At 45.1% G+C, this 144,179-nt stretch overlaps 3 protein-coding genes across 5 annotated transcripts; all 3 read right to left on the bottom strand.

The window, feature by feature from the left end:
- Nucleotides 1-20,582: 20,582 nt before the first annotated feature.
- On the bottom strand, nt 20,583-33,357 carry LOC123366241 (sulfotransferase 6B1-like). Of its 2 annotated transcripts, XM_045009509.1 has the most exons (7): nt 33,075-33,356; nt 32,171-32,316; nt 29,159-29,248; nt 28,477-28,603; nt 26,001-26,095; nt 22,778-22,934; nt 20,583-21,349 (listed from the first exon to the last, which is right to left on the bottom strand). In XM_045009509.1, exons 1-7 carry the CDS (start codon nt 33,274-33,276, stop codon nt 21,219-21,221), a joined length of 948 nt encoding a protein of 315 aa, XP_044865444.1. In that variant the 5' UTR covers nt 33,277-33,356; the 3' UTR covers nt 20,583-21,218. The 2 variants fall into 2 exon arrangements, with proteins under 2 accessions (XP_044865444.1, XP_044865445.1); XM_045009510.1 differs by lacking the exon at nt 29,159-29,248 and having other exon boundaries at nt 33,075-33,357.
- Nucleotides 33,358-46,531: 13,174 nt separating this feature from the next.
- On the bottom strand, nt 46,532-68,212 carry LOC123366667 (sulfotransferase 6B1-like). The gene is made up of 8 exons (XM_045010312.1): nt 68,204-68,212; nt 66,956-67,139; nt 65,725-65,870; nt 62,410-62,499; nt 61,724-61,850; nt 59,255-59,349; nt 49,140-49,296; nt 46,532-47,711 (listed from the first exon to the last, which is right to left on the bottom strand). The coding sequence occupies exons 1-8, from the start codon at nt 68,210-68,212 to the stop codon at nt 47,581-47,583; spliced, it is 939 nt and encodes a 312-aa protein (XP_044866247.1). The 3' UTR covers nt 46,532-47,580.
- A 6,433-nt stretch (nt 68,213-74,645) lies between these two features.
- On the bottom strand, nt 74,646-125,145 carry LOC123366239 (sulfotransferase 6B1-like). Of its 2 annotated transcripts, XM_045009506.1 has the most exons (15): nt 125,106-125,145; nt 123,796-124,081; nt 110,426-110,568; nt 108,813-108,902; nt 108,454-108,580; nt 106,555-106,649; nt 103,652-103,808; nt 98,758-98,863; nt 88,031-88,254; nt 85,755-85,894; nt 81,229-81,318; nt 80,418-80,544; nt 79,375-79,469; nt 78,686-78,842; nt 74,646-75,610 (listed from the first exon to the last, which is right to left on the bottom strand). In XM_045009506.1, exons 2-15 carry the CDS (start codon nt 123,995-123,997, stop codon nt 75,480-75,482), a joined length of 1,884 nt encoding a protein of 627 aa, XP_044865441.1. In that variant the 5' UTR covers nt 123,998-124,081; nt 125,106-125,145; the 3' UTR covers nt 74,646-75,479. The 2 variants fall into 2 exon arrangements, with proteins under 2 accessions (XP_044865441.1, XP_044865442.1); XM_045009507.1 differs by lacking the exons at nt 110,426-110,568; nt 123,796-124,081; nt 125,106-125,145 and having other exon boundaries at nt 108,454-108,524; nt 108,813-109,304.
- Between the last annotated feature and the right edge of the window lie 19,034 nt (nt 125,146-144,179).

Here is a 144,179-nt window from a genome sequence, read left to right as displayed (position 1 = left end):
GGCAGATGGGGACAAGGAGAAGGGAGGCTTAGATAGGGGCAGGGGTCCCAGGAGAGGGATATCAGGGGACAAGGACCCAGCGGTGCTTAGATAGAGGGTGGGGATCCTGGGGGGCTGTTGGAGAAGGGGTCCGGGGATGGGGCAATCAGCAACCACGGGCCGGGATTCAAAGGGCTCTGGGCTGCCCGCAGCTGCGGGGAGCCCAGAGCCCTTTAAATCCCAGCCGCGGCCCTGCCGCCAGAGCCACGGCCGGGATTCAAAGGGCTCTGGGCGGCCTGAAGCCGTGGGCAGCCCTGAGCCCTTTAAATCCCAGCCGCGGCTGGGAATCTCTGCGGGCAGCCCAGAGCCCTCTGACTCCCGGCTGCGGCTGGAATTTAAAGGGCTCAGGGCTCCCCGCGGCTGCCAGCAGCCCAGAGCCCTTTGACTCCCAGCCGCGGCTGGGATTTAAAGGGCGCTGGGCTCCCCGCCGCTGCAGGCAGCGCAGCGCCCTTTGATTGCCCACCGCGGCTGGGATTTAAAGGGCTCTGGGCTGCCCGCAGAGCGCCCTGTGCAGGGGATTTAGAATCCCCCCACGGGCCGTATGTTGTGCAGGCCTGCTTTAAACAATCTAACACAGCAAGCAGCAAATATTTGGCCACACGCTTCTGAAACCCCAAACCATATTCAGGTTTTGGCAGACTAATTTCAGCTTTTCAATTAAAAAAAACACAACAAATTTTGAAGGAAAGCAGACATCGTCCATGATTTTTTTCTGCTTTTTAAAAACCCCTAGTTTTCGACCCAAAAAAAGTTTTGACGGAAAATATTTGTCCAACCCTTTTAATGAGCTTTAGTGCCTTTTAGCACTAGCTGATGCTGAAAACCAGTGATACCTTGTAAAGAAGGTTTCTCAAAACTGGGTTTGTGCTGAGATGCGGAAGGTTTATTTTTCCCAGGGCCGCCAGTGGGGGTGGGGAGCAAGTGGGGCAATTTGCCCCAGGCCCCACAGGGGCCCCCACGAGACTATAGTATTGTATAGTATTGCAATTTTTTTTATGGAAGGGGCCCCTGAAATTGCTTTGCCCCAGGCCCCCTGAATCCTCTGGGCAGCCCTGTTTGAGGTTAAAAGGGGCTGTGGCCGGGCCAGAATCAGAAGGGGCCCCAGACGACCCGATCTCCTGGCCGGCTCAGCTTGCTCCGCCCACGCTCCACCTCTGCACTCCCCAGAGGACTACAGCAGGGATCGGGCGCCCTGCACTCACCAGCAGCGGGAAGTGGAGCGAGTCGGTCACAGCCCGCTCCGCACCGCGGGCGAGTGCTGGGGGGCAGTTCCCCCAGGTCCCAAGGCTGGGCGCCAGGGGAGCAGAGCGGAGCGGCGTGGGGCCGAGTCGCTCCACTTCCCGCCACCCTGTGAGTGCAGGGTCAGGTCTGCCCTGCAATCACCTGGCAGCAGGAAGTGGAGCGACCCGGCCCCAGCCCGCTCCGCCGGCTCGTTCTGGGGGGCGGTTCCCCCTAAGCATGGGGAGGAGATGGAGTGGTGGGGAAGGGACATGGGATGGGGAAGAGAAGGGGATGGGGGAAGCAGGGGCAGAAGCAGTGGGGAAGGAAGGGGGTGGGATGGGGAGGAGATGGTGTGGTGGGGAAGGGACATGGGATGGGGAAGAGGAGGTGATAGGGGAAGCAGGGGCCCGGCATGCGGATCCCCTGGCAGCAGTTGGGGCTCCCCTCTTAAGCAGGCCCATCAAATCCTCACCCTGACAAGCCCCACCTCCCCTGCATCTGTCCCATGCGGATGAGACACCCCACTGAGCCCCAACTACCTACACCTGGACCCCCACCCAAATGAACCCCACCTCCCCTGCACCCAGGCACCCCTCCAGCCCCGCTGAGCTCCAACCACTTTCACTTGGTCCCCCCTGCAAACTCCCATTGCTCCTGCACCTGGAACCTCCCTGTGCATCCAGATCCCCCACTGTGCTGCCTGCCCCCAGACTTCCCCACACAGAACCCTCTTACCCCCATCTGGATCCCCCCGACACCCCATACTAATTCCCTCTGCACTTGGATCCTGCTGCCAGGCTGAGCCTCCCTTCCTACATCTGGTGTGCCTGGCGCAAAAGGGGCAGGGCCCCAGGGTGTTTCTGTGGCAGGCATGGTCCTTGTGCTGTGTAAGGGTCAGGTACAGCCTCACTGCCAAGTCCTTGTCCCAGTGGGGTGGGGGAAGCTGCAAGGTATTTTCCCACCTCAGTGGCCTGTGCTCCCCACTGCCATGGTGGAGCTTCCACATTTATTTATTGTAAAAAAAAAAAATTGCAGAATTTTAAAATATGCACAGAATTTGATGCAGAATTCCCTCAGGAATATGGGGTGCTGTACAGCTGCGATGGTGAGGCTGTGAAGGGGGTACTGGACAGTAGAGGATCTGTGGGTTGGGGAGCTAGGCAGGGGGTATGGTGTGCAGGGTGCTGTTCAGTTGTGGGAGGTCAGCGGGAGGAGTCTTTGGCAGGGAGTGCTGGGCATAGAGGGTCTGGAGGCATTGCAAATAGGGATCTGTGGGCAAGGTCTCTGGGCGAGGGGGTGCTGGGCTAAAGGGCAGGGCACTGGGCAGGGGGGCAGTGTGGAAGGGGCATGCTGGCAGCGCAGGGCTCGGTGGGCCAGTGTGCGTCTAGCAGTTGTGGGTTTGCAAACAGTGCCCTTGTGCTGGGCTGAGTGGGGCCACTCCCGCTGTGCTGCACTTCATTGCCCCCAGCCGGCCCCTTGCGCTACAGACCACCTCCCATCACATGCCTTATTTCTCCAATGGGGGCCCACAAATATGTTTGGCGCCGGGCCCACAAGAAGTTAATCTGACCCTGACTGTGGCCTTCTGTACTGAGCTTTCTAGATATCTGGAACTATAAGCATCCCAGGGAAACACGCACTGCACTTTGCATTCAGCAGTTCCCACCTGAGCCAAGGGAAGTTTTCAGATACTCAACAGTTTTGAAAATCAGGCCATTTATTTAAGTAGCTATAATATGGATTCAGAAGCCTAATTGTAGGTATCCATCTGAAAACACAAAACCTTGCTCAGTATGTTGTAGTTACGCTACAGTTTTGTTATGCTGCGTATATTCTTTTACCCTGTGCAGTCTAAAATGGCATTGGCTTTTTGCATGAGCCATTTTGCAGTACAAAGTGAGGTGCAATTTGCGGTCCACTCTCATGTATGTCTACACTGCAAGTGAAGGTGTGATTGTAGCACAGATAGGTATACTCATGGTAGCTTTAATCTAGCTAGTGCTGGAAACACAGTGTAGATGTGGTGTCACAGGCTTCAGCACAGGTTAGCAACCAGCCTACAACCCACTGGGAATCCTGGATATGTGCTCTGATTGTTAGCCCATGCCAAAGCCTGTGCAGTCACATTTACACTGCTACTGTTACCTGGGCTAGCTAAATTAAAGCTAGCATGCAGGTGCCTACCTGTGCTACAACCACACCTTCACTTGCAGTGTACTCCAAAATCTCACGCTGGAACTATATCTTGGTTTGAAACAGCAGGGCACAGCAATTGTTAGTACAAGTATAGTCTGACACCTAGTGGTTTTACAAAAACAACTAATGGATAATATTAATGATCTAACTAAGTGATAATTGCTGGAGATTCAGTTCTTACTTACCTTAGCTCATGCCCTGAAGTCAGTGGTACTACTCATCTGAATAAGGCAAGTAGGATTTGTCCCCTCAGAGGTGCTGGGTTGCTGGGGTTGTGTGAAAAAACCGTGAGAATCTGTGAAATAGAGTAAAGACTGTTTCTTAACTAAAGTTTGATTGTATTATAGCTGTAGCAGTTGCAATATCAATAGTTAAAGAAACTGCAGTGCAGGGCCGGCTCCAGGGTTTTTGTTGCCCCAAGCAGCAAAAAGAAAAAAAAGCCGTGGTCGCGATCTGCAGCTCTGCCGCCGCTTCAAAATTCGGCGGCTGGTTCTTCGCTCCAAGAGGGAGTGAGGGAACCACGGCTGAATTGCCACCAAAGACCCGGACATGCCGCCCCTTCCCTTTGGCCGCTCCAAGCAGCTGCTTGCTGGGCTGGTGCCTGGAGCCCGCCCGGCTGTAGTGTTGTTATACTGCAGTTTGGGTGAGTTCTGTTCCACCTTGCAACCCTAACTTCAAGATGATAAAGTTTGGTTTTGTCTGTGAATAATAAAAGAAAGCCTGTCTTTGAATAAATGTAGTATATTAGAGGATTGGGCCAAAAGAAATCTGATGAGGTTCAACAAGGACAAGTGCAGAGTCCTGCACTTAGGACAGAAGAATCCCATGCACTGCTACAGACTAGGGACAGAATGGCTAGGAAGCAGTTCTGCAGAAAAGGACCTAGGGGTTACAGTGAACGAAAAGCTGGATATGAGTCAACATTGTGCCCTTGTTGCCAAGAAGGCTAATGGCATTTTGGGCTGTATAAGTAGGGGCATTGCCAGCAGATTGAGCAATGTGATCATTCCCCTCTATTCGACATTGGTGAGGCCTCATCTGGAGGACTGTGTCCAGTTTTGGGCCCCACACTACAAGAAGGATGTGGAAAAATTGGAAAGAGTCCAGCAGAGGGCAACAAAAATGATTAGGGGGCTGGAGCACATAACTTATGAGGAGAGGCTGAGGAAACTGGGATTGTTTAGTCTGCAGAAGAGAAGAATGAGGGGGGATTTGAAAGCTGCTTTCAACTACCTGAAAGCGGGTTCCAAAGAGGCTAGATCTAGACTGTTCTCAGTGGTACCTGATGTCAGAACAAGGAGTGGGGGAGGTTTAGGTTGGATATTAGGAAAAACTTTTTCACTAGGAAGGTGGTGAAGCACTGGAATGGGTTACCTAGGGAAGTGGTAGAATGATTTAGTTGGGAATTGGTCCTGCTTTGAGCAGGGGGTTGGACTAGATGACCTCCTGAGGTCCCTTCCAACCCTGATATTCTATGATTCTATGATTGTTTAAAAATAAAGGAAGAACTACATTTTCTAAATAGTATTAATATTTATTATTTATATTATACTAGTGCCTGTAGGCCCCAACCAAAATCAAGTCCCTGTATTACTAGGTGCTGTATAAACAAAGGAAGAGACAGTTCAGCCCCTGCCCTGAAGAGCTTACAGTGTAAATAGACAAGACAAACAAACAATGGATGATAAAACAGAGGCTTGGAGAAAAGAAGTAACTTGCCACAATTCACAGAGTAGGCCAGTGGCTGAGCTGGCAGTAGAGACAGGTCAATTGACTCCCAGGTTAACACCTTAGCCAATAGACCTGAAGCAGTAGCTAGCTTTTCGTTAACAATGAGTTTCTGGCTGCAGGAATAATTGTGTTCATAGTCCAGTATTTTAAAAATTACTGCCCAGAGATAAAGGGCACATGTTAGCTTTGCTGAACTGAACAAAATACATCTGGCTTGATTATTCACTGCCTCACCCTTTGTCTAGCATATCTATAAACTATTGTAGTTATTTTATAAACATCATTAACATTTTGGTCCCAGGGCAGAGTATCGTATATTTTATTGCTTATGATGTTGATTTGCACCTTTGGCTTCTGTTCTGAAAGTCAGAGACACTTGATAGGTTGGAATTGAACCATCCAAGCAACACAGGTCAGCAACTACATTAGGTGTTTCTTCAGAAATCTCCCATTCATATTCTTACCAGGCCTGAATCTGTTTAGCTTCTAAGAAACTGGTGAGGTTACAACCTATAGTGAAATAGCTGCATTTATTCCCTGCTCATAAAATTGTTTATGGAAAAAATCCTACTAGCTCATCCAGTCCATCTCATTACCAGTTCAGGATGCTTCCCTGCAATACATCTGGTGCTTTGTGCTATCTAGATTTAAGTGTCCCCAGATGATGAGGTTTCACTGTATGTTACACTTCTCTGTCAAGATTTTTTCCCATTCAGATTAAACTCTCCCTTTTTCAGAGAGACACCTATAGCCTCGTACACCCAGGTGTTAAAAGAAAGAATTCTTCTGCCTCTTTGATATATTCCTCTGCTTTCTGTCAAATAGGTGTCAGCAGCTATCTTGTCCCAATTTAGCTTTCATTTAGCAAATCTATACATACTGGGTGAAATTCTCCACTGGGTTACACCATTGAAAATCCAGAGAAATTCCATAGATTTTGGCAAAGTTAGTCCTGTCTTAAACTGGTGTAACTGAGAGCAAAATCTGGCTCACTCGATGAATCTTCTTTATAAATCAATCCCTCCACCCTGCTGATAATCTTTGTTGATCTTATCTGAACTGCACCTAGTTTGTCAATATCTTTCTAGCAATGAAGTTCTCAGAACTGAACACAATATTTCAGGCATAGTCAAGTAGAGCCACACAGAGGGGAAACTCACCTCTTTGTTTCAGTAGGCCCTTTGCACCCTATACTCTGGCCATTTTAAGAATTTATCTCTGACCCTCTGTATCATCTCTTTGCACTTGTTGGTGTTGTTGGCTCCAGTATTTGAACGACTGCCTTACCTTGACATTGGGTCAGCATTTTATTCTGGAATATTATTCTTGTTATCAAATTTTCTGTTGAATGTTAGTGCTTAGGAAAGATGCCGAATTTACAGCCATGGAGATTAAAGTCTTCTCTTTATTCGTATAATAAGTATCACATGGGCCATGGGAGCTCCAGTGTCCTTACCCTTCCCTGCCAATCAGCTTTTCCCTGCATGGAAAGCTGAGGGTGCAGGGTATTTCAGTTTCCCTGTTCACTCAATTATTGCAATTGTTACCATATCCAGTTCGTGCCTTTTATATTCAGAACACTTCACACCTTTTCCTGAAAGCCGCTATCCCACCAGCGACCCTAAGCATCAGGATGGGCTACCTCAAAACCTCAAGCCAAATTCTGTCTCGGAGACCAACAGAATCTGTGAAATAGCATATAAGCCATTGCTAGACTATAGTTTTAATTGTATTATAGCTACAGCAATAACAAAAGCAAGAGTTAAGAATGACACACAAGAAAATTTGTACATTGCCTGACTCTGCTCTCCCTGACACCAATTTTATACTGGTGTAACTTCACTGATTTCAATGGAGCTGCTGCTGATTGGCATCCATGTAACCAAGAAGAGAATCAAGCTAATGCATTCTGGGATACTAACAGCGAAATTCTTTGTGGGTATAAATGGGCACAATGCCTCTGACTCCAACAGAGTTTCCCCCATTTACACGAGCAGAGAATTTGCCCATAAATCTGCAGGCAAATTTCCCAAATCCGTTCAGACCCAGACTAAGGCCTGGTCTACACTAGGAGTTTATGTCGAATTTAGCAGCGTTAATTCGATTTAACCGTGCAACCGTCCACACCAGAAAGCTAATTAGTTCGACCTAGAGGGCTCTTTAGTTCGAATTCGGTACTCCACCCCAACGAGGGGAGTAGCACTAAATTCGACATGGCTATGTCGAGTTAGCCTATGTGTAGACGGAAATCGACCTTAGTAGCTCCGGGAGCTATCCCACAGTGCACCACTGTGTTGACGCTCTGGACAGCAGTCCGAGCTCAGATGTTCTGATCAGCCATACAGGAAAAGCCCAGGGAAAATTTGAATTCCTTTTCCTGTCTGGCCAGTTTGAATCTCAATTCCTGGTTGGACATCGGGGCGAGCTCAGCAGCACCGGCAACGATGCAGAGCTCTCCAGCAGAGGGGTCCATGCAATCTCAGAGTAGAAAGAGGGCCCCAGCATGGACTGACCGGGAAGTCTTGGATCTGATCGCTGTGTGGGGCGATGAGTCTGTGCTTTCGGAGCTGCGCTCCAAAAAACAGAATGCAAAGACCTACGAGAAGGTCTCCAAAGCCATGGCACTCAGAGGATACAGCCGGGATGCAACGCAGTGCCGCGTGAAAATCAAGGACCTGAGACAAGGCTACCAAAAAATCAAAGCCGCAAACGGACGCTCCGGAGCCCAGCCCCAGACATGCCGCTTCTACGAGGCACTGCATGCCATTCTCGGTGGGTCTGCCACCACTGCCCCACCAGTGACCGTGGACTCTGAGGATGGGATAGTGTCGAGGGGCAGTTTCTCGGCGATGTTCGCGGATGGGGAAGATGAGGAAGGGTTTGTGGAGGACGAGGCAGGCAACAGCGCTTACAATACTGCTTTCCCCGACAGCCAGGATCTCTTCATCAGCCTCACAGAGATCCCCTACCAACCCTCCCCGGCCGTTAACCCGGACTCTGAATCAGGGGAAGGATCAGTGGGTAAGTGCTATAAACATGTAAACATTTATTTTTTAAAAAACAGGAATAAAAACTACATGAAAAGAAGGTCAATACATATAGGGATAGAACAGAAATCCTCTTGGGAGAGTTCCATGAAGCTCTCGTAGAGGTACTCGAAAAGCCTCCGCAGGAGGTTCCTGGGGAGAGGTGCCTTATTGGGTGCCCCGTGGAAGCACACTCTTCCGCGCCAGGCTATCCTCAGGTACAGTGGGAGCATTGCCTCGACGAGCATGGCAGCATAGGGCCCTGGTCTGTGCAGGGTTTCACGCAGCATGCGCTCTCTGTCTGTCTTAGTGACCCGCCTCAGGGTGATCTCGCTAGGCGACTGCTGCATCTAATTAGGGGAATTAGTGTAATGTTACTATTGGGAATGCTTGACTTTTCCTTTGCATAACAATGACCGTCGTTTAACAGCCACGTGGTGGAGGCTGCAGAGGGGAAGCATACAGGGATCTTTCCCGGGGACAGCCACGAGGGGGTGGAACAGGGTCAGACTTTATGCTTTCCAGATTGCCTGCAGCAGGAGGGCACTGCTATCCATTAACTGTTAAGCAGCCTAAAGTTTACGGCTTACCAGGCCTGGCTGCTACACGGATTCTGCTGTCCTGTCCCGCTTGTCTGATCTCCAGTGCAAGACCCCAGGCAATGAAAGCGAATGCCGAAAATTCGAACTTGTCCTGAGAGCGCATGAGATAGGTGCCGTGTATGGTCTTGTTCACAGAAACAGACTAGACTGTGTTCAGTGTTCGCAAACATGTATCTTTGCAAGGAAATCACTTCCTTTTTCCCATCACACAGCTGCGGCTGTTTCCCGAACTGCCCCGGCATCCCCCTCACAGAGGCTGGCGCAGATTGGGCGGCGAAAGAAAAAGACTCAGGACGAGATTTTCGCTGAACTGATGGCCTGCTCCAGAGCCGAGGCGGCCCAGCAGAGCCAGTGGAGGGAGACCCTCTGTGACGGAGCGATTCTGGCGGGACCCAACTGAGAGTGCCAAATCAGGACCAATTGCTTAAACTGGGCAGTCACAGTCCTAGGCTGGGGTTTTTCCACCTCTAAGGCCAACCAAACCAGCCAGACAAAAAGGACTTTGGTCTCACCCCACTGGCTAACCACAAGTCACACAAGCAATTTCCTTAGACACTCCAGTCTCCCAGCATCACCACCAGTGCACTCGTCCTGGGGATGAATGGTTATGAAAACCAACACCCCAATAAAAGAAAAAGGTTCTCTCGATCCCAAAGGACCAAGCCCCAGACCCAGGTCAATATACACATCAGATCTTACCCACAAATCACGCTGTTGCCAATCCTTTAGAATCTAAAATCTAAAGGTTTATTTACAAAGGGAAAAAGGTAGAGATGAGAGGTAGAATTGGTTAAATGGAATCAATTACATACAGTAATGGCAAAGTTCTTAGTTTAGGCTTGCAGCAGAGATGGAGTAAACTGCAGGTTCAAATTGAGTCTCTGGAACATCCCCCGCTGGGATGGGTCATTCAGTCCCTGGTGTAGAGCTTCAGTTTGTAGCAAAAATCCCTCCAGAGGTCAGAAGCAGGATTGAAGACCAGATGGAGATGAAGCATCAGCCTTATATAGACTTTTCCAGGTGTAAGAATCTCTTTGTCTTCACTGTGGAAATTTACAGCAAAATGGAGCCTGGAGTCACATGGGCCAGTCCCTGCATACTTTGCTGAGTCACAAGGCGTGTCTGCCTTCTCTCCATGGGTCCATTGTGTAGCTGACGGTCCTTAATGGGCCATCAAACAGGCTAGGCAGAGCTAACACCAGCTTGTCTGGGAGGCTTCCCCCAGAAGCACAGCACAAACTTGAAATACAGACAGCATAGAGCCAACATTCATAACTTCAACTAAAAATGATACAGACATATAGACAGCATAATTATAATCAGCAACCCAGAACCTGGTCTTAGACACCTTATATGACCCCCTTTACTTAGGATTTGGTGCCACTACAGGACCTTGGTTGCAACCCATGTTCTATATGGTCCCCATTTATATCAATAACGTCACACCCCCAACGCAAAATTGATGCAGGAAGGGATGACAAAACATCGCTGACTGCATCCCAAGAGCCCCCTTTCCTTGGGTCTGTCTCACTACAGCTAGTGTTGGGCTAGAGGCCGTACCAGTGTATAACCGAAATGGTTTATCAAAGTCCTGTTCAATAACATGAATGGATCTCTTTACAAACTCTAGGTATAACTTGGTTAGCTTTTGCAGCATGGTTCCTGTATGTTTCAGGTGATCTTGCCAAGAGCTAAAGAAAACAGCTACTTTATCCATACCAGCTTTGGCCAATGTTTTGAACCCAATTAACATTAAACCAATGTAGATATTGATGTTGTTCATAGTACAGGACTTTTGGCATTTAGCCATGAACGCAATATGGTAGTGTGCCTCAGTTTCCCCTTTCATACAGCACATCAGGTCTGGAATGTATTTTCCCCTGTGAAAAGTTCCAACACTGTTTACAGGCATTAACTGTGAAACATCAGTATAGCAAGGCCCTTTAACATAAAGTGTGTTTTCATGTATTCCTTTCAACATGTTCAAGGGATTTTCCAAAAGATTAGGCACATTATACATTGTTACAGTTAGCATTAGCAATAACAACAAATTGATTGCAAGTGTCCATCTACAAACATGTTTGTCATGCCACACCCTTGGCTCAATACCATTGGAGTTTGGGCATTTTAGGGTTAACCTGTGGCTTCCCTTTGCAAAATTCAGTCTTCTCTTTCCTTCTGGATTAAACCCTGATTTCTCTTGCTTAACAGAATTCACTGGCTGATGGGGCGGGCCCTCTGTGCTAACAGCTATTAGCAATTCTGTCTTCTCCCTGCCAGCCAAGTAATTCGCATCAACACAGACACTAGCTTTTAACTCTTCAGCTGCTATGGATTCCAAGGCTGGACTTTGTCTCACAGAGGTACCACACAAATCCAAAGAGTCTGAGGGTGAGAGCTGGCTTGCTCTCCCCTGCCTCCTCAAGCATTTCGCCATACAACTGTTCTGCTCTGAAACACCAGTAACCGAATCTGTCCTCAGATCCTGAAGCACAGACTGCTTACTTACAGATTCAGCATGGAGACATTCCTGTCCCAACAGCATTGTCTCCCCACCAACAAGCTGGCCACACACAGCCAGGTGGTTATAGGGCTGCTCAACTTCCTTAACAGCTTCTACTCCACCTGAGACCTTTTCAAAGCTGCCCACACTGGATCTCTCAAAAGGAAAGTCAGTGGACCCATTCACAACAGAAAATTTCTGGCTGTTAGGAACTGAAACTTTCTTGATTAAATCACTTTTACACCCTTCAGTTGCAGTAAACTGCTTGCACAGGCTACCATGAGGATTCCTTTCCCTAGGAGCTTCTCTAAGCAGCAATTCACCCCTCACAGAAATTCTGCCCTTCCCCTCTTCACCTAGGGCTTGCTCTACAGGAACACTTCCCTGAGCAACCACAGATGCTACAGACTTTCTAGATAACAGGTTAGAAACAATCTCCTTCCCTTGGCCATGAACAAGTTCAGGAATCTTTTCCTTCTTGCTACAAGTTGTCAAACTGTCAGTCGGTAACACAATTAAATCACCTTTATGCTCTCCTTGTGCCCTGGCTGGGGTATCACCCTGATCAGACAGAGTTGCTGCACCCTTTTCCAACCACACATTAGCAACTGGCAAACCACAAGCACCAGAATTGTCTGTTCTCTGGGATTTTGCTAAGACACTAACTGGATGCAACCTAGTCACAGTGCCATTCTCCCCAGCAGACCCAAACTCAGGACCATTCCCTTCCTGGGCTTTAGCTGTATTTACAACCAACTTCGAGACAACTGAATCACCCTCAACCATCACAGGCTGAAAGGCACCTTCTGTCTGCTCCACAGACACAGAAGAGCCGGAGACACATTCTCCTTTACCAGACACACAGCTTGGGATTTCACTTCCCTTGTCCCAGCACACAGGGCTGTTCACAGACAACTGCTTGGAGACTGGGGTAGCTTCCTTCATAGGCAAGTCAATACTCCTGACAGACACAGGCACATTCCCTCCACTGTCACATTTCTCCTCACAGGAAACAGGTAAGGGATATGGACACTCATTTTCCACTATCCCTGTCTTCCCAAACTGCTGATTAGACAAAGCCATCAGCTCACAAGGCTGCCTAGGCTCCTCCAAACTTTCCCTACCAGGCACATTGCCACTCCCAACAGATAAGCTGCTGCTTTTTTCACTACACTGAGCTACTTTTAGCAAATCACAGTTACCCATTTCAGGTTTACTTCTACAAGCTGCACTAGCCACCAATCCATTACCCATTACAAATTTACCCTTTCCTTCTTCAGTTAGGGATTTAACCTGACCATCTACTTTAATCTGCTCCTGAGAAACATTTTCCTCCCCAATGAGATCTTTCTGCTCTTGATCTAACTCCAGATTAACTTCTGAGACATCAGACAGACATTCAGAAACTTCATTCCCAGACAAACTGCTTTCTTGTACAGACAAACAGATATTTCTCCCCAGGTTAGAACTTCCATCTCCCCAGCCATAGCAAAACTGGTTAAACACAGAAAACTGCCCAGAGTAACCCCATATATCAACACAGTTATAAACTGGATTTCCAAGAGGATACAGTTTCTGCCGTTCTTCCCTTGCTTTTTTGACTTGGAGCTGGAGTCTAGCAGTTTCTTGTTGTATTTTGTGAGTCTCCTGCTGCACCTTGCGAGTCTCCTCCTCAGCAGCCAGCACCTCCAGACGTCCCTTACGAGCTTTTTCTTCTCTCTTAGCAGCCTCTCTCTTTCTCTCAGCCGCCTCTCTCTTTCTCTCATCCGCCTCTCTCTTTCTCTCAGCCGCCTCTCTCTTTCTCTCAGCCGCCTCTCTCTCCAGCTGGGCCAAGACTTGCTTCTCTTCCATTCGAATTTTTGCCAGTTCTTGCTCATAATCAAACTGCAGGCTGTCTCTCAAGGCTTGCAGTTTCCTTGCTTTTTGTCTCATGGTCACTGATCTTTAACCAACCAAACTCTCAATCCCACATTTAAATTTTGGATAGCGTGGGGTTCTGACCCAAAGCTTAATTGACCTGGTTCTGTGGATCCTGCCGACTACGCCACTGTGACGGAGCGATTCTGGCGGGACCCAACTGAGAGTGCCAAATCAGGACCAATTGCTTAAACTGGGCAGTCACAGTCCTAGGCTGGGGTTTTTCCACCTCTAAGGCCAACCAAACCAGCCAGACAAAAAGGACTTTGGTCTCACCCCACTGGCTAACCACAAGTCACACAAGCAATTTCCTTAGACACTCCAGTCTCCCAGCATCACCACCAGTGCACTCGTCCTGGGGATGAATGGTTATGAAAACCAACACCCCAATAAAAGAAAAAGGTTCTCTCGATCCCAAAGGACCAAGCCCCAGACCCAGGTCAATATACACATCAGATCTTACCCACAAATCACGCTGTTGCCAATCCTTTAGAATCTAAAATCTAAAGGTTTATTTACAAAGGGAAAAAGGTAGAGATGAGAGGTAGAATTGGTTAAATGGAATCAATTACATACAGTAATGGCAAAGTTCTTAGTTTAGGCTTGCAGCAGAGATGGAGTAAACTGCAGGTTCAAATTGAGTCTCTGGAACATCCCCCGCTGGGATGGGTCATTCAGTCCCTGGTGTAGAGCTTCAGTTTGTAGCAAAAATCCCTCCAGAGGTCAGAAGCAGGATTGAAGACCAGATGGAGATGAAGCATCAGCCTTATATAGACTTTTCCAGGTGTAAGAATCTCTTTGTCTTCACTGTGGAAATTTACAGCAAAATGGAGCCTGGAGTCACATGGGCCAGTCCCTGCATACTTTGCTGAGTCACAAGGCGTGTCTGCCTTCTCTCCATGGGTCCATTGTGTAGCTGACGGTCCTTAATGGGCCATCAAACAGGCTAGGCAGAGCTAACACCAGCTTGTCTGGGAGGCTTCCCCCAGAAGCACAGCACAAACTTGAAATACAGACAGCATAGAGCCAACATTCATAACTTCAACTAAAAATGATACAGACATATAGACAGCATAATTATAATCAGCAACCCAGAACCTGGTCTTAGACACCTTATATGACCCCCTTTACTTAGGATTTGGTGCCACTACAGGACCTTGGTTGCAACCCATGTTCTATATGGTCCCCATTTATATCAATAACGTCACACCCTCTCTCAGCAGCAGCGCTCACACAGCGAACGGGAGGACAGGTGGTGGCAGGAAGACCAGCAGGCGACTCAAACGCTGCTTGGACTAATGAGGGAGCAAACGGACACGCTCCGGCGCCTTGTGGATGTTCTGCAGGACCGCAGGCAGGAGCAGAGAGCCCCCCTGAACTGTATCTGCAACCGCCCTCCCCCGCCACAAAGTCCTGTCCCCCTCTCACCCAAAATCACAAGAAGGAGGGGCGCTAGGGGCCGTGAAAACTGTCACTCCACCCCAGCAGAGCGCTCATGTAACAAACAGCTCTCATTCCCTAAAGTATGAGAATTGCTTCCCTTCCTGGCTCACCCAATCCAAAATCCCAGTTTCATCCCCCAACTGTGTAGTTGAGTATTAAAAATAGCTTGCTGTTCATTACTGTTTCCGTCATGTTTCTTTGCAGAAGACTTTGTGTGAAGGGGAGATAGGGGTTTGTTAATTGCATAGGACATCCACCATTACCAGGGTACAGACATGGGGGCAGGATCAACAGCAGGTCACACACAGAGTGCAGTCACTAGGCACCCGGGTCACTCTGGAAGGTGTCTGCTGCCCCAGGTCAGTCTGGGAGGTGTATGCTGCCCCAGGGTCCGAGCGCCTGGCATCCACAAATGGCAAGGCAGGCTGCCCTTACCATGCCCTTCCACCCTAGCCATGAGCCTCTCCGATGCCCTGAGCCCCAGCCAGAGCCATCATCCCCCTACACCTACTCACCCTTCCCACACACCCCTCACCCCTTCCTGCAAACCCACCCCTTCCTGCACACCCTCCTGTAACCGTCCTCCCCCCAGAGACCGCTGTAGGAGCAGGAGCCTGTCATTCCTCGAGTGTAGAAGAGGTCTGTACATCACTGCATACCGTACCCACCACAGTCTGCGTCCCTGTTTGAACCCTTTAACGCGATTTCGTTAGTAAAGAAAACTTTGTTAATTAAAAATGTTCCAATAACTTTATTTTTAAACGTCTGTTGGAAGGGGGGAAACCTGGTGAACGGGGTATGTAACCGCTGAAAAAAGTCAATAGTAACTGAAACGGGGGCAGGTTCAGCTTCTCTGTAAAGAGACTGGACAGTCATAGGTTACCCTGCTCTCTGAGGAACCTAGCTTTCAAAGCCTCCCGGATGCACAGCGCTTCCCGCTGGGCTCTTCTAATCGCACGGGTGTCTGGCTGAGCGTAATCAGCAGCCAGGCGATTTGCCTCAACCTCCCATCCCGCCATAAAGGTCTCCCCCTTGCTCTCACAGAGATTGTGGAGCACACAGCAAGCTGCAATAACAATGGGGATATTGGTTTCGCTGAGATCTGAGCGAGTCAGTAAGCTCCTCCATCTCCCCTTGAGACGTCCGAAAGCACACTCCACCACCATTCTGCACTTGCTCAGCCGGTAGTTGAAGAGTTCCTTCTCACTGTCCAGGGCGCCTGTATAGGGCTTCATGAGCCAGGGCACTAGCGGGTAGGCTGGGTCCCCGAGGATCACCGTAGGCATCTCCACATCCCCAACAGTTATTTTGTGGTCCGGGAAGAAACTACCTTCCTGCAGGCGTCTAAACAGACAAGAGTTCCTGAAAACACGCGCGTCATGAACCTTGCCCGGCCACCCGACGTAGATGTTGGTAAAGCGTCCCCTATGGTCCACCAGTGCTTGCAGCACCATTGAAAAGTAGCCCTTTCGGTTAATATACTGACTGGCCTGGTGGGCCGGTCCCAGGATAGGGAAGTGAGTCCCATCTATAGCCCCACCGCAGTTTGGGAATCCCATCGCGGCGAAGCCATCTATGACGACCTGGACGTTTCCCAGGGTCACTACCTTTGAGAGCAGTAGGTCAACGATTGCGTGGGCTACTTGCATCACAGCAACCCCCACGGTAGATTTGCTCATGCCAAAGTGGTTCGCTACTGACCGGTAGCTGTCTGGCGTTGCAAGTTTCCAGAGGGCTATGGCCACTCGCTTCTGCACACTCAGGGCTGCTCGCATCCGGGTGTCCTGGCGCTTCAGGGCACGGGACAGCAAGTCACACAGTTCAAGGAAAGTGCCCTTACGCATCCTGAAGTTTCGCAGCCACTGTGATTCATCCCAGACCTGCAGCACTATGCGGTCCCACCAGTCCGTGCTTGTTTCCCGGGACCAGAATCGCCGTCTCATAGCATGAACGTGACCCATTGCCACCATGATCTCCGCGGCGCGGGGTCCCGTGCTTTGTGAGAGGTCTGTGCCACTCTGACACTTCATGTCCTCACCACGCTGCCAGAGCCTCCTCGCCCGATTTCTCAGCAGCTGACTCTGGAAGAGGTGGACGATAAGGTGCGAGGAGTTGACAACGGCCATAAGTGCAGCGATGATCACAGCAGGCTCCATGCTCGCAGTGCTGTGGCGTCCGCGCTGTCACTGACCAGAAAAGTGCGCAAACAGATTTCCCACCAGCGCTTTCAGGGAGGGAGGGCGGGAGTGATGGTTGAATGACGACAGTTACCCAAAACCACCCTCGACACATTTTTCCCCCAGCAGGCATTGGGGGCTCTACCCAGCATTCCAATGGGAAGCGGGGACTGCGAGAACTGTGGGATAGCTGCCCAGAATGCACCGCTTCCAATGTCGACGATTGCCCCGTTAGTGTGGACTCACAAAGTCGAATTAGTGTCCTTAGTGTGGATACACAAATTCGACTTCATAAGGTCGAATCCACAAATTCGACCTAAGTTAAATCGAACTACTCTTGTAGTGTAGACATACCCTAAGACTATTTTCAGAAAGATGAAAAGCCTTAAGAAAATATTGTGCTCCCTTTATTTTAATAACTATTCTCTCTCTCCTTCCATTTCAGCAATGCTTATTATGGATCATATGGAAACATTTGTATTGACTTGAGCTGGGGTTGAATCCGTCCCTGTGTTTGATAGAAATCCCTTTGTGAAGAAGATTCCTCAGTTAAAACATTTTTTGAAAATGTCTCCACATACCACATGCTATTAAATATTTTAGCAAGATTGGTGGAGTTGGGTGAGATGAGGCAACAGTAGGAGGGAAAGAAGGTAGTGGGAAGAGAGGTTCTTCCAGGTGATATGTACTGGAGCAGTGGTGTAGTATTGGTCTGGGTATGACTGATTACAATAGCATTGAATAAAGGTAGGCAGTCTAAGCATGCTGAGAATCCGCTTTCACTGTAAAGAGAGCTGGAGTGTTGTGATCATTTACAAACATTCAGAGAAGTTTGAATCACTCGATCTATTTTTCTAGTGCATGTAATGCAACTGATCTGATAGAATTGTGGGGAACTGTTGCTTTAACAATGTTTTCTTAGTCCTCAGGCTTTGCAATACACCTCATGCTTTATCTTTGCTCCCAGCTTAGTTTTTGCTAGGTGTTCTTCAAACATTCTCTCCATTTCTTCGTTCTGATCTTCATTAAAAAGATTCTTCCAGTTGCTAACACCACTTACAAAGAAGCAACCTTTATGTATGTATAACACATGTACAAAAGCTTTGAAAATGAAGAATGTAGCATTTCTATTTTTTTCTAAAGATCAGCCATTTTGATCACTTTCACTAACTGGAGTTTGTTGCTATGTTTTTTAAACACAAGGCTTGATTCAGTGTTACTTCAGTGTAATTCTACTGATGTCAGTAGAATTACTCCAGTGTAAAACTGCTATAATAGAGTCCATCTCATTAAGCTTTATTGACTAATACAGTATAGCACATTAAAAAGGAATATGCATCTCATTTAAGGAAATAAAGTAATTACTAGGACTTTATGCAATACCGTTTTGTGAGGCAGCACTGAGTAAATAAAGGGGAATTCTGAATTCCCCTCAACAGATGACTGTGAGACTGGTATTCACAGAATCAGCATCAGTGTAGTATGCCCTCCCAAGAGAAGGGACAGGGATCATAGAATCCTAGAACTGGAAGGAATGTTGAGAGGTCTTCTAGTCCAGTCCCCTGCACTCATGGCAGGACTAAGTATTATCTAGACCAACCCTGACAGGTGTTTGTCTAAGGGCTGGTCTACACCGAGGGGGGGAGGGAGGAATTGATCTAAGATACGCAACTCCAGTTATGCTATTCACATAGCTGAAGTCGAAGTCTCTTAGTTCGACTTACCTGGCTGCCCTCACAGCGGCAAGTTGACTACTGCGGCTCCTCCATTGACTCCACTTACTCCTCCTGCCGAGGTGGTGTACAGGTGTCAGTTTGGGAATCAATTTATTGCGTCTAGACAAGACGCGATAAATCGATCCCTGATAGATCGATTACTACCCGCCGATCCGGTGGGTAGTGTAGACGTGGCCTAAGCTGCTCTTAAAACCCTCTGGTGACAGAGGTTCCATAACCTCCTAGGCAATTTATTCCAATGATTAACTACCTGAGAGGAGTTTTTCGTAATGTCCAACCTAAACCTCCATTGCTGCAATTTAAGCCCATTGCTTCTTGTCCTATCCTCGGAGCCTAGCAAGAATAATTTTTCTTCCTCTTTGTAACAAGCTTTTATGTACTTAAAAACTGCTATCATGTCCTCCCTCAGTCTTCTCTTCTCCAGACTAAGCAAACCTAATTTTTTCAATCTTTCCTCGAAGGCCATGTTTTCCAGAACTTTATTCATTTTTGTTCTCCTCTGGACTATCTCCAATTTGTCCACATCTTTCCTGAAATGTGGCACCCAGAATTGGACACACATCCTCAGCTGCAGTTTTATCAGCTCAGAGTAGAGCAGAAGAATTAATTCTCGTGTCTGGTTTACAACACTCCTGCTAATACATCCCGGAATGATCTTTGCTTTTTTTGCAACAGTGTTACATTGTTGACTCTTATTTAGTTTATAATCCACTATGACCCCCAGATTCCTTTCCACAGTACTCCTTCCTAGGCAGTCATTTCCCATGTGTGCAACTGATTGTTCCTTCGTAAGTAGACTACTTTGTATTTGTCCATATTGAATTTCATTCTGTTTACTTCAGACCATTTCTCCAGTTTGTCCAGACCATTCTGAATTTTAATTCTATCTTCCCTTCGCCACACAAGTTTCTGCCCAGCCCCATCCACAAATTAGGCACAGGTCTGCCTTGTTAGCTCCAATCTTCCATGCCTGATTGGAGCTGCTGAGAACTGAGTGTTTATTCAGGGTTTCCTACCTAGCACTCTGTCATACAAGGCAATAAAAGCGTATCCCTCGACATTCTTTAGAGAAATCTACCTCAAAATCCTTACCTACCAGTGAAGAGAGAGGGGCGTTCCAGTTCACTCTGTTCATAGAACGTTATCCTTGGATCCAAAAGCCTGGGTCAGCAATTTGGGCTTCCTTATAAATTCTAGATTGCTCCTGTGAGACTGTTTCCTCCTCATCCTCAATGATTTTTATAAAAATGATACATGTTCCCACAATGAGCCACTTATGAAAGAAGATTGTCTGAATTTTTAAAGATCCTTCTATTAACCTCTGTCATTGTTCTGATAAAATAAATGAAAAGAGCATAATGATTCTGGGTTACAAATTCTATATTTTCAGATTTAGTCTACACATTGAATAATTGGCATAGGTAGAAAAGGGAACAGTACTTTTTCCAGTCATGAAAGCTGTGAAGAATTTATCCCAGGTTTCATAAGAGGGAAGTGGAGATATGCCATTGGTAAAATAGTAAAAATACATAGCTCTGTCTTTTGGATTTCGAACAAACACCCGTATCTAGAAAGTTAATATATATTTCTGGAGCAAGATATAGCAAAACTGCAGTATCAGAAAAATAAAAATATTTAATTATAATATTGATAATTTCTTGGACCTCATATATTAGGCACAGAGATAACAATTTAATCCTAGATGCAGAGGGTTGGATTAAATGACCTCCTGAGGTCCCTTCAAACTCTGATATTCTCAGATCTTTGATCACAAAGGATGCAATTATTTCGTTATTCCTCATTAGATTTCAAAGATTATTGGCTAAATTCACTGAAATGTGCTTGCCCTGAACTCCTTGGACTCTCCAGGAAGTAAAGATTAATCTTTAATTAAAGATTATGTCATGTGATTAAAACCTCATATGTCCCAACAAAACTGGCAATCCTAGCCAGGGTTCCAACATGCCCCCTCCGATTGAGACAAGATGAACTAATTAATAACATTTTTAATGCACTTATCAAATCAAAGATTTAAAAGGACACAGACAAATAATGAATGCAAGCAGAAAAACAGAAAAGCTGCTTGGATAACAGTTATCCTGGGAGGGAATCCGCCTGTTCCACCAGAAGATAGCCACATTCAAGTCACTGTTAATGTTAATGGCAAAAACTAATTTATTTGGTGGAATTTCTATTGCTTTTGGACATCTGGATCATCTGGACACTCTAAGCCTAATTCTGCACTGACTTACATCAAATGCAACCCCCATGAATTTCAAGGGATTTCTCAGTGCAGAATTGGCACACTGTTTACATTGTTTTTGACAGAATAGTTAAATAACTGATGGTGCTTCTGCCTGATACCGCCTCAGAATAGCATAGACGATAATGAAGTCTAGGGCTCCTTTCTAAGGCAATGCCATACAATGGGCATATGCATACATAAAAGATCTATTAAGCAGGGTGAGGTATCAAATTTAAAGCACACATCTGACAAATTGCTGGTATTATGGACTAGAACATAATTATTTACAATTGGATACACACAAATTTAGATGATTTTTCCAGTGTACAAAAACAAGTGAACAAATCATACTAAGGGAAACAGTCACATTAGGTTTTGCTCTTTAGGCGTTGCAATACACCCCATATTTCATCTTTTCTCCCAGTTTAGTTCCTGCTAAACACACTTCAAATTTTCTGTCCATTTCTTTACTCTGAGCTTCAGAGAAATGGTCCTTCCAGTCACCAACAATTCCTGCAAACATTAAATATTATATAATCATTTGTTAGAAAGGATCATCACTCCTTGGTTGAAGTTGTAAGTAGTTTTCCATTGCAAGTCTGATTTTTGCACATTACAACCTTCACTCCCCCATCTATATCCCTAAGAACTGATCCTTTCTTCTTGTGCCTCTACATTTGAGGTTTGTGACGACAGGAGAATTTTTCAGCAATGTATGAGTTGAAGTATAGAAACCATTACTAAAATGTAGGATTTTTTAAAAATATAGGTAAAGTTCTTGGTATATCTTCTGTTTTAGTCATACCATATCTCAGAAATAATTGGCCCCAGAAACATCCATTTTGTAATATTCAAGAGTCATTACACTCATTTACACCTGGTCTGATTTGGCCCCAAGGCTATAGTTTTTTTTCCTCTATAAGATGGTCTTCAAACTGCAAACTGAGCATGTATATTGTTAGGTGTGGTGCTTCTTCTTAAATAAATGTAGAGGAAGAGATCAGATTCTCCATGCACACTCCACCATTAACAGCTCTGTTCTTGTGTGCCACTCTCAGTCTCTGGCAGCCAGAGATCCTAACTCAGGGCCTGATAATGTCCCCATGATTCATAACCCACAGAGGGGAACTTCCACACATGAATCTGATGTATTCTCTATAAGGTGGGGTAAATTGTCTTCAGAACATCTTCCACTTTCTTTGGAGACCATGTGACCCACACATCAGGAGAGGTGGGCCAGTAGTGAGGCTGTGGGAGAGACAGACGTAGTCTTCCCCACAACGGAGAGGATTCAGTGAAATCCCAATGAACGATAAGAGAGCTCCAGGCTAATGTGAGCTACAAGTAACCCCACTGTATCTCAGAGTACATTCCTGAGCTAACCAGTGGTAGTGCCACAGTCACTGCAGCAACTGTATTAGGTGATTTCAACTTCTGCACTGATTGTGGTGCTTCTACGTTAGCCCAAGATTCCACAGCCACCAATAACAGCCATAGCACTTGCCCAGGGACAGTCTGGCTCAACACCTATAGTTGGATGCACTCTAGATTTTGTCTTTGGCCTGGGATTGGAGGTGGATGTCACATGCTCGTTACAGTGGGGGTTATCAGTGCTCCTCTAGTGGCATCAGAGAGGCCTTTCCCTGGCCATCCACCCAGCAATAAAAGGTTCCTGGTTACTATCCCAGCAAGACAGAGGTCCTGAGCCACTAACCCTTGCAGAGGCCTGTGCCTTCACATCACACCAGCAAGCTAGAGTTGCCAAGCCTGTGATGTCACAAAGGCCAAGACTTTTACAACCTCCCTAAAACATAGGGATGCTGGAGCCAAGACCTCATCTGAACTTGCGCCTTCAGTTCACCCAGCCAGCTCGAGGTGCTGTGCTAGTGAGTTCACTGCAAGGGACTGGTGATCATTTATAGGGAGTTTTCAGAAATGTACCTTTACGGAAGAGAATTTTCCCAAATGTTCCATGGGTTTTGAAGGATTTCTCTTTCATAGCTTCGAAGCTGCTTTTCTCTGCAACAGTCTGAATCTCTTCCTCACTTAGGGAGAACCCAAAGAAGTCAGCTATTTTTTTCAGTCCTAATGTCTGATTCTGAAAACAAGGAAGATAAGAGTGAATATTATTGAAACAACATTCCATTTGGATCACACCTGTTGAGTGATTGTTACAGTATCTCTGAAGGGTTCGTACTTTCACGTAGCAGAATTACTTCATTTTGCATCACTGAGGAACTCTAAGAGGTGTAACTTCCGGGCAGGTTCTGTACCGAGGGCTTTCTCCTGAACTCCTTACTCATGCAATTAGGATACTTTGTCTAAATGAAGAGCGGGCTCTATACTTTTTATATGTGGCTGTGCATACAAGTGAGTAATAATAATACCACGTAGAGCCTTTCAGCACATAATTGAGTCCAGAAAGTTTATACCTGTTAGTATTCATATACTTCAGGTGTGCTGAAGCAAAAGACATTGCTAAGAAATGTGCAAATAAGGACATGCCTGAATAAGGAATTCTGTACTCTTCACACACCAAGTGACGGTGCATTTTGACAGATACACCACTGAGCAGAAAGAGCTGTTCTAACGGGATTTGACAATAGTGGACCTAAAAATAATAAGAGGAAAACTAGGAGAATACATTAAAATAATAAAATAATTGAGCCCCTCAGAGCAAGCCAGGAAATAGAATTTCCATCCCACCAAAAATATTGAATTTGCAGGACTTTTCATCAAAAATCAGGATGAAAGGCCAAAAATTGAAATTCTGCAATACTTTCTTTTGGACATGCTGAAATGTTCCTATTGTGGAAAGGTTGTGATGTTTCCAAAATGAAATATGATTTCTGGTAGCCCAGGGAGCTAGGGAGTCAGCTGCTCAGGGAGCCTAGGAGCCCACCGGTCCATTCGTGAAGCAGACATCCCTGGAAGCCAGCCACCCAGACTCCTGGCCAGAGGCAAATTATGGTTTTGTGGGGCCCTGGGCCACAGCAAGTGGGGTCCCCTCCCCACCCCTTCTGCCTGCAGACCCCCCACTCCCCTACCAGCAATCCTGCTGGGGAAATGGGGTTGGGGCATGGGGGCTTGCCCTGCCCTGCCTAGCACTCCTGCACTGGTACCCCAGCTGGGTTTGCCCACCCAGTGCTCCTGCCAGGGAGTGGGGCATGCCCCTGCATCCGCATCCCACTCAGGGCCGGCTCCAGGCATCAGCGCTCCAAGCGGGGGGCGCTCTTCCAGTTGCTGTGAGGGCAGCAGGCGGCTCCGGTGGACCTCCCGCAGGCGTGCCTGCGGAGGGTCCGCTGGTCCCGCGGCTCCGGTGGAGCATCCGCAGGTATGCCTGCGGCAGGTCCACCGGAGCCGCGGGACCAGCGGACCCTCCACAGGGACGCCTGCGGGAGGTCCACCAGAGCCACGGGACCGGCAAGCGGCAGAGCGCCCCCTGCGGCGTGCTGCCGTGCTTGGGGCGCTGAAATTGCTAGAGCCGGCACTGATTCCACTCCCCAGCAGGAGCACCAAGCAGGCAGAGCACGTTGGGGCACCCATTTTTCCCAGGGCCCCCAATTAACTGTGGCCCCTGGGCACAGGCCCCATTGGCCCAGTGATTAATCCACCACTGCTGGTAGTTAGGGAACTGGGGAGCCTGGAAGCCATCAAAAGTGTTGAAGCAATTTACATGTTCCCACGGATAGAGTTCATTGAATCAGCATTTTCTGGTGGAAAGCTGACAACCTCTTAGAGAGAGAGAGAGAGACTATTTTTTCTAAGGTACCACACTGCAGGCACTGAAGAAATTAGATCACCCTCTTTTTATTTTATTTTTTAAATAATTGCCCAAACACCTTGTCCAATTTTCAGCAATCTTTCCAGGAAAAAAAAAATCTACCCTGCCGTTTATCACAGCTGTGAAATTTCAGGTGAATTCATTTCACTTTAGCAAGGTTGGGTGTCGGGATCATAGTCAGACTGCAAACTGAACATGGTTTTTCCACTTAACCTATTATACAAGTGGTTAGCATTTCTCCATGGTCACTCTCCATATGCTTTGTGGTAGCTGGGCATAATAGGAAGGTATGCGAAAGACAGCCTTGGTTTGCAAATGGAAATTGTTATTAGATGGCTTTGTGGATTTTGTCAGTGCTTCACACACTTCATGTTACTGTAATTTAGGTTAATTCAATATGTAGACTACAATCCCATCCAGCTCACTCATATGTGAGATTTGGAGAAGTCCACATTTTAGTCCACATTGGTTGCAGATGGACATATCTTATTGTCTTCCATTTTGGCAAAAATTCCCACTAAAGACAATTAAAGGTTTGACTGAGTGAGGACTGAAAAACTTGGCCAGTTTTATTGTGACAATGTTTTATCTGAGTTTCAGGGCTAAATGAAGTAAGTGAGTGGGTGGAAATCCATTGAAAGGTAACAGCGTTACATCTGCTTACAGCAAGGCTGATGTTGGCTCTTGTTAATCATTTCCCCATGAAGTGAATAATATTAGATGTAGGCCTTATTCGTTCCAAAGTCTCTTTGTTCTTAGATCAGGGGCGGCTCCAGGCCCCAGCACGGGCCATGCCGCGAGGGGCACTCTGCCGGTCACCGGGAGGGCGACGGGAGGCTCCGGTGGACCTCCCGCAGGCATGCCGGCGGAGGGTCCGCTGGTCCCGCGGCTTCAGTGGAGCTTTCAGTGGAGCCGCGGGACCAGCGGACCATCCACAGGCACGCCTGTGGGAGGTCCACCAGAGCCGCGGGACCGGCGACCGGCAGAGCGCCCCCTGCGGCGTACCGCCGTGCTTGGGGCAGCGAAATGGCTAGAGCCACCCCTGTCCTAGATTCAAGTTTCTTGGCACATTGGTGGTCACAGAGGGTGAAATTCCACCCTACTCAGAGGTCTTGAACTAGGACTATATGACATTTGCATCTGACTTATTTCTTCATAGGGTTGAAGTAGAGCGGATTTAAAAATTTCCACTGAAACATTAGTTTTTTTATAGAATGTGGCTTGTTGATCAAATTTTCATGAAAATTTCTTTTGTCGGTTTCTATCAAAAACAAAATGAATTGCTTTGGCCTTGCATTGGCTTAGTAGCTCTGTTGTTATTATTAGCTATGCATTAATTCAGTAAGAAGCAAATATTCCTTTAAACAGCATTAACCTCACCTCTTTCAGCTCTTCATAGGTTATCACCATAACATTTTCATCATCCATATGCTTGTTCCATTCAACTAAATAACCAAAATAGGATCCCCAACACACTGAAGGAAAAAACCCCAGAAAGTCAGAATGATTCAGTAATAATGAGGTAAAGATGAACTGAGACAAGGAACGTGGACTCCTTTTATAGGCTTAGGCTGACTTCATGGTGTCAGACAGAGTTTTGAGGTGAGGACTACAGTAACACGTTTTGCTACTGCTCTTCTGAACAGAAGCAATAAGTATTCCCTCCATCTAAGGGCTAGTACTGGCCACTAATGGAAGGGCACACATCTACTAGGTCAGTAGTTCTTAACCTGGGGTGCACGCACCGCCTGGGGGTGCGAGGTGCCCTTTCTGGGGATGTGAGACAAGCCAGATTTTTTTAGAAGGTAAATCATTGAAAACATAAATTAAGCACTGGCACGTAAATACAGCTACTTTGTTTCATCAAACCTATGTATTTATTAATATTATACGTTTTAAGAGGTGCAAGGACATATTTTGAGAACCAAAGGGGTACAGGCTGCAGTAAAGGTTAAGAACGACTATACTAGGTGGAAAGAACTAAACACCCTCTTAACCACCTTAGGGACATAGCATACAAGCTGGAAAGCTAGCCAGCTGAACATTCCAGCGCACTCCTGTTTGCCAGGGAGATATCCTGTCTGACTGCTGGCTGGGTCAGAAAGAAGGTTCTCCTTTGCACTGTTCCATATCACAGCTGAGTGAGTGATGGATTTTTTGGGTTGGACAGTGAACCAAAAAATCCAAAAAAGAATCTGGTTTGATTAGAACCAAAAACAATGGTTTTTTTTAATTGTTTTTTTTTTTGCTGAATCAAAAAAGTAGAAAAATCTTAGTTTAAAATCAACCAAAATGTTTCACTTGACTCCAAACAAATTTTATTTTGAGTTATTCATTTTGATCCAGCCGTTTTGGATTCTTTTCACCCTTTTTGTAGTCTTTTCTTTAACTGACCAAATTTGAATGCGAAATGCAATTTTGAATAGAAAAGTTTAACAAAACATTTCAAACTGAAACAGTCAAAATGAAATGATTCAGAACAATTGAAACAAAATGTTTCCTCTGTTTAGAAATTTTATTTCCAAACAAAACCATTTACGAAATTCAACCTGAAGTCAGCAAATATTTTTGACCCCCAAAAAACAATTAGTTGAAAACATTTTGCTCACCTGTATTCCCTTCTTTATGCACCAGTGGGAAAAATTTTAGCCTTCTACCCACTAAATTAATTCATTTGATGCATAGATTAGCAGGGAAAAAAGTATAGGGGGAGGTTGTTTTGACTAGGAATATTGGGTTTGGATTTCTAGGCCAGCATGCTTATACCTATTGTGACAAAGCTCTGTCTTTATCTCCATGGGTCCCGCGTTTCTTGGCAGATTTTGCTAGCCTCAGAGGCTCACTGTGACCCTTGACGTAGCCCTTCTCTCTCTAGAGGCAAGGGTCACAGCCTACTGAGCCATTTTCATCATAAGCCAGTGAGAGAGGTGAGGAAAAGCTATCCTCCCTTGCACAGTCTCTGTTGTCTCCCAGACTCAGTGATTAATTAGGGGGGTAAAGGTGGGAGCCCAGGCCCACCCTCTAATCCGGGCTCCAGCCCAGGGACTCTAATAGTATCAGCTATGGTAACTGACTTTTTAGAAACAGGACATGTACAATTCCCTGGGCAACTTCTCCACAGCAGCCCCCCACTTCCTCAAGATCCATTTCACCTTTACCTCAAGGCTTCCTTCCTTGTGCCTGATATGGTGTGTACCCCTCAGCCTCTCCAATGGCCCAACTTCCTCCTGCAGCTCCTGACATGCACACCCACTTGACTAACTGGGAGGCTTTAAACTAGTTTTCAGCCAGCCCCTGATTGGCTTCAGGTATCCCAATCAACCTAGTGTCCCCCCTGCCTTCTGGAAAGATCTTAATTGGCCTCAGGTGTCTTGATTAACCTGGAGCAACTGCCATTTGGTTACAATGGTAACAGGGATTTGTTTGTCCTGGGGCTAACATACCTGTTTCTCATTACTTTCCTATAGCCATCTGGCCTTACTATGTCACACTATTTTCATAAGTACCGTATTAGCATAGTCACTAATATAACTCATATTTAATTTCCTAAATCTGTGTTTCAGACTGTATAAAGTTCAGGGTAATGGTAGTCAGGCTGTAAGAGCTTACATGACTTACTCAAGATCACAGAGGGAGTCAGTGTCAGCGAATGAATTATCTCTTGATTTCAGGGGTCACAGGCTGATTTGAATTACATCATTTATAAATCTAGAATAACTCTAACTAAGACCATGAAGTTCTTCCTGAATTATAACATTACAACTAAGATCAGAATCTGCCCCACGTCTTCCTGAATCCCAGTGCCCAGTTTTGCCAATGCATTAATTAATCAGAATAGCTGAAAAACAGAGTGTACATTTTCCATGCATAAAAGCTGTAAAATACTCATCCCATGAGCTGAAGGAGGGAAGTGTAGGTATATTATTGTGAAAATGGAAGTAAGATACAGCGGTGTCTTTTGGATTTCGAACCAGCAGCAGTATCTAAAAAATATAAGTAAATGAATTATTTGTTTAAAGCTTGAAAGTCAATACAAAAAAGTTTGTACTTTTCCTAGCACAATAAGATCCTGGTCTATGACTAGGGCTCTTGGCACTATGGTAATATAAATAATTAATAATTAAGAAAAAGGTTATATTTGTTTAACAATCACAGCATCAGTAGAATCAGTTTAATTAATTTTACCTTATTTGAAAAATAAGGAATGGAAAAGCTCATTAGCAGGATATTTTCTCCTGAAATGATAGCAGAGAAATAGTCAACATTTAAATTGTCAGCATTAGGTTTCAGTGTTCATGCACCATGTAGACGAATGGGGCCAGTTTACTCCCAACCTAAAGCTATTCTTTCAGTTGTCCGCTGTCCTAGTACACAACACTGTATCAGTTCACATGCAGAAATCTTATCTTCACAACCATAAAACCTAGATGGAATCATAGAAAACACAAGGCCCTGTATATAACATAGAGGAAATCCAAACGGGTCTGAAAGTGCCTTTACAGTGGGTATTTTCTACGATACTGTAAATAAGGACTAACCTTGGCCTTGCTTTTGAAAATAGATTTGGGCAGGACTTCAGGAGAGAGATGTGTTACTATGATTCTTCTGAAAGGTAATTCCTTCATCCTCTTTAAATAAAATTGGAAAGAAAGACAGAATTAAATAGCCTCTTTAATAGAATGTTATCTTTTTAAGAATTATTTATTTTAAAAAATTAGACTTAGCAGGAAATAATATCTTTTCCTGCCAATCCAGAGGGTGACTATTTCACTACCATTAACATACGGCAGAATCTAAGACAAATTAGCATTAATTTGTCCAAGTTCTTCCTGAATCTCTCATTTCTTTCAAACTTTAACTACCATGCTCCCAATTATTAATGTTCCTCTAATGCCCTCTAGTGAATGAGGTCCCATGTATACTGTGCAAGACCCTGTTCTAACAGTATTTCCTGCCTGACTAGAAATAGGGGGGCCTGTTCTTTTGAGATGTCCAGCTGAGCTTAGGCAGAACCAGTGATACACTCATTATCTAATGGCTGACAATAAGCACTTCTTGTGTTCTCCAAAACCTAACTCTTACACATTCAGATAAACAGAACTAGCAAACCCTTCTGCAATAGCACCCTCTAGTCAGGGCCGGCTTTATGACCCACTGGGCCTGATTCCAATACCCGGCAGCGAGCCGGGGCTTCGGTGGCACTTCGGCGATGGGGGGGTCTGCTCCGGGTCTTCTGTGGCACCGAAGGATCCCCTGCCGCCGAAATGCCACTGAAGACCCCTGGAGCTTAACCCCCACTGCCAAAATACAGCCTAAGACCCCCGGAGCAGGGCCCTCTTAGGCGCAGGCGCTGGGCCCTCTTAAGCACAGGGCCCAATTCCGGGGAATTGGGGGAATCAGCTTAAAGCTGGCCCTGCCTCTAGTGACTCCCAGTAAGGGTGCATTTACTGACATCTCAGGGGTGGCTTTGTGGCTAAGCAGATGGAAAGGTTTCCTGAGTACCAGTCTAGTGCTCTGAGTGTTTGCGCACAAGTCATTTCTCCATTCTGTGCCTCAGTCTCACCTTCTGTAAAATGGGGATAATGATACTTACCTCCTCTGTAAAGTGCTTTGAGATCTGCTGATTTAAAAAACTATATAGGAGCATGGTATTATGACGTGTGACTAATGAATATCTTTCTACAGTTCCAAAAGGACAGGTCACTGTGTCATAAAAATCAGCATCATAGCTCTGACTTATTGTCCTGAGATGGGAAATCCAGTTCAAACAGAATAAAAGACAACCTAAATCTTGAACCAAGCCCCCCTCCCTCCCTTTTTTTTTCAGTTTGATAAAATAAAATGCAAGGGGTGGCTAACACATGATACTGAGAGTCAGGAGTCCTGGGTTCTTCCCTTTCTGGCTCCATCACAGATTTCCCATGCGAGCCCTTTGCGATCAAGGAGAGACAATGTGGCAGTGGGAGGAGGAGCATTACTTCAAGGCTAGTGAGCTGATGTTGGGAGTGTTTTGGATGGATGAGAGAAGGAAAGGTGGAGAAGGATGAAATATGGGAAATGGGGAAAGTCGAAGGGGGAAAGAAGTGGATTTTTCAAAACAATTCAGATTAATCTGAATGAGCATCTAATGGACCAGGAGACAGGATGATCTCTCTGCTACTACAGCAGAACCTTCTAGGTCAGGCTTTGAGATCCATTGACAGAACAGCATGAAGCGGTTTGCATTGTTTGTGTTATGAGAGCTTTTTGGCTAAACAGAGGGCCCTCTGAAGTCTCAGGCAATAAAATCAGTTACTTACAAAAATTATAAAAGCACACACAAGTTCTGTCTACAGGGAGCGTATATGGCATATAAATCAGCTGTTCAGCAGCTGCAGATTCCGTGAGCTTTGTACTAGTGTTAGAGGTTGTTCATCTATAGGCCTTGCATTGGTTGATATTGTCCCTCAGTTTCACCATATGTATCTCCGAAAGTATCAGTGTTCCCTTCACACACACCCCTCCCCGCCCTCACTCTTGAGCAGATCACTACTGCTGTCTTCTGTGGGAGAGCTGTGCATAGGCCCAGGGTTGGCACCTTGCTGTGTTTACCCCCTCAGTCTGCTCTTGTTTTTGGAGTAATTTGCTGCAATTCTATGGCCCTAACGTAAGTTCCCTCTAATCTACGTGGCCGTTCAGCAGTCTACCAAGTGCTGTACACTTCAGGTGTCCCTTCTCCCACTGCTGCACTGCTCCTATCCTCTGCCTTGGAGCCCCTGGCCAGCTGCTCCCAGGAGTCTCCTGCTTGCTGTGCAGTGTGTGTGTGGGGGGGCACTGATGTCAGGGTATCCACCTCCCCTTCCCACCTCAGTACTCCATATCCACAGAGCAGTGGGGGCACGGCAGGGCTCAGAAGTGGGATGCAGGGAACTTGCTGGTGGCTGCTGGTGTCTGTCTCCCACACTCACACTGTATGTCTCTCTGTCTCACACACACACACACACTCTGTCTTTCACTCACCTCCCAACATATATTTGTATTGGTGGTGGTGTTAGTTCTTGAGCACTTTAAAAGAAATGTGGTGTTTGAATTTTTGTCTGGTCTATGCATTTCATAATTTTTATTTCTCTTACACTTAAATTTAATTCTTTGAGTAGCGAGTTCTAAAATGGCTTAACTGTCCTGGCTGGAATAATTATCCCTATGATAGCTCTTCAAAGAAATATATATCCATTGCTAATTGCCTCTTTTCTGGTGGAGGCTCTTAAATCCCTCCTCTCCACATAGTCAGCTCTATGGAGACAGTAGTAGTGCAAAGGAGAGAGCGACAGATCAGAATCTAAGGAAACCCAGTGGTGGGGAGGTCATTTGCATGAATTATCCACCCCTTGTCGGAACCTCCATGGTTTCCAGTCATGGACTGGCTAAGCAAATTCACTACACCCTGATTGTGCTGACCTGATCACACCTTGTGGGAGGTAAGAGTCCTCCACAGCCTGTAAAATTCAGCCATTACAGTTTATCAATTCTTACGGTTCATATTAACATTTCTAATATCATCCCGAGCTGACCTTAAATTTCTCTGGATCCCCTAACTCTAGACGTGGCAATACCAATAATTCATTTTTAGTATTAATTCTCTCATTAATTTCCTCCTTTGTATATTTGGCAGCTGTAATTTCCAAGTCATTTAGGACTTGATCAAGCCAGTTAGTACCTGAAACAAGATAGAAACAGGTTTAAAGACTACGGAAGTGAAAATTGTCACAACAAGTATTGAATGTATTTAGTTGCAAATACCTGTGTATGATATCAATTACTGTGGAAGAAAAAACATTAACATTCAAGGATAGTATCTAACTAAACTGAAATCTTACTTTGATACAGGAATATTTTCCTGTTCTTTATGACACAAGCTAAGAGTGAACACAAGTGTCATATGATTGAGCTACATAATTTGTCAACAAACAGGAACAGTCCTGTTCTCTGGGTGAATTCATATCACAGATAAATGCAGACACCACCATTGTCACTGACTAGGCTCCTACTTGCCAATCCAGGGTAAGCCATTAGTTCTTGCTTGACCAAAGTTAAATATTCAATAGTGGCTGTCTTCTTCTCAGCTCATTCATCATCACAATGCAAAATATTAGTAAAGGTTTGTCATCTGCATTGAATCAGATCTACAATGAGACACACAGGTACATTTTCTCTAAACTGATAAACACTGGACATATAGTTACTTAAAATGTAAATATTCAAAGGGAGAAGAAAGTAATTGACAGTCATTAATGGCCGAAATTATTCTTCTCACCTCATTCATCTGAACAATCCCTAATACAGTATCTTCACGATGGACAGTATTTACTATGAATTGCAGTCATGTATAATCATTGTATTAAATGCTGCCTAATCATTCATAACTTCTGTATAATATTTCATATTTAGTTTTTGTAACAAACTAGCAATAGTCACCATTTCTAGGGTATCCCACTAGGATCACATCGTCACTCCTGGCTTCAAAAGAATCAAGAACTTGGAAAGTTTCCAGGTTGCAAAAAGCAGCAGGGTACAAAGTTCCTTTATAGGAAAATAGCAGGTCTTCAGGGGCTGCCTCTTTACTATCAGCCAATGCCTTCTCCATATATTCAGCTACTGTCTTTCTGCTCTTATCCATGTTTGAGAAACTCTCTATTCAGAGAGACTGAACCTCAGGCTGTCTTTTAGAGAAACAATTGTGGTAGTGATGTACAGCGTAAGTTAATGGTGAAAGACACTCCTTTGGACATGTTAATGATTAACTTGGAGCGTTTGAGATTGAAAGGGGCTGTGGCCTTGTGTACTGAGCTTTCTAGATATCTGGAACTATAAGCATCCCAGGGAAACACGCACTGCACTTTGCATTCAGCAGTTCCCACCTGAGTCAAGGGAAGTTTTCAGATACTCAACAGTTTTGAAAATCAGGCCATTTATTTAAGTAGCTATAATATGGATTTAGGAGCCTAATTTTAGGTATCCATTTGAAAACACAAAACCTTGCTCAGTATATTGTAGTTCTTCTTCGAGTGATTGCTCCTATGCATTCCATGTAGGTGTGCGCGCCTTCTCCGGAACATTTTTACCCTAGCAACTCCGGCGGGCCGGCTGGGCGCCCCCTGGAGTGGCGCCGGTATGGCGCTGGATATATACCCCAGCCGGCCCGTCCGCTCCTCAGTTCCTTCTTCCCGCCCGTGACGGCCAGTAGGAACAGTGGAGTGCTCCCTTACCTCCACAGCCCTAGCGTTCTCCATAGTTATAGTGTACATAGTTGTTAGTAGTTAGTTAAGTTAATTGTTGTAGTTGTATATATAGTTGTATAGTGTAGTTTAGTAGGGAATTAGAGGGGTTAGCCCTCTTCTTCCGCTCCCGGTGTGGGCTTATGCCCGGGGCACCGGGATTCAAGCCCTGCGCGGCTTGCCAGCGGCCCATGCCAGTGAGTGACCCGCACGACTCCTGCCTCCGCTGCCTCGGGGAGTCGCACAGGACTGACAAGTGCCCGATCTGCGTGGCCTTCAAATCCCGAACGAGGAAGGAGCGGGACTCTCGCCTGAAGCAGCTGCTGATGGAGACTTCGCTCCAGCCTCCGGCGCCAACTCCACCGGCGCCGAAGCCTTCCTCGGCGAGCAGCGCACCGGCAGCATCGAGCCGCTCCGGTGCTGCGGAGGGTCCTCGGCACCCGGCACCGAAGTCCCGACACCGCTCCCTCTCCCCAGGAAGGAAGCATAAGGCGCCGAAGACGGCCTCTGCAAAGCAGTCACAGAAGCCGTTAGCCCAGCCGCCGCCGACAAAAACGGTTCAGGCTGAGGCAGTGCACCGTGCCGTCGACTCCGGCGCCGCAAGGGCCGTCGAGTCCGGCACCCCCCAGCTCCCCGGTACCCACCGAGGAGGAGCTGCGGATCCCGTCCACGCCTGAGGCGTTTGCGACGGCGAGGGAGCTGATTGAGCTCACGGAAGCTCAGAGCCTCCGCCCTCCGCTGGTGAGGGCGCCTAAGTCAATAGGCAAACCGCTGATGATGTGGCCTCCTTCCCCGGCTGAGCGAGACGGTCGGCGCTCCAGGATTCGGTCTCGATCCCGGTCCCACTCTCGGAGGCAGTCGCCGCCGCACCGGTCCCGGTCCGGAAGGCGGTATACATCACGATGACGCTCCCCGTCTCGGCACCGGTCGCAGTCCCGGCACCGCTCTCAATCGCGGGGCCAGTCGCACTCCTGGCGACGGTCCCGGTCACCGGGTCGCCGGCACCGCAGCAGGTCCGGTTCCAAGTATCGCTCTTGGCACCGTGACTCCCGGAGCCGCTCGCGACGACGCCGCTCGCGCTCGAGATCAAGCTCCAGGCATCGCCGGTCGAGCTCCCGACACCGTCGGTCGACCTCCCGGCACCGTCGGTCGAGCTCCCGGCGCCGTCGGTCGAGCTCCCGGTACCGCGCCTCGCGCAGGTCGCGCTCTCCGCTGACGTCTCACGACCGGCACCGCCCTTCGGCACCGGCGAGGCACGTGACGCCAGCGTCGGCCGTCCGCTCGGGGACCGCCACAGCCCCTCCCTGGCCTTCGCGGGAACCCTCCATTGCTTCCGCTGAGGGCAGTGTGGTGGACTTCATGGCAGAGTCTCTTCCACGAGACCATGGACCCCAGCAGTGGGGATTTTGGGTACCCTGGGCACAACATGAGCAAGGGCCCCCCCTTCCACGGAGACAGGCGAGTGCGGTGCGTTCCGTGCCGGAGGCCACTATCAGCAGGCCCCCTCCGTCGCCAACGGGACAGACCACCTCCCCTCGAGGCCCGCCTTTGGGCCAGGAGACACTGGCGGCTGATCGCCCGGGGGCAGAGCAAATGCCTGAGGAGGTGCTACCAGGCCAATCCTCGTCCTCCTCTCCTGACGAGGCGGTGGCGGGGGCATCACCATCCGAACCCCCGCCTATTGACCTGAAAGCGCATCAGGACCTTCTCCGACGGGTAGCTAAGGCCATTAACCTGCCCATTGAGGAGGTCCAAGAGGTCGATGACCCAGTTACCGATGTCGTGGGAGCGGAGGCCCCCGTGAGAGTAGCACTGCCATTTAGCCGCACAATCCAGCGGAATAATGCTACCATCTGGCAGTCGCCTTCCTCCGTTCCCCCCACGGCGCGAGGGGTGGAGAGAAAATATTCCGTTCCGCCCAAGGGGTACGAATACTTGTATGTCCACCCAGCCCCGGACTCTCTGGTTGTCCAGTCCGTGAACGACCGGGAAAGGCACGGGCAGCTGGCCGCTGCGCCAAAGTCCAAGGAGTCGCGGCGCATGGACCTCTTGGGGCGAAAAATCTATTCGGCGGGAGGCCTTCAGCTCCGCATTGCAAACCAAATGGCCCTCCTTTCCCGGTACACTTTCAACATCTTGGGGTGCCTGGGTAAATTTGCAGAGCTGACCCCGCAGGACTCTCGCCGGGAATTCTCGGCGCTCCTGGACGAGGGCAAGACAGCCTCCCGAACCTTGATTCGAGCGGCCGTGGACTCCGCGGACTCGGGAGCCAGAACCATGGCTTCCGGGATAACAATGCGGCGTATTGCGTGGCTGCAATCCTCCACCTTGCCGCTGGAGGTACAATAGACCCTCCAGGACCTCCCCTTTGAGACTCAGGGTCTCTTCTCTGAAAAGACGGACACGAGAATCCAGACCCTGAAGGATGGGAGGATTGCTATTCGGACTTTGGGAATGCACACCCCGGCTACCCAAAGACGATTGTTCCGGCAACAGCCCTACCGGCCCTTCACCCAGGCCAGGTCCCGGCCATTTAATAATCGCCGAGCGGCCCCTTTCCGCCGTAGACCATCGGGGGGTCGGCGTAACCAGGCCCAGAGCTCCTCCAAGGCTCCTCAAGGCCCAAAACCGGCCTTTTGATGGGACGCCCGAGGACTGCCCACCACTCTCCCCCCCGGATCCATCCCTATTGTTTTCAAGTCGCCTTTCCCGATTCCTCCAGGCGTGGCGTTCCATAACGTCGGACAGCTGGGTCCTCAACACCGTCCAGCACGGCTACCGCCTGCAGTTTATTTCGTCCCCTCCCTCTCACCCACCTTCCCCGTCCCTCTTCAGGGACCCCTCTCACGAGCAAGTCCTCTTACAGGAAGTCGAGACTCTGTTGAGCGTGGGTGCTCTCGAGGAGGTGCCTCGCAGCAGGCGGGGCAGGGGATTCTACTCCAGGTACTTTCTAATCCCCAAGGCGAAAGGAGGCCTTCGTCCCATCTTAGACCTCCGAGAGCTCAACAGACACCTGTGCAAGCTCAAGTTTCGTATGGTGACCTTGGGGACCATTATTCCTTCCTTGGATCCGGGAGACTGGTTTGCCGCCCTCGACATGAAGGATGCATACTTTCATGTGGCAATTTACCCCCCCCCCACAGACGCTACCTGCGCTTCGTGGTCAACGAACCTCACTACCAGTTTGCGGTACTACCCTTCGGCCTCTCCACCACACCGAGAGTGTTCACCAAGTGTATGGCGGTCGTGGCCGCAGCCCTCCGCCGTCGTCGAATTCATGTGTACCCATATCTCGACGACTGGCTGATTCGCGGTCGCTCCCAAGAGCTGGTAGCGGCTCAGGTGACCGAGATTCTGCATCTGTTCCGGTCTCTGGGCCTGCTTATCAATGCCGAGAAGTCCAGCTTAATTCCAGCACAAAGGGTGGAGTTTATAGGAGCGGTCCTCGACTCCAATTTGGCTAGAGCCTGCCTCCCTCGTCCTCGGCACGAGACGATGGCCTCGCTCATACGGACACTGCAGGCCTTCCCTATGACAACGGTGCGATCCTGCCTGCGCCTGCTGGGTCACATGGCAGCGTGCACGTTTGTGACCGCGCACGCAAGGCTACAACTTCGCCCGTTCCAAATGTGGCTGGCGTCGGTGTACCGCCCCCATCGCGACCCCATAGACATGGTGGTGACGGTGGCACAGCCCACTCTCCAGACGCTCACCTGGTGGCTGGATCCGGGGATTGTCTGCGCAGGGGTCCCATTCCGCCCTCCTCGCCCGTCTGTCACCCTGACCACAGACGCCTCGGCGCTCGGATGGGGTGCTCACATAGGAGACCTACACACCCAGGGTCTCTGGTCAGCCCAGGAGCTCTCCCTCCACATCAACATCCGGGAGCTGAGAGCGATCCGTTTGGCGTGTCTCGCCTTTCTGGCCCACCTCCAGGACCGCTGTGTAGCGGTGTACACGGACAACACCACAGCAATGTTCTATGTGAACAAACAGGGCGGAGCCCGGTCCTCCCCGCTTTGCAACGAAGCGATGCTCCTCTGGGATCTTTGCGTGACCCACTCGATTCGCCTAGAAGCGTTTTTTCTGCCAGGGGTGCAGAACACGTTGGCCGACCATCTGAGCAGGTCCTTCGCCTCCCACGAGTGGTCCCTTCGCCCAGATGTGGCTTACACAATCTTCCAGAGGTGGGGGTTTCCCCAGATAGACCTGTTTGCCTCCCGGGCCAACAGGAAATGCCACAGGTTCTGCTCCTACCAGGGTCAAGCTCCGGGCTCCCTCTCGGACGCATTCCTCCTGCCATGGACAGATCCCCTCCTCTACGCGTTCCCCCCGTTTCCGCTCGTCCACCGGGTGTTACTCAAGCTTCGGAGGGACAGGGCCCGCGTAATACTCGTCGCTCCGGCCTGGCCGAGACAGCACTGGTACACCCTGCTGCTCGAGCTGTCAATTCGGGATCCCATTCCCCTCCCGTTGTGGCCGGACCTCATCACTCAGGACCTCGGCAGGCTTTGTCACCCGAACCTGCAGTCGCTGCATCTTACAGCTTGGTTCCTGAGTGGTTGACTGACGCAGAAAGAGGTTGTTCGCTGCCGGTACAACAAGTGCTGCTCGAAAGCAGGAAGCCTTCGACGCGCTCTACCTACCTCGCGAAGTGGAAACGCTTCGCACTCTGGTGCGACCATCGACGTCTTAACCCATTCTTGGCCCCCATCCAGACCATCCTCGACTACCTCTGGTACCTGAAAGGTCAAGGTCTCGCGATCTCTTCCCTAAAAGTGCCCCTGGCGGCTCTGTCAGCCTTTCAGCCCGCCATAGCAGGTCGGTCTCTCTTCTCTAACCCAATGGTTGCCCGCTTCCTTAAAGGGCTAGACCGTCTATACCCGCCGGTACGTCCTCCTGCCCCGACCTGGGATCTGAACCTGGTTCTCGCTCAGCTGATGAGACCACCCTTCGAGCCCATGGCCACGTGCTCTCTGCTTCATCTCACCTGGAAGACGGCCTTCCTCGTGGCCATTACATCCGCCAGACGAGTCTCGGAACTCCGCGCCCTGACGGCAGGTCCCCTGTATACGGTCTTCCATGGGGACAAGGTGCAACTTCGACCGCACCCGGCCTTCCTCCCCAAGGTGGTGTCGGCCTTCCATCTCAACCAAGAGATCTTCCTCCCGGTCTTCTTTCCGAAGCCGCACGCCTCACCTCGTGAGCAGCAGCTCCACACCCTGGACGTCCGCAGGGCCCTCGCCTTTTACATTGACCGGACGAAGCCCTTCCGGCGTTCGACCCAGCTCTTTGTGGCGATCGCCGACCGCATGAAAGGCGAGCCGGTCTCCTCGCAGCGGATTTCATCCTGGGTGACGTCGTGCATACGAACATGCTACGAGCTTGCTCGCGTCCCCCCGTGCCGACTCACCACACACTCGACGAGGGCGCACGCCTTGTCGGCCGCCTTCCTGGCCCATGTCCCCATCCAGGACATCTGTAGAGCGGCCACCTGGTCTTCGGTACACACCTTCGCTTCCCACTACGCGTTGGTGCAGCAGTCTCGAGACGATGCAGCCTTCGGCTCCGCGGTATTACACTCCGCCACGTCTCACTCCGACCCCACCGCCTAGGTAAGGCTTGGGAATCACCTGACTGGAATGCATAGGAGCAATCACTCGAAGAAGAAAAGACGGTTACTCACCGTAGTAACTGGTGTTCTTCGAAATGTGTTGCTCCTATCCATTCCAGACCCGCCCTCCTTCCCCACTGTCGGAGTAGCCGGCAAGAAGGAACTGAGGAGCGGACGGGCCGGCTGGGGTATATATCCAGCGCCATACCGGCGCCACTCCAGGGGGCGCCCAGCCGGCCCGCCGGAGTTGCTAGGGTAAAAATGTTCCGGAGAAGCCGTGCACGCGCGGCGCGCACACCTACATGGAATGGATAGGAGCAACACATCTCGAAGAACACCAGTTACTACGGTGAGTAACCGTCTTTTATGCTACAGTTTTCTTATGCTGAATATATTCTTTTACATATATCAGCAACATCTTTGGTGCAAGGCCAGAATGCCTTCCTTTGGAGAGGAATTTACTTAATGAAGTAAGTCTTTTCCCTATGCAGTCTAAAATGGCATTGGCTTTTTGCATGAGCCATTTTGCAGTACAAAGTGAGGTGCAATTTGCGGTCCACTCTCATGTATGTCTACACTGCAAGTGAAGGTGTGATTGTAGCACAGGTAGGCATACTCATGGTAGCTTTAATCTAGCTAGTGCTGGAAACAGTGGTGTAGATGTGGTGTCACAGGATTCAGCACAGGTTAGCAACCAGCCTACAAACCCACTGGAAATCTGGATGTGTACTCTGGTTATTAGCCCGTGCCAAAGCCTGTGCCGTCACATTTACACTGCTACTGTTACCTGAGTTAGCTAAATTAAAGCTAGCATGCAGGTGCCTTCCTGTGCTACAACCACATCTTCACTTGCAGTGTACCCCAAAATCTCACGCCGGGACTATATCTTGGATTCCAACAGCTGGTTTGAAACAGCAGAGCACAGCAATTGTTAGTACAAGTATAGTCCGACACCTAGTGATTTTACAAAAACCACTAGGGGATAAAATTAATGATCTAAGTAACTGATAATTGCTGGAGATCCAGTTCTTACTGACCTTGACTCATGCCCTAAAGTCAGTGGTACTACTCATCTGAATAAGGCAAGTAGGATTTGTCCCCCAAGGGGTGCTGGGTTTCTGGAGTTGTGTGAAAAAACCATGAGAATCTGTGAAATAGAGTAAAGACTGTTTCTTAACTAAAGTTTGATTGTATTATAGCTATAGCAGTTGCAATATCAATAGTTAAAGATGACACATAAATGCATATAGTGCTTGAGGCTGAGCTCACACCAGTTTTATGCCGGTGTAAGGGTAGCTGTTTGAAATACAGCAAACAGGCAAGTTTGAACTAATGTCGCTATAGTGCCAGTATTTCAACACCGGCCCAAAACACACTTCACAATCTGATATAGCCATATCCCAATCTGTCACCCTCAACACCAAGCATTTCTGATTAGAGTCAAGGGAAGAGCGTCTAGGTACTCAGCAATTTTGAATATCAGGCCTAATTTCCAGTGCCTAAATTTGGACTTAAGAACCTAACTTTAGGCTCCTATTTTAAAAAATCTTGGAAATTTTAAACTGCAGTGTTGTTATACTGCAGTTTGGGTGAGTTCTGTTCCACTTCGCAACCCTAACTTCAAGTTAACAAAGTTTGTTTGTTTTTGTCTGTGAATAATAAAAGAAAGCCTGTCTTTGAAAAAATTTACTATACTGTTTAAAAATAAAGGAAGAACTACATTTTCTAAATAGTATTAATATTTATTATTTATATTATACTAGTGCCTCTAGGCCCCAACCAAAATCAAGTCCCTGTATTACTAGGTGCTGTATAAACAAAGGAAGAGACAGTTCAGTCCCTGCCATGAAGAGCTTACAATGTAAATAGACAAGACAAACAAAGGATGGATGATAAAACAGAGGCTTGGAGAAAAGAAGTAACTTGCCAAAATTCACAGAGTAGGCCAGTGGCTGAGCTGGCAGTAGACACAGGTCAACTGACTCCCAAGTTAGCACCCTGGCCCACAGACCTGAAGCAGTAGCTAGCTTTTCATTAACAATGAGTTTCTGGCTGCAGGAATAATAGAGTTCATAGTCCAGTATTTTAAAAATTACTGCCCAGAGATAAAGGGCACATGTCAGCTTGTTAGCTTTGCTGAACTGAACAAAATACATCTGGCTTGATTATTCACTGCCTTACCCTTTGTCTAGTATATCTGTAAACTATTGTATTTATTTTATATACATCATTAACATTTTGGTCCCAGGGCAGAGTACCGTATATTTTATCGTTTATGATGTTGACTTGCACCTTTGGCTTCTGTTCTGAAAGACATAGCTCAGCAACTACATTAGATGTTTCTTCAGAAATCTCCCATTCAAATTCTTACCAGGCCTGAATCTGTGTAGCTTCTGAGAAACTGGTGAAGTCACAACCCCTAGTGAAATAGCTGTATTTATTTCCTGCTCATAGAATCATTTATGAAAAAAATCCTACTAGCTCATCCAGTCCATCTCACTACCAGTTCAGGATGCTTCCCTGAAATACATCTTCTGTTGCTTTGTTCTATCTAGATTTAAGTGTCCCCAGATGATGAGGTTTCACTGTATGTTACACTTCTCTGTCAAGATTTTTTCCCATTCAGATTAAACTCTCTCTTTTTCAGAGACACACCTATAGTCTCATACACCCAGGTATTAAAAGAAAGAATTCTTCTGCCTCTTTGATATATTCTTCTGCTCTGCTTTCTGTCAAATAGGTGTCAGCTGCTATCTTGTCCAAACTTAGCTGCCGTTTAGCCAATCTATACATACTGGGTGAAATTCTCCACTGGGTTACACCATTGAAAATCCAGAGAAATTCCATAGATTTTGGCAAAGTCAGTTCTGACTTAAACTGGTGTAACCGAGAGCAAAATCTGGCTCACTCTATGAATCTTCTTTATAAATCAGTCCCTCCACCCTGTTGATAATCTTTGTTGATCTTACCTGAACTGCACCTTGTTTGTCAATATCTTTCTAGCAATGAAGTTCTCAGAACTGAACACAATATTTCAGGCACAGTCAAGTAGAGCCACATAGATGGGAAAATCACCTATTTGTTTCATTAGGATTTTCCCTTTGGACCCTATACTCTGGCCATTTTTATCATTTCTCTCTGACCCTTTGTATCATCTCTTTTCACTTGTTAGTATTCTTGGCTCCAATATTTTAACAACTGCCTAACCTTGGCATCAGGTCAGCATGCCTGGAATATTTTTCTTGTTAATAGATTTTCTATTGAATTTTAGGGTTTAGGAAAGTTGCTGAATTTACAGCCATGGAATTTACAGCCACCGCTCTGCCACCATGTCAAGGCTGATTCTTCCCTCTGGCACTTTGAGTGCAAAAGGTGGAGGCCCGGAAGGATTCTAAAAATTAATATTGGCCACTCCAGGCTTTTATTAAACTCCCAAGGTTACAGCTTTTCTCTGACCTTGGATGGGTAGATGCTGCCACCACCCAAGTGCAAAAAAACCCTTTGAAAACACAGGAAGGCACACTTGGGAATTCCTTGGATTGGATTTGTGTGTCCCTAAGAGGTTTGTGCACATGTTGTTTAATTAGCTTCTGGCAACAGTTGATTTCCTTTGTTTTCTTTCTCAGCTCTTCCCCAGAAGTGAGTGGAAGGGGAAAGGGCTTGAGGCTACCCCACAAGAAGGATTTCCCAAGTGCATCTTCCTGGGTCTTGGAGACCAACAGAATCTGTGAAATAGCATATAAGCCATTGCTAGACTATAGTTTTAATTGTATTATAGCTACAGCAATAACAAAAGCAAGAGTTAAGAATGACACACAAGAAAATGTGTACAGGGCCTGACTCTGCTCTCCCTGACACTAATTTTATATTGGTGTAACTTCACTGATTTCAATGGAGCTGCTGCTGTTTGGCATCCATATAACCAAGAAGATAATCAAGCTAATGTATTCTGGGATACTAACAGCGAAATTCTTTGTGGGTATAAATGGGCACAATGCCTCTGACGCCAATAGAGTTTCCCCCATTTACACAAGCAGAGAATTTGCCCATACATCTGCAGGCAAATTTCCCAAATCCGTTCAGACCCAGACTAAGACTATTTTCAGAAAGATGAAAAGCCTTAAGAAAATATTGTGCTCCCTTTATTTTAATAACTATTCTCTCTCTCTCTCTCCTTCCATTTCAGCAATGCTTATTATGGATCATATGGAAACATTTGTATTGACTTGAGCTGGGGTTGAATCTGTCCCTGTGTTTGGTAAAAATCCCTTTGTGAAGAAGATTCCTCAGTTAAAACATTTTTTGAAAATGTCTCCACATACCAAATGCTATTAAATATTTTAGCAAGATTGGTGGAGTTGGGTGAGATGAGGCAACAGTAGGAGGGAAAGAAGGTAGTGGGAAGAGAGGTTCTTCCAGGTGATATGTACTGGAGCAGTGGTGTAGTATTGGTCTGGGTATGACTGATTACAATAGCATTGAATAAAGGTATGCAGTCTAAGCATGCTGAGAATCCGCTGTCACTGTAAAGAGAGCTGGAGTGTTGTGATCATTTACAAACATTCAGAGAAGTTTGAATCACTCGATCTATTTTTCTAGTGCATGTAATGCAACTGATCTGATAGAATTGTGGGGAACTGTTGCTTTAACAATGTTTTCTTAGTCCTCAGGCTTTGCAATACACCTCACGCTTTATCTTTGCTCCCAGCTTAGTTTTTGCTAGGTGTTCTTCAAACATTCTCTCCATTTCTTGGTTCTGATCTTCATTAAAAAGATTCTTCCAGTTGCTAACACCACTTACAAAGAAGCAACCTTTATGTATGTATAACACATGTACAAAAACTTTGAAAATGAAGAATGTAGCATTTCTATTTTTTTCTAAAGATCAGCCATTTTGATCACTTTCACTAACTGGAGTTTGTTGCTATGTTTTTTAAACACAAGGCTTGATTCAGTGTTACTTCAGTGTAATTCTACTGATGTCAGTAGAATTACTCCAGTGTAAAACTGCTATAATAGAGTCCATCTCATTAAGCTTTATTGACTAATACAAGTATAGCACATAAAAAGGAATATACATCTCATTTAAGGAAATAAAGTAATTACTAGGACTTTATGCAGTACAGTTTTGTGAGGCAGCACTGAGTAAATAAAGGGGAATTCTGAATTCCCCTCAACAGATGACTGTGAGACTGGTATTCACAGCATCAGCATCAGTGTAGTATGCCCTCCCAAGAGAAGGGACAGGGATCATAGAATCCTAGAACTGGAAGGAATGCTGAGAGGTCTTCTAGTCCAGTCCCCTGCACTCATGGCAGGACTAAGTATTATCTAGACCATCCGTGACAGGTGTTTGTCTAAGGGCTGGTCTACACCGAGGGGGGGAGGGAGGAATTGATCTAAGATACGCAACTCCAGTTATGCTATTCACATAGCTGAAGTCGAAGTCTCTTAGTTCGACTTACCTGGCCGCCCTCACAGCGGCAAGTTGACTACTGTGGCTCCTCCATTGACTCCGCTTACTCCTCCTGCCGAGGTGGTGTACAGGTGTCAGTTTGGGAATCAATTTATTGCGTCTAGAAAAGACGCGATAAATCGATCCCTGATAGATCGATTACTACCCGCCGATCCGGTGGGTAGTGTAGACGTGGCCTAAGCTGCTCTTAAAACCCTCCGGTGACAGAGGTTCCATAACCTCCTAGGCAATTTATTCCAATGATTAACTACCTGAGAGGAGTTTTTCGTAATGTCCAACCTAAACCTCCATTGCTGCAATTTAAGCCCATTGCTTCTTGTCTTATCCTCGGAGCCTAGCAAGAATAATTTTTCTTCCTCTTTGTAACAAGCTTTTATGTACTTAAAAACTGCTATCATGTCCTCCCTCAGTCTTCTCTTCTCCAGACTAAGCAAACCTAATTTTTTCAATCTTTCCTCGAAGGCCATGTTTTCCAGAACTTTATTCATTTTTGTTCTCCTCTGGACTACCTCCAATTTGTCCACATCTTTCCTGAAATGTGGCACCCAGAATTGGACACACATCTTCAGCTGCAGTTTTATCAGCTCAGAGTAGAGCAGAAGAATTAATTCTCGTGTCTGGTTTACAAAACTCCTGCTAATACATCCCGGAATGATCTTTGCTTTTTTTGCAACAGTGTTACATTGTTGACTCTTATTTAGTTTATAATCCACTATGACCCCCAGATTCCTTTCCATAGTACTCCTTCCTAGGCAGTCATTTCCCATGTGTGCAACTGATTGTTCCTTAGTAAGTAGACTACTTTGTATTTGTCCATATTGAATTTCATTCTGTTTACTTCAGACCATTTCTCCGGTTTGTCCAGACCATTCTGAATTTTAATCCTATCTTCCCTTCGCCACACAAGTTTCTGCCCAGCCCCATCCACAAATTAGGCACAGGTCTGCCTTGTCAGCTCCAATCTTCCATGCCTGATTGGAGCTGCTGAGAACTGAGTGTTTATTCAGGGTTTCCTACCTAGCACTCTGTCATACAAGGCAATAAAAACGTATCCCTTGACATTCTTTAGAGAAATCTACCTCAAAATCCTTACCTACCAGTGAAGAGAGAGGGGCGTTCCAGTTCACTCTGTTCATAGAACGTTATCCTTGGATCCAAAAGCCTGGGTCAGCAATTTGGGCTTCCTTATAAATTCTAGATTGCTCCTGTGAGACTGTTTCCTCCTCATCCTCAATGATTTTTATAAAAATGATACATGTTCCCACAATGAGCCACTTATGAAAGAAGATTGTCTGAATTTTTAAAGATCCTTCTATTAACCTCTGTCATTGTTCTGATAAAATAAATGAAAAGAGCATAATGATTCTGGGTTACAAATTCTATATTTTCAGATTTAGTCTACACATTGAATAATTGGCATAGGTAGAAAAGGGAGCAGTACATTTTCCAGTCATGAAAGCTGTGAAGAATTTATCCCAGGTTTCATAAGAGGGAAGTGGAGATATGCCATTGGTAAAATAGTAAAAATACATAGCTATGTCTTTTGGATTTCGAACAAATACCAGTATCTAGAAAGTTAATATATATTTCTGGAGCAAGATATAGCAAAACTGCAGTATCAGAAAAATAAAAATATTTAATTATAATATTGATAATTTCTTGGACCTCATATATTAGGCACAGAGATAACAATTTAATCCTAGATGCAGAGGGTTGGATTAAATGACCTCCTGAGGTCCCTTCCAACTCTGATATTCTATGATCTTTGATCACAAAGGATGCAATTATTTCGTTATTCCTCATTAGATTTCAAAGATTATTGGCTAAATTCACTGAAATGTGCTTGTCCTGAACTCCTTGGAGTCTCCAGGAATTAAAGATTAATCTTTAATTAATGTGATAAAACCACCAGGAATATGTCCCAACAAAACTGGCAATCCTAGCCAGGGTTCCAACATGCCCCCTCCAATTGAGACAAGATGAACTAATTAATAACATTTTTAATGCACTTATCAAATCAAAGATTTAAAAGGACACAGACAAATAATGAATGCAAGCAGAAAAACAGAAAAGCTGCTTGGATAACAGTTATCCTGGAGGGATTCAGCCTTTTCCACCAGAAGATAGCCACATTCAAGTCATTGTTAATGGCAAAAACTAATCTATTTGGTGGAATTTCTATCACTTTTGGACATCTGGATCATCTGGACACTCTAAGCCTAATTCTGCACTGACTTACATCAAATGCAACTCCCATGAATTTCAAGGGATTTCTCAGTGCAAAATTGGCTCACCGATTACATTGTTTTTGATAGAGTGGTTAAATAACTGATGGTGCTTCTGCCTGATACCTCCTCAGAATAGCATAGATGATAATGAAGTCTAGGGCTCCTTTCTAAGGCAATGCCATACAATGGGCATATGCATACATAAAAGATCTATTAAGCAGGGTGAGGTATCAAATTTAAAGCACACATCTGACATAAATTGCTGGTATTATGGACTAGAACATAATTATTTACAATTGGATACACACAAGTTTAGATTATTTTTCCAGTGTACAAAAACAAGTGAACAAATCATACTAAGGGAAACAGTCACATTAGGTTTTGCTCTTTAGGCGTTGCAATACACCCCATAGTTCATCTTTTCTCCCAGTTTAGTTCCTGCTAAACACTCTTCAAATTTTCTGTCCATTTCTTTACTCTGAGCTTCAGAGAAATGGTCCTTCCAGTCACCAACAATTCCTGCAAACATTAAATATTATATAATCATTTGTTAGAAAGGATCATCACTCCTTGGTTGAAGTTGTAAGTAGTTTTCCATTGCAAGTCTGATTTTTGCACATTACAACCTTCACTCCCCCATCTATATCCCTAAGAACTGATCCTTTCTTCTTGTTCCTCTACATTTGAAGTTTGTGACGACAGGAGAATTTTTCAGCAATGTATGAGTTGAAGTATAGAAGCCATTACTAAAATGTAGGATTTTTTAAAAATATAGGTAAAGTTCTTGGTATATCTTCTGTTTTAGTCATACCATATCTCAGAAATAATTGGCCCCAGAAACATCCATTTTGTAATATTCAAGAGTCATTACACTCATTTACACCTGGTCTGATTTGGCCCCAAGGCTGTAGTTTTTTTTCCTCTATAAGGTGGTCTTCAAACTGCAAACTAAGCATGTATATTGTTAGGTGTGGTGCTTATTCTTAAATAAATGTAGGGGAAGAGATCAGATTCTCCATGTACACTCCACCATTAGCAGCTCTGTTCTTGTGTGCCACTCTCAGCCTATGGCAGCCAGAGATCCTAACTCAGGACCTGATAATGCCCCCATGATTCATAACCCACAGAGGGGAACTTCCACACATGAATCTGATGTATTCTCTATAAGGTGGGGTAAATTGTCTTCAGAACATCTTCCACTTTCTCTGGAGACCATGTGATCCACACATCAGGAGAGGCGGGCCAGTGGTGAGGCTGTGGGAGAGACAGATGTAGTCTTCCCCACAACGGATGGGATTCAGTGAAATCCCAATGAAAGATAAGAGAGCTCCAGGCTAATGTGAGCTACAGGTAACCCCACTGTATCTCAGAGTACCTTCCTGAGCTAACCAGTGGTAGTGCCAGAGTCACTGCAGCAATTGTATTAGGTGATTTCAACTTCTGCACTGATTGTGGTGCTTTTACGTTAGCCCAAGATTCCAAAGCCACCAATAACAGCCATAGCACTTGCCCAGGGACAGTCTGGCTCAACACCTATAGTTGGATGCACTCTGGATTTTGTCTTTGGCCTGGGATTGGAGGTGGATGTCACATGCTCGTTACAGTGGGGGTTATCAGTGCTCCTCTAGTGGCATCAGAGAGGCCTTTCCCTGGCCATCCACCCAGCAATAAAAGGTTCCTGGATATTATCCCAACAAGACAGAGGTCCTGAGCTATGAACCCTTGCAGAGGACTGTGCCTTCACATCACACCAGCAAGCTAGAGTTGCCAAGCCTGTGATGTCACAAAGGCCAAGACTTTTACAACCTCCCTAAAACATAGGGATGCTGGAGCCAAGACCTCATCTGAACCTGCATCTTCAGTTCACCTAGCCAGCTAGAGGTGCTGTGCTAGTGAGTTCACTGCAAGGGACTGGTGATCATTTATAGGGAGTTTTCAGAAATGTACCTGTACGGAAGAGAATTTTCCCAAATGTTCCATGGGTTTTGAAGGATTTCTCTTTCATAGCTTCGAAGCTGCTGTTCTCTGCAACAGTCTGAATCTCTTCCTCACTTAGGGAGAACCCAAAGAAGTCAGCTATTTTTTTCAGTCCTAATGTCTGATTCTGAAAACAAGGAAGATAAGAGTGAATATTATTGAAACAACATTCCATTTGGATCACACCTGTGGAGTGATTATAACAGTATCTCTGAAGGGTTCGTACTTTCACGTAGCAGAATTACTTCAATTTGCATCACTGAGAAACTCTAAGAGGTGTAACTTCCGGGCAGATTCTGTACCGAGGGCCTTCTCCTGAACTCCTTACTCATGCAAGTAGGATACTTTGTCTAAATGAAGAGCGGGCTCTATACTTTTTATATGTGGCTTTGCATACAAGTGAGTAATAATAATACCACGTAGAGCCTTTCAGCACATAATTGAGTCCAGAAAGTTTATACCTGTTAGTATTCATATACTTCAGGTGTGCTGAAGCAAAAGACATTGCTAAGAAATGTGCAAATAAGGACATGCCTGAATAAGGAATTCTGTACTCTTCACACACCAAGTGACGGTGCATTTTGACAGATACACCACTGAGCAGAAAGAGCTGTTCTAACGGGATTTGACAATAGTGGACCTAAAAATAATAAGAGGAAAACTAGGAGAATAAATTAAAATAAAATAATTGAGCCCCTCAGAGCAAGCCAGGAAATAGAATTTCCATCCCACCAAAAATATTGAATTTGCAGGACTTTTCATCAAGAATCAGGATGAAAGGCCAAAAATTGAAATTCTGCAATATTTTGTTTTGGACATGCTGAAATGTTCCTATTGTGGAAAGGTTGTGGTGTTTCCAAAATGAAATATGATTTCTGGTAGCCCAGGGAGCTAGGGAGTCAGCTGCTCAGGGAGCCTAGGAGCCCACCGGTCCATTCGTGAAGCAGGCATCCCTGGAAGCCAGCAACCCAGACTCCTGGCCAGAGGCAAATTATGGTTTTGTGGGGCCCTGGGCCACAGCAAGTGGGGTCCCCTCCCCACCCCTTCTGCCTGCAGACCCCCCACTCCCCTACCAGCAATCCTGCTGGGGAAATGGGGTTGGGGCATGGGGGCTTGCCCTGCCCTGCCTGGCACTCCTGCACTGATACCTCAGCTGGGTCTGCCCACATGGTGCTCCTGCCGGGGAGTGGGGCAAGCCCCCGCATCCGCATCCCACTCAGGGCCGGCTCCAGGCATCAGCACTCCAGGCGTGTGCTTGGGGCGGCATGTCGCGGGGGGCGCTCTGCCGGTTGCCGGGAGGGCGGCAGGCGGCTCCGGTGGACCTCCCGCAGGCATGGCTGCGGAGGGTCCGCTGGTCCCGCGGCTCTGGTGGAGCATCCGCAGGCATGCTTGCGGCAGGTCCACCGGAGCCGCGGGACCAGCGGACCCTCTGCAGGGACGCCTGCGGGAGGTCCACCAGAGCCACGGGACTGGCAAGTGGCAGAGCTCCCCCTGCGGCGTGCCGCCGTGCTTGGGGCGCCGAAATTGCTAGAGCCGGCACTGATCCTACTCCCCAGCAGGAGCACCAAGCAGGCAGAGCACGTTGGGGCACCCATTTTTCCAAGGGCTCCCAATTAGCTGTGGCCCCTGGGCACAGGCCCCATTGGCCCAGTGGTTAATCCGCCACTGCTGCTAGTTAGGGAACTGGGGAGCCTGGAAGCCATCGAAAATGTTGAAGCAATTTACATGTTCCCACGGATAGAGTTCATTGAATCAGCATTTTCTGGTGGAAAGCTGACAACCTCTTAGGGTATGTCCACACTACCAGATTAATTCTATTTAACTTAATTCAAATTTGTGGAATCGACCGTACAAAGTCGAATTTGTGTGTCCACACTAAGGACACTAATTCGACTTTGTGAGTCCACACTAACGGGGCAAGCGTCGACATTGGAAGCGGTGCACTGTGGGAAGCTATCCCACAGTTCCCGCAGTCCCCGCTGCCCATTTGAATTCTGTGATTTCCCCACAATGCATGCTGGGGGGAAAAATGTGTCGAGGGTGGTCTTGGGTAACTGTCATCATTCAACGTGCTTTCGGACGTCTCAAGGGGAGATGGAGGAGCTTACTGACTCGCTTGGATCTCAGCAAAACCATAAGAACATAAGAGAGGCCATACCGGGTCAGACCAAAGGTTCATCTAACCCAGTATCTGTCTACCAACAGTGGCCAATGCCAGGTGCCCCAGAGGGAGTGAACCTAACAGGCAATGATCAAGTGATCTCTCTCCTGCCATCCATCTCCATCCTCTGACGGACAGAGGCTAGGGACACCATTCTTACCCATTCTGGCTAATAGCCATTTATGGACTTAGCCACCATGAATTTATCCAGTCCCCTTTTAAACATTGTTATAGTCCTAGCCTTCACAACCTCCTCAGGTAAGGAGTTCCACAAGTTGACTGTGCGCTGCGTGAAGAACTTCCTTTTATTTGTTTTAAACCTGCTGCCTATTAATTTCATTTGGTGACCCCTAGTTCTTGTATTATGGGAATAAGTAAATAACTTTTCCTTATCCACTTTCTCAACATCACTCATGATTTTATATACCTCTATCATGTCCCCCCTTAGTCTTCTCTTTTCCAAACTGAAGAGTCCTAGCCTCTTTAATCTTTCCTCGTATGGGACCCTCTCTAAACCCCTAATCATTTTTGTTGCCCTTTTCTGAACCTTTTCTAGTGCTAGAATATCTTTTTTGAGATGAGGAGACCACATCTGTACACAGTATTCGAGATGTGGGCGTACCATGGATTTATATAAGGGCAATAATATATTCTCAGTCTTATTCTCTATCCCCTTTTTAATGATTCCTAACATCCTATTTGCTTTTTTGACCGCCTCTGCACACTGAGTGGAGATCTTCAGAGAACTATCCACGATGACGCCAAGATCTTTTTCCTGACTCGTTGTAGCTAAGTTAGCCCCCCATCATGTTATATGTATAGTTGGGGTTATTTTTTCCAATGTGCATTACTTTACATTTATCCACATTAAATTTCATTTTGCCATTTTGTTGCCCAATCACTTAGTTTTGTGAGATCTTTTTGAAGTTCTTCACAATCTGCTTTGGTCTTAACTATCTTGAGAAGTTTGGTATCATCTGCAAACTTGGCCACCTCACTGTTTACCCCTTTCTCCAGATCATTTATGAATAAATTGAATAGGATTGGTCCGAGGACTGACCCTTGGGGAACACCACTAGTTACACCTCTCCATTCTGAGAATTTACCATTAATTCCTACCCTTTGTTCCCTGTCCTTTAACCAGTTCTCAATCCATGAAAGGACCTTCCCTTTTATCCCATGACAGCTTAATTTACGTAAGAGCCTTTGGTGAGGGACCTTGTCAAAGGCTTTCTGGAAATCCAAGTACACTATGTCCACCGGATCTCCCTTGTCCACATGTTTGTTGACCCCTTCAAAGAATTCTAATAGATTAGTAAGACACGATTTCCCTTTACAGAAACCATGTTGACTATTGCTCAAGAGTTTATGTTTATCTATGTGTCTGACAATTTTATTCTTTACTATTGTTTCAACTAATTTGCCCAGTACCGACGTTAGACTTCCCGGCAATTACAGACCGGTATCACCCCTAGAACCCTTTTTAAATATTGGCGTTACATTAGCTAACTTCCAGTCATTGGGTACCGAAGCCGATTTAAAGGACAGGTTACAAACCTTAGTTAATAGTTCCGCAACTTCACATTTGAGTTCTTTCAGAACTCTTGGGTGAATGCCATCTGGTCCCGGTGACTTGTTAATGTTGAGTTTATCAATTAATTCCAAAACCTCCTCTAGTGACACTTCAATCTGTGACAGTTCCTCAGATTTGTCACCTACAAAAGCCAGGTCAGGTTTGGGAATCTCCCTAACATCCTCAGCCGTGAAGACTGAAGCAAAGAATCCATTTAGTTTCTCCGCAATGACTTGATCATCTTTAAACGCTCCTTTTGTATTTTGATCATAAAGGGGCCCCACTGGTTGTTTAGCAGGCTTCCTGCTTCTGATGTACTTAAAAAACATTTTATTATTAGCTTTGGAGTTTTTGGCTAGCCGTTCTTCAAACTCCTCTTTGGCTTTTCTTATTACACTCTTGCATTTAAATTGGCAGTGTTTGTGCTCCTTTCTATTTGCCTCACTAGGATTTGACTTCCACTTTTTAAAGGAAGTCTTTTTATCTCTCACTGCTTCTTTTACATGGTTGTTAAGCCACGGTGGCTCTTTTTTAGTTCTTTTACTGTTTTTCTTAATTTGGGGTATACATTGAAGTTGGGCCTCTATTATGGTGTCTTTAAAAAGGGCCCATGCAACTTGCAGGGATTTCACTTTAGTCACTGTATCTTTTAACTTTTGTCTAACTAACCCCCTCATTTTTGTATAGTTCCCCCTTTTGAAATTAAAGGCCACAGTGTTGGGCAGTTGTGTTCTTCCCACCACAGGGATGTTGAATGCTATTGTATTATGGTCACTATTTCCTGCTATAGTTACCTCTTGGACCAGCTCCTGCGCTCCACTCAGGATTAAATCTAGAGTTTCCTCTCCCCTTGTGGGTTCCCGTACCAGCTGCTCCATGAAGCAGTCATTTAAAGTATCGAGAAATTTTATCTCTGCATTTCGTCCTGAAGTGAAATGTTCCCAGTCAATATGGGGATAATTGAAATCCCCCACTATTATTGGGTTCTTAATTTTGATAGCCTCTCTAATTTCCCTTAGCATTTCATCATCACTATTACTGTCCTGGTCAGGTGGTCGATAATAGATCGCTAATGTTATATTTTTACTAGAGCATGAAATTTCTATCCATAGAGACTCTATGGAACATGTGGATTCGCTTACGATTTTTACTTCATTTGAATCTACACTTTCTTTCACATATAGTGCCACTCCTCCCCCTGCACGACCTGTTCTGTCCTTCCGATATATTTTGTACCCCGGAATGATTGTGTCCCATTGGTTGCTCTCAGTCCACCAGGTTTCTGTGATGCCTATTATATCTATAGCCTCCTTTATCACAAGGCACTCTAGTTCACCCATCTTATTATTTAGACTTCTGGCATTTGTGTACAAGCACTTTAAAAACTTGTCCCTGTTTATTAGCCTGCCTTTTTCTGATGTGCCAGATTCTTTTTTATGTGACTGTTTATCATCTGATCCGGCCCTTACATTATACTTTTCAGTCCTCTGCTCCTGACTATAACCTGGAGATTCTCTATCATCAGACTCTCCCCTAAGAGAAGTCTGTGTCCAATCCACACGCTCCTCTGCAGCAGTCGGCTTTCCCCCATCTCCTAGTTTAAAAACTGCTCTACAACCTTTTTAATGTTTAGCGCCAGCAGTCTGGTTCCACTTTGGTTTAGGTGGAGCCCATCTCTCCTGTATAGGCTCCTCCCAGCCCAGAAGTTTCCCCAGTTCCTAATGAACGTGAACCCCTCCTCTCTACACCATCGTCTCATCCACGCATTGAGACTCTGAAGCTCTGCCTGCCTACTTGGCCCTGCGCATGGAACTGGGAGCATTTCTGAAAATGCCACCATAGAGGTCCTGGATTTCAGTCTCTTTCCTAGCAGCCTAAATTTGGCTTCCAGGACATCTCTCTTACCCTTCCCTATGTCATTGGTACCTACATGTACCACGACCACCGGCTCCTCCCCAGCACTACACATAAGTCTATCTAGATGCCTCGAGAGATCCGCAACCTTCGCACCAGGCAGGCAAGTCACCATACGGTTCTCCCGGTCATCACAGACCCAGCTATCTACATTTCTAATAATCGAATCTCCCATTACTAACACCTGCCTTTTCCTAGAAACTGGAGTTCCCTCCCCCGGAGAGGTAACCTCAGTGCGAGAGGCAACCCCAGCACCATCTGGAAGGAGGGTCCCGACTACGGGAAGGTCTCCCTCTGCTCCCATCAACTGCTCTGCTTCCCTGGGCCTTTCTTCCTCCTCAACAGCACAGGAGCTGTCTAAGCGGAGGTGGGACAATTCTACAGTGTCCCGGAAAGCCTCATCAACATACCTCTCTGCCTCTCTTAGCTCCTCCAGTTCCGCCACCCTGGCCTCCAAAGTCCGTACATGGTCTCTGAGGGCCAGGAGCTCCTTGCACCGACTGCACACATATGCCACCCGCCCACAGGGCAGGTAATCATACATGCAACACTCAGCGCAATAAACTGGATAGCCCCCACCCTGCTGCTGGGCTTCTGCCTGCATTGTCTCCTAGTTAATGTAAGGGTGGTTTAAAGAAAGAGGTTTTGAATGTAGTTCGGTTTATAGGTTTTAGGATTTTAGGGGTGGGGGCACAGGGAAGGGGTTACGGCTAGCGAGGGACTCCCGCTCCCTTCCCACTCCCCAACTCCCTTGCAATACTCCCTGTTAGCAGCCCCTGTTCGCAAAGCTCCCTGGTCGCTTGTCCGCGGCTTTATAAAGCCCTGGCCTGAGTGAATGCCCCGCCCACCAATATCCCCATTGTTATTGCAGCTTGCTGTGTGCTCCACAATCTCTGTGAGAGCAAGGGGGAGACCTTTATGGCGGGATGGGAGGTTGAGGCAAATCGCCTGGCTGCTGATTATGCTCAGCCAGACAGCCGTGCAATTAGAAGAGCCCAGTGGGAAGCGCTGTGCATCCGGGAGGCTTTGAAGGCTAGGTTCCTCGGCGAGCAGCGTGACCTGTGACTGTTCAGTTTCTTTACAGAGAAGCTGAACCTGCCCCTGCTTCAGTTACTGTTGACTTTCTTCTGCGGTTACATACCCCGTTCCCCCCCTTCCAACACACGTTTAAAAATAAAGTTAATGGAACAGTGTTAATTAACAATGTTTTCTTTATTAATGAATTCGTGTTAAAGGGTTGAAACAGGGATGCAGACTGTGGTGGGTAGGGTGTGCAGTGATGTTAACACCACTTCTACACTCGAGGAATGATAGGCTCCTGCTCCTAGAGCGGTCTGCAGTGCCGGACTGGTTGTTTCAACGGAGCCTGCCATCCCTCCTTTTCGGGACTCTGTGTGCGGGGGCTATGTGACCTTGTGGCGGGGGAGGACAGTTACAGATTCCCCTGCTGCGTGGCTCTGTGGTCCGGGACAAGGACTGCAGCATAAGTTCTGTAACCGCCCTTCCATGCCACAAAGTCACGTACCCCCCACCCACACAGAACATGGAAAACACCTCCCAGACCGACCAGGGTGCCTACTGACTGCACTGTGTGTGTGACCTGCTGCTGATCCTGCCCCCGTGTCTGTACCCTGGTGAAGGTGACTGTCCTATGCAATTAACAACCCCCTTCCGCCCCCCCTTCACAGACAGTCTTCTGTAGAAGAACTTGACGGAAATAGTAATTAACAGCAAACTACTTTTAATAATCAACTACACAGTTAGGGGATGAAACTGGGATTGGGGCTTCGGTGAGCCAGGAAGGGAAGGACTTCTCAACATTTAGGGAATGAGAGCCTTCTTGTATTTGTGCACTCTGCAGTGACAGTTTTCACGGCCCCGGGCACCCCTCCTTCTTGTTACTTTGGGTGAGGGGGGTTTGGGACTTTGTGGCGGGGGAGGGTGGTTGCAGATACAGTGCAGGGGGGCTCTGTCCTCCTGCCTGCGGTCCTGCAGAACATCCACAAGGCACCGGAGCATGTCAAATTTTCCCTGGGCATTTCCTGTGTGGCTGGTCAGAACATCCAAGCTCGGACTGCTGTCCAGAGCGTCAACAGAGTGGCGCACTGTGGGATAGCTCCCGGAGCTACTAAGGTCGATTTCCATCCACACATAGCCTAATTCGACATAGCCATGTCGAATTTAGCGCTACTCCCCTCATCGGGGAGGAGTACAGAATTCGAACTAAAGAGCCCTCTAGGTCGAACGAATTAGCTTCCTGGTGTGGACAATTGCACGGTTAAGTCGAATTAACGCTGCTAAATTCGACATAAAATCCTAGTGTAGACCAGGCCTTAGAGAGAGAGAGACTATTTTTTCTAAATAGATTTAGTGTGGGGCCAAGGTACCATACTGCAGGCACTGAAGAAATTAGATCACCCTCTTTTTATTTTACTTTTTAAATAATTGCCCAAACACCTTGTCCAATTTTCAGCAATCTTTCCAGGACAAAAAAAATCTACCCTGCCGTTTATCACTGCTGTGAAATTTCAGGTGAATTCATTTCACTTTAGCAAGGTTGGGTGTCAGGATCATAATCAGACTGCAAACTGAACATGGGTTTTCCACTTAACCTATTATACAAGTGGTTAGCATTTCTCCATGGTCACTCTCCATATGCTTTGTGGTAGCCAGGGCCGCCCAGAGGGGGGGGCAAAGGGGGCAATTTGCCCCGGGCCCCGGGCTCCTCAGGGGCCCCCAAGAGAAGAGCAGAGGCTCCCGCCTCCACCCCACTCCTGGAGCCTCAGCACATCAAGCGCCGAGTCTCCGCCGGGGCCCCTGAGCCCCGCCCCGCTCAGAGCCGCGTGGGGAGGGGGCGGGACTGGGAGCTCCAACGGGGCCTGAGCCCCGCCCCGCTCAGAGCGGCGTGCGGAGGGGGCGGGGCAGCTGCCTCCGCTCGGCGTGGAGCTCACAGCCCCGCCCCCTCACCACGCGGCTCTGAGCGGGACGGAGCTCAGGCCCCGCCGGAGACGCGCTCGGGTAAGAGGCGGGGGCGGGGAAGCGGGACCCGCCGCCGCCGAAGCGCAGCCCGGTCTTCGGCGGCGGGGGGCCCCTTCTGTTCCGGGACCCGCCGCCGAAGTGCCCCGAAGACCCGCGGCGGGGACCCCCCCCCAGCCACCGAATTACCGCCGAAGACCGGACTGCGCTTCGGCGGCAGGTCCCGCTTCGGCGGTAATTCGGTGGCGGGGGGCTCCCGCCGCGGGTCTTCGGGGCACTTTGGCAGCGGGTCCCGGAACGGAAGGGCCCCCCGCCGCCGAAGACCCCGGGCCCCCGGAATCCTCTGGGCGGCCCTGGTGGTAGCTGGGCATAATAGGAAGGCATGCTAAAGACAGCCTTGATTTGCAAATGGAAATTGTTATTAGATGGCTTTGTGGATTTTGTCAGTGTTTCACACACTTCATGTTACTGTAATTTAGGTTAATTCAATATGTAGACTACAATCCCATCCAGCTCACTCACATGTGAGATTTGGAGAAGTCCACATTGGTTACAGATGGACATATCTTATTGTCTTCCATTTTGGCAAAATTTCCCACTAAAGACAATTAAAGGTTTGACTGAGTGAGGACTGAAAAACTTGGCCAGTTTTATTGTGACAATGTTTTATCTGAGTTTCAGGGCTAAATGAAGTAAGTGAATGGGTGGAAATCCATTGAAAGGTAACAGCGTTACATCTGCTTACAGCAAGGCTGATGTTGGCTCTTGTTAATCATTTCCCCATGAAGTGAATACTATTAGATGTAGGCCTTATTCGTTCCAAAATCTTTGTTCCTAGATCAGGGGCGGCTCCAGGCCCCAGCACGGGCCATGCCGCAGGGGGTGCTCTGCCGGTCACCGGGAGGGCGGCAGGCAGCTCCGGTGGACCTCCCGCAGGTGTGCCGGCGGAGGGTCCGTTGGTCCCGCAGCTTCGGTGGAGTCTTCGGTGGAGCTGCGGGACCAGCGGACCGTCCACAAGAACGCCTGTGGGAGGTCCACCAGAGCCGCGGAACCGGCGACCGGCAGAGCGCCCCCTGCGGCGTACCGCCATGCTTGGGGCGGCGAAATGGCTAGAGCCGCCCCTGTCCTAGATTCAAGTTTCTTGGCACATTGGTGGTCACAGAGGGTGAAATTCCACCCTACTCAGAGGTCTTGAACTAGGACTATATGACATTTGCATCTGACTTATTTCTTTATAGGGTTGAAGTAGAGCGGATTTAAGAATTTCCACTGAGACATAAGGTTTTTTTAATAGAATGTGGCTTGTTGATCAAATTTTCATGAAAATTTGTTTTGTCGGTTTCTATCAAAAACAAAATGAATTGCATAGGCCTTGCATTGGCTTAGTAGCTCTGTTGTTATCATTAGCTATGCATTAATTCAGTATGAATCAAAGATTCCTTTAAACAGCATTAACCTCACCTCTTTCAGCTCTTCATAGGTTATCACCATAACATTTTCATCATCCATATGCTTGTTCCATTCAACTAAATAACCAAAATAGGAGCCCCAACACACTGGAGAAAAAAACCCCAGAAAATCAGAATGATTCAGTAATAATGAGGTAAAGATGAACTGAGAAAAGGAACGTGGACTCCTTTTATAGGCTGAGGCTGACTTTATGGTGTCGACAGAGTTTTGAGGTGAGGACTACAGTAACACGTTTTGCTACTGCTCTTCTGAACAGAAGCAATAAGTATTCCCTCCATCTAAGGGCTAGTACTGGCCACTAATGGAAGGGCACACATCTACTAGGTCAGTAGTTCTTAACCTGGGGTGCACGCACCCCCTGGGGGTGCGAGGTGCCCTTTCTGGGGATGTGAGACAAGCCAGATTTTTTTAGAAGGTAAATCATTAAAAACACAAATTAAGCACAGGCACGTAAATACAGCTACTTTGTTTAATCAAATCTATGTATTTATTAACATACGTTTTGAGGGGTGCGAGAAGAGTGATAAGGGGTGCGAGAACATATTTTGAGAACCAAAGGGGTGCAGGTTGCAGTAAAGGTTAAGAACGACTGTATTAGGTGGAAAGGACTAAACACCCTCTTAACCACCTTAGGGACATAGCATACAAGCTGGAAAGCCAGCCAGCTGAACATTCCAGCGCTCTCCTGTTTGCCATGGAGATATCCTGTCTGACTGCTGGCTGGGTCAGAAAGAAGGTTCTCCTTTGCACTGTTCCCTATCACAGCTGAGTGAGTGATGGATTTTTTGGGTTGGACAGTGAACCAAAAAATCCAAAACAGAATCTGGTTTGATTTGAACCAAAAACAATGGGTTTTTTTTTGTTTTTGTTTTTTTGCTGAATCAAAAAAGTAGAAAAATCTTAGTTTAAAATCAACCAAAATGTTTCACTTGACTCCAAACAAATTTTATTTTGAGTTATTCATTTTGATCCAGCCGTTTTGGATTCTTTTCACCCTTTTTGTAGTCTTTTCTTTAACTGACCAAATTTGAATGCGAAATGCAATTTTGAATAGAAAAGTTTAACAAAACATTTCAAACTGAAACAGTCAAAATGAAATGATTCAGAACAATTGAAACAAAATGTTTCCTCTGTTTAGAAATTTTATTTCCAAACAAAACCATTTACGAAATTCAACCTGAAGTCAGCAAATATTTTTGACCCCCAAAAAACAATTAGTTGAAAACATTTTGCTCACCTGTATTCCCTTCTTTATGCACCAGTGGGAAGAATTTTAGCCTTCTACCCACTAAATTAATTCATTTGATGCATAGATTAGCAGGGGAAAAGTATAGGGGGAAGTTGTTTTGACTGGGAATATTGAGTTTGGACTTCTAGGCCAGCATGCTTATACCTATTGTGACAAAGCTCTGTCTTTATCTCTGTGGGTCCCGCGTTTCCTGGCAGATTTTGCTAGCCTCAGAGGCTCACTGTGACCCTCGACGTAGCCCTTCTCTCTCTAGAGGCAAGGGTCACAGCCTACTGAGCCATTTTCATCATAAGCCAGCGAGAGATGCACAGTTTCAGTTGTCTCCCAGACTCAGTGATTAATTAGGGGGGTAAAGGTGGGAGCCCAGGCCCACCCTCTAATCCAGGCTCCAGCCCAGGGACTCTAATAGTATCAGCTATGGTAACTGACTTTTTAGAAACAGGACATGTACAATTCCCTGGGCTACTTCTCCACAGCAGCCCCCCACTTCCTCAAGATCCACTTCACCTTTACCTCAGGGCTTCCTTCCTTGTGCCTGATATGGTGTGTACTCCTCAGCCTCTCCAACGGCCCAACTTCCTCCTGCAGCTCCTGACATGCACACCCACTTGACTAACTGGGAGGCTTTTAACTAGTTTTCAGCCAGCCCCTGATTGGCTTCAGGTATCCCAATCAACCTAGTGTCCCCCCTGCCTTCTGGAAAGATCTTAATTGGCCTCAGGTGTCTTGATTAACCTGGAGCAACTGCCATTTGGTTACCATGGTAACAGGGATTTGTTTAGCCTGGGGCTAACATACCTGTTTCTCATTACTTTCCTATAGCCATCTGGCCTTACTATGTCACACTATTTTCATAAGTACTGTATTAGCATAGTCACTAATATAACTCATATTTAATTTCCTAAATCTGTGTTTCAGACTGTATAAAGTTCAGGGTAATGGTAGTCAGGCCGTAAGAGCTTACATGACTTACTCAAGATCACAGAGGGAGTCAGTGTCAGCGAATGAATTATCTCTTGATTTCAGAGGTCACAGGCTGATTTCAATTACATCATTTATAAATCTAGAATAACTCTAACTAAGACCATGAAGTTCTTCCTGAATTATAACATTACAACTAAGATCAGAATCTGCCCCGCGTCTTCCTGAATCCCAGTGCCCAGTTTTGCCAATGTACTAATTAATCAGAATAGCTGAAAAACAGAGTGTACATTTTCCATGCATAAAAGCTGTAAAATACTCATCCCATGAGCTGAAGGAGGGAAGTGTAGGTATATTATTGTGAAAATGGAAGTAAGATACAGCGGTGTCTTTTGGATTTCGAACCAGCAGCAGTATCTAAAAAATATAAGTAAACAAACTATTTGTTTAAAGCTTGAAAGTCAATACAAAAAAGTTTGTACTTTTCCTAGCACAATAAGATCCTGGTCTATGACTAGTGCTCTTGGCACTATGGTAATATAAATAATTAATAATTAAGTAAGAAAAAGTTTATATTTGTTTTACAATCACAGCATCAGTAGAATCAGTTTAATTAATTTTACCTTATTTGAAAAATAAGGAATGGCTAAGCTCATTAGCAGGATATTTTCTCCTGAAATGATAGCAGAGAAACAGTCAACATTTAAATTGTCAGCATTAGATTTCAGTGTTCATGCACCATGTAGACGAATGAGGCCAGTTTACTCCCACCCTAAAGCTATTCTTTCAGTTGTCCGCTGTCCTAGTACACAACACTGTATCAGTTCACATGCAGAAATCTTATCTTCACAACCATAAAACCTAGATGGAATCATAGAAAACCCAAGGCCCTGTATATAACATAGAGGAAATCCAAACGGGTCTGAAAGTGCCTTTACAGTGGGTATTTTCTACGATACTGTAAATGAGGACTCACCTTCGCCTTGCTTTTGAAAATAGATTTGGGCAGGATTTCAGGAGAGAGATGTGTTACTATGATTCTTCTGAAAGGTAATTCCTTCATCCTCTTTAAATAAAATTGGAAAGAAAGACAGAATTAAATAGCCTCTTTAATAGAATGTTATCTTTTTAAGAATTATTTATTTTAAAAAATTAGACTTAGCAGGAAATAATATTTCTTTCCTGCCAATCCAGAGGGCACTACCATTAACATACAGCAGAATCTAAGGCAAATGAGCATTAATTTTTCCAAGTTCTTCTTGAATCTCTCATTTCTTTCAAACTTTAACTACCATGCTCCCAATTATTAATGTTCCTCTAATGCCCTCTAGTGAATGTGGTCCCATGTATACTGTGCAAGACCCTGTTCTAACAGTATTTCCTGCCTGACTAAAAATAGGGGGGCCTGTTCTTTTGAGATGTCCAGTTGAGCTTAGGCAGAACGAGTGATACGCTCATTATCTAACGGCTAACAATAAGCACTTCTCCAGTTCTCCAAATCCTAACTCTTACACATTCAGATAAACAGAACTAGAAAACCCCTCTGCAATAGCACCCTCTAGTCAGGGCCGGCTTTATGACCCACTGGGCCTCATTCCAATACCCGGCAGAGGTTCGGGGCTTCGGTGGTGGGGGGTCTGCTTCGGGTCTTCTGTGGCACCGAAGGATCCCCTGCTGCCAAAATGCTGCCAAAGACCCTGAAGCATACCCCCCTACCGCCAAAATGCAGCCGAAGACACTCGGAGAGGGACCCGCTTAGGCGCGGGGCCCTCTTAAGCACGAGGCCTGATTCCGGGAAATCAGGGGAATTGGCGTAAAGCCGGCCCTGCCTCTAGTTACTCCCAGTAAGGGTGCATTTACTAACATCTCAGGGGTGGCTTTGTGGCCAAGCAGATGGAATGGTCTCCTGAGTACCAGTCTAATGCTCTGAGTGTTTGCGCACAAGTCATTTCTCCGTTCTGTGCCTCAGTTTCACCTTCTGTAAAATGGGGATAATGATACTTACCTCCTCTGTAAAGTGCTTTGAGATCTGCTGATTTAAAAAGCTATATAGGAGCATGGTATTATTATGTGTGACTAATGAATATCTTTCTACAATTCCAAAAGGACAGGTCACTGTGTCATAAAAATCAGCATCATAGCTCTGTCTTATTGTCCTTAGAGATGGGAAATCCAGTTCAAACAGAATAAAAGCCAACCTAAATCTTGAGTCAAGCCTCCCTCCTCCCCCTTTTTTTTTCAGTTTGATAAAATGAAATGCAAGGGGAGGCTAACACATGATACTGAGAGTCAGGAGTCCTGGGTTCTTCCCTTTCTGGCTCCGTCACAGATTTCCCATGCTAGCCCTTTGCGATCAAGGAGAGACAATGTGGCAGTGGGAGGAGGAGCATTACTTCAAGGCTAGTGAGCTGATGTTGGGAGTGTTTTGGATGGATGAGAGAAGGAAAGGTAGAGAAGGATGAAATATGGGAAATGGGAAAAATCGAAGGGGGAAAGAAGTGGATTTTTCAAAACAATTCAGATTAATCTGAATGAACATCTAATGGACCAGGAGACAGGATGATCTCTCTGCTTCTACAGCAGAGCCTTCTAGGTCAGGCTTTGAGATCCATTGACAGGACAGCATGAAGCGGTTTGCATTGTTTGTGTTATGAGAGCTTTTTGGCTAACAGAGGGCCCTCTGAAGTCTCAGGCAATAAAATCAGTTACTTACAAAAATGATAAAATAAAAGCACACACAAGTTCTGTCTACAGGGAGCGTATATGGCATATAAATCAGCTGTTCAGCAGCTGCAGATTCCGTGAGCTTTGTACTAGTGTTAGAGGTTGTTCATCTAGGATTAATCACATATCTCTTGAATTTTTGCTCCTGTTGGTCTCTGTATTTGACAATGAATGAAACTGCCCCTTATGATGGGAAGTAATATTTGTCCAGTAATTGTTGTTCATTCATACTCCCACTATCTTTTTTTATTTATTCATTGATCTGCACGTTTGTCCCTAATGTTTGGGCATTTTTGCCCATTGACACCTCAGAAAAGCCACAGACCAAGAGGAAGCATAGATCCAAATATCTCTGCTGCAGTTCTGGCTTCCGACCAGATTTATGGAGTGGTCATGCTGCCAGCAGTAGGTACGCAGAGCCAGGAAAGGGTCCCAGAGGCAGGTCCAATCAGATAGTTGATATTGTCCCTCAGTTTCACCATATGTGTCTCTGAAAGTATCAGTGTTCCCTTCATACTCCTCTCCGCCCTCACTCTTGGGAAGATTACTACTGCTGGGTTCTGTGGGAGAGCTGTGCATGGGCCCAGGGTTAGCACCTTGCTGTGTTTACCCCCTCAGTCTGCTCTTGTTTTTGGAGTAATTTGCTGCAATTCTATGGCCCTAACATAAGTTCCCTCTAATCTACGTGGCCGTTCAGCAGTCTACCAAGTGCTGTACACTTCAGGTGTCCCTTCTCCCACTGTCGCACTGCTCCTATCCTCTGCCTTGGAGCCTCTGGCCAGCTGCTCCCAGGAGCCTCCTGCTTGCTGTGCAGAGTGTGTGGGGGGCACTGATGTCAGGGTATCCACCTCCCCTTCCCACCCCAGTACTCTATATCCACAGATCAGCGGGGGCACGGCAGGGCTCAGAAGTGGGACAGAGAGAACTTGCTGGTGGCTGCTGGTGTCTGTCTCCCACACCCATACTGTGTGTCTCTCTGTCTCATACACACACACACACACTCTGTCTTTCACTCACCTCCCAACACATACTTGTATTGGTGGTGTTGTTAGTTCTTGATCACTTTAAAAGAAATGTGGTGTTTGAATTTGACTGGTCTATGCATTTCATAACTTTTATTTCTCTTACACTTAAATTTAATTATTTGGAGTAGTTAGTTCTAAAATGGCTTAACTGTCCTGGCTGGAATAATTATCCCTATGGTTACTCTTTAAAGATATATATATCCATTGCTAATTGCCTCTTTTCTGGTGGAGGCTCTTAAATCCCTCCTCTCCACATAGTCAGCTCTATGGAGACAGTAGTAGTGCAAAGGAGAGAGCGACAGATCAGAATCTAAGGAAACCCAGCGGTGGGGAGGTCATTTGCATGAATTATCCACCCCTTGTTGGAACCTCCATGGTTTCCAGTCATGGACTGGCTAAGCAAATTCACTGCACCCTGATTGCGCTGACCTGATCACACCTTGTGGGAGGTAAGAGTCCTCCATAGCCTGTAAAATTCAACCATTACAGTTTATCAATTCTTACGGTTCATATTAACATTTCTAATATCATCCCGAGCTGACCTTAAATTTCTCTGGATCCCCTAACTCTAGACGTGGCATTACGAATAATTCATTTGTAATATTCGTTCTCTCATTAATTTCCTCCTCTGTGTATTTTGCAGCTGTAATTTCCAAATCATTTAGGACTTGATCAAGCCAGTTAGTACCTGAAACAACATAGAAACTGGTTTAAAGACTACGGAAGTGAAAACTGTCACAACAAGTGTTGAATGTATTTAGTTGCAAATTTCTGTGTATGATATCAATTACTGTGGAAGAAAAAACATTAACATTCAAGGATAGTATCTAACTAAACTGAAATCTTACTTTGATACAGGAATATTTTCCTGTTGTTTATGACACAAGCTATGAGTGAACACAAGTATCATATGACTGAGCTAAATAATTTGTCAACAAACAGGAACAGTCCTGTTTTGAAGTACATACTTCTTTGTGACTAACAATTTAGTTATAAATCACTAAATTAAAAAACTATGTTCTCTGGATGAATTCATGTCACAGATAAATGTAGGCATCACCACTGTCACTGACTAGGCTCCTACTTGCCAATCCAAGGTAAGCCATTAGTACTAGCTTGACCAAAAGCAAAATATACAATAATGGCTTCTAAAAAGAAGAAATCAATTTGGGTAAAATGGACAGAAATATTTGTGATCACAGTTATGTGAAATCTAGATTACCCTCATATCTCTGAATCACATTGTTTTTTTCTCACATTTCAGCTGTGTAAATTTGGAATAATTCCACTGGCTTCAATTGAGGGTTTGCCATGTACAGCAGTGAAACTGACAGCAGAATTTGATCCAATTTTTCCATGTGAGACTTGCTCAATTAATAAGTGATGGAATTGTTTTTCAAACCACCAGCCCTTCAAACTAAGTCAAATTGACAGTCAAGCTGTCTTCTTCTCAGCTCATTCATCATCACAATGCAAAATATTAGTAACGGTTTGTCATCTGCATTGAATCAGATCTACAATGAATCACAGGAACATTTTCTCTAAACTGATAAACTCTGGACATATAGTTACTTAAAATGTAAATATTCAAAGAGAGAAGAAAGTAATTGACAGTCATTAATGGCCGAAATTATTCTTCTCACTTCATTCATCTGAACAATCCGTAATACAGTGTCAGTCATGTATGATCATTGCATTAAATCGTGCCTAATCATTCATAACTACTGTATAACATTTCACATTTAGTTTTTGTAACAAGCTAGCAATAGTCACCATTTTTAGGGTATCCCGCTAGGATCACATCATCACTCCTGGCTTCAAAAGAATCAAAAACTTGGAAAGTTTCAGGGCTGCATATAGTAGCAGGGTACAAAATTCCCTTATAGGAAAATAGCAGGTCTTCAGGGGCTGCCTTTTCACTATCAGCCAATATTTCATCCAGATATTCAACTTCTTGCTCTTATCCATGTTTGTGAAACTCTATTCAGAGAGACTGAAACACAGCGAAATAATTGTGGTAATGATACATGGTGTAATTTCATGGTGAATGACACTCCCTCGGGCATGAAGGTAAATGTTACTGATTAACTTGGAGTGTTTGAGATTGAAAGGGGCTGTGGCCTTGTGTACTGAACTTTCTAGATATCTGGAACTATAAGCATCTCAGGGAAACACGCACTGCACTTTGCATTCTGCAGTCCCCACCTGAGTCAAGGGAAGATTTCAAATATTCAACAATTTTGAAAATCACACCATTTATTTAAGTAGCTATAATATGGATTTAGGAGCCTAATTTTAGGTATCCATTTGAAAACACAAAACCTTGCTCAGTATATTGTAGTTACACTACAGTTTTCTTATGCTGAGTATATTCTTTTACATATATCAGCAACATCTTTGGTGCAAGGCCAGAATGCCTTCCTTTGGAGAGGAATTTACTTCATGAAGTAAGTCTTTTCCCTGTGCAGTCTAAAATGGCATTGGCTTTTTGCATGAGCCATTTTGCAATAGAAAGTGAGGTGCAATTTGCTGTCCACTCTCATGTATGTCTACACTGCAAGTGAAGGTGTGATTGTAGCACAGGTAGGTATACTCATGGTAGCTTTAATCTAGCTAGTGCTGGAAACAGAGGTGTAGATGTGATGTCACAGGCTTCAGCACAGGTTAGCAACCAGCCTACAAACCCACTGGGAATCCTGGATATGTGCTCTGATTGTTAGCCCATGCCAAAGCCTGTGCAGTCACATTTACGCTGTTACCATTACCTGGGCTAGCTAAATTAAAGCTAGCATGCAGGTGCCTACCTGTGCTACAACCACATCTTCACTTGCAGTGTACCCCAAAATCTCACACCAGGATCTATACCTTGGTTTGAAACAGCAGGGCACAGCAATTGTTAGTACAAGTATAGTCCGACACCTAGTGATTTTATAAAAACCTAGTGATTTTATAAAAACCACTAGGGGATAAAATTAATGATCTAAGTAAGTGATAATTGCTGGAGATTCAGTTCTTACTTACCTCACTCATGCCCTGAAGACAGTGGTACTACTCATCTGAATAAGGCAAGTAGGATTTGTCCCCTCACAGGTGCTGGGTTGCTGGGGTTGTGTGAAAAAACAGTGAGAGTCTGTGAAATAGAGTAAAGACTGTTTCTTAACTAAAGTTTGATTGTATTATAGCTATAGCAGTTGCAAAATCAATAGTTAAAGATGACACATAAATGCGTATAGTCCTTGAGGTTGATCTCACACCAGTTTTATGCCGGTGTAAGGGTAGCTGTTTGAAATGCAGCAAACAGGCAAGTTTGAACTAATGTCGCTATAGTGCCAGTATTTCAACACCGGCCCAAAACACACTTCACAATCTGATATAGCCATATCCCAATCTGTCACCCTCAACACCAAGCATTTCTGATTAGAGTCAAGGGAAGAGCATCTTGGTACTCAGCAATTTTGAATATCAGGCCTAATTTGCAGTGCCTAAATATGGACTTAAGAACCTAACTTTAGACTCCTATTTTCAAAAAATCTTGGAAATTTTAAACTGCAGTGTTGTTATACTGCAGTTTGGGTGAGTTCTGTTCTACTGTGCAACCCTAATTTCAAGGTAACAAAGTTTGTTTGGTTTTGTCTGTGAATAATAAATGAAAGCCTGTCTTTGAATAAAATCATGTATATTGTTTAAAAATAAAGGAAGTATTACATTTTCCTAATACTATTAATATTATTTATATTATACCAGTGCCTGTAGGCCCCAACCAAAATCAAGTCCCTGTATTACTAGGTGCTGTATAAACAAAGGAAGAGACAGTTCAGTTCCTGCCCTGAAGAGCTTACAATGTAAATAGACAAGACCAGGGGTCTCAAACTCAAATGACCACGAGGGCCACATGAGGACTAGTACATTGGCCTGAGGGCCGCATTACTGACACCTCCCCTGCAATGCCCTCGGCCATGCCCCCACTCCACCCCTTCCATGAGGCCCCACCCCTTCCTTGCCTCCATTCCAACCCCTTCCCTGAAATCCCCACCCCAACTCCACCCCCTTTTTGCCCCCAGGGGGTGCAGGAGGGGTGTGGGGTGTGGCAGGGGCTCAGGGCAGGGAGTCAGGGTGCAGGAGGGATGCGGCAGGGGGCTCAGGGCAGGGAGTTGGGGTGTGGGGTGCAGGAGGGATGAGGTGTGTGGCAGGGGGTCAGGGCAGGGGGTCGAGGTGTGGAGGGCAGGAGGGGTGAGGGATTTGGCAGTGGGTTGGGGTGCAGGAGGGGTTCAGGGTGCAGCAGGGGGCTCAGGGCAGGGGGTCAGGGTACGGCAGGGGGTCGGGGTGTGGCAGGGGGCTCAGGGCAGTGGGTTCGACTGCAGGAGGGGTTCGGGGGCGGGCTCTGGCCCAATGCACCGGGGGAAGGGCGGGCTCCCTGCCTGCCTGCCCTGCCCCCGTGCCACTCCGGCAAGCGGCTGGAATGTGGGGGAGCAGGGGCACAGGGGGGTGTGTGTTGCTGTTGCTTCAGGCACTGCCCCCAGCAGCTCCCATTGGCCGGGAATGGGGAACCGCAGCCAATGGGAGCTGCTGGGGGCGGTGCCTGAGGCAACATCAACAGATACCCCTGTGCCTCTCTTCCCCCAGGTTCTGTCCGCTTCCCAGAGCGACGCGGGGACGGGGCAGGTGGGCAGGGAGTCTGCCCTGCCCCCGGTGCGCATCGGGCTGGAGCTGCTCAAGGTAAATGCTGGGGGAGGGCGGGGGAGCCACGAGGAGCTCATGGGCCACAGAAAATTACCTCGCGGGCCGCGTGTTTGAGACCCCTGGACAAAACAAACAAAGGATGGATGATAAAGCAGAGGCTTGGAGAGAAGTAACTTGCCAAAATTCACAAAGTAGGCCAGTGGATGAGCTGGCAGTAGACACAGGTCAACTGACTCCCAGGTTAACATCTTAGCCAATAGACCTGAAGCAATAGCTAGCTTTTCGTTTCTGGCTGCAGAAATAATTGTGTTCATAGTTCAGTATTTAAAAAATTACTGCCCAGAGCTAAAGGGCACACGTCAGCTTGTTAGCTTTTCTGAACTGAACAAAATACATTAGGCTTGATTATTCGCTGCCTCACCCTTTGTCTAGTATATCTATAAACTAATTATTTTATATATGTCATTAACATTTTGGTCCCAGGGCAGAGTACCGTATATTTTATTGCTTATGATGTTGACTTGCATCTTTGGCTTCTGTTCTGAAAGTCAGAGGCACTTGATAGGTTGGAATTGAACCACCGAAGCAACACAGCTCAGCAACTACATTAGGTGTTTCTTCAGAAATCTCTCATCCAAATTCTTACCAGGCTTGAATCTGTTTAGCTTCAGAAAAAAGAACAGGAGTACTTGTGGCTCCTTAGAGACTAACAAATTTATTTCAGCATAAGCTTTCGTGGGCTACAGCTCACTTCTTCGGATGCATAGAATGGAACACACAGACAGAAGATATTTATACATACGGAGAACACGAAAAAGTGGAAGTACACATACCAACTGGAAGAGGCCAATCAATTGAGATAAGTCATCAGCAGCAGGAGAAAAAAAAACCTTTGAATTTAACATAGGGAAATAGATTCAATTAGTGTAATGACCCAACCATTCCCAGTCTCTGTTTAAACCTAAGTTAATTGTATCTAATTTGCATATTAATTCGAGTTCAGCAGGCTCTCTTTGGAGTCTGTTTTTGAAGTTTTTTTGTTGCAAAATTGCCACCTTCAAGTCTCACTGAGTGGTTACAGAGGTTGAAGTGTTCTCCCACTGGTTTTTGAATGTTATGATTCCTGATGTCAGATTTGTGTCCATTTATTCTTTTGCATAGAGACTGTCCGGTTTGGCCAATGTACATGGCAGAGGGGCATTGCTGGCACATGAAGGCATATATCAAGTTGGTAGATGTGCAGGTGAATGAGCCCCTGATGGTGTGGCTGATGTGATTAGGTCCTATGATGGTGTCATTTGAATAGATATGTGGACAAAGCTGGCATCAGGCTTTGTTGCAAGGATAGGTTCCTGGGTTAGTATTTATGTGGTATGGTGTGCAGTTGCTGGTGAGTATTTGCTTCAGGTTGGAAGGCTGTCTGTAAGCGAGGACTGGCCTGTGTCCCAAGATCTGTGAGAGTGAGGGATCATCTTTCAGGATAGGTTGTAGATCTTTGATGATGCGCTGGAGAGGTTTTAGTTGGGGGCTGTAGGTGATGGCTAGTGGCCATTTCTTTGTTGGGCCTGTCCTGTAGTAGGTGACTTCTAGGTACTCTTCTGGCTCTGTCAATCTGTTTTTTCACTTCAGCAGGTGGGTATTGTGATTTTAAGAATGCTTGATAGAGCTCTTGTAGGTGTTTATCTCTGTCTGAGGGATTGGAGCAACTTCAGAGAAACTGGTGAGGTCCCAACCCTTAGTGAAATAGCTCTATTTATTTCCTGCTCATAGAATCATTTATGAAAAAAATCCTACTAGCTCATCCAGTCCATCTCACTGCCGGTGCAGGATGCTTCCCTGCAATACAGCTTCTGGTGCTTTGTTCTGTCTAGATTTAAGTGTCCCCAGATGATGAGGTTTCACTGTATATTACACAACTTAATTCACTTCTCTGTCAAGATTTTTTCCCATTCAGTTTAAACTCTCCCTTTTTTAGAGACACTTCTATAGTCTTGTACACCCACGTGTTAAACAAAAGAATGCCTCTTCCTCTTTGATATATTCCTCTGCTTTCTAGGGATCAGCTGCTTTCTTGTCCCTATTTAGCTGCCTATGAAGGGGTTGGGACTCACCACTGCTGGCACCTCCCACAGGTCAGTCCAGGAATTAGCTCAGTCCAGGGGGAGCACCCTCTCCTGCTGATGTCCCATCCATCTCTCACCCTCACTTGGCACCTGGACCCATGTTGCTCCCTTCTGCTCATGGTGGCCCCTTCAGGACACTGCCCTCCAGCAGTGCCCCCTATGTCCATTCTCACCCTCTTCCAGTGGGGGGCTAACAGCAGTCTTTCACCTGCTGCAGTGGCCAGCCTCTCCCAAAGTCTAACCCCTTCACTCAGGGGTATGGTGCAGTCCAATATGGCCACTTCCCATGGCCAGTTGCAATATAAGGGGGCAATATAGCAGCAGCCTCCCTGCTCTCCTTCTTTCCCCTTGCTTGCTGTCCGCTCTTCCTGGGTCACTTCCTCTCTGACCCTTTAGGCCCTTCCCTCAAGGCCTGCAGCCTGGCAGGTAGCAGGCTGGAGTTCCCTTCAGGTCCCCCGAGACTGTCCTGCACTGCACTGTCCCAGGTGCTCGTCTCCTAACTCAGGAGACAGACCTCCCCTGTTGGAGGTCTGGGAAAGACTGCTTGCTGCTCTCATGGGCAGCCTTTATATAGGGCTGAGCCCAGTCGTGATTGGCCGCCTCCTGCCCAGCCCTGATTGCCTCTCTTACAGGCCCTTCCTGATTGGCTGCCACTTTGCACAGCCTCTCTGGCCTGTCTTAGCCCAGTCTAACAGGGAGGTGGGGCACTTGCCCCACCACACTGCCATTTATTCGGCCCCCTGTTCCGCAAGCCCCGCCCCCTGGCCTCACCGTTCCCGCACCCCAAGCCGGCTGCATACCTTGCAGCCGGTCCGGTCCCAAACCGTGCCTAGAGACCAACTGTACACACTCGTGCATTTCCTCACCCTCGCGTCCTTCTCCGACACTAAATGGTGGAACTATCTTCCACCTCAAGAGGGTGAGGAGCCCCAGTGGTCCAGCCTTTATTCCACCTTGGTCCCACGGCCTGCCAGGGACATCAGCTGGCAGCTCCTTCACAGAGCCGTGAGCATGGGCGTGTACCTGGTGCAGTTCACACCCGTCCCCGAGGCCTGCCCCTTTTGCGGCAGGAGGGAGAACCTGGCGCACGCTTATCTCGAATGCGCCAGGTTGCAGCCCCTATACCAGCTCCTCCAGAACCTCTTGTTGAGGTTCTGGCTGCACTTTTCCCTGCACCTGTTCCTTTTTGCACACCCCATCCATGGCCCCATGAAGTCGCGAGACCTCCTTGTCAACCTCCTCCTGGCCCTGGCCAAACTCTCCATCTACACTACCAGGAGAAGGATGCTGGACAAGGGGCTGCTCTGCAACTGTGGGGCCTATTTCTGTTCCTCCCTAGTTTCACGCATCTGGGCAGAGTTCCACTGGGAAGCGTCCTCTGGCTCCAAATCGCGCCTAGATACCAACTGTACACACTCATGCTCCACACACTGCATTTCCTCACCCTCGCGTCCCACCCCGACACCAAATGGTGGGACTAGGCTGGGGGAGGGGCTTTTAGAAGTGAGTGGGCTTGCGCCCGCCCACCTCCCTGGTTTTCCAATAGGACCACATTGCCGTTTAGCCAATCTATACATACTGGGTGAAGTTCTCCACTGGGTTACACCATTGAAAATCCACAGAAATTCCATAGATTTTGGCAAAATCAGTCCTGACTTAAACTGGTGTAACTGAGAGCAAAATCTGGCTCACTCGATGAATCTTCTTTATAAATCAATCCCTCCACCCTGCTGATAATCTTTGTTGATCTTATCTGAACTGCACCTAGTTTGTCAATATCTTTCTAGCAGTGAAGTTCTCAGAACTGAACACAATATTTCAGGCACAGTCAAGTAGAGCCACATAGAGAGGAAATATCACCTCTTTGTCTCATTAGGATTTTCCCTTTGCACCCTAAACTTGTACTGACCATTTCATAGCAGCCATATAGTATGACAAACTGAAATGTAGTTTGCTGTCCACTTTCATCCCTTTCAGCATTGCTGCTTCCTATATACTCCCACTGAATATATGTGTTTGAGATTATTTTTTCCTAGGGAAACAATAGGCATTTATTCAACTTATTGCTATTTCGCTATACTCTGGCCATTTTTATCATTTCTCTCTGACCTTCTGTATCATCTCTTTGCACTTGTTGGTGTTCTTGGCTCCAGTATTTGAACGACTGCCTTATCTTGACATCAGGTCAGCATGCCTGGAATATTATTATTCTTATCGAATTTTCTGTTGAATTTTAGTGCTTAGGAAAGATGCTGAATTTACAGCTGTGGAGATTAGAGTCTTCTCTTTATCCATATAATAAGTATCACATGGGCCATGGGAGCACCAGTGTCCTTACCCTCCCCTGCCAATCAGCTTTTCCCTGCCTACTGCATGGAAAGCTGAGGGTGCCGGGTATTTCAGTTTCCCTGTTCACTCAATTATTGCAATTATTACCACATCTAGTTAGTGTATTATATATTAGGCACACTTCAAACACCTTTTTCTGAAAGCCACTATCCCACTAGTGACCCTAAGCATCACGATGGGCTACCTCAAAACCTCAAGCCAAATTCTATGCCTCAGAGACCAACAGAATCTGTGAAAGAGCATATAAGCCATTGCTAGACTATAGTTTTAATTGTATTATAGCTACAGTAATAACAAAAGCAAGAGTTAAGAATGACACACAAAGAAAATTTGTACAGAGCCTGACTCTGCTCTCCCTGACACCAATTTTGTACAGGTGTAACTTCACTGATTTCAACGGAGCTGCTGCTGATTGACACCCATACAACAATTTTCGGATACTAACAGCGAAATTCTCTGTGGGAATAAATGGGCACAATGCATCTGACTCCAATAGAGTTTGCCCCATTTACACCAGCAGGGAATTGGGCCATAAATCTGCAGACAAATTTCCCAAATCCGTTCAGAGCCAGACAAGACTCTATTTTCAGAAAGATGAAAAGCCTTAAGAAAATATTATGCTCCCTTTATTTTAATAAATTCTCTCTCTCTCCTTCCATTTCAGCAATTATGCTTATTATGGGTCTTCTTATGGAAAGATTTGTATTGACTTGAGCTGGGGTTGAATCAGGCCCTGTGTTTGGTAGAAATCCCTTTGTGAGGAACATGCCTCAGTTAAAACATTTTTTGAAAATATCTCCACATACCAAATGCTATTAAATATTTTACTGATGGAATTGGGTGAGATGAGACAACTGTAAGGGGGAAAGAGGGTAGTGAGGGAGAGAGGTTCTTCCAGGTGATATGTACTGGAGCAGTGGTGTAGTATTGGTCTGGGTATGACTGATTACAATAGCATTGAATAAAGGTATGCAGTCTAAGCATGCTGAGAATCTGCTGTCACTGTAAAGAGAGCTGGAGTGTTGTGATCATTTACAAACATTCAGAGAAGTTTGAATCACTTGATCTATTTTTTTAGTGCATGTAATGCAACTGATCTGATAGAATTGTGGGGAACAGTTGCTTTAACAATGTTTTCTTAGTCCTCAGGCTTTGCAGTACACCTCATACTTCATCTTTCCTCCCAGCTTAGTTCTTGCTAGGCGTTCTTCAAACATTTTGTCCATTTCTTGGTTCTGATCTTCATTAAAAAGGTTCTTCCAGTCGCTAACACTACCTACAAAGAAGCAACATTTATGTATGTATTAGTATGTATAAAACATGTACAAAAACTTTGAAAATGAGGAATTTAGCATTCCTGTTTTTTTCTAAAGATCAGTCATTTTGATCACTTTAGCTAACTGGAGTGTGTTGCTATGATTTTTAAACACAAGGCCTGATTCAGTGTTACTTCAGTGTAATACTACTGATGTCAGTAGAATTACTCCAGTGTAAAACTGCTAGAATAGAGTCCATCTCATTAAGCTTCATTGACTAATACAGTATAGCACATAAAAAGGAATATGAATCTCATTTAAGGAAATAAAGTAATTACTAGGACTTTACGCAGTACAGTTTTGTGAGGCAGCATTGAGCAAATAAAGGGGAATTACTTGTCTGAATTCCCCTTAACAGATGACTGTGAGACTGGTATTCACAGCAGCAGCAGTAATGTACTATGGCCTCCCAAGAGAAGGGACAGGAATCATAGAATCATAGGACTGGAAGGGACCTCGAGAGGTCATCTAGTCCAGTCCCCTGCACTCATGGCAAGACTAACTATTATCTAGACCATCCCTGACAGGTGTTTGTCTAACCTGCTCTTAAAAACCTCCAATGATAGTGATTCCACAACCTCCCTAGGCTATTTATTCTAGTGCTTAACTACCTGAAAGGAGTTTTTCAAAATGTTTAATGTCTAAATCTCCATTGCTGCAATTTAAGCCCATTTCTTTTTGTACTAGCCTCAGAGGTTAATGAGAACAATTTTTCTCCCTCCTCCTTTTAACAGCCTTTTATGTACTTGAAAACTGCTATCATGTCCTCCTTTCTCCAGACTAAACAAACCCAGTTTTTTCAATCTTCCCTCGTAGATCATGTTTTCTAGACTTTTAATCATTTTTGTTATTTTCCTCTGGATTTTCTGAAATGTGTCCACATCCTTCCTGAAATGTGACACCCAGAACTGGACATAAAACTCCAGTTAAGGATGTATCAGCTCAGTGTAGAGTGGAAGAATTACTTCTTGTATCTTGTTTACAACATTCCTGCTATTACATCCCAGAATGATATTTGCTTTTTCTGCAACAGCATTACACTGTTGACTCATAGTTAGCTTGTGATCCATTATGACCCCCTGATCCCTTTCCACAGTACAGTTTCCTAGGCAGTCATTTCCCATTTTGTATGTGTGCAACTGATTGTTCCTTCCTAAGTAGAGTACTTTGCATTTGTCCATATTTAATTTCATCCTGTTTTCTTCGGACCTTTTCTCCAGTTCGTCCATATCATTCTGAATTTTAATCCTGTCCTCCAAAGCACTTGCAACCCTTCCCAGCTTGTTGTTATCCACAAACGTTAAAAGTGTACTCTCTATGCCATTATCTAAATCATTGATGAAGATATTGAACAGAACCAGGACCAATCCCTGGGGGACCCCACTTGATATGCTCTTCCAGCTTGACTGTGGACCACTGATAACTACTCTCTGGGAATGCTTTTCCAACCAGTTATGTACCCACCTTATAGTAAGGTGACCAGATGAGTGGGAGAAAATATCGGGACATATGGGTGGAGCGGGGGGGGGGGGACGGGTGCTGCCAGCGGAGCAGCAAAAATAAATAAATAAATAAATAAAAAAGGCGAGTGCTGCCAGCAGAACGAAATATCGGGACAAATTGCGTCCCGACCAAAGATCAGTCAGGACGTGGGATAAACACCTAAATATCGGGATGGTCCTGAATTTATTGGGATGTCTGGTAACCCTACCTTATAGTAGCTTCATCTAGGTTGTATTTCCCTAGTTTGTTTATGAGAAGATCATGTGAGACAGTATCAAATGTCTTACTAAAGTCAAAGATATACTACATCTACTGCTTCCCGCCACTCACCAGGCTTGTTACCCTATTTGTTTTTGACAAATCCATGCTGTTTTTTACTTATCATCTTATCTTCTAGGTGCTTGCAAATTGTTTTCTTAATTATTTTCTCCATTATCTTTCCGGGTACTGAAGTTAAGCTGAATGGTCCATAATTCCCCGGGTTGTGCTTAGTCCCCTTTTTATAGATTGTCTCTATATTTGCCCTTTTCCAGTCCTCTGGAATCTCTCCCATCTTCCATGATGTTTTGAAGATAATTGCTAATGGCTCAGATATCTCCTCTGTTAGCTCCTTGAGTATTCTACAGTGTATTTCATCAGGCCCTGGAGACTTGAGGACATCCACCTTATCTAAGTAATTTCTAACTTGTTCTTTCCCTATTTTAGCCTCAGATCTTACCTCATTTTCCTCGGCATTCACTATGTTAGACATCCAATTGCTACTAAACTTTTTGGTGAAAACTGAAACAAAAAAGTTGTTAGTACTTCTGCCATTTCCACATTTTTTGGTTATTGTTTTTCCCCCTCATTAAGTAACAGGCCTACCCTGTTCTTAGTGTTCCTCTTGCTGCTAATGTATTTGTGGAAATACAAAGCTGCAATGCTGTACATACTCTTATTGCTAGCCCATGCCCGGATTCATGCCACTGCATTTTCACTACTATTTTTACCCATGCTAGCTAAATTAAAGTGAGCATGAGTAGGCCTACCTGAGCTGCAGTCAGACCTCTGATTGCAGTGTAGACACACCCTGATGCAAACTGGATTACCTTTAAGACCAAAAAAGAAAATACCCACTTTGGATCCCCAGTACCATCCAAGCTCTGCAGCTGGCCCTATATCCGTTTGACTGTAGGAGAGGAAACAACTTATTGCTAAATTCCCACACTCTGTGTCTCTCCTCACCCCAAACTCAAGAGGGTCAGCTTTGGCAGGGGCAAAAGGTATAGATGGTAAGGAATACAAATGTCCAAAGGCAGGTGTCCAAAGTTAGCTAAAGGATTTTTTCTGACATTCTCCTTTAAAAAGGAATTTCTGATGAAATGTTAATTTGTATGCAACACGGGTCTTCAAATATTTTTATCAAATGAAAATAAAAGGCATTTGCTGTTAATAAATGCTAGTGTTATGTCTGCAAAAAAGAAGTAGGAGATGATTTGCCAAAGCTGCTGGGAGACTGGTTGTTGCATCTTTGGAACTTTTTAGGAATTCACCTTTGCGGAAAAGAACGTTGCCAAATGCACCATGAGTTTTGTAGGCATTCTCTTTCATAGCCTGGAAGCTGCTCCTATCTGCAACCGCTTGAAGCTGTTCCTCAGTCAAGGGCAACACGAAGAATTCAGCTATCTTTTTCACTGCCAAAGCCCTGTTCTGGAGAGAGGACAGATGTTATTCAAATAAAATGCATTGTTTTAGTTCTGTGGCAATTCCACTTACAGTAGCTGGCTCGATACTTTCCTGTAGTGTGTTTAGAGGGCTTCAGTGTGACTGAAGTGGTGCATAGATCTTATGCTGGCCCTCTGTATAGAGGTGAATTGCACCCAGTGTGAGGAAAGCTGTTAGACTAGTCTCTACATAGCTGAGGTCACAATATACTGGCTATACACACCTATACAATTGAATGCCTATTCAGATAGGGATATGCATATCAGTTATTTGGGAATTAGGCTTTTAAAAGATTTTGGCTCATACTAGAGCTGATCAGAAAGCAGGGGGAAATCATGAAAAAGTGGTTCCATTTTTTTTTTCTCATTGAAATTTCAGCAAAAAAAATATGATCAGAAATCAAATAGGTGAACATTTTGGCTAGCTCTATTTCATATGGTAAACCACTGGTCCTTTGGAGTTCACTCAAAAGACAATCTATATAATTGTTACCTGAACACTTTTTCAGTAACCTCACCTCTTTCAGTTCTTCATAGGTTATGGTCATAACATTTTCATCGTCAACATGCTTGCTCCATTCACAAATATAGTCAAAATAGGAGCCCCAAGGCACTGGAGGACACCAAAGAATCATATAAGTTAATAATTATTAACATAAATAATGGCTGAAGACAGTATATTTCTTAAAACCTAGACTGATTGTTAGAACTTCAGACTGACCCCTCTTCCAGGCAGCACAGTCTCATGGCACTCTCGAAGAAGACTGTTAGAACTTGATGTTTACTTAGCCCACTAAAGACATAATAGGATTTAGTCCAGTTCTGGGTACCAGAATTTTAGGAGTTTTACTTAGAAACATCTAGGTTCCTTTTATTCCTCAAACACTTTGTACTGGAAATTAATTGTCATCCCTTAACTATAAAATAAGTCAAGAGATGCAGCTAGGTTGTTTTGCCTGGTTTGAATGGTTTTGGTTATTTACTGTGATATTTTTAAAAATGTGTTTGCTATTTATTCATTTGCCAACAATAGAAAGCCACCTTTTAATAAACTGATTTGTGGCAGGCCAGACTAAAACAAAAGTCACATCTGTGGACTTTGCAAGCAAAGGGGAAAGGGTTCCCTAGCTGAAGGGTTCTGTATTGCCCCCTCCACTGCAATAAAAATGTATCCCCCGACATTCTTTGGAGAGATCTGCCTCAAAATCCTTATCCACCAGTGAAGGGAGAGGGGAGTTCCAGTTCACTCTGTTCATAGAACTTTAGCCTTGGGCCCAAAAGCCTGGGTCAGCAACTTGAGCTTCCTTATAAACTCTAGATTGCTCTCATGAGACTGTTTCCTCCTCATCCTCAATGATTTTTATAAAAATGATACATGATCCTACAACGAGCCCCTTTTAAAAGAAGTTTGTCTGAATTTTTAAAGATCTTTCTATTAACCTCTGTCATTTTTGTGATAAAATAAAATGAAAAAGCATAATGAATCTGGGTTACAAATTCCATATTTTCAAATGTAGTCTACGCATTGAATAATTGGGATAGGTAGAAAAGGGAACAGTACTTTTTCCAGTCATGAAAGCTGTGAAGAACTCATCCCAGGTCTCATAAGAGGGAAGTGGAGACATGCCATTGGTAAAATGGTAAAAAGATGTAGCTACGTCTTTGGGATTTCGAACAAGCACCAGTACCTAGAAAATTTATATATATATAAAATGTACATTTCTGGAGTGAGACTTAGCAAAATGGCAGTATCAGAAAAATAATATGTAATTATAATATTGCTAATTTCTTGGACCTCATATATTAGGCACAGAAATAATAATTTAATCCTATAGGCAGAGGATGCAATTTTTTCATTATTCCTCATTAGATTTCAAAGATTATTGGCTACATTCATTTAAATGTGCTTGTCCTGATCTCCCCAAATTAATTATACACTATCTGCATGTGCTTTGTGTGAAACAAGACTCCTTCGCCCCTTTGGGTTAGTGAATGTTCTTAAAATAAACTGGATTAAAAGTTACAGGGGCAAATTCAGAGGTCACATTGGAAAAAATAAATGGTGGTACTCAAGCTCCACCCACACCAAAGCCCCTCCACCAGTGACACCAAAATGAGAGACCACCCACAGTAGACTGTGTAGCAATTCCTCTATCACTGGAGGATCCCTCTTCTACTGAGTGATCCTTATGGGGCTGGATACACTCTCGGACTTCATTGTAATGTGATGTGAAGTAGCTATGCTGTACCAGAGGACTAGGCCCTAAAAGTGGCCATACTGAGCACTTGGTACCTATGATGTAGACTTTTTAAATGACAGTGGAAGTCTAAAGGGGCCTGAAAATTCTACTGACATTTAAATGAGCACTCACCTTGGCTTTATTCTTGAAGATGGACTCAGGTAGATTGTGTGGCAGGAGATGAGTGAATATAACTCTTCTAGAAGGTAATTTCTCCATCCGCTTTAATACAAATTGAAAGAAGAGGAAAAGCAGACAAATCAATTAATGTAACATTACATTTTCTGTAACCCTATGCCAAAATACCCCATTGCTGGTATATCAACGGCTTTGGAGAGCTCTGCTGAGCTGATAGCAGTTTTCATGTCTTAGGAGTTCTGTGATTTTTTCTGGGACCAGTGTCTCTAATCTATAGACACCCCTGAGTGTAGATCTGGCTAGTACCCAACAGGTAAAGTGAAATATGATTTCACACTTCCCCCCACCTGATGGAACACATCTAAAAATAAGGAACAGAATCTAACTGGAGAATGAGGGAAAAGGGAGATGAGCACTGAAAGACCTTGTTTGGGGTCAAAAGGGGGAGTTACAAAGATGGGGGGGGGGATCAGTTGGGACTAAGAGAGAGGGAGTTGAAAACCAGAAGAAGGAAAGCGGTTCTGGTTGGGTTGAGAGTGGGAGAGAAAGATGGGACAAGGAGAAGAGAGGCACCTAGGAAAAAGGAATAGCCCAGAAAGTTCAGGACAAGCATCTGAGCTCTGACTCCTCTTGGCTGTATCTTTCGAAGAGTCCCCATCAGTAACTGGCATCCTTGTTTGCAGTCTCAGCAAAAAGGCCAAGGACTGCAAAGGCACTGGGGATGGAGCTACTCTGTCACCTCTAGAGTTAGCTCGTCTAGGTCGCGACTAAGACATGTTGGCAAGACAGCATAGGGAGCCTCTCACTAACTCTGCAGAAGCTATATATCTTTTCTGGATAAATTAACTTAATCTTTCACAAGCACTAAGCTCACATCAGAAAAATACTAAGTACACGAATGAAAATGTTAACAAATACACAGACTGGAGGCAGTGAGCAGCAGAGCAGTGATGGACTGAATCAGCCTGGTACTGGTGCAAGAGGTATTTCATCTAGGATTAAGCACCCAGGCCTGGATCCACAAAGGGACTTAGTCATTGCAATGCTCAGTATTCCATCACCTGATTTTTAGGTCCCTAGAAAACCACAGGAACCGCACTGTGATCCACAAAGCCTGAATTAGACAACTGAGGCTCCCTATACAATGGATGGGGAGAGACAGGTGCCTTAGAATACGATCTGCAAAGCCAGCATGCTGGGAAGGAGCCACCTAAATTAGCCAATGGGAGACACAGGTAAGAAGGTGTATGCTAAGCCCTCAGATATAGTGCTTAAGTCTGGGCTACAGGGAGGTGCCTATCTCTGCTAGTGATCCACAAACTTAGGCACTCCTCTGCCTAAGTCACATATGATGCTGGCAGACCAGGTGCAAGCTCATGCCAAGGCCCCTATGCCTCACCTGAACACTGACAAATGCACAGCTGGAAACCAGTCTGGATTACCTGTGTGTTCGTGTTGTTAAAATTGATATTAGGTTTATAAAAGAGTTTAGTGTTTAGACATTATGAAATGCTTGTAAGTTGCTGCCCATATTAATCTTACTTATAATATCTGTATCCCATGTTATACGGTAATATTTGTTTGTTCGATAATGGTAAAAGTGTTTGCTCTGAAACTGTAAACCCCCACAGTCAGGAAAGAAATATTGCGAGTGTGAAATACTAGTTTGCCACAAGAGGCATTATGTCCTGCACAGCAAAAGAAGGCCCATAGACACCAGACAAACAATTGTGGAACATCAGAGGACAAAGACTTTGTTGATTGCTCGCTCCCTCCTACATCCATGAACAGGAGACGTGCATGTGAACTTTTCCCATTAGCTTGAACTCTGAGGGTAGGGCGGAGTTCGACCCCGCCGCGTCTGGACGGGTGAGTAGGTCAAACTAGGGTACTTCGAATTCAGCTACGCTATTCACGTAGCTGAATTTGCGTACCCTAGTTCGACCCCCCCTTCTTAGTGTAGACCAGGCCTGATGGAAGGGAATAAACATCCCTGACAAGAAGACACTGTATCTTTATGCTGCTTGGACTCTGAGGGGCAAGGATTACTAAACATAAGCAAAAGATCCCCAGTTTTTGGCCTGGGTTAGACCCAAAGGACATATAGAGCTTGCTTATTATAGAAGCATCTACACCTTTTGGAACCTAAGTCTGTAATTCATTTACCTGCTTTAACCTTGTAAATAACTCTCTCATCTCTTTTTCTTAGTTAATAAATCTTTAGATAGTTTATTATAGGATTAGCTACAAGAGTTCTCTTTGGTGTGAGATCTAAGGTGCAACTGACCTGGGGTATATGACTGGTCCTTTGGGACTGGGAGTAATCTGAATATTGTTGTGCTTTTTGGTGTAAGGGGCTGTGTATCACAAAGGCAAGCTTGCCTACGTGACCAGATAGACTGGAGTGCCCACGGGGACTGTGTGTGGCACCATATTAAGGCTGTTATAGTGCTTGAGAAGTTCACACTTGATACCTGGTTGGTGAAATCTAAGTATAGAGTTCACAACGAGCTTTGGGTTTGTGCCCTGAATCTTAACAGTGTGCCCTGAGGGTGGGACTCATGCTCTTGAGACACTCCAGATAGCTTGACAGTATGGTGGGCTTGATCTGGTAGGTGTGCTCAGAGTCAGCATTTCTCAAATGTGGCCACCATGGCAGCATGCGGCCACCAGGGGCTTTTCTTGCAGCCACAGCCTCCTGGGCTGGGGGAGATGTGGGAAAGTAGCAGCCCATCCCCTTCCCTGTTGCTCCTGGATGCCCCGCCTTGGTGTTAGTTGCTGGGGCCACCAACAGGGGTTGGGCCCTGTCCCCCTCTGGAGACACCTGGGGCACAACATTGGATGAGCAGGCACCCAGTGAGTTCCCCACCTTCCTGGGGGCAGTGAGGTTCAGGCTTTGGGCTTTAGCTCTGGGGTGGCACGGTGGCAGGCTCTGGCCCCAGAGCTTCGGGCTCCAGCTGCGCAGCAACAGGCCCCAGGCTCCCACTGTGGGGCTTCAGGCTCCATCCCCCCACTGCCTCCCCTGGAGTCCCATCCAGGGCTTAATTTGTCCCCAGGCTTGGCAGGACTGAGTAAGTCTGCTGTGAAAACTGATACTTGTATGTTTGTTAATATCACTTTTCACAATGGACTTCCTAGCTAGCAATAAATAAATGACAATGATTAGGGCATGTATATGTGCAATTTATTTGTTTTTCCTAAAGCTAATTAAGTATTTTAGGAAAAAGCGTGAGAGTGACCACTAGCAAGAGTTGGTGGCCGCACCCTGAGGCCACTAAAAAATTTGTCCTGAGAACCCAGATGTACATAAAACAACTGGGGTGGGGGTGCAGGATGGAAATGAGGAGAAGGAACACCTCCCTTTTAATCTTTAGTCCTGTGGTGAGGGTACTCACTGAGAACATGAGAGACCCCCACACCCTGGTTCAACTCCCCCTTGTGCCTGATGAGGTGAATGGATTTGAACAAGAAACTCTCACCATTCATGTGAGTGCTTTAATCAATGGACTATGGAGTGACACTCTTTTTCTCACCTAATTAATATTCAATTAGTCAAGTAAAGTGGAACAACTTCTGTAAGAGAGATTGAAGGAGGTCCACACCAGAAGATCCCATAGTCCAGTAGTCAAGGCACTCACCTGAGAGGTGGCAGATCTCTGTTCAGATCCTTTCTACTCATCGGGTACAGGGTGGACTTGAACCAGTGGTCTCTTGCATTCTGCTGGGCTAAAGAGTATAAGGGAAGTGGTTCACTCCTCCACTGCCCATTTCAGGTAGAGCTAGGTGGCCTCTTGAGCATGCCTACTGGATTGGACTCAGCACACCAGTTAGGCAGAGGAACACCTATTTTCCCCAGTGTGTGGATTGCACAGGAATTAGTGGGGAAGCTAGACATCTGGATGCCTAGGGAGGTCGCTGTGCACATGCCCAGAGGCAGAAACATAGGTTCCTTGAGAACTTTTACTGCAAAAACTTAAGTGGCATGTGAGTTTGGGCACCTACAGGGTTAGATGGAAACCAATCAGGAGTTTTGTGGATCACAGTGGAGCCTAAAATTGGGACTTCAGCACCTAAGAACCTTTGTGGGTCTGGCCCCAGCTCTTGCATTTCCATTCTATTCCATGGTTTTTGTATTTTACTTTGTATGGAACTGCTCCTTATACCCTATTTGGAATAATATATTATTGAGTTTTTGTAAGTGTCTCATGTAATTGTTATTAATTTGCGTTCTCCTCAACTCTTTCTGACTGCCCATTTACCAGCATTTCCCCCTGAATTGGGTGGCACATGCAGGATCTATTCTAGTCACAGCAATTGCTGTAGTTGGACAGAGACCTTTCTTTGCAAGGGGTATTTCACACACCTTGTTGTCATCAATTATATGTGAAACAGTATGTCTCAGCAGTTTCAGTAAGTGTTCAGGCCCAGATCCTCAAAGGAATTTTGGCACCTAACTCCCATTGATTTCCATGGGAGTTAGGTGCCTAAATACCTTTGAGGATCTGGTCCTCAGTTCCCACCTGATATTTCTCAGCATCTCCAACTTCAAGGTAGGGAAATTCTTCCAGTTCCTCATCATTCAGGCTATTTGTTTCATCTTCATTATTCTCTGCAGATGTTGTTACCAAGTCAGTTAAGATCTGGCCAACCCAATTGGTACCTTAAAAATATAGAGAATTGGTTTAAAAACCTTTGGGGAAAAAATAATTTCTCAGATTTCAATGTATATACAGCAATTGGAAAGATTTGTACACAGTGTATTAACTAATGGACATGAAAAATCAATGCGCTTCAAGGAGTTAAATAAATTATGTCTGGGCCTAGAAGACAAACTGGGACCAGACTTGATAGCAAGAGCTCCAGGGCTTCCTAAAAGAGCATAATTCAGATCTGCTCTTTTCCTGTAATGGAAGAGAAGCCTATCTAACTTAGCTTGTAGTGACATGAAAAATAACATGAGGCTAAATTTGCATATAAATTGTTTGTTGTTTTGAAATATTTTTTTCTAATGCTTATTCTACTGCAAATAAACATACTGATTTTAAAAAGGCAGTTGGTCACTATATCACTGGTCTCAGGCTCCCAAAGGGAAGAAATTCAGGTTTCCAGTTGGACCTGCATGGTAATAAGTGGTTGGCATAGATGTAGTGTTGAATCCTGATCCCCATCTAAGGGTGGGGAAGTTGTGAAATTCAACACCTGAGACAGGTAAGGGCACGAAGCCCAGCACCTGAACAACAGGTGCACTGAGAGAGACTAGACAGGAGACAGAGATGCACACAGCCTCAGCAGTGTGACACTTACCATACATGAAGTTCAGTTAGATAATACAGGAATATTAATCAAAATCAACAAGAAATATTCTGGTTCTGCAGTGAATTGTAATCTCTAACTGATCCTGTTGTTACTTTGTCAAAACTCCTGTTAAGCCAAATGCATCCCTAATGTGTCTCCAAGTCAGTGATGCTACATCAGGATTGAATTTGCTCCATTAACTTCTGTTCTTGGTTACATTTTATACATTAGAAACAGTATATGGGAATTATTAAAACCACTGACATCTATTTTAATTAGGCTTGGAAACCAACAGAATGGAGAATAGAGACCCATTTTATATCTATTTAAGTAGTTCTAGATTAGTTATAAGAGACCTTTTCCTCTTCTTTTTTCTGGTGAAAGTTTTCTGAAGACCTGACTGGGACTTTAAAAATCTAGCCAAGTCTGAAGACTGTGCTGTATAGTAACTTGTTATACTGGTAGGGAAAGTTGTGCATAGAACTCCAGTTTGTAAAACTATCTAATAGAAAGTGATATTTTGATGCATCAAGTGCAAGAGAGCATAGAGTGAGTTCTCACCCTTAGCCTCGCATTTCCTGACATTTGGGTGCTGGATTTCTCAATCTTTATTGTTGCATTAATGACAATTACCCCCACGGAATTTTTGTAAAACTGGGGAGAAATGCCAGCAGAGTAGATGTGGGATAATCTGCCTCCCATGCTAAATCTAATTCTCATCTCTAATAGTTAGAGATTGGCTTAAGCCCTTAATCATCAAATTTAATAACTCTTCTAAAAGTTTTATCATAATTAAGATAACTAGATATTCTTGTCTTCCATGTAAATGTCCTGTCCCTTTTTGAATCTTCATAAACTCTTTGCTTCAGTGACTTCCTGTGGCAATAAATTCTAGCCTTTAAAGTTTCATACAGAATAACTTTCAGTTTCATCACCCAACTAGGACTGAGTGAAATCTATGGAAAGAAAAAATTACAAGAATTAATGGAGAATTATTCACTAATTCACTTTCCATGATTTCACAATCCTAACATTTCAATTTTTCAAGAAGTTTCAGAAGACTGCAATGTTTTTAATAGGAAGAAACTAAAAGAAACTAAAGAATGTTGCGCATGAGAAACCAAATGCTAAATTTTATGCAAAAATACGTATTCGTAAATGTTGCAAATGTAACATGTACCATACTACAAAACAATGTACATGCACCACAGAAGCGAGTAATGTTTGCTGTGAAAACCATTACTTTGATTTTCCTAACCTGTGCATTTAAATTTTTTACCATAACATTGACAATAACATTAGCAATGGCATTTCTTTGGCAAGGAATATGAGATAAATCATTTTGTTTCTCTCATTCATATGAATAATTCCCATTGCCATATCTTCCTAACCAAGGTTATTTAACATAAACTGAAACAATTTGTTCACAGTTTTAACTACAACCTGGTTATTTATAATTATATTACACCTTATATTTCCATAGCAAACAAATTATATTCACCAGATTTAGGATACCCTGCTAGGATCACATCCTCCTGCCTGGCTTCAAAGGACTCAAGAGCCTTGAATATTTCAGGACTGCACACAGTTGTGGGGTAGAGAATCCCCTTGTAAGAAAAAAGCAGATCATCACGGTCCATTGTGTCACCAACAGCAATTGCTTTATCCACCAGATCAATGAATTTCTTCCTATGGTTTGCCATTCTCCTCTCTCTTGATGTAAAGCTGTATGCAGACAGAGACAGGTGCAGACTACCTTTTAGTAGGCCTTTTATGGATCCAGTGAACAACATTTGACTCCTCCCTATTCATCTGTAGAGAGAGATTCAGCCCCGGACAAAGAGCCTGATCTAGCTCGCGTTGGAGTAATTTACAGTCCTGTCATTGACATCAGTGGGAGTTGGAGAAGACCAAAAGAGGAAAACAAGGGAATTAAATTGCTTCTTAAGCCAAAACTCTTATATAATTTCAAAATATCACGTGTAAAAGATTGCTGTAGAATGAGTACATAGTGCACGTGTACATAATACATTAGTGACATGCCAAAAATTACACTGATGCCAGGCTCCTGTTGGGATGGTACATGCCCCAAAGTAGGTTTCCCATGGTAACCCTGCCCTTTTACATACACATTATACTGGGTTTTTTCTTTACTCAATCACATCATTTTTTGAGTCCTGAGACCTGAAGAGTGGCCTCCATGTAGGGCTTGTAGCTGCAGAAGTCGCCTGCTAGGGTGGGTCACCATAGGCTCCATTTGGTGGCCTTCAGGGTACAATGGCTAGCTCCTCCTTTCAGCCAAACATTTTCTCAAGTTTGGAGTGAAACGATAGAGTTTTTACTATCTAGTGGTTGAGGGGTGGCTGTACATATGAGTACATAATGTTTTATTAATGATTATTATGTTTATATTAATATAGATCAATTGGTGTCTGTGTCAAGGGATGAAATCCTGGCTCCATTGAACTCAAAGGCAAAGCTCCCATTGACTCCAGCGAGGCCAAAATCTCTGCCTTGAGGAGCATCTATGGTCTCAGCCTTTCTCATGCTGTATTCCCATGAACAATAAATCCCATTCTCCTCATTCACTGAATCCCATTCTCACAATTCCAATCACTTATCTGAATACTTTGGGACCCTCCTTAAATTCTTCTGTCTGCACAGGACTTTGCTAAATTCTTCAAAGAGAGAACTGAGACCATATTAGGGTTAGGGTGGGGTTTTGGTGGTAGAACCACAGCCCATTTTTTTCAAACCCTACCCCAATGAAATAATTTGGGATCTGTGTGGGAAATCTTAAGGGATTTCCCTCCTGCAGGTATTTCTTCAGGAGGGGGTGCGTGGACTCTTTGTTATGGATGGATTTTTATGATCAGGCACAACAGTAAGATTAGGTCATGCCAGAATGGAGATTAGTGGTGGAAAGCCAGCTAGAAAAAGTGAGTTTTGAGGAGGGATTTGGAGGAGAATTAAGTATCTTGGCAAAAGGCTTGATAAAGTCTTAGTAATATGAGCTCTCAGTACAGCATTCTGCTATTAAACATTTGCTAAGAGATTGGGAGAGAGCACGATACTTTATACAGATTATATAAAATGTGCAAATTCACAAGGCAGTCTGAATGCACCAAATGTGAGAAAGGGAGATTGGCAGGGGAATATAATTTTGTTTAAGCTTCTAAGAAGGTGTTTACAAAAAGTGGAGAATTAAAAAGATTAGAGCACTTGGTAGTATTCGGTGTAATGAAATCCATCATTCTGCCCAGCTCACCACCTCCCAAAGGTCTAGGACAACAATGCAGTGTCTGAACTGCTCTTTACTGAACATAGAGCTTTGCAGGGTAAGTTAGTGGGCTTCAGCCATGATGCCTACGGAACACTGGCAGCTGTTAATAGCTAGGTTAATGGTGAGCTGACTACTGCTTCTGATCTTCTGTTTGGCTCCCTTAACAACAAACAACAACTAACCTCTCAACCGTACCCTCAATACCTACAAATTGTGCACACAGCTAGTCTAAGAAAGAAAGCAAGTTCATATTACTGTCACTGTGTTCTGTCTTCTCCCCAAACAATCCTGCTCTGGTTTTTTCAGCCATCTGTTGCATCTGGTCTTAAACTAAAGGTATATTTACACAGAGAAAGCTGTTCATGGGCTAGCCTATCCAAGCTAGCTTGAATCCAGCCAGCCTGAGTATCAAGAGCAATGAAGACAGTGAATAGCAGGCTTCAGTGTAGGCAGTACGAGTCCAGCATCGACCCTGGATACGTGTTCAGCCCACTAGCCTTCTCTGAAGCCCGTAGTGTGCTGTCTTCACTACTATCATTACCCATATTAGCTGATTCAAGCTATCTTGTGTAGACTAACCCATCCACAATTCTTGCTCTGTAGACATACCCTAAAAGTGTAAGCTTTTTGGGACAGGGATTGTCTTTTACAGTGTGTCTGTACAGCTCCTAGCACAGTGAAGACCCCATCTAGGCACTATTGTAATAATAAATAAATAAATAAATAAATAATACATAATTAATAATGGGCCCAATTTGGGAAGGATTAACTTCCATAAGCTAAAATCATGAAGATTGTGGGTATAATCCTAAAGTAACTGAAGTCAGTGGGAGTTTTGCCATTCATTGAGGCCAGGAGTTCATCCTGTATATTGCAAGTCAAGATTCTGGGGGCCGACGAGAGAACAGGACAAGCAATAGCAATAGCAACAGAAAGATTGGGTCCTGAAAAGGGGTGTGCTGGGGAGGGTGGGATACTAATTGATGTGTTAATATCTCAAAATGGTTTCAGAATTTGTGGCATCCTAAAATAGCTGAACAATATCAATCACATTCTTTTCCAGTGCAAACTGGTGCAGATCCATTGATGTCAATGGAGCTGCCTGTGAGGGAGATGATGAACACCAGCAGAGCTCTGAGATATTGTATCAGCTTTGTAAATGTGATATGCATTTTTGTGGGCCAGACACTGGAAGTATGAAAGCTTCAAAGTCTTTTTGCGGCTACAGACTAACACGGCTGCTACTCTGAAACCTATTGTATTGAGATGAACCAGACGATATGGGCACATAGACTATTCATAGTCCTTTGCATCAATACATGTTATATATGTGTGTATTCCTGGCTTACTAGGTGGGTTTTCCGTGGGACCTGGAATCACTATGGGGTGATTAATGCAAACTCCCAATCCTTCTTATGCAGATACCCAGCCTTTGAAGCTTTGTAACCTAAGGAAAGGGGCATTGACTGGTTTTTCCTGTTTCAGAAGGCCTGGGAAAGAAAGCCCCCAAAACTGTATAACATGTCAGCCTGAGATGATTGAGGGACTCATTTTAATCCAACAAATTGACATAAACTTTTAACCAAGAGAGCAAACCCTGCTGAAGGATTTGAACAACTGGAATTTGCCAGCATTTCCATAAGAAAGATGGGGGATCTCAGGTAAGCTTACTATGCAGTTAGGCCTTTTCTTGCTTTATGGTATATTTTTTCTGTAATGTTTTTGTCCTAAAATAAATATACTTTGCTTTCTGAAGTGTAGGCATGTAGGGGTGTGTGGCCCTCCCTCACTGCCAATCTCCGAGGGAGGCCACACCTCTTTTCTGTCACTCCCCTGGAGTAGCAGTATATCAAAGGGGGAAAGTTAGCAGTCTCGCAGTCTCAACCCTCAGTCAGTGGAGCACAGTGAACGATTCCAAGGCCCCAAACACATAGGCGAGGCGGGGCCCCAAACAGTCTAGAGTTCCAGCCCTCAAACGGGGTACAGTAGTTAGGGACAGTTAGGGGCCCAGGCCCTTGGACAGGGTGCGGTGTCCTGCAACCTAGTGCTCTGGCCCTCAAGCAGGGGCAATCACCACCCACAGTCTATGGGGTGCCAGCAGAGATTAGGCACCCAGCAAACGGTCTAGGGTGCCGGCAGGGGTTAAACACCCAGCGAACAGTGTCAGGCGCCGGCAAAGGCGAATGCCCCCCAGTCTGTTGTCCTGGCTCTGGTGGGCGACAGACAAATGCAGGCCTCTTGGCATAAGGAGGGGGAGTATTGCCACCCCAAGGGGGGCATGGCAGGGGGGACATGGGCCCGCCCAGTTCCACCACATCCCAGCTCAGGGACCTAACAGTGGCAGAGTGGTCTGCCACTACGTCAGTGGGGAATCCACACGCAACTCGCTGACCTGGCAGCCTCACAGCCATACAGTAGTCTGGTACCCCTGGGCGGCTTCCTATACTCCGCCTCAGGTGTACCTGAACCCTAGGGTCATCCTTCATCTCCCTAGGGTATACTGCCAGTGGCAATCCCAGCAGCTCCTCAGTATCAGGTATGTCTGGCAAACCTGCTCCCTGAGACAGCAGCAGGCTGGAAGTATCTGCCTCCCTCAGCAGCTCCTGCTCAACTGAGCTACCCGTTCCTGTCCCACCTCTCTGCTTCCGGCATGGCGGGCATGGATTTCCTGGTTCCACCCACCAGGGCATCTGTGGCCCTCCCTCACTGCCAATCTCTGACGGAGGCCTCACCTCTTTGCTACACACACACCCCCTCAAGCCCAGCTCCCGTTCTCCAGGGCCAGTCAGGACCCCTTCCCCAAGTCTTGACAACGTGTCTGTGTTGGTGTGCTCCTTACCCAACTGATGTTGTACAGTGAAGGCGAATGGCTGTAAGGCCAGATACCAGCGCATCAACCATGTGTTGGTGTCCTTCATTTGCTGGAGCCATCTGAGGGGTGTGTGGTCTATTACCACCACAAAGGAACTGCCTAGGAGGTACTAACGAAGGGCCACTACTGCTCATTTAATGGCCAGTGCCTTCTTTTCAATCACCAAGTAGTTCCTCTCCCTCAGGAACAGCTTTAGGCTAATATAGAGGACTGGGTGTTCCTTCCTGTCGATGTCCTGAGAGAGGGCAGTGCCCGGTCCTACTGTCAAGGCATCAGTTTGGACAATAAAACTGCGTCCCAAGTCAGGACTATATAACATGGGCTCCCAGCACAGGAGGTTCTTCAACCCTCAGAATGCCTTCTCACAATCGGGATCCCACCATACGTGCTGTGGCTGATCTTTAGTCAGCAGGCCCATCAAGGGGGCAGGAATGGTGGCAAAGTCGGGGATGAAGTGCTGGTAGTACCCCACCAGCCCCACAAAGTATCAGACCTGTTTCTTAGTGATGGGGACTGGGTGATCCTGAATAGCTTGGACCTTCCTGACTAGGGTCTACAACATATCCTTGTCCCAGTGTATAGCCCAGGTAGTTTGTCTACTGCCAACCAATTTGGCATTTCTTGGGGTTGGCAGTGAGGTCTGCCTCCCCAAGGGTTCTCAAGATGGCAGCCACTCGGTTTGGGTGGTCTTCCCAGTGGCGACTGTAGATGACCACATCATTCAGGTATGCCACGATGTACTCGACATGGGGTTGCAGGAGCCAGTCCATCAGTTGCTGGAAGATTGCAGGGGTGCCACGAAGGCCGAAAGGCATCCAGGTAAAATGATAGAGTCCGCTGGGGGTGGCAAAGGCGGTCTTTTCCTTTGATGCTGGTTCCAGTGGGATCTGCCAATACCCTTTTGCCAGATCAAGGGTGGTAATATATCTGGCTTCCCCAAGGTGATCAATCATTTGATCCACTCAGGGTATCGGGTATGCTTCGAACTTCAAGATTACATTGATTCTTCAGAAGTCTATACAGAACCTGCGGTCCCCGTCCAGCTTGGGGATGAGCATGATTAGACTGTGTCACTCACTGGCGGACTGCTCAATCACCCCCAGGTCCAACATAGCCTGGATCGCCTGTTCGATGACCTCCCACATGTGGCGTGGGAAGGGCTGGGCAGTCACTTGAATCACTTCCCCAGGGTTGGTCTGGATAATGTGTTGCACAAGGGTGGTCTGTTCAAAGTCCATCAAAGTCCTCACAAAGGCTTTAAGGAGGTGCTTGGTCTATCTCAGTTGCTCCTCAGTGAGGGTGTCCCTGATCTGGGATTCTGTTCATTTAGTCGCCACAGGGAACTGGGGCCCCAGTTCCAGTTCAAGGGGGTAGGGTGTGATCATTAGCCCTCCCTCTCTTGCCATCATAGGCGGCAGGTTTGTATAATTTTTGGTGGGGCCCAAAATGGTGGTGCCCCCCGCTCCCGCCCTGTAAGCCGATATAAAATGAAGCTATAACGCGTCAGTGCCACAAGATTACAAGGGTCAATTAAAAGTGGAAAGTCAGAAGCAGCACTTGCCTACTTCAATATACAGTATTATATTTTGTTGCACTTGTTGTGATGAAGTGGGAATGTTAATATTTTCTCTGAATACTGTGTGGGTGCCTCAGTTTCCCCTGCAAGATGCCAACTGAAGGTGTTGGGGACAAAGAGATCAGGTGGCCTCCTTGTTCGGAAGAGACACAGAGGCCAGAGGAGGGAGTGTCAGTTTGGAGCTGGCTGGGGAAATGGGGAGAGACCCAGAACTTGGTTCTGGGCTCCCCACCCCCTAAGGTAGACCTGACAGAGGGGTTCTGTTTTCTGTACCAACAAGCTCTGTTTAAACTGTGTTCCTGTCATCTCATAGACTTTAAGGTCAGAAGGGACCATTATGATCATCTAGTCTGACCTCCTGCACAATACAGCCCACAGAATCTCACCCACCCACTCCTGTAACAAACCTCTAACCTATGTCTTAGTTATTGAAGTCCTCAAATCGTGGTTTAAAGACCTCAAGGTGCAGAGAATCCTCCAGCAAGTGACCAGTGCCCCACGCTGCAGAGGAAGGCAACAAACCTCCAGGACCTCTGCCAATCTGCCCTGGAAGAAAATTCCTTCCCGACCCCAAATATGGTGATCAGTTAAACCCTGAGCATGTGGGCAAGACTCACCAGCCAGCACCCAAGAAAGAATTCTCTGTAGTAACTCAGATCTCATCCCAGACCATTGGGCATATTTACCTGCAAACCTTCTGTTTTACTGTCTGGCTGAGAGTCACATCTGACTGCGGAGTTGGGGTGCAGAGACCTCTGGTTGCCCCAGGACCCGCCTGGGCAGACTCGCTGTGGAAAGTGCATGATGTGGAAGGGCAAGCTGAATGCTCTGAGGTCAGACCCAGGAAGGTGTAAGCTTCTTGCCCTGGAGACAGTATGCTCCGAGAGAGGAGGCTCCCCCAGAGTCCTGACTGGCTTTGTATGGAGTTGTTCCAAAGCATCACAGCATCCCCTTCCACACCATGCACTTCCCAGAAGTCCGCACAGGCACTGACACTCCCTCCTCTGGCCTGTGTCTCTTTTCCAGGCATTAGGAGGCCACCCGATCTCTCTGTTTTCCAACACCTTCAGTTGGCACCTTGCAGGGGAAACTGATTTGGGAGAAATGAAGTAAAAGCTGCCCAAACGGAGCTTGAATTTTGAGGTGTTCAAATCTGGAAGGCAGGTGCTGGGGGTGGGAGAGGGCTGTGGGCTCCATGGGGGAGCATAGCAGCAACTGTCTGGAGCTGCATGGAGCCAGACACGCTGGTCTGAGTGGCACAGTAAGCAGTTTGGGGGTTGGAGAAGGGGTAGGGGGTTCTGGGGGGCAGTCAAGGGACAAGGAGCAGGGGGGGTTGGATGGGGCAGAGATTCGGAGGGGCAGTCAGGGGACAGGCAGCAATTGGATAGGCATGGGAGTCCAGGAGGTTTATCAGGGGACAGGTAGGGGGTGGGGTCCTGGGGGGAAGTTGGGTGGAGTCTCAGGAGGGGGGTGTTGGGGACAAGGAGAAGGGAGGCTTAGATAGGGACTGGGGTCCCAAGGGGCAGTTGTCTCGGGAGGGGGTAATCGGGGGACAAGGACCAGTGGTGCTTAGATAGGGGTGGGGCAAGTGGGGCAGGGGTCTGGGGAGGGGGCAATCAGCGGCCAGGGGCGGGGCTTCAAAGGGCTCGGGGCGGCGGGCAGCCGCGGGGAGCCCTGAGTCCTTTAAATCCCAGCCGCGTCCGGGAGTCAGAGGGCTCTGCGCTGCCCGCAGGCTTTGCGGCGGCGGCTGGGATTTAAAGGGCTCAGGGCTCCCCGCGGCTGCCAGCAGCCCAGAGCCCTTTGAATCCCAGCCCCTGGCCGCTGATTGCCCCCTCCCCCGACCCCTGCCCCAATTGCCCCTCAGGACCCCCACCCTCTATCTAAGCACCACTGGTCCTTGTCCCCCTGTACCGGGGAATCTTGGTGACCCACAGCTTGCAGCAGCTGGGGGAATTCAGGCCAGTCCCGGCCCAAGATGATGGGGTATGACAGCTTCTGGACCAGGTCCGCAGGCAGAACCCAGGTTACCCCATCAATAGTTAGTGACATTGGTGTTGTGGGATATGTCTTCACATCCTCATGGATGCACCGGAGGCATATCTGCCCGATGGGTTCGTTGGCCTCTGGGACAAGCACCATTGCACCAGCATTTATCCACATCCAGAGTCCACCAGAGCATGTAGTCATTGCTTGGCCAGGTCTACAGGCACTGTCAACTTGGTGGATGGGTGTCATCAGGCATGAGTTTCCATCGAACACACCTGGCCAAATGAACAGTCCATGGCTGGGGATTGCCATTGGAGCTGCCCGAATTGGCCACATGTGAAGCAGGGGATGATGTCGGCAGGGGCAATCTGGGTCTCGAGCTCCTGTGGGGGTTCCGGAGGGTCCTGCAGCATAGGTTTCCTTCCCCTTTCCCGTCCAAGGGGTGGTCAGCAGGCCATCGGGGCCAGTCAGGCTGGAGGACCAGGGCCGCAGCCACCCTTGCTGGGCAGGTTAAACTTGGCAGTCATCCGGGAGTTGGATGGGGGGACCAGACCAGTGGGAGTATTAAAAGAATCTACAAATGTCCACCAGATAGTAATGGAATTTTCAAGCAAGTCAGGAATGTAACCCAGGTGCTGTAATGGGAAAGTCAGAAAGAGCACTGGGCAAATTCTGCAACAAATTATCCATAAATATATTTTGGAATTTTAAGTTAATTTTCTTTGCCTGAAACGTTATAATTCAAATACAAAAATTTGACTTAGACAAAGAGGTCTCATGTCAAGTGTAAGCGTAGCCACAGGAATCAGTGGTTAGTGACTATCCACTGTGAGACAAAAGTTTAATCTTTTTTTTTTTAACCATGACCTCTGTCCGAGGCCTTTGGCCAGGAAATAAAATTCAGCCTCAATACCTTTTTTACAGTAGACAAATCAAATAGTTGAACTAAACAACACCTGGAATCCAGCCATGTAGCCATATTATGTAATGATTGTTTAAGCCATACAATTAAGCTCTTTCTCCGATTGCAAATGGTGAAGTATTAGCCTTCTGGTTTTATTTCCGTGCTCTCTTTTCTTAGCTGGGAATTAGAGTAAAATTAGATGTAATTCTCCACCTAGGTGTGTATATTTTAGGTGCTGTAGATATGGGTTCACCACTTCCAGGGCAGTGCACTGCCCTCACGTGGACTGGACTGTGGAGTTATAATCCAGCTAATAATGACATTCACTGCCTCAAAGAGGTTATTGTCTAAAAGGGATTGTTAATGAAGCACAGTTCTAGTGCCTGGCAGACTCTACAGGGACACTAGCACATGTATGTCCATTACAATGGACTTGGCTCAGTCAGCAGTGGGACTTTCCATTGCCCCTTAGGCCAGACAAAGACACTCCTCCTATGACCCCTCTTTTATGTACTGATACAAACAAGTTACGTATTACCCTTCTGACATGGTTAGTGACCATCTTACACCTTGTACCTGTTGGTTCGATCAAAACATCTCTATCCATCATCCTGTCATCCTGACCTTATCTTTTGGAGGGGTCACTTTGGCCCTGTACCATCTTTAGGGAGTGTGTTTATACCATAACTTTGTAGCGGGATGTTCTTGGACCACTCTTCTGGAATGTTTTTACATGAAAACCTAGTGCTGAGTACTTCTTAAGAGTGCCTGTGTTTTAGCAACACCAGCCATGTTCATGTACCGACCAGTGAACTTGTAAGCAGGCATTTGCTTTGTAACAGAGCCTGACTTTTGCTCATAGCATTATTTTTGCTAATTTTGGTTCAGGCCTCTAGCTTTCTACTAGGCACCATGTTCTAGCCTCTCTCTCTTTCTACTACACCAGGAATTAGTGGCACTATTAAAACCTAAGGTGTAAGATGATAAAACTTGCTTTTTAATTACAGATAATGCACTTTAGCAGTTTTGTAGTATTATATTCGATGTGGTCGTTACAATTTCATTGGTTAAAGGAAGACAGTAAGCTGTATGTTAAACATGCTTGTTGTCAAATTCAAGTCTGATAGATTTCAGAGCGGTAGCCCTGTTAGTCTGTATCACAAAAACAATAAGGAATCCTTGTGGCACCTTAAGGACTAACAAATGTATTTGGGCATAAGCTTCCATGGGCTAAAACCCACTTCATCAGATGCATGGAGTGGAAAATACAGTAGGGAGATATAAATACACAGCATATGAAAAGATGGGAGTTGCCTTACCAAGTGGGGGGGTCAGTGCTAATGAGCCAATTCAATTAAAGTGGAAGTGGGCTATTCTCAACAGTTGACAAGAAGGGGTGAATACCAAAGGAGTAAAAATCACTTTTGTGGTGCTAATGAGGCCAATATAATCAAGGAGAGTGAGAACATGATTGTTTACAATTTCATACAAAGAAGTCTGGATCAAGTAAATGGGCTTTTCCTTCAGTGTTCAAAAGCAAACAAGCAGATCATCTTGTGCTTCATTAAGCTAGCTTTCATTTTCATGCTTTGCAGTACACCCCATACTTCATCTTTGCTCCCAGTTTAGTTCCTGCTAAGGACTCTTCAAACTTTTTGTCCATTTCTTGGTTCTGAGCTTCAGTAAAAAGGTTCTTCCAGTCACTAACACTGCCTGCAAGCAAACATATTTATTTAATTTTAGTCTATATATCAATGCCTGGTAGCAAAGACTAGTGTTTCAACTTTTGTTCAAAACTGGTTCTTTTTAGCCATGGTTTACACTAACTAGAGTGTACATTGGTGATCACTAAGGACCTGATTGAAAGCCTACTGATGACAGTATAATGTTTTCATTGACTTTAATGAAGTTTGGATCAGACCGGGGTGAAGCCAGATTTTGCAGTAAGGTGGAGGAGATGGGTCATTCGTGGAAGACTGTGTTGTGTATTTGGTTGTCATGGTTTTTGTTGCTATGGCAACTGAGTTAGATTATTATGGGTTAGCTCAGCCAGCTTCAGCCGGCTGAGTGAGCTCTCTGTCTCTGTAAATAAAATGGTGGTTTTGTTAGCTGTCAGCTCTCTGGCCTCAACTGATTTCTTCCTAAACCGGCTGCCCCCCAAGGATATAACAAGTGGCAACGAAGATGGGATTCCGGTGCTGCTCCAGTAACAGAAGGAAGCAGAAGTCAAGGTAAAGAACAAACAAACAAAAAAGCTGCTTGTTTGCACTGACTGTGAAAGTGAAACTAAAATCATGGCAACTCTGACCAGGCCACTGGAACCTTTTGATGAGAATATAGAGCAGTGGCATGTGTATACTGAGCGTTTTGAGCTTTTTTTTATTGCAAAAGACATTACAGAAGTGAAGAAGGTGCCAATATTCTTAAGTGTTGTAGGGGCTAAAACCTACTCCCTGCTACTCAGATAAAGAAGGCAACTCGCGTTGACCCAGTATTGTCCCAAGTTATGGACCTGGTGATGCATGGAAAATCTCAACAAACCTCTCCGGTCTCATCCGACCTTGTTCCCTACATGTCCAAGCGGACGGAGTTATTGGTCCAATCTGGTTGTTTGTTGTGGGGGAGACGTGTCATTATTCCACCACCACTGAGATCACAGATGTTAGAACAGCTACATTCCGGTCACTGTGGAATAGTGCGCATGAAGGAAATTGCACGAAGCTATTTTTGGTGGCCTGGATTGGACAGCGCTATTGAAGAGAAGGCAAAAGCTTGTATGTCATGTCAGGGTGTGAGGAATGCACCCCAGTGGGCATTCCTACACCCATGGGACTGGCCTGAAAACCCGTGGCAACATATTCACGTTGACTTTGCTGGCCCCCTTGAAGGAAGCATGTTCTTGGTGGCAATAGATGCCCATTCTAAATGGCCAGAAGTCTCTATAATGCAGTCCACTTCTGCAGAGAGTACTATCCAAAAACTACGAGGACTCTTTAGTCGTTTTGGTCTGCCAGAACAACTTGTGAGCGACAACGGACCGCAGTTCATTTCTCAGTAGTTTCAAAATTTTATGAAGGCAAATGGGATACACCACATCACGTCACCATATCATCCGTACACCAACGGATTAGCTGAAAGATTTGTGCAGACAATGAAAAACGCTTTGAAATCAGCAAGAGGACAACACTCCATTCAAAAGCGTCTGGATACCTTTTTACTTTCCTACAGAAACACACCTCATGCTACGACCCACGCATCTCCGGCCTTTCTAATGATGGGACGACAGCTGCGCACTTGCTTTGATCTGCTGAAACCTTCTGAACCCCGACAAATTGTGCAACATCAGCAGCAATATCAAGTCATCAGACGGGCACCCAGAGCAAAAGACCGAACCTTTAGCCCGGGACAGCCAGTTTTGGCTCGGAATTATACTTCCAGAGCTAAATGGGTCCCGGCCACAGTCATCACTCAAACAGGACCTGTTTCCTACACAGTCCGGACTGCAGAGAATCTTACCTGGCGGCGACATGTAGATCAGCTGTTGCCAGGTCATGCCAGTCCTCAGGACCCATCTGCAGTTGAGGGGTCTGACTTCACCTCTTCTGGTGAGGCACCGAATCACGAGTCACCTGTTCCTGACTGTTCTCCTCCATTACTGCCGGCGGCTGAGATACCCCTTTGCCCAGCACGAGCTGATACCACCTCCTCACCCGTTCGTGCTGCGGACCCTGAGCCCCTAGTGCTTTCGGGTGCAATAACACCAGGAGTTCGCCGTAATCCACCTAGAGACAGAAGGCCTCCTCATCGGCTGGATCTTTAGCTAGGGCGAACCCACAGTTATGGGGCAAAATAATCCCCAGGGTTTAGCCGGGAATGGAGGCAGTCTACCCTCCTTCTCTAGTCTAGTGTGTGTTTTATTTAGGGGATGTTCTTATTGGGGGGGAGGAATATGTTGTGTATTTGGTTGTCATGGTTTTTGTTGCTATGGCAACTGAGTTAGATTATTATGGGTTAGCTCAGCCAGCTTCAGCCGGCTGAGTGAGCTCTCTGTCTCTGTAAATAAAATGGTGGTTTTGTTAGCTGTCAGCTCTCTGGCCTCAACTGATTTCTTCCTAAACCGGCTGCCCCCCAAGGATATAACAGACTGGAGAGCAATTCCGCCCTGCATTCACCTATCAGCAGCGGTTCCTCTCCCATGGAGCAGGGCCTGGCTCTCCACTTTGGGTGTTGACATGTCACATGGGGTCGCAGTGCCATTCAGGCTTGGTCCAGACACCCCTCCATCATGATGGAGGAATGGCAGGACCAAATTTTAGTGAGTGGCATTGAGACATGATGCACAAGGTTGCAGCCCCACACCACCTCATATGCCATGTTACAACACTTGGAGCAGAGAGCCAGGCCCAGCCCTGTGGGACTGGAGCCGCTGCTGCCAGGTGAGTGAGCAGCTGATTCGCTCTCTAGCCCTATGTGAAAAATTGTGTTGTACACCTCCTTTTGTCAATTGCATAATATGCTTGAGAAGGCACAGACGCTCCACCCCCACTCCACTCCAAGGCCCCAACCCCACCCTCACTCCACCTCTTCCTGCCCCCCTCAGCTGCTCCCCGACCACGGAGTCAGCCCCTATACCACACATACACCTAAAGGCCACAGGGGGGCGGTTGTCCCCCTTGCTCTCCTATTAGTTCCGTCACTGGAATAGGTTCTTCAAGACAACATTTACCTTATTACAGAAAGATTTTTCTTTGGCCAGTGCATTTTAAATAAAGTAAATATTTAAGCTAGTGAGCTACAAAATATTTTCTTTTCAGTGTAGCCATCATGTTTTTCATTAAATACTATGTGCAGTAAATAAAAGACCTCATTGTCACACCATTATGATGAGTAATATCTTACACCCTGAGTAATCTCATTTAAATTAATGCCACTACTTTCTAAGGCACTATGCAGAGTGAGTAGGAGTGGCAGACTCAGGCCCATAGAAAGTGCATGCACCTTGCTTAAAGAAATCAGATAATTAAGAGTGTGTGAAACATACCTGTGGACCAGTTACATGCTTTTGATTATCTGGCATAGAAGGATAGAAGGGAAATAGTATCACTGTGGGACTGCTCCTAATCCAAAGTTATTTTGGGAGTGCGTGCATATTCTGTCCTTCCAGAAGGGCTGGAAGCTACAATAAAAGCTGCTTCTTAAAGAAAGGGCGTGGAAAAGCAGAGGAGAATCAGAACTATAAATTATCTTGGAAATACCATGGGCCAAATCCTTGGGAGCTGTAGATTGCTGACATATGAAAGACTGTGGCCGACTACAGGTGACATACAAACTGATTCCAATATCTGTTGGGGAAAGTCTATCAATTGAAATGTAACAAATGACTTTCCCCCAAGTTGAAGACTGTCAGGTTTGGGGAACGGGGGGGTGGGGGGGAACCTTTGCTTTGAAGAGAGGAACAAAGAGGAGCCAACCAGAAAAATCTTTCTGATGTTCTTCTCGAAAGAAGAGTGACTGGTGAATGTACTTTAATGTGGAATGAATGTTTTAAATACTGCATCAATGACATGTATTGACTCCCAGTAACTTTTAATACGGTGTCTGCAAAGAGAAGTTTGAGACTAATCTGCCATTAGGGGATTGTAGCGAGGCGGTGGGATTCCCCACAGCCTCGCTGAGGGACAAGCCTCCCCTAGCACCAATGTGGGCGGAGCCAGTGGGTCCTGTGCCTGCCCCCCAGAGGTCACGGTACAGGACATGAAGTAGAAAAGCCCCGCTGCAAAGCTCAGTTGAAAGCCAGTCACTGGAGAGGCCAGATGCCTGTGGCCTAGCTCTGGTTTGGGGAACGCCAGCAGGCCGTGGCCGATCCAAGGACTGGCCAGGCCAGCTGCTCCTACCCCTCGCCAGCTACCCCGAGGAGCAGCCGCGCCTACCCCTCTCCAGCTACCCCGAGGAGCAGCCGAGCCTACCCCTCGCTAGTTACCCGGAGGAACTGATGGTGCTGGAAACTGCCGAGGACGCCAGCCAAACCCAGGTACCTTACGAGGGGGAGTCCGGAAGTAGCCCGGGGGCGGCCCACCCTGGCCTGGCCGCAGCAGGGCCAGAACCAATGTCAGTGTGTTGCGGTTAGGATCCCCACTGACACAGCAGCAGGCTACCTGCCACAGTTAGGGCCCCGGGCTGGCACGCAGTGGAGTGGGTGGGCCTGCATCCCCCCTGCCACCCCACTCACGGGTGGCAGTCTCCCCCTTGCATCAGACACTCAGAAGCCTGAGCTCCTGACTGTGTGTTTGCTGCCCTGCCCTGATCTAGGGCCAGGACTGACGTTGAACTATTGGCTCAGCACCTGCCTAAGGGCCTGAGCTCCTGACTGTGTGTTTACTGGCCTGCCCTGGCCCAGAGCGAACTAGTGCGAGGAGGTGGGATACCCCACAGCCCCGCGGAGGGACGTGCCTCGGCCGAGCCCTTCTACAGAGATTGTCAATTGCATCTTTGGGAATTCACCTTTGCGGAAGAGAACATTTCCAAATGCACCATGGGTTTTGTGGGAGTTCTCTTTCATAGTCTGGAAGCTGCTCCTGTCTGCAACAGCTTGACTCTCTTCATCAGTCACGGAGAACCCAAAGAACTCAGCTATTTTTTTCACTCCCAAATTTGGGTTCTGAAAAGAGGAAGAAGGTGTCAGAGGGCAAGTTGTTCATCGAGAATGCATTGTTTCATTGTCATTGTGCCAGACTCACACTGGAGCTAGAATGCTTCGCTTTACCCACAGTAATACGCTTCTAAAGCTTTACATCTGAAGATTTCAAAGTGATTCATGCAGCTGTATAAACATCAGTGTGCCCATTTTACACATGAGTAAACTGAAGCTCACAGGGGTTAATGGCCTGATTTGCAGAACTGCTGGACACCCACAGCTGCTGTTTGCTTCCATGGGAGCTACGGAAGCCCAGTACCTCTGCAAATCAGACCATTTGTGACCTGCCCACAGTTACAATAGAAGTTTGTAGCAGAACAAGGTACATCAAGGGCATTGGCAACAGAAGCGTCCTCACAACGTTCCTCAAACTACTTTTAGGAGTGAAAGCAGAGTTTGGGCTCCATGCCAGTTCAATACTTAGCTTCTGTGCTTTTTTTTTTTTTTAAACAGATACTGGTTTCTTTTTCTTCAGTATGGCTGCAATACAGATGTTCATGTTAAAGCACACGAGGAAGGAGTGGAAGCAGCAAAAAAGCCATTTATGAGAGGTGTTGAACTAAACCTGTGATGGGTTAGGCGTGGCTTGCATTTCTAAGTACTTAGGTGATTGGCTGACAGTTCATTTGTTGTGCACAAATATCAAGCCCCACATGTCTGTGATACATGGAGACACTAAGGACTGTCTTTATCATTTACAATTTTAGGCCTTGTTTCTAACAAACATGTAAAGGCTAAAGGCTCATTTGCACTAAAATGATAGGTCAACCCAGCTACATCACTCAGGTGTGAAAAAAAAAAAAATCTATGCCTGAGTCATGTGGATAAGCCGATCTAAGCCCCACTGTAGACAGCGCTAGGTTGACGGAAGCATTCTTCTGTCAACATAGCTACTGCCTGGTGGAGAGGTGAGTTGACTAGAGTGATGGGAAAACCCCTAGCGCAGCTGCAGTAGCTATTTAAGCATAGACAGGCCTGCCAACGGGGGATTGCCCAGGGGCCTGGGCGATTTAAAATGGCCCGGGAGCCCTTTTAAATCACCTGGGAAGCCTGCAGGGCTCCTAGGCACGCACAAGGTAGTACCAGCGGTGGTGAAGGCAGCCAGGCAGGCACGTGAAAGCCCTGGCCGTGCCAGAAGCGTGCGCCCAGCAGCGCAGCCAGCAGCTTGCTGGGCACCAGCCAGCACTGGCGCAGCACTGTCCAAATGTCAGGTGGACCTTTGACCTTTGACCATTAGGGGGCCCATTGACTGTTCTGCCCTGGGCAGAGCCGTCCCTAGGGGACAGCGAATCGGGGCAACCGCTCCAGGCTCTGTGCTTTGGGGGACCCCGTGGCCTGGTGCAATTGGCCAGCGCAGTTGGTCCTGGAAGTGATGGGTACGTCTCAGATGTGCGGGATTTGTCACTTCTGCCCCGGGCTCTGCCCCCCGCCAGGGACAGCCTTGGCCCTGGCCCTGGGGCCTGGAATTGCTCTTGGCAGGCCTGAGCATAGACGTAGCCACACTTCTCAGAACATCAGTTCTGTGAAAAGTGGCTTCATCCCCAGACCCCTAGTATGTGAGCAAATAAGCAAACAGGAGAAACTGGCCTCTCCACCAGAGCTCTGGTTAGCTAGACAATTGGTAGGAAATCCCACCGTTAATTCCTGCTGCCAGCTCTCCTCTGATTGGAGCAGGGGCTCCTGAGTACACAGCAGGCTGAGAGTCTAAGCTCCAGGCTGGGGGACTGGCCCCAGGAGCAGTCTGGCTGTGTGGCCACCTGTGAGCCAGCATCATGCTGCATGTGAGGATCAGCCAGAGCTCAAAGCAGTGCCTGGACCAGTGACTGAAGGGCTGATGCTGACAAGCATTAGGACTCTTTGCTGACAGTGTTTTGTTACCTATAACGGTGTTGGAGTGGTTTCTGAGTGAATCCCTTCCCCCGCACACACACAAGGGCTGCAGAAGGAGCCTTCACACCACCACAATGAATGGGAGTTGGGAATTAACTCCCAATAAGGGGAGCCTCCACCACACAAGTCATTTTACATTTATGAGCAATCCGTACCAAGCTGGGGCTTCCCACGTAGGTAAACTAACTCACATGCATGTTTGCAGGACCTAGGCCATATTGCAGGACCTAGGCCATATGTAGCTAGACCATATTGTGGTTTTCACAAGTTAGTGTCAAAGTTACTGATTCAGGGGTTTTTAGTAGAAAAAACAACTTCAGAATTGCTGAGCTGCCAGTAATAATTCCTTTCTGTACATTCACTGTTCAAAGATTTTAAGCCCAGAAGGAACCAGTATGATCATCTAGTCTGACTCCCTTCATAAGCACAGGCCATAGAATTTCTCCCAGTAATTCTTGCCTAATAGCTCATGGCTGAACTAGAGCATACATTTTAGAGAGAGATGTTAAATGCGGCCTTAGACATAATTTACAGATCAATTCCAAAAAGAGTTCTTGGGGAATTACTAGATCTAGGGGGAGATTTTCAAAGGCACAAATGGCAGTTTGACACCTAACTCCCATTGATTTTCAATGGGAATGTTTGTGCATTTGAAAATTTTCCTTCTAGTTCTTAGTTATTCTAAAGTAGTTTTGTTCACTTCTATGTTTCTTTGACATCTTAAGGTTAATTCAAATAAGACTGATAATGTCTGAATAGTTCAGTGACCAACACTACATGAAACACAAGATAAAGCACTCTTGCATAAAGTTAACCTCACCTCTTTCAGTTCTTCATAAGTTATAAACATAATATTTTCATCATCAAAATGCTTGTTCCATTCAATGATATGGTCAAAATAGGAGCCCCAGGACACTGGAGAAAAAAGTGTCATATAAAATATGAATAATTAGGAGGCTGAAGATGGGCAAGCAAGGGACAATGCATGAGGAAGGATGTGTGCGTGAGGGGGATGGAGTTCTATGTCCTTCCTTCATCCTCCCGCACCCTTTCTGGATGTGTCTGGACAGAGCCAAGAACAAGCCAATAACACATTTTCCAAAGGCCTAGGTGAACAGAAAGGATTCTCCAAATGTGAACATAAAGGCTACCCAGTCAATCCATCTCCACAGACTCAGACAAGCACTCAGTAATTCCAAATGCACAACCACTTTCACTACCTACCCAGCAAATGGAGGTGTTCAAAACTCATCTTGAAGTGAAATAACTCTTTAGAGAATCATATACTCAAGGAATTATTTTGGGGAAGTTCTATGGCTTGTGTTATATAAGCGGTCAGATGAGATGGTCATAATGGTCCCTTCTAGCCTTGAAGTCTATTAATCTTAGTTTACTTTTCACATGATATTTTGGTTCCCAACTTCAAAGTCTGATTTGTATAGTGTATTTAGCACTTCTCTGTATAGTCAGCCTGATTCTGCTCTGTTATACCAGTGTAAATTAGGAGCAACCCCACTGAAGCTGAAGGCAGGTGCTAGTTTATAAATTTGGATGAAAATTTGAACACAAGTGAAAGAGCAAAGTGCTTTTTTAAAATATTATACACAGGAGCAGGGAAAGCCTACATAGATTCCAAACACCTGTTGATCGTAGTTAGGGTTACCAGATAGCAACTGTGAAAAAACAGGACGGGGGTTGGGAGTAATAGACGCCTATATAAGAAAAAGTCTCAAAAAACGGGACTGTCCCTTTTAAAAACGGGACATCTGGTCACCTTAATTTTAGTGGACTTTGGACCAGACCATTATTCATCAAAAACCACCTTTTGAAATCCTTGTCATAAAGTTTTTGAATTCTTAGAATTCCTTCTATCAAGTTCAGAAAACGTTGTGGTATAAATAATTTCATAAATTCATTGATTTTAAGGCCAGAACCCAGAAGGGACCATTGTGACCATCTACTCTGATTTCCTGTATAACACAGGCCATACAGCCTAATCCAGTAATTTGTGTATCAAACCCGTAACTTCTATTTGATAATAAATCTGGATTACCAGATCCAGTCCTGATTCTGCATGGCTTTGCAACTTGTGTATTCATTTATGACTGCTCAAAATGAGTATAAAACACAGCCATTCTGATCTGATAGTGTTTTACACCCACTTTGCACACATGTAAATGACAACACAAGGTGCAAGGCAGTGAAGAAACAGGCCATCTTTGCTTTTCAACTTTGTCTAACCACTATAGGTGAAATTCTTCTGTGCTCTCCTTAGCTACAGAAGGCCCCAAGGCTAAGAAATTGGTGTGGTTCTGCTATACAAGGGAGCCAGGAAGGTGAAGGATAATATATGTGGGCTCTATACTCCTCTCCCATGTGCTAATGAGTTCCACAAATGGTAGGAGGGCCAGGGGAGTGACAGGGTTATATCCAGAGAGCATCTATGGACTGTGTGGACTAACTGGCTACAAACCCCATGTGGTGTGGGTTGTGTGGGGTGAGGTAAGAAGTGAGCTGCTACCACTAATTATAGTCCATGGGCTAAAAAGTGGCTACAGCCCATGTACATAGGCATCCTGCAGCCTTTTTCTGAGTTGCAGAGAATGATTCTGTCCTCCTCTACATGTACTGGTCTTCTTCACACAGCCCCAGTTACTTATGCTTTCAATGAGGAATGTGAATTTCCCACTAAATAAGTTAAGTAACAAGTGTACAGTACCTTTTCCATGTAGAAAAGCATTGAAGAACTCATCCCAGGTTTGGAAGGAGGGCAGTGAAGGCATGCTGTTGCTAAAGTGGAAATAAGATACAGCTATATCCTTTGGATTTCGAATCACCATCAATATCTAAGGGAGAAAAAACACTTTCCTAAGGTTTAACAGATAGTTTAATTATCTGTAGGCTGAAAGACATTTACATCAAGCATTCACTAAATATTTCAAATAACAAAAAAATGGTAAAAAAAATCAAAGTCTGTTCATAACTAACTAGCAAACAAAGAGTAGCCACAGTTGTTAAATATTTTGTTCCCTGCAAATAGCTGAAATGGTGACCCTCCAATTTAAAATGGACACTCACCTTGACATTATTCTTGAAAATAGATGTGGGTAGCATATGAGGAAAAACATGTGTTGCGAAAACTCTTCTGGAAGATAATTTCTTTATCCGCTTTAATTAAAGAAAAAAGGAAAGAAAGTGGGAAATAATCTATTCCATGACATTTTATCTTTAAAATATTTTTGCAGGGAATTTTTGTTCTTCTGAATGGGGCCAAGACGACAGGCATGGAGACTGAAGGTTTCCATGCATTTAAGAAGAACACCACATTTAGGAGCGGTGTGACCATCCCAATGGCCCCACCAATAGGCTACAACCTTGAACTCTTAGGGACACCTCTGTTGGTGAGAGGGTAATACAGTTCCATTCTTGCCCTCCCTACAGACTTTCCACAGTGAACCTGTACTGATGGTGGAGGTGGGTTTTGTGAAGTGAACATCTGACCCATGGAAGTCCATAGGAGTTTTGCTAATGACTTTAATGGGAGTAGCAGCAGACCGTTAGTTGCTAAGCAGTCAGATGCAGTCAATTTTCTGTTGGTGTTTCTATGGAACTAGTTACCAACTCCCAAGATTTCTATTCTGTTACTGTATTGGAGCATTGGGTCTTATCAGAATGAAGCAATGTCATGTGGTCTTTAAATCCAAGAGTGCTTTAACACATCAAGAGTCCTCACATAGAAATACCTGTCTGCCTTAGAACTGGCAATACCACCCAGAATACTGTTATCCCTGTTTTACCCAAGTGGCTAGTCAAAGTCTGTGGGCCCTACCGGATGCTCCAGTTGGGATTAGAAATTGATGAATGAGTCTGTTATTTTCTTTGATGCAATCTTGTTTGTGTGCAAGGAATGAACAAAGTTCCTGCATTGAACCAAAAAACAGGACAGAACTTACTTGCTCGTGGTACCAGACTCTTTCAGCCAGCTTGTTCAGGCTGTGTGTGTGTGTAGGGATTCCCTCCTGCTTCTCTTTGTCTCTCTTCCCTTTGTCGTATGGCGCTTCTGCTTGTACTGTCTCTCTCATACACATACCCCAAAAGCTGTTCCCAGTCAAGCCCCTGCTCTTAAAGCCCTTTGGGTCACATAATTCAGCTTCCACTCAACTTTTCCATGTGCCTGTGTTTTGGGGTGCTACTACTGTTGTTTCAATCACCTAGTAACGATGGCTCCTTTACATTTATTCTGAATGGAAGGTTGTGGCCACGCCTGACCTTTGACAAGGTTTAGTGCAACCGATAATAATACTTTTCTTTCATTTCCCATTCCCCCAACCTCTCTCCAACCTCATAAACCTGCAACCCAGCCACTGAGAGAGGGGAACCCATTATAGTACAAATAGAATATACTGTGTATGAAACCTTTATCTATGCCATATAGAGAGTAATTTTAAGTATCCTGTGTAGTTATTATTGATTTGTACTTTCCCCAGAACTTTTTATTTGCTCATTCATCAGTAATTTTTGCCACCTAATATTTGGTGACAGCAGGTTCAATTATTCTAGCCAGAGAGAATTTATTGTAATCATGCAAAGTCATTTCCTGCCAATAGAGTATTCCATACACACTATAGTTTAATTGTTATATGTATCAAACGGCAGATTTTAACAATTTCTACTAATTATTTTATGACAACCTGAAACTTCCCTGGATCTCCAAATTCAAGATATGTATATTCAACTATTTCTTCATCCTGTTTCATTCTCTTCATTTCTTCTTCATTTTTCTTTGCACTTGTTGTAACCAAGTCTCTCAAGATGTGGATAATCCAATTAGTACCTGAAACCAATGGTTTAAAAAACAGTGAGGAGCTGAAACCATTTTAGGGGAAATGGTGAATAGACTCCAAATGAAAAAGAAAAATACTTGGTAAATTTGATCATAAATGAATCCTAGAGAATTGGGAAGTATGAAAAGAATGCAAATATAGCAAATGCAAAACTGTGACAAAAACTGAAGAAGAAGAAGAAGAATGATCTTGGCAATTACCATCCAGGGAGCCTAATTTCAATCCCTACCAAAAAAAGTAAATATTAAGAGAGAAAAAAACATAAATAATCTTCATGATTCTTCTCTCTTATAGAGCACTTTTCATCAGTAGATCCCAAAGGCTTTATAACAGAGATCAGTATCATTATCTCCCTTGTACAGATGGGGAAACTGAGGCATGGACCAGGGAAGTGCCTTGCCGAAGGTCACACAGCAGGCTACTTGGCAGAGTCAAGAATAGAACCCAGTCCAATGTTCTGTCCATTATGCAACACTGCCTAATTAGCAGCTAAGAGACCCAAAAATAATAAGCAACATGGGTTTTATAAGAAATATATCTTGCTAGTTAAATTCACCTATATTTTTGAATAGAGGTGCAATGTCAGAATTGCAACACATACTCATGTGATTAACTTCAAGCATGTGAGTCAGTCCATTGATTCCAGTGGAACTATTAATTTAAGTGTGTAACTGTTTGCAGTGCTGGAACCTGAGTAGATGAAGAGAATGCTGTAGCTGTAATATCTGATTTTAGAAATGAATTTTAAAAGTGTCTCATGGAATCTTACTTTCAAAATTAATGAAAATTGGCTTAGGTATAAACACTGCCAATATGAAGAAAAATTGACTATAGTACCATATACAGTGATAAATTTGAATGTAATAAGTTGAGGAGAAGTGTCTTATGGGACACCCCAGGAGTTGTTGTCAGGTATATTTTAATTTAACTTCTTTATTAGTAATCTGAAGACAGGGATGTAACAAGGCAGTATTAGTAGCGCTCAGGTCACTCATGTTGCAGCAGCATAAAGAAGGCTGCAGGCTCATCTATGAGCAATTAAACACTTTCTGTTAGGAGATTATGAGCACCTGGGTGGTAATCACTTAGGGCAACCAGACAGCAAGTGTGAAAAATCGGGACAGGGGGTGGGGAGTAATAGGAGCCTATACAAGAAAAACACCCAAAAATCAGGACTGTTCCTAGAAAATCTGGACATCTGGTCACCCTATAATCACTGGGCTAATGATGTAATTGGGAGGATATAAAAGGAAGGAACAGGAAGTAAAGGGAATCTCAGAGGGTGAGCACTGCATGGAAGTATCTTCTTGCTGTAAGCCTGCAGTCCACTGTTCTGCTTTGCAAGGAAAGGCTAAATACACAAGTGCTGAAAAAGTAACATCCTGGTGTGTGTTTGTGACTGTGAGGCCATGCGAACTGGCTGGGCAGTGCAGTACATTGGGTGACAGAGAGGCTCTGTAACAAGGGTAAATAAAGTTAGCTAACAATATTTACTTGGGGTGAGGAAAGAGGAATAATGCAAAGGTTTTGGAGAGGTTAGAAACTCAGGCAGAAAAATGCCCTCTGAACAGTGGCTTATTGGATCCTGACCTTGCAAAATTTTTCACTTGTCTGTAATGTTGTATGTGTGAGTGCTCCTGTTGGAATCAGTAGAACTACTCACATGTTAAATCAGGCTTAAGGGTTTGTAGGATTGAGCCCTTAGATGGTTTGTCCCACTTGTGCTCTCAATCGTACGCTACCAAGAGAGAGACCACAATGCCCACCATGCCCTAAAATGGTATGCAGGTTGTCACATGCTTTCTCATGAGGAGAAAAAGATGTTCATTTCAAGAATGTCAGCTTGTAAATTCCCAGACAGAGATCAGGCAATACAAGTTCAACTTATGTTAACTCCCCCCAAAAAAGAGACAACCTTTACAGAAGAGAAAGTAAATAAGCTGTTAAATATTAAATGCCCTTGTGTGTTTGATCTTGTTGCTTATGTGTTAAAAAGCTCTTGGCCTTCTAACAGCAAAAACTTTCTTTCTCTACTCAGGTTGTCAAAGCAACCTCTGTGAGTGACATCTGCTGAGAGATTGTGAAATCTGCCAAAAACCCATAGACCAACCTAGCCTCCAGCCTTTGATGTAAACTTGTTACAGTTTACAATACAAGTTAGCATTTTGTTAACACAATGTCTTTTTAAAGACAATAAATAAAAGTATCATTTTCTCCTTCATAGCATGTGGACATGATTAGCAATCAATCATTTCCCAAGTTTCTGATTATTTATATCCATTTGAAATGGAATTTGAACATGCAGAGGTTTTCCCAGAGCTCAGTGTGCGAAGTTGATCAATAATTTGTAGAAAGTTTATGGCTTCACTAAAATTGAGTTCTTTTCCAGGAAATTATAAAATCCAACATATTTTTTGTTTGTTCTCACTTAAAGTGTTACATCATTTCAGCTTTTTTCTCTAAAATAACTTCAAACAAAATAATATTAAATTAAGACTTTTTGTTCAAAATTTCTTGCAGGAAAAGTTTTGGGGTTTTTTTAGGCAACTCTAGGACTTCACAAACTGTTTGAAAACTTGGTGAATGGAAGAGACACCTGGGGCCTCTCTGAGGGAAAAGGAAGGTTTAGTGTGGACTAGATGAGCATTGATTTGGTCTTTCTGAACCCACTCTGTGTCAAGTTGTGGCCGTTCACATTATTGCTTGATTAGAGAGGGTTTTCTGCCTTAGCCAAGGTCTGCAGTGGGTCTACCTTTTGGCTCTTGCTGTGAGCACTTGGCCCTCTTCTTCACATCCTATAGAAGATTTGTGTGTGTGCGCGTTGTGTCCTATATACACACAGCAGGCCAAATTCTTCACTATTAACTTGGAGCAACTCCACTAAGTTCATCTGGTTGTGTGATGTGAATGCTAAGTGCTGGACTCCGCCATTCAGAAACTGCTGTTCCAGATTTACCAGTGCACTTGCACACAGCTCCTCTGAGACATACCTCAAAGCTCCTTTCATGATTTATTTATTTTATTTAAGCTGAGACTGCAAATCTATCTGACACGGCCAACTTTAAGCCTTATATACAGTCTTCTAACTGAGACCTGCATTACTATGGTAAATGTTGAGGACTTGATTGTGGAACCCATACTCATTTTGATGAGCACTTACTCTTACACATAGCATCAATGGGTTAGCAGGGCAGCTCACATGAGTAAGTACTCATCAATGTGAATAGGATCTAGTCTGCATTGGGGAAGTGTACAAAAAAATTCAAACTCTTTTTGGGGCCTCAAAGTAGACACTGCTCCAGGGAACAAAACAGTTCTTATAACTGATTTAGTTAAATCTCCAACAGCTGAACCAGATTTTGTAAACTTCCCCAGTGCTGTGAAGGCCTTTGCATTCTGCTTTTGGACTCTGACCAGTTAATGATGTGTCATTTATGCTGCCTAAACTAGAGAAATGAACCACTTTGAAATGTTTTGCTTAAACCAGTCCAATCAGTGTGTTCACACTAACCGGGTTGATTTGATTTAAGTTTTGACCATGACTACACTAGCGCTGGCTTAAGCAATTTCAGATACAGAGACTTCAGAGTTCTTAGCTCACTGTCCCTGGCTCAGCTACCAGAAGCAGTGTTTTCTGAGAGATTTTTCAAAGACTACTGCTGCACTGTGTTACAGTAGTAGCAAGGGAACTAGTTCAGATAGTTTACATCTACACTGGCAGCCACCCAGGCCTGGTCTACACTACGCGTTTAAACCGAATTTAGCAGTGTTAAACCGATTTAACCCTGCACCCGTCCACACAATGAGGCCCTTTATATCAATATAAAGGGCTCTTTTAACAGATTTCTGTACTCCTCCCCAATGAGAGGAGTAGTGCTGAAATCGGTATTGCCATGTCGGATTAGGGTTAGTGTGGCCGCAAATCGACGGTATTGGCCTCCGGGTGGTATCCCACAGTGCACCATTGTGACCGCTCTGGAAAGCCATCTGAACTCGGATGCATTGGCCAGGTAGACAGGAAAAGTCCCGCGAACTTTTGAATTTCATTTCCTGTTTGCCCAGCGTGGAGCTCTGATCAGCACTGGTGGCAATGCAGTCCCAAATCCAAAAAGAGCTCCAGCATGGACCGTACGGGAGATAATGGATCTGATCGCTGTATGGGGAGACAAATCTGTTCTATCAGAGCTCCGTTACAGAAGATGAAATGACAAAGCATTTGAAAAAATCTCCAGGCTATGATAGACAGAGGCCACAGCAGGGACTCAGCACAGTGCTGCGTGAGAAGCGTTACGGAAAGCCAAAGAATCAAATGGATGCCCATGGAGGGAGGGAGGGGGGACTGAGGACTCCAGCTATCCCACAGTCCCCGCAGTCTCCGAAAAGCATTTGCATTCTTGGCTGAGCTCCAAATGCCTGAAGGGTCAAAAACATTTTCCCGGGTGTTTCAGGGTGTATGTCATCAATTTACACCCTTCCTCCCCCCCCGAAAGAAAAGGGAAAAAAATCGTTTCTCGCCTTTTTTCAATGTCACCCTATGTCTACTGCATGCTGCTGGTAGACGGGGTGCTGCAGCGCTGAACACCAGCATCCCCTTCCCGGTGGCAGATGGTACAATATGACTGCTATCCATTGTCATCATCAGCCCGTGAGTACTCCTGGCTGGCCTCGGTGAGGTCAGCCAGGGGTGCCTGGGTAAAAATAGGAATGACTCCCGGTCATTCCCAGCAGATGGTACAAAAGGATTGGTAACCGTCCTCATCATAGCAACTGGGGGCTGAGCTCCATCAGCCCCCCCCCCCCCATTTCATGTCTAAAGAAAAGATTCTATGCTGCCTGGACTATCATAGCAGCGGGATGCTGCGCTCCTCTCCCCCCACACCCTTTAATGTCCTGCCTGGACTATCATAGCAGCTGGAGGCTGCCTCCCCCTCATTTTATCTCACTAAAAGTCTGTGTTTCTTATTCCTGCATTCTTTATTACTTCATCACACAAATGGGGGGACACTGCCACGGTAGCCCAGGAGGGTTGGGGGAGGAGGGAAGCAACAGGGGGGTTGTTGCAGGGGCACCCCCTAGAATGGCATGCAGCTTATCATTTCTGCAGGATCTCTGGGGTTCTGACATGGAGCGGCTGTGCTCTCTGGTTCTCTAGTACACTTGCCCCATATTCTAGGCAGGACTGACTCTGTTTTTAGACAAAACATAAAGAAGTGAATGTCCTAGGGAGTCATTCTGATTTTTGTCCATGCACCCCCCCGGCCGACCTCAGCGAGGCCAGCCAGGAGCACCCATGACAGCAGCAGATAGCACAAAAGGATTGATAACCATCATCGCCAATTTCCAAATGCAAACGCTGCAAAATGACTGATAACCATCATCTCATTGCCAATTTACAATGACAGATGGTGCAATAGGGATGGTAATAGTCTCTGCTACCTTGCAAAGGCAAATGAATTCTGCTGTGTAGCACTGCAGTACCGCCTCTGTCAGCAGCATCCAGTACACATACGGTGACAGTGACAAAAGGCAAAACAGGCTCCATGGTTGCCATGCTATGGCTTCTGCCAGGGCAATCCAGGTGAAAAAGGGCATGAAATGATTGTCTGCCATTGCTTTCACGGAGGAAGGATTGAGTGACGACATTTACCCAGAATCACCCGCGACACTGTTTTTGCCCCATCATGCATTGGAATCTCAACCCAAAATTCCAATAGGTGGGGGAGACTGCGGGAACTATGGGATAGCTACGGGATAGCTACCCACAGTGCAACGCTCCGGAAATTGACGCTAGCCTCGGTACATGGACGCACACCGCCGAATTAATGTGCTTAGTGTGGCCGCGTGCACTCGACTTTATACAATCTGTTTTAAAAAACCGGTTTCTGTAAAATCGGAATAATCCCGTAATGTAGACATACCCCCAGTTTAGACAGAACCAGTTCATGAGAACCTGTGGAAAGCCTAGTTGTCTACAGCCCATTCTTGGAATGCTTGTAAACCAGATGGAATCTTTGTGTGCCTGGACACAAATGTTTTACCAGTGTTCAAGGCAATCAAATCAGCTTTTAGACTGGCCAATTTCTCTAGCGTAGGCAAGGCTGAAAAAGGCAGCAGCACTTACATTGCATCCTAAGAGATTTTACAATAGGTTTCAGTCCCATGGTCAATAAAATAAACATCTAAAACCTTATCAGAAGATCTGTTTTCTGGCTGGAACACCTAGTTTTCCTATTGTGTTTTCTTTCCTTCCAGTAGTTTTCCAATCTGCCTCCATGTTAGCTGGTGTTTGCACTTGATATGGTTCAGTTTATGAATGCAAACATCATAACCGAGCATGAGAATGCATGTTTAGTTTTACATGGAACTTTTTCTGAAAAAAAAAAGATAGTAATACCTGTTTGCCAAAGTGGTTTTATAGATTACTGGCTGTTACTAAAAGTTATAGAGTTCAAAGGACTTTGAGAAGTAAGTATGTAAATATGACCATACTGGATGAGACCAATGATCCCTCTAGCCCAGTATTCTGTCATCCAACAGTGGCCAGTGCCAGATGCTTCAGAGGGAATGAACAGAACAGAGCAATTATTGAGTAATCCATCTCCTGTTGTTCAGTCCCAGCTTCTGGCAGTCAGAGGTTTAGGGACACCCAGATCATGGGGTTGTATCTCTTACCAAATTGGCTAATAGCCATTGATGGACCTATCCTCCATGAATTTATCTAGTTCTTTTTTGAACCCTGTTATACTTTTGGCCTTCATGACATCCCCTAGCAATGAGTTCTCCAGCTTGACTGTGAATTGTATAAGGAAGTGCTTCCTTACAGGGCTCCCAGGCCCTAAAGTAATACAAATAAATAATAATGATAGCTGCATTTTTGCACCTATGAAATTTATTTTTAAAAATACCAACATACATTTTTAGTTCTATCCATCTAATGATAAATATACTGTGAAAGGCTAAATCCAATTATTTTTGCACATTTCTTGCTTTAAAGGAGATTCAAAAAATATCATTCTCTGTTCCTCAGAATCACAGAGATAAGAGAAAGTACAGGAAAGCATAATGCATGTCAGTTTTTAAAGGAACATTAGAAAATCAGCTCCACTGAAATATTAGAACCTATAAAGGAGTTCCTCTCTACACCACCTGCAGGTGCACTCATCACCAATGAGAAGCTGTACTGGTGCAAAAAGAACAGGAGTACTTGTGGCACCTTAAAGACTAACAAATTTATTTTAGCATGAGCTTTCGTGAGCTGCAGCTCACTTCTTCGGATGCATAGAATGGAACACACAGACAGGGAATATTTATACATACAGAGAACATGAAAAGGTGGAAGTATGCATACCAACAGGCAGAGTCTAATCAATTGAGATGAGCTATCGTCAGCAGGAGGAAAAAAAAACTTTTTGAAGTGATAATTAAGATGGCCCATAGAAGGTGTGAGGAGAACTTAACATAGGGAAATAGATTCAATTGGTGTAATGACCCAACCATTCCCAGTCTTTGTTTAGGCCACAGTTAATAGTATCTAGTTTGCATATTAATTTAAGTTCAGCAGTTTCTCTTTGGAGTCTGTTTTTGAAGTTTTTTTGTTGCAAAATTGCCACCTTCAAGTCTGTCACTGAGTGGTTAGAGAGGTTGAAGTGTTCTCCCACTGGTTTTTGAATGTTATGATTCCTGATGTCAGATTTGTGTCCATTTATTCTTTTGCGTAGAGACTGTCCGGTTTGGCCAATGTACATGGCAGAGGGGCATTGCTGGCACATGATGGCATATATTACGTTGGTAGAAGTGCAGGTGTACGAGCCCCTGATGGCGTGTCTGATGTGATTAGGTCCTATGATGGTGTCACTTGAATGGATATGTGGACAGAGCTGGCATCGGGCTTTGTTGCAAGGATAGGTTCCTGGGTTAGTGTTTATGTTGTATGGTGTGCGGTTGCTGGTGAGTATTTGCTTCAGGTTGGGAGGCTGTCTATAAGCGAGGACTGGCCTGTCTCCCAAGATCTGTGAGAGTGAGGGATCATCTTTAAGGATAGGTTGTAAATCTTTGATGATGCACTGGAGAGGTTTTAGTTGGGGGCTGTAGGTGATGGCTAGTGGTGTTCTGTTATTTTCTTTTTTAGGCCTGTCCTGTAGTAGGTGGCTTCTGGGTACTCTTCTGGCTCTGTCAATCTGTTTTTTCACTTCAGCAGGTGGGTATTGTAGGTTTAAGAATGCTTGATAGAGATCTTGTAGGTGTTTATCTCTGTCTGAGGGATTGGAGCAAATACGGTTGTATCTTAGAGCTTGGCTGTAGACAATGGATCGTGTGGTGTGTCCGGGATGGAAGCTGGAGGCATGTAAGTAAGTATAGCAGTCAGTGGGTTTCCGGTATAGGGTGGTATTTATGTGACCATCGTTTATTAGCACAGTAGTGTCTAGGAAATGGACCGCTTGTGTGGATTGGTCTAGGCTCAGGTTGATGGTGGGATGGAAACTGTTAAAATCACGGTGGAATTCCTCGAGGGCTTCTTTTCCATGAGTCCAGATGATGAAGATGTCATCAATGTAGCGCAAGTAGAGTAGGGGCGTTAGGGAACGAGAGTTAAGGAAGTGTTGTTCTAAGTCAGCCATAAAGATGTTGGCATACTGAGGGGCCATGCGGGTACCCATAGCAGTGCCACTGACTTGAAGATATATATTGTCCCCAAATGTGAAATAGTTGTGGGTGAGGACAAAGTCACAAAGTTCAGCCACCAGGTTAGCCGTGATATTATCGGGGATACTGTTCCTGATGGCTTGTAGTCCATCTTTGTGTGGAATGTTAGTGTAGAGGGCTTCCACATCCATAGTGGCCAGAATGGTGTTTTCTGGAAGATCACTGATGGATTGTAGTTTCCTCAGGAAGTCAGTGGTGTCTCGAAGATAGCTGGGAGTGCTGGTAGCATAGGGCCTGAGGAGAGAGTCCACATAGCCAGACAATCCTGCTGTTAAAGTACCAATGCTTGAGATGATGGGGCGTCCAGGATTTCCAGGTTTATGGATCTTGGGTAGCAAATAGAATACACCTGGTCGGGGTTCCAGGCTTGTGTCTGTATAGATCTGTTCCTGTGCTTTCTCAGGGAGTTTTTTGAGTAGATGGTGTAGTTTCTTTTGGTAATCATCAGTGGGATCAGAGGGTAATGGCTTGTAGAATGTGGAGTTAGAGAGCTGCCTGGCAGCCTCTTGTTCATATTCCGACCTATTCATGATGACGACAGCACCTCCTTTGTCAGCCTGTTTGATTATGATGTCAGAGTTGTTCTTGAGGCTGTTGATGGCATTGTGTTCAGCACGGCTTAGGTTATGGGGCAAGTGATGTTGCTTTTCCACAATTTCAGCCCGTGCACGGTGACGGAAGCAATCTATGTAGAAGTCTAGTCTGTTGTTTCGACCCTCAGGAGGAGTCCATGCAGAATCCTTTTTATTATAGCGTTGGTAGGAAGGATTCTGTGGGTTAGTATGTAGTTCAGAGGTGTGTTGGAAGTATTCTTTGAGTCGGAGATGGCGAAAGTAGGATTCTAGGTCACCGCAAAACTGTATCATATTCGTGGATCTGGAAGGACAAAAGGAGAGTCCCCAAGATAGGACAGATTCTTCTGCTGGGCTAAGAGAATAGCTGGAAAGATTAACAATATTGTTGGGTGGGTTAAGGGAGCTACTGTTGTGGCTCCTTGTGCCATGTAGCAGTTTAGACTTTCCAGCTATTCTCTTAGCCCAGCAGAAGAATCTGTCCTATCTCGGGGACTCTCCTTTTGTCCTTCCAGATCCACGAATATGATACAGTTTTGCGGTAACCTAGAATCCTACTTTGGTCCTTTGGTCTAGGAGTATTGGCATATATAGATACAAGTCTTATTGTTTTATTATATATAGATTCTGGAAGGTGTTTACATACCCTGTTGATTGGCACAGCACAAGCACCTAAAAATATCTAATCTTCTTGATGACTGTTTAAACTGATTGAAGGTAGACTTAAGGGGAAGATTTTTTCAAAGCACAAAGGAAAGTTAAGTGCCCATCTCCCATTGAAAATCAATGGGAATTGGGTGACTGACTTCAATTTTGGCCCTAATAACATCTCCCCTTAGTTGTATGATGTAGGCTATTTCATGTTACTATGATAACATTAAAACTACCTGTTAATTTCCCAACCCAGGTGCATTTAATTCATAACTGTAGCACTGCACTAATATAGATTGGTTTCTGTTGTGTGAATAGGTATTTCTGGTTGGTTGGTTTGTTTTCCTTTTTTTGGCATTTAATTCAGTAGCTACCTATTCATCGTTTTCCATCATGTTGGAGAATCCAGATTTTTACCTTTGTTAAAATGCATAGCTGTGACTTTCTAGTTCTACAGTGCAGAAAATAATGATTAGTGTTTGTGCTGTTGTTCAATAACTTATGTGAGTAAATGTTTAGCTTGTTTTTAATGTTACATAATGAAAGTTGGGGAGGCAGTGTGGCCTACTGAATAGACTGGGATTCAAGAGACCTGGGTTCTATTCTTGGCTCTACCACTAGCCTGCTGGGTGACTTTGGGCAAGTCACTTTACTGCTTTATGCCTCAGTTTCCCCATCTGTAACATAGGGGCAATGATACTGACTTCCTTTGTAAAACACTTTGAGGTCTACTAATGAGAGAGCTAGGTAAAATTATTTATTTAAGTTCAGCCATAATATTTGTGCTCTTTCTTCTGGTGTAGTTAAATGGAAGGAGATTGCATTCAGTGGAGATGATGCTGCAATTTCAGAGAGCAAAATCTTCTCCCTGCCCACCACAAAAATTGTTTTTTGCTTGCAATAACATTAGCTTTTAATAGGGGATAATGATCATTTGCTTCATCACACTGTTACTTCTGAAAATGTCCAATTGTATGCACAGTGGCTATTGCTTTGCAAAGAAAACTCTATTCTCATCTGAACTACTTCAGGCCTGGTTCATGAACTAAACTGAAGTTACACCTCTTGGAAGATTAATTTATGAAATGTAAGATGACCTGAATACAATGACATTTGGGAGGGTGTCTTGGGCCATATTTAAAGTTTTGTATATTGAGGCAGAGCACGCCTTCCAGCAGGAAAGCTATTGGAACCAGAGTGCTGTAACCACCCGATCCAGAATCATTCTCTGGATCAATGAACATTTAATTATTTATGCAAAGTGAAACAGCTTCAACAGCAGAGACTGAGAGAGACCAATATACACACACCAGAAGACTCCCTAACCTGGTGGTTAGGGCACATATCTAGGATATGGAAGACCTAACTTCAAGTCCTTATGCTAGAGGAGGGAATTTTAACTTGATTTTTCCATATTTCAGGAAAGTACCTGAGTCTCTAGGCTAAGGGGGGGTGGGGAAGGGAACCACCTCATCCCCTATTTGGTGGATGGTCCTTAAGACCCTTTGTGAACCTAGCCCTTCATTTCATAATTTATTTTGCTTTTATTTAAAAAAATTATTAAAGATGCCAGAAACTGAAATGTTTCATTTTGGGTCAAGCAGCATGATGAGCTTGACCCAAAATGATTTTTTTCTATCTTTTTAATTCACTGAAAATTCTGAAATTTTGGTTTCAGCTTGACCCCAAATCTTTTTTCAGAACTGCCAGTGAAATGAAAAATCAGTTATTCACACAGCTCTAAAAGAGTCAAATTCTCCTTGCTTCACAGATTTTTTTTTTTTTTAAGACCGGAAGGGACCATTTGATCACTTAGTTTGATCGCCTATATAACACAGATAATAGACTTTCACCCAGTTACTCTTGTTTTGAGCCCAATAATTTGCTGTTGAATCACACCTCCAATGTTTGCCATCTACCTTTGAACCATATTTTTCCAGACTGCAGTTTACAATATGCAGCATCTTATAAGACATGAGTTTTAATTTCCTTCTCCTGCTAGCTTTCTGTCCATTGTTTAGAAGTTTCATGTTGGTGCCTGCTAGTTCATACTATCTGATTGTTTGAGGATAAACTGCATTTCTAATTAATTTTTTTCATTTGTTCAGTTTTTGAAGCTGGCCATGTACAGCAAACTGTGACAGATAAGAACTGGATTTTCCATATGCCCTTTCTGATGGCTAATACACTTAGTTTGAGGTTAAGTTATCATTAAAAAACTTAGTATAAGAAAACGAAAAGCCAAGATTAAAATACATTAGAAAAAAATATCAATAGAAAACTTACATTTCCCTCACTTGAATCTACATCTGATAAATGGCCTCAGACATATAGGAACATTGGATTAATAATGAAATCCTGATATGCTGTAGTAGAAAATCTGAGGGCTTGTCTACACTTGAAATAGTACAGTGCACAGATGCACTGTTGAAGTTGGGCTGCTGTAGCGCTTCCCTGTAGATATTACCTATGCAGATAGGAGGGGTTCTCCTGTTGGCATAGTTAATCCACCTCCCCAAGAGGTGGTAGCTAGGCTGACAGATGAATTCTTCCATCCACCTAAAGCTGTCTACACTAGGTGTTAAGTTGTCTTAGCAATGCCTCTCAGGCGTGGGGATTTTTCACACCCCTGAGCGTCATCGTTAAACCAGTTTAATTTACTGGTGTAGACCAAGCCTGAGAGCGAGGTACACAGTTCTCTGAAGGCTAGTGGTAACATCCAACAAGCTTAAACACCCACATCTGAAACATACCGGTAATCAGCAACTTTATTGTGAGCCTGCATCCAGCCTGCCCAGGGCCCCTGCACACAGCTCCCTTGTCCATGACAGAAGGAATCTGGTCAAAATATAAAGTGGCTGCATTAAGGACCAAATTAACTGATTCTAGCCCCCTAATCATAGGAGTCCCCCCTTAATTCTCAGTTCTCCTGCCCCCTCTTCCCTCCTCCCCCTTTTGTGGATGAGACAGCCTGATGTGGCTCAGACTGTGCATATTGATACCAAATACTACGTATGTGTAAGGAGATAAAGCCTTACAAACCATAACTGACTTTTGCTCGTTTATCTTCTCAGCCTTACAGTAATTGTTCTGCAGTGAATACAAGAAAATATATTACCCCCATCCTCATGGAGTACACTTGAACAATCTCCAGTACATGATCTTCATAGCGAAGCTAGCTTAGCATCAGCAAAAAGGGATAGTCTCATTGTTTTAAATTACATGTCTATATTAATAATGTTAATGACCTAAAACTATTTTCATTTGAAGCAAAGAAAACAATATATTTACCTGTTTTAGGGTATCCCACTAATAACACATCATCACTCCTGGCTTCAAAGGACTCAAGAGCTTTGAAAGTTTCTGCACTGCAATCGATAACAGGGTACAAAACCCCCTTATAGGAGCACAGCAGGTCCTCTGGGACCATCTTTTCAGCAGTAGCCATGGCCTGATCCAACCTCTCAATGAATTTCTTCCTGGCAGTAGTCATTTTGCCTCTCTCTGGCTGTGGAAGTCTGAGCAGATAGACACAGACTGCTTTGAAGAGGTTTCCTGACTGACTCCTCCTGCACAGCTATGGAGAAAATTTTAACCTGTAAGCATTAACAGTGTTGACAACTCTTGCAGATTTATGGCCAGTCACATGATTTTGCCCCCTGCTGAAGCTGTTCCCAGCAGCCGCCTACTTCCTTGATCCCTTTCCTCCTTCCCCGCACTGTCCCCTGCCCACCTTAGCCCCACATTCCCCTCCCCCACCATCTCAACTCTCATTGCTCCCTGTCCCCAGCAGGTACCTGTGGTGGCCCCCACAGCTGTACCCATGTTCCACACAGTGCACACAACTCGCAGAGGCTGGGCTGCCTGGAGGGCAGAGTAAAAAGGGCAGTTTGTCACCAGTGCTCCCAAACTGACTGGTGCTGCAACCCCATGCATGAGGTCACAGCACCACTCAATGAAGCTTGGTCTGGTAGCTCTGCCACTGACACTGCCCCCCCCCCCGAAATGAGGGGTTCAGTTGTGTGTGCTAGGTGAAAAATTTCTGGGGGCACCCCAGGTGTACCTGCTGCATGGTTCCTTGCCCCCAACCAGCCTACCGTACTCTGGCGCCTGCTTTCCCTCCCTCTGTCCTGATCTCTCCTGGCTCACTGCTCCCAGTCAGTACCTGCTCCCATCCCCTTCCTCCTTTGCCTCAAGCCCCATTTACTTCCTCTTCCCAAAGCTTCTGCTCTCCCAAGTCATCCTCTCCCATCCCAGCCATCACCACTCCTCAGCCCTGGCAGGTACCTGCTCCCCAGCCTCATGCTAGGCTCCTCAGCAGGTACCTGCTGCCCTGAGCCCTCCCCACTCCTCAACCCCTGCTGCCATTTGTTCCTCCAAACCCCCAGAGCCTGGGTTCTGAATGCCAGCCATCCGGCAGCAATATTTCACCTTGCCAAAGGGTTCCCATAAATAGTTGTGTAGGTATTTTTAACTCGTTTCTTAAGAGTATTTGACGTTTTTATACAAATCCCACCAACTCCCTATTGTCCCATCCCCCAAACTGCTCCCACGTATCCTTGGAGTCTGCATAGCAGAGCCTGATGGTCTTGATTCCCCACCCTGCAAGCTTCTGGGGGTAACTGACTAGCCTGCACCTCCATCCTCTTTCTTCAGGGGCAAAACAGAGCCACTATCATCCAGAGATGCTCTCTTCCTGCACCTGCTGGTCTGGTCTGGAACAGCTGGCTCCCACACTTAGCCAGCTGAGCTCTAGGCCCCAACCTTCTAAAGGCAGAGGGGGCTTTCCCAGCTCACTTCTCAGTGGGCTGGGGATCCCTCTGGGGGCAGCTCATATCTGGGTTGGAGTAACACCCTGAAATTGGGCAGGCGGGGGGAAGGCTTTCCCAAGGCCTGAGGGCTTCCTGCAGGAGAGCAGCTGGATCAGGGGCAGTAGCCAGGCCCACAAAAAGGTGAGCGGCACTAATTGACTTCTGTGGGGCAAGTAGTAGCAGTAGCAACTGACTTTTGGTGGGGGAGCATAATGTTTTATGCAGCTCCATGTGTGAGGTCCCCTGTCAGTGAGGGAGTCTCCAAAGTTCCTCACATGATCCCCTCCTCCCCCAAGCATTGGCAGGAGTCTGTATAGGGGAGATTAATGACTTTGTCACACTGGTGAGAAATGTCATGCATGGAGCTGTGCAGACTTTAGCATCTGTGGGAACAGGTGGCTGCCATGGCCTGGGAGGGTGAGAAAGAGAGCACGGGACCTGCATTATTGTGAGAACGCCTACAGCAGGGGCCAGAATCTTCTCTCTTGCAATAAGTATGAGAATTGGCAATACTGTGATCATCGCACACACATTGGGAGCAGGCAGAGAGAGTTTAAAAATCTGAAGACAGACTAAAACACATGATTTCATCTCTTTAAAGATACTTGTGATTTATTTTTAGGTCAATCTCATTATTTTGGGGGGTCTGACTTGGATTTTTGAACTCTTGGTATTGGCAATGCTGCTGTAATCATGAGAAGAATAAGGAATACAGGGACATTGTCCCAATCCCTAGACTACAACTGTCTGTATCCAAAACTATCCTAGTTTGAGGGGTGTACTGGAACTAGTATATCAGCCTGAGGAGTGTCTGTGATATTGGCTGATATTCAGCAAAAAATGTAAGCATATACTTAAATCCCATTGAAGTCAGTTGGATTTAAGAATATGCTTAAAGTTGTGCTCAAGTGCTGTCCTGAAGAGTGAGGTTCAAAGCTGAAAGAATAACACTTCTTTTTTTCTGTTTGCCCATGGACATTCAGTATCAGCACTGTGCCCATCCTTAGGGAGATTTCTAAAAATCAATAGCTATGAAAAGCAAACATGGATTATGAAAACTGGGGATTAAAATAACAGAGGGCAAGTAGGTAAGAAAGCTTCACTCATTACATTTGTTCTATCAGCAATCATGTCACTCTGAAAATTTGGAAGATCAGATAAGACGTACTCTCAAATTTGACATTTAATAAGACAATACAGGAAATCTGGATTAACTAGTTTATATGGGCAACATGATTCCCTCAATGTATAATCTGAATATTAAAAATTATCCTATCCACACTGATAATTCAGGATCTTAATACAGAAGCTATGGAAATAGGAGAAATCTGCAAGTACAATTCTGATGGTTGTTTACTTAAAGCAGCACATGCAGTCAGACATGACATATGAGGGCAACAAGATCTTCCCCAGTGTCTAGATGTTAGCCCAACCGTACAGGTGAGATGGAAGGAAATTACCATCACCAAGAAAGCTTTTATAGACTTGGTAATTTAAATGGTTTAAGAACAAGATGACAGATCTCAAACTGTTTTTTTCAGTAGGGAATGATCACCAAATGGGGGGGCGGTCTTTCTAATGTGGTTCTGCGGGGATTGGTTCTAGGTCCAACGCTATTCAATATTTTTCATCAAATCAATGATCTAGGAGTAACTATAAAATCACTTCTGATAAAATTTGTTGATTGGTGGAGTGGGGAATGATGATGACAGGCCAGTTGTACTGAGCAATTTGGATCACTTGGTAAGCTGGGCCCATCCAATTCAAATTAGGATACAGCCAAATGCAATATCATATATCTAGAAAGACAAACCATTCCCCCTGCTTCCTCCCCCCTCCCTTTTCCTAGGAGAGAGAGATACCTTGATTCAAACTCCTTGAATCTCCCACACACAGGGAAGCAGCCCACTTCCCCTCTCTCTCTCTCTCCTAGCCACTTTGGGGAGATATACACCAAGTCAAATCCTTGACTCAACACAAAGAGGGACTCACTTCCCCCCTCCCCTTCCCTAGTCCTGGAAAAAGATACCTGATTCAAACTGCTTGAATCAAACCCAGGAGGACTGTCTCTTCCCCCCTCACCTTCCCCTGAATTTCCACAGAAGAAGGAATTAACCAAGTCCAAAGAAAAGAAAAGAATTTATTAAGAGAACAAAAAGAAAATACAGCAAGCTGGACACTCATAGGGTATAACCTTATCAATCTCTGGAGAGAATCCCCTCTCCCCATTTTCTCAGTAAAAGCAATATCAGCAAACAGGAATAAAGCATTTCCTTTAGCAAACACACAATTGCAAATATAGAAATCAAATCATAAGACTAATTCGCCTTTCTAATTAATACTCACTATTACATAGTAGAAACTACTCCAGGAGAACTTGGAGACATGACTGTCCTCTTAGATCCAAAAAGAGTTCTCACACAGACAAAGGCTTCCCTCCACAGAGATTTGAAAAAATCTTATCTCTGATTGGTCCTCTGGTCAGGTGGTCACCAGGTACTACATGTTAACCCTTTCCAGAGAAAAGAGACCTTAACCCTTAACTATCTGTTTATGACAAGGGCCATACCTACAGACTGGGAGACTGTATCCTGGAAAACAGTGACTTTTAAGCTCATTTAAGGGTTATAATTGAAAAGCAACTGAATAAGAGCTCCCATGGCAATGCTATGGCAAAAAAGGGTTAATGCAATCCTTGGATGTATCAAGAGGGGAGTGATGAGTAGGAGTTATTTTACCTAGGTGTGGCATTGGTGACACCAGTACTGGAATGCTGTGTCCAGTTCTGCTGGCCACGTTTTATAAAAGATGTTGAAATAATTGGAGAAAGTGCAGAAAAGAGTGTCAAAAAGTTTTTTGAGAACTAGAGAAACAGCCTTCTAGTGAGAAACTTAGGGAGCATAATCCACGTAGTTTATCAAAAAGAAGATTAAGACTTTGTCTACACTTACAGCGCTGTGCCACTGTTGTGCTTAGTGAAGACATTACCTATGCTGATGGGACAGCTTCTCCCATTGGCATAAGTACTCCACCTCCCTGAGAGGTGGTAGCTATGTTGACAGGATAAGCCCTCCCACCAGCATTGTGCTGTTTACACCAAAGTTTGGTCATTATAACTGCATTGCTCAGGGGTGTGGATTTTCCACACCCCTGAGTAATGCAGTTATACCAACGTAAGTTCATAGTGCATACCAGGGCTAAGAGGTGACTTAATTACAGTGTATAATTACCTTCATGGGGAGAAATACCAGGTACTAAAGTGCTCTCTAATCTAGTGGAGAAAGGTGCAACAAGAACTAATGGCTAGAAGTTGAAGTCAGACAAATTCAAATTAGAAATAAAGCATAATTTTTTTTGATAGTGAGATGCATTAACCTTTGGAACAAGCTACCAGTGGGGCAGTTGTGAATTCTCCATCTCATGATTTTTTTTTTTCAGATGAACACTGGATGCTTTTCTGGAAGATATATTTCACTCAATTATTCCTGTATTAAGCCCAATAATTTGTATTGGGCCAAATCATAACAGGCTGTGATACACAGGTCAGATTTCTGGCCTTAAAATCTATGAATTAGGACAACAATAGTGTTTTCAACGAAACTGAAAGTGATGTTAAGTGAGAAAATTCTAATGTTCTGGGACTCTACAGCTGTGGAAAACATTCTGGACAACATTCTGAAGGACTTGATGGCAATGTAATGTTTGAAAGGCACTTCATAATTTGTACTCTTTAGCAGATAGAAGTGAATTGGGTGGGAATACTGAATTGATAGATATGGGACCAGTACCAATCATGTTTGCCAGAAGCTGGGAATGGGCGATGGGATGGATCACTTGATGATTACCTGTTCTGTTCATTTCCTCTGGGGCACTTGGCATTGGCCACTGTTGGAAGACAGTATACTGGGCTAGATGGACCTTTGGTCTGACCCATTATGGCCGTTCTTATGCCATCTTCTTTTCCCCCAAATAATGAACGTTAACATTTCTGAACTTTGCAAAACTATGTTTGTGTTTCTGTGGGACTGAGAGAAGTCTATTATGCTGATTCAGCCTCTGGTCATGTTTTCACTGAAATTAGTGTCTTTCCTTAACTTTAATGGGAGGAAGATTGCCATAGCCTAGGAGACAGCTGCTTGTTCTAGAGTATCAGAGGGGTAGCCATGTTAGTCTGGATCTGTAAAAGCAGCAAAGAGTCCTGTGGCACCTTATAGACTAACAGATGTATTGGAGCATGAGCTTTCGTGGGTGAATACCCACTTTGTCCTGCTCCAATACGTCTGTTAGTCTATAAGGTACCACAGGACTCTTTGCTGCTTGTTCTACAGTGATCAATAGCTCCTAGATCACTCAGTATAAGTTACAATAAGAAGTCTTTATCAGAAAGAGAATCAGGCTCCTTTTGTTTGATTCACCCATATGTAGAATAGTGTCTCCCATAGAGGAAGGAAAAAAAGAAATGAGGATTCTAAACTGAATGGGGGGAAAAAATAGGAATGAAGGTTCTATACCTCATATAGGCAGGTTCGTCTCACATGAGGGAGAAGAAATGTAGAGTTTCCTGCTCATTTTTCTGTAGGAGCTGGTAAGATTTCCCCACACCACAGAAGAGGTCAGGGTTCATCCTCTTAATCTGCATTTTTCATTGGAAGGGACCTGCTGGAGGCAATGGCCATATGAGCTGAGGCCCTGCGTGTCCATACTACCTACAGGCTTCCACAGATCCCTGCAGCCCCTTGGTAGGGCCTGCAGGGTCCAGACTGCCAGGATCTCTCTGCTGCCATTTCAGAACCCCCTTCAGGCTGGGAATGGGCCACAGTGCATAGAAGGAACCTGGACAAGCTACGGTGGACTCATTTAGAAGCACCTTGAACAATTTTGCCCTGCAGTTGTGTGAAATAGAGCATATGACAAAGAACAGGCCACGCCTCGCCATGTCATCAGCCCACCTACTAATCTGTATTTTTGCAGAGCTTATGTGTGGAGGAGCTTCTTTGGGATCTAGGGAAAAGGGGGAATGCCTCAGATTCAGCTCTCAAACACAACACCATAGGCCATAGAACTTCCCTGAATTAGTTCCTGTTTGAACTAGATCACTTTTTTTTTTTTAGAAAAACATCCAATCTTGATTTAAAAATGTCCAGTGACAGAGAATCCACAACAACCCTTGATAAGTTGTTCAAATGCTTAAGTGCCCTCACTGTTAGAACATTGCACCTTATTTCTAATGATGTATTATCCCAAACACTGCACAGTTCTTCTCTGAGATGAAAAGGTCTTTGAGAGGCATAAACATGTTGAAAATACAACAGCCTTTGTCTTGCTACACAGGCAGCTACAGAGTTGCCACTGCATTAGCAGGCAACATCCTGGGGCTGATGTGAAACTATATATAATTAAAATGCATTCTGTAGACCTGAAGACAGGACAAATGTGTTTAAAATATGGGCATCCAGCTGCTGGCTGCCAAAAACTTAACAACACAAAGGCTCATGCCTTCAGGCTTGAGATGTGTACCATAAAGCCCCTTCTGAGGGCAATCAATACACAAAAGAAAAAAAAACAGCAAAGACTGCAGCTTGAGGCTACCAGACGTTGATTATGTTTCTACATTTACCAACCCAGTCATCTTCCAAGACAGTGAATATCTGGTGGCCCTAGTGGCAATTAACTTTATTTTAAAAAAATACAGCTCCAGTTTTTAAGTCACTTCTAAATTTCATTCTAGACACCCTTACAGAAAGAAAAGTGTTAAAGGTGACCTGCAGAGCACAAATTTAAAAACTGGGAGGCAATTTTTGCTGATTTAGTCTTTTTTTAGTCTTAGTAATATAGGAATGTCATGTTTCACCTTCTCTGTTTTTGCTAGAGGACTTTTTAGATGATTCCGAAAAGTTGAGTGAGCGTTTTCTCAATCCCTGTGAAAGGGTTGAGAGTGCTGAATCTTTAACAAAGAGAGCTTTTCTCCCAACTGTTTAACTTGAATAGGTTTTAACAAGAAGAATTTAAGAGTAAGAAAATTACTTCCCATCTGTTACTCAGGTTTCACTTATATGGTTTCCCTGATGTCATAAGCATGCTAGTTTTTCAATCAGCCATAGAGTCTTCTAAGAATAATGGTAGACAAGACCAGAATTTCTCATGTACAGAAAAGAACATGGCTAAAACACACTGTGCTCCAGCAATTGTGGGCCAGCAGAATGGCTGTGGTTACTGCCAGTGCACATTAGAGAAGCCCTAGGGATGACTTGCCCTGCACTGGGGACCAAACTGGCTCCCAGCTATCATATTGTATGTAGTGGAATGTGTAGAAAGGAGACAGAAGGCCACCCCTTCTCCCAGGTGCAACATGGGCTGTTCCAGCACACCTGAGGATATGGCCCATTGTGAATACAGGTACTCACATGCCTTAAGTGTTTGTAGATTTGAGCCCATACTGCATATACCTCCAGATCTGAACACTTCAAATCTTACCTGAAAACCTGTTGTTGTTGTTGGGTTTTTTTCCCCATCCTATGCCTCCTATTTCTTTCCTTCCTCTGCTGTTCTGTAACTGTATCTTTGTTCCAATGGTATTTTTAACAATGCAGAATTTCCTTCATTAGTTCAGAGATGTCAGGGCACATACAGATGTATTAAGAGATCTAGCCACCCTGTTAATCTATAATCTGCATCCCTAAAAATTATGTTACTGTAAAGTAGAGCTGGTCAAAATATTGGTGGAATGGATTTTGTTGGAAATTGTTTTGTCAAAATCTATGTTTTTTGTGGAAATGTCAATTTTGATGCAATTTTAATCTGAAAAGTTTTGAAATGATTCAAAATGTAGTGTTTCCTTCTGATTATTTGCTTAGTTTTGACTATTGTTTCATTTTGACTTTTATATTATGTTTTATAATAATATATAGATACAATATTAATATTTACATTACAACGCTTCAGCACTGATACAAAACATATCAATGTTTTTTGGAACATTTTGTTCTCCAAAATATTTCAGGATTTTGACTTTTTTTTTCATTTCTATTCAGGACAAAAAGAAATTTTAAAATGTTAGAATTTCCTGTGGGACAGCTCTGTTAGAAATATGCATCACCTCTCAGGCAGGGTCCTGTGGAAAAAACAGTACATTATCATGTAATTAAAGACTGTATCATAAGGTTAAACAGGCAACCTTAATTCTAGCATTTCCTAATCTTTGGGTGCTTGACTTTCCAATGTTCATGGTGTTATGTGTGCAATATGGGTTTAAGATGTAGCTCCATATAGAGCACATTGTTGTCTAATATGGTCCATTTACTTAACAATTTAGCATAAGTGTCACCAAGAGCAGAATTGGGCCCTTTTTATTATGCTCTTTGCCTTGTATTGGTTTGCTGCTTGCTAGGTGTGCCATACTGTCTCCTTTTGTTACTCGCTCCCTACACAGCTTTGACTTCAATGAAATTATGCCAATTTACACCAGGTGAAGATCTAGCCCAGTGTATCATTTTGCTTTAATCTGCTGTTTATATTACTCTGGCTCATGTCACTTGGTGAATGCTGGTAACTGTAGTCTCTGAGTATGTCTACACTGCAAAGAAAAATGCTCACTGCCAAGTTCCAGAGTCCAGGTAAATTGACTCAGGCTCATGGGGCATGGGCTGCAGGGCTAAAAATAGCAGTGTAGACATTCCCACTCAGGGTGGAGCTCAGGGTCTTAAACCCAGTGAGAGCAGAGGGTCTTGGAGCCTGGGCTACAGTGGAACCAGGAACATCTCTGGACATTTTTAGTCCTGCAGCCCAAGCCTGAGTCAGTTGAGGCTCTGAGGGTATGTCTACACTGCAATAAAACACCCAGGGCTGGCCTGTATCAGCTGACTGGGGCTTGGGCTGTGGAGCAATAAATAATGTTGCCATTCAGGCTTGGGCTGGAGCCCAGGCTCTGGGAACCTCCCCTGTCATGGGGTCTGAGAGCCCGGGCTCCAGCGCAACCCCAAACATCTTCACTGCAGTTTTATAGCCCCGTGAGCCCAAGTTAGCGGACACAAGCCTGACGGAGGTGTCTTACTGGAGTATAGACATGCCCTGAGACTCCACACCATGAGTTTTCCTTTGCTGTGTAGACATGACTGCTTAGCTATTCCCAGTCAAGCTGCAGCATGATATTGTACCACTGGGTGTCACTCTGGACCACATAAAAGAGGATTAACAAACACTTTTTTTTAAATACAAACTCAATAAATAAATCAAAACGTAGGGCAAAATTTTCAAAGACCAATGTTTGTGTTATGCTCCAAAAAAAAGTGCATATGCACCCTTTGCATGTGGACAGCCAGTGTTTGTGCCCCAGTCTCCATTTTCGTGGTGCCAATGCTCCTTTGTGTGCAGAAATACAGGTTTTGTACTCCCAGCAGGAGATCAAGCAAATGTGTTTAACCTGTATCAACAACCAGCTTTTGATGTCTTGCCCCCTGTTTCTTTTGTTCAGGAAGGAACATTTCTAAAGTCAGTGGTTCAAGCGTTCCAGAGCTTTGCAGTTCTGGAAAGCATGAGCCACTGCAATCAGTGCTCAAACTGAGAGTATGGGGAGCACCTCCAGTGCTGCGGTGCGGTTCTGAGCTTGGGTCCCACATTCAAGGGAAATATGGTAAAGGCAGAGCTTAAAGGGTGTATGGGGTGGGGGGGCTATGGCATGGGTCACACACTCAGATCCCACCCTCTCCTCCCACCAAAAAATTAAGCAGGATCTTACCAAAGCTCAGACTCTCCCACCCCCTCGTTTTTTCAGACTACATTAAGCACTGGATAAAGGTGTTTTCTGCAGAATGGACTTGGGTAGACCAACTAATTAACTGCTTTTTTTGCTTCTTTTCTTTTTTTTCTCTCTCTAACTTTGTTTCCTTTTAATCTTCCTTTTTCTTTCTGCCAGTCTTTACACATTTGTTCCAAGTAAAACAGTCCATCAGCTTTTTGTGGTTACCTCAGGAGAAGAGGTTATTACTCTGAACTTGATGAAGGGAGGGGAAAAACTACTCGGGCCTCAGCTAATAGAGTTTTGGGGGTTAATCCTGTGGTCCATTGACTTCTGTGGGAGCAGGAACAGGGTCTTTGCACACCTGACTGTCGTTTCCCCCTCACTATGATATGTTGCCTGTTTCTGAACTAAAATGATAGTTCTGCACGGAGGAACGGAATTGCCTTCTCAAAACAGACCCTGCTGACTTGAACTCGTGCCTGACATCAGCTACAGATTTTGACTCCCCCTGGATTTTTAGTTAAATCCATCATCAGAAATAGGCTTTTTATCTTTTTGACCATTGTTATGTGACTGCCATTAATTCAAACCTTGTTTCATAAACTGCTGGGGGTGGGGCACGTTTAAACAAATAACTTGTAATCTAATCAAGAGGATTTATTTTTAGGCAGACTGCCTGATGTGCCTCAGCAAGACAGAACTGGATTCGCTCCTCTTTCTGCTCAAAATGAAACTAAAGAGAGGATTATAAACATAACGGTTATTATTGGCTCCACTCTATAATAGCAAAGCTATTGTTATTTATATTTATGGTAGAGATGGACTAGCAAAAAGAAATTAGGAGACAGGTAACTACAAACCTTGGTGGCCACATATATAATACCCAACCTGCATCTCAGTGTATTGATCTCTGCATCTCAATGCCATCCTGGGAGATTCCACACTGGAACTGGCAGCCCTTCTCCAGAGAGATGATCCCCAAAAGGGTGGGCTGCATAAGGAAGCAAAGAGCCTAACCCTCTCTTTTCACCCATCCACCAGAGATGGGCTTCCAGAGTACAAGCTTTGCTGGATGATTTGCCACATGAGTATTGCCTTGTGTCAAGGGCTCACAGGCTATGACTACACTAGCACTTTTGTCAGTCAGGGGTACTATCGCTGCTCGTTGGGGTGGTTTCATTATGCTGGTGGGAGAGCTCTCTTGCATTGGCAAAGCGCTACACAGGAGACCTTACAGTGGCACAGCTGCAGTACAGCTGTGTTGCTGTAAGGTCTTTAGTGCAGAGATAGCCAACGTCTCTCCTAGAGAGATGTGTGTGACCTTGGGAAATCATTAGTCTGTGGCAGAGGTAGGAAGAGAACTCCAATTTTCCCAATCCCAGGCCAGTAACCTATCCACAGACCATCTTCCCCAGGTTAGAGAATGCTCTTCTGATAGAGGGAGTACAACTTTGGCATTTCAAATGGAGGTGGCCTATTTCCCATGGGGCCTCCAGTGGCCTTAAACCTCTCACAGTCACAATCAACCTTCCCACAAAGGCAAGCTTCTGCTGTTTCCTGAGGGCTGTTGGAAGGGTGCACACAAGGGTCTACTGTAGCTGTACCATGGTCCCCAGAAGGATCTGTGCCTGACTTAGCCAGAAACCTTCCTGGGGCTCCCACGGTGCACACACTTGGCTGGAGTAGTCAGCCAGCCTGGGAGACAGTGAAGAGCACTCCTCACTCTGTGTCTAGGTGGTGTGGAAAGCGCTGGACAGAGCAGGGTCCCAACCTCATCTTTCCTCTCCCGGTCTACAGGGATACTAGTAGGGAGCAGGGCCTGTGCACTCTAATTACATCCTGGCCAATTAAATATTTCTCTCTGGACAACCCCCTGATGGATGTTCAGGGGGACAAAGTCTGATACAAAATCTTTGCTGCAGGGAAGCCAAATAGCAGATGCTGCTTCGTGTCTGTCTTGTATGGTAAGAAATAAGGCAGTTACAGTAGCATCAATAATGTATAGGGAATATAAAAAACTAGAAAGAGCTTCTATTGCCACTATTTGGTGTTCTGGGAAGGGTGGCTTATACTGACTTCTAGCCAGGAAAAGTCTTGAACAGAATAGGGGTATTATCACACATATGGATGTGTAGAACAGGCCCAGCCTGTTCAAGTTTGCTCTAGGAAGAACTTTACAGGATTTACACAAGAATGTACTTGCAGATCAGCAGAGCCATGTGTCTCTCTCTCATTTAAAACACCCCATTGTGTGACTAGATTAACTATTTCTTCAGGCAAACAGACGCATAGCTTTTTGCAATTTGTGCCTGTGTTTGCCCTTAAACACAGCAGCTGGTACATCACTGAAGTTATACCAGCATTAAAAACATCCAGCAGGCTAGTTGCTAGCTAACGTTTCAAACTCTAGATCTAGTGTGGCAATTCTGGGCTCTGCGGTGGGAGATGATGTTCTTCTTGGTAACAAAGAAGACCGCAACTGCATCTGTTTTGTGGTAGAGATGGACAAAACTCTACCCTCATGTCAGTGCTTAGACACACGACAAGCATTAAAGGGTCTTGTGTGCCTAGTGAGATCAAAATATATAGTAGTGCCCTATGTGGGGGGATTTGCAACTTTAGTGCCCTATAATGTCTCTTAGGTAGACATGCGGCTCACAAAGGAGTTGGTGTTAACCTTCATCTTTTGCTTAAGTAGAATCTGTGAAGTGGCAAGAATTCTGATCTCTGCAGTGGGAGATTGCTTCTTCCTGGCTGGGGAAACAAATTCTTTGAAGAAATATTCATTTGCACAGAAGGGAGTGGAAATGTTTGAAGGGGAATGGTTGGGAATGGCAATTGCCTGGGGGAAGGAATGGCCTGTGTTATGTCATTCCTCCTCTCACTAAAGTGGCTGCAGACAGCACAAAGGCAAGAGGGCTCCAATGACTCTGAGGAAGACTTGAAAGATGCTCTTTGCCTGCTCATGCCAGAGCTCAAAGGATTAGGGCAGGACAATAGAAAATGTAACAGTTTCTGCCATGTGTGACAATTGTCAGATTTGAGCTAGGAAAGGTGTGAACCAGTCCAGTTAGAACAAAGACCACCCCAGTCCTTAAATCCAAAATCAACCTGGATTTTTTTTTCGGGTTCAGAAAAGTCTAATTAACCATTTAAGTAAATGTCAACTTTGCACTTCCTGGTTTTCCTTCCTCTTCCCCCACAATTTCATTCTAAGTCACTGATGTGCCTCGCTGTAGTTCTTTGTCCCCTTCTATCTGTGGGAACACTTCAAGATGGAGACTGCGCCCTCACTCCCTTCCTTCCTCAGGCGTCGGCCTAATGAATACTTAGGGACAGGCAGTTGGTCAAAATTTTGGCCTGGGTGAGCCACAAATGCCAATATACCATCATCCCAAAATTCAGGGATAAATACTCACCTACAACTCCTATAGTCTCCAAAAATAAGGATAAGTACTTCCCTATAATTCCATTGGCAGTGGCTTGTTTTTTACATTCTAGGGAGGGAACTATTTATGTCACTTTTTTAGCTATTCAGTCCAACCCTCATTTAAGAGGCTGTATATGTCAATGGATACCACAGAGTTCATATTTCAAGCACTGGAACCAGAGCTGCAACAATTCCAGCACAAGTGCTGCTGCTAATCCCAGTGGAAGAAGGGCAGTTGTCCATAAACCTACTTTCAGGCACAATAGATTGTTAAACACAATGAGCCAAGTTCACCACGGGCATAAACAGGCTCAACTCCATTAACTTCTGTGATGCTGCATCCATTTATACCAGGAGAGAATTTGATCAGATGCCTTTTAATAAGTAAATCATTTGTATCTGAGGGCAGGAAGATGGATTAATTGGAGTCAATCCAGTATCTTTCAGAGGATGCTGTGGGTACATCTCGTAGAGATGGGTTTGGGCTGCCACGTTCAAAGAGGTTCAGACTCAGTGTTCTGACCCGGGTCCGTCTCTCATTCTATTCCTTTAACAACATCCCCGCTTGTTATTCTGTGATGTATTAAATTACTTATGACCCTACAGCTGGTCACCACCACAGCTGGTGCTAGACGCAACGCATTAGGCTGACCCTCCACAGGATCAGACAAGAAGCAAATGGCTCAAAGCTTGTCAAAATTAACATGTAGAGGGATTTATTATAATCTCCTGATATTGTATGTCAGATTGCAAACACAGCTTCTCATCATGGGTATTGTTTCCCCACCAGCACCACTCATTTTGAAATGATGGAAGTTGCTATATACTTCTAATCATGAGGGACTATTAGCTGTAAAGTATCTGACAGGTTTATCTGATCCTGCAGGCAAGGGGGCCGGGGCAGTGAATAAGCAAATGGCTATAACCGCTTTCTCTCCCTTTCCGAGGCTCCCCCAATGGTGCTGTAAGGTATGAAGAAAGCCAAGGGCTTGTCTAGATTAGTAGTTAAACCAGTGTAAACCCCAAATGTAGATGCTCTGCACTGGTGTGACTTGACCTGGTAACTTCTGCCAAACTGCAGCTGCACATTTGGCACTGGCATAGCTACAAAAATCCCAGTACAGAAAGAGAGACCAAATGTAGCTTAGGAAAAAGTAAAAAAAAAACAATTAAAACCTCATGTTAAACCCTTCCAGTTTACAAGCAGTGGGGAAACTTTTTTACCAGGGCATATTTGTGCTGGAGATTTCTCAATTTTTTTTTTTTTAGACAGGAGTAAAGTAAAGAGCATGGAACTCTGAGTCAGGAGCACCTTGGTTTAAATACAAGGTCTCATAAAGAGTATGTAGCAGAGTGTGGTTATTCTCCCACCTTCTTCCCCACAGAAATTTCACAGGTTCCAGTGGTTGGGCCTTCACCAAACCCTTTTATTTTAAGTTCCCTTCACAATTTCCACAACAATCCTCCTGCAATAGTCTGTTTACAGCATCACTGTGCCTTTTGGCCCTCTCCCCAGGACCCAAGGGAAAGAGGTCTCTCGTCCCCGAGGCCTCCATCTAACTGAGCTCAACTAGCCCTGGTCCCCTCTCTCCTCTTGGCACTTCCTTCCTCCCTTGGGCTGATGGGCTAATTGGCTCCTTATCCCATCCAGCCTGATTACCCCATCAGCTTTCTCAAGAGGAACTCATTAATACCTGAGTGATCAGAGTGTAGGCTCACCTGTTCAACCCCTGCACTCTGTCACAGGGTACATCTACACAGCAAAAAACCAAACTCACTCTCAGCAGTGAGTCTCAGAGCCCAGGTCAACTGACTGAGGCTAGTTGGGCTCACAGAGCACTGTAGACATTGGGGCTCAGGCTGAAGCCTGGGCTTTGAAACCCTGTAAGGTGGGGGAGGGTCTGGAAGCCCAGGCTGCAGCCCAAGCCTGAATATCTAGACTGCAATTTCTAACTCCACAGGGTAAGCCCCACAAACCTAAGTCAGTTGTTCCAGGCTCTGAGACTCACTGCTGTGGGGGTGTTTTTGTTTTGTTTTGGGTGGGTGTTTTTTTTGCTATGTAGATGTACCCACCGACTTCCTATGTGGTCTTTGGCAAGTCACTTTGATCTCACTATCTATATTTTCCTTCTGCAAAATAGGGATAATAACACTTACCTACCTGAGAGAGTTGTTGTGGAGATTAATATCTGTATAGTGGCTAATATTCTTATTCTTCAAAGGGATAGATCATCATCAGTATAACCTAAAATGGATATTCTGATGCAGAAGTCAGGATTAGTAAATGTCAGTCACTTTACAGGCAACTTTTTTTTTTTAAAGTAGATCCAGGCTCAGTGCACCGTGGAACTTGTCAAAGCCAAAGGAATTTCTATTCTGTGACAGAATCCAACATTTTGACATTTGTTTTTGTTCCAGTTTGGATGAGAAGTCCAGAGTAAGAAATTTCTTGCAGAAAGGACATTTTAGAAAAATTTCAAATCAGAAACATTGAATCGTTTCATTTCGGTCATGTCAAAACATAATATAATTAAGATTCATTTTGTTTAGACTTTATATATTTTATTTATAATAAGATTTTATTATCAAAGTCTATAGAAATATAATTGAAACAAATTGTCAATCTACACATTCCCATTCAATCATTCGATTTCAATGAAACTGTATTTTCTGATGGAAAGCTAGTCTGTGAAAACTGTTGCCTAGCTCTAGTATACAGCATGACTTTTGTGCACTGTTATGCACTTTATAGCAAATCAGCTGTTACTTGCTTTACTCACCCAAATATTCCCATTGACTTTGATGGGTCTAGTCAGGTAAGTAAGTGAATTGGACTTGGCCCAAACTCTGTGAAAGAACATTTCAGTTACTGATCTAAGGTAGTGATTCTCAACCAGGGATAGGTGTACCGCTGGGGGTACTTAGAGGTCTTTCAGGGGGTACATCAGCTCATCTAGATATTTGTCTAGTTTAACAGGTGACATAAAAAATACTAGCAAAGTCAGTACAAACTAAAATTGCATACAGATAGTGACTTGTTTAGACAATTCTATATACTATACACTGAAATGTTAAGTACAATATTTATATTCCAGTCCATTTATTTAATGATTAAATTAATGGTAAAAATGAGAAAGAAAGCATTGTTCAGTAATAGTGTGCTGTGACACTTCTGTATTTTTATGTCTGATTTTTGTAAGCAAGTAGTTTTTAAGTGAGGTGAAACTTGAGGATACGCAAGACAAATCAGACTCCTGAACAGTAGTCTAGAAAGGTTGAGAGCCACTGATCTAAGGGATGCTTGGTGAGTTTTGAACCTCATGCAGATCTGTGTATTCTTTTTTTTTTTTCTTTTTTCTTATTTTAAGGGGAAATGTCCATAAAGAAGCAGGCATATGAGCTTCCACCAAGATGAGGCTGTAAGATCTTAATGGGCTAAATGTATGAGGCTGCTAGTCAATAAAATGTGTATTACCGTAGTAACTCCAGAAACACAATCACACTTCCATTATCCATATAGATCTTCATCTCAAAGAAACAAAGTGGAACACCCCCCTTCACCCCCGCCCCGATTAACTGCAAATAGTAAACACTTAACAAGAGGAATTCCTCTTCCTGTCTGTCCTCTCCCTAGAAATTGTTAAACCAATTGACCTATTTGTAACAAATGGAATTTCATTCCTTCACTTAGGTCTCAATCCAAAACACATTAAAATAAATGTAAGGACACCCGCTGACTTCAGTGGGCCTGTGGACTCCAGTTCAACAAGACACCATAGCACGTACCAAATGTTAAACATATGAGCAGTCCCATTGACTTCAGTGGGACTACTCATGTACTTAAGATAAGTGTACTTGATGAATTGGGACCTCAGAATTCTCTATCCCACTAAGTCCTAAGAACTTCTGCCATGTTTAAACTTGGAAATGAACAGATGGTCTGACATTTTTCTGACTTTCAGATTCATACTCCTTGCAAAAACAATCGATGCTGATTTTGCAAGAGCTGAGCCTTTAATGTCACCTGTCTTGTAGGATGGGAATGTCTTTTCTTCTCACTAACTCAGCGTTAGTCAAGGGAATTCCCTCTTCAGGGCAGAAGGAATTTGTAAGATCGAGGATTGTATACTGATATTTTTGTTTCCTTTTAGAAATATATTTGTAATGAAAAAAGACAGGATGAAACATTGCATATGACAAGTCTTATCTTTTCTCGGGGGAATGCAGCAAGCTGGGGTGTGACTATTTCACATTAATAAAGAAGCTTTGTAAGTCAGGATCAATGCTATTGAAGTCAGTGGAGTTAATCTAGTGTAAAACTGGTGGCATGCAAGAAGTATCAGGCCCTGGCTCTTGATCATTGTCCTCCTATTGACATAAAAGGTTGTGTTTGGCTTAAGCTTTTTCCCCAGTTTTTACATGGAAAATGCACATTTTCCAAATCTCTACTGTGAATGCCACCACATGCATGCAGCCCAGTTGCCCATATGCCTCTCCTTGCAACCCCAGTTCAGCAAGTGAATGGTCAAGCCACCAAAGCGATTTTCAGAGTATAAAAACTAAGACCATGTCTACCCTAGCAAACTTACAGCAGCACAGCTGTACCAATGCAGCTGCACCACTGTAAAATTGCTCTTGTAGCCGCTGTATGCCAATGGAGAGAGTTCTTCCACCGACATAGCACCATGCACACTACCACTTATGCCAGCGAAACGTATATCACTTGGGGGTATTTTTTTTTCACACCACTGAAAGACATAAGTATTGCCAACATAAGTGATACTTTAGACATGGCCTAAATCATAGCCAATCCCATAGGAGGAAGGAAGGGGTGGGGGGAAATTATCCTACTGCAAATGTGAGTTAAAAGTGTGGTGAGAAATTCTTTGGCTAGGGGTAGAATGAATGAAAATCAAGAGTCCAAGGGCCCAGTTCTCCTCACATTTATACCAGTTTCACATGGGTATAATTCTATAGATCTTGATGCAGTTACTCCTGATTTACACTAGCTGGAGTCAGGGGCGGCTCTATGTATTTTGCTGCCCCAAGCAGGGCAGTCAGGCAGCTTTCGGCGGCATGCCTGCGGGTGGTCCGCTGGTCACGCGGATTCGGCGCCATGCCTGTGGGAGGTTCGTCGGTCCCACCCCTTCAGCGGGTACCACTGCCGAATTGCCGCTGAAACTGCGGGACCGGAGGACCTCCCGCAGGCATGCCGCCGAAGGCTGCCTGACTGCCGCCCTCATGGCAACCAGCAGCCTGCCCCCCCGTGGCATGCCGCCCCAGGCACGCGCTTGGTGCGCTGGTGCCTGGAGCCGCCCCCGGTTGGAGTGAGAGAAGAATAAGGGCCGAGAACTGGAGGAGAGTGAGAATGAAAAATTCGTAGACCAACTGACACAGTATTTGAAACCAGTGTACAGGAGAGCAGGGAACTTTTTACAAGTACTATCAAACATGCACAGTCAATATGATTCCAAAATAATATAGAGGACAACTTTATTACACACAAAATAGACAATCCAATATAAAGATAAACCTTCCTGGATTTGTTTAAATCAATTGGTAAGAACTGATACAGTGTACGAGAATAGCATCAGAACTTGGAATTGGTGATTATGGGCTACTTGAATTTTGGAATAGTAGAGCCATATCAGAAAGATAGTGGCTTGAATAGTAACACTGTCATTTAGACTGAAAACTTGTTGAAGGGTAATGAAGTAAGCAAATGGTAATAATTAAGAGCAAGTACTGAATTAGCGTAGGTGCCTCATAAGATACTGCAGAGCTCTGTATTTGGTCTGTTTAACAATAATGATCAGAAAGAGGGTCTAAATGACACTTCAATGACATCTTCAGGTGATATGAAATTGTGATGTGTTATGAACGCTGAGGACAAAGATCAGATGGGTAGCCATGTTAGTCTGGATCTGTAAAAGCAGCAAAGAGTCCTGTGGCACCTTATAGACTAACAGACGTATTGGAGCATGAGCTTTCGTGGGTGAATACCACTTCATCGGATGCATGGAGGACAAAGAGATAGTGGAGAGAGGCCTAGCGAGAATAGCAATATAGGCAGAAAATTAGATTCAGCTTGAAAAAAAATGCAAAGTATAACCTGAAATGCACCTGTGTAGTCAGGGGTTAAATTCTCATACAGTATTTCCTGGAGTCCTCCATTTGGGGCTCTGGGCTTCAGCTGTGGGGTGAGGGGGCTCAGGACTTCAGCCCCACAGGGCACGCAAGGGGTCAGGGCTTCATTCCCATGGGTTTGAAAATATTTACTGGAGCTCTCCTCCGGACAATTCTGGCTGAATTTAAGCCCCATGTGTAGTGATTGGGATTGGGGGGAAACCTGGAAAGCAATAAGGCTGAAAGAGACTTGTGGTTGATAGTAAATCAGACATGAGTTTGCAATATTGTGTGGCAGCAAAGAGGCCAATGCAATTTGGGGCTTCATACAACTAGAAGGCATCACATCATGCAGCCAGGAGGTAATCATTACTCTCCAAGGCCTGGTCTACACTAAGAAGGGGGTTCGAATTAGGGTACGCAAATTCAGCTACGTGAATAGTGTAGCTGAATTCGAAGTACCCTAATTCGAACAACTCACCCGTCCAGACGCGGCGGGGTCGAACTCCGCGGCTCCCCCGTCGACTCCGCCAACTCCTTCTGCCGCGGTGGAGTACCGGAGTCGACCGCG

The sequence above is a fragment of the Mauremys mutica genome, chromosome 3, assembly GCF_020497125.1.
Source record: "Mauremys mutica isolate MM-2020 ecotype Southern chromosome 3, ASM2049712v1, whole genome shotgun sequence".
Taxonomy (NCBI): domain Eukaryota; kingdom Metazoa; phylum Chordata; order Testudines; family Geoemydidae; genus Mauremys; species Mauremys mutica.
Note: the sequence above shows the minus strand (reverse complement) of the source record. Positions and strands in the feature narration are given on the sequence as shown.

Excerpts from the sequence above, each read along its gene's own strand:
- LOC123366667 (XM_045010312.1), bottom strand. Across the intron at positions 59,350-61,723 it reads AGCTTTTATGCATGGAAAAT|TGTGTTGGGGCTCCTATTTT; the intron begins GTACACTCTGTT and ends TTTTTTCTCCAG. Across the intron at positions 49,297-59,254 it reads CCTATGAAGAGCTGAAAGAG|AATCAGACATTAGGACTGAA; the intron begins GTGAGGTTAATG and ends CCTTGTTTTCAG.
- LOC123366239 (XM_045009506.1), bottom strand. The coding sequence starts at position 123,997 with ATGACTACTGCCAGGAAGAAATTCATTGAGAGGTTGGATCAGGCCATG. Across the intron at positions 108,903-110,425 it reads GAGATCCAGGGAAGTTTCAG|CGGATAAAGAAATTATCTTC; the intron begins GTTGTCATAAAA and ends CTTTAATTAAAG. Across the intron at positions 88,255-98,757 it reads AAACTGGGAGCAAAGATGAA|CTTTACATCAAGAGAGAGGA; the intron begins GTATGGGGTGTA and ends GTCTGCATACAG.
- LOC123366241 (XM_045009509.1), bottom strand. The coding sequence starts at position 33,276 with ATGGATAAGAGCAGAAAGACAGTAGCTGAATATATGGAGAAGGCATTG. Across the intron at positions 26,096-28,476 it reads AGCTTTTATGCATGGAAAAT|TGTGTTGGGGATCCTATTTT; the intron begins GTACACTCTGTT and ends TTTTTCCTTCAG. Across the intron at positions 22,935-26,000 it reads CCTATGAAGAGCTGAAAGAG|AATCAGACATTAGGACTGAA; the intron begins GTGAGGTTAATG and ends CCTTGTTTTCAG.